Source organism: Python bivittatus, unplaced genomic scaffold (genome assembly GCF_059951505.1).
Source record: "Python bivittatus isolate LINGU-HERP-01145 unplaced genomic scaffold, Pbiv_v1 ctg000670_np1212, whole genome shotgun sequence".
NCBI lineage: Eukaryota > Metazoa > Chordata > Lepidosauria > Squamata > Pythonidae > Python > Python bivittatus.
This window is the reverse complement of record NW_028277094.1, coordinates 2,026,939-2,145,647: the sequence shown is the minus strand read 5'-3', so window position 1 is coordinate 2,145,647 and position 118,709 is coordinate 2,026,939. Positions and strand designations below refer to the sequence as shown.

General features: G+C 44.3%; 3 protein-coding genes across 7 annotated transcripts; 2 read left to right on the top strand and 1 right to left on the bottom strand.

Annotated features, from left to right (window-relative positions):
* Positions 1-3,621: 3,621 nt before the first annotated feature.
* Positions 3,622-8,688, top strand: LOC103055465 (putative G protein-coupled receptor 34). Its single transcript, XM_025169927.2, has 2 exons — positions 3,622-3,805; positions 5,952-8,688. The coding sequence occupies exons 1-2, from the start codon at positions 3,792-3,794 to the stop codon at positions 6,946-6,948; spliced, it is 1,011 nt and encodes a 336-aa protein (XP_025025695.2). The 5' UTR covers positions 3,622-3,791; the 3' UTR covers positions 6,949-8,688.
* A 2,927-nt stretch (positions 8,689-11,615) lies between these two features.
* TMLHE (trimethyllysine hydroxylase, epsilon) lies at positions 11,616-36,987 on the bottom strand. 5 transcript variants are annotated; one of them, XM_088151499.1, is made up of 9 exons: positions 36,940-36,987; positions 26,313-26,461; positions 24,883-25,059; positions 22,451-22,730; positions 18,769-18,888; positions 18,064-18,123; positions 16,192-16,428; positions 15,709-15,847; positions 11,616-14,562 (listed from the first exon to the last, which is right to left on the bottom strand). In XM_088151499.1, exons 2-9 carry the CDS (start codon positions 26,458-26,460, stop codon positions 14,431-14,433), a joined length of 1,293 nt encoding a protein of 430 aa, XP_088007625.1. In that variant the 5' UTR covers position 26,461; positions 36,940-36,987; the 3' UTR covers positions 11,616-14,430. The 5 variants fall into 5 exon arrangements, with proteins under 5 accessions (XP_088007625.1, XP_025025697.1, XP_025025698.1 ...); XM_025169929.2 differs by lacking the exon at positions 36,940-36,987 and adding an exon at positions 31,341-31,904; XM_025169930.2 differs by lacking the exon at positions 36,940-36,987 and adding an exon at positions 26,825-26,846.
* A 26,824-nt stretch (positions 36,988-63,811) lies between these two features.
* SPRY3 (sprouty RTK signaling antagonist 3) lies at positions 63,812-77,686 on the top strand. The gene is made up of 2 exons (XM_088151667.1): positions 63,812-63,982; positions 72,797-77,686. Exon 2 carries the CDS (start codon positions 72,844-72,846, stop codon positions 73,756-73,758), a length of 915 nt encoding a protein of 304 aa, XP_088007793.1. The 5' UTR covers positions 63,812-63,982; positions 72,797-72,843; the 3' UTR covers positions 73,759-77,686.
* The last annotated feature ends 41,023 nt before the right edge of the window (positions 77,687-118,709 follow it).

Sequence of the window (118,709 nt, the reverse complement as noted above, 5' to 3'; positions counted from 1 at the left end):
CATAATGATGTGGCTCAAGATATGCTAAGACAGGGTGGCTCAACTTTGGCCACTTTAAGATGGGTGGACTTCAACTCCCAGAATTCCCCAGCCAGCAAGGCTCAGCAAGGCTGGCTGGGGAATTCTGGGAGTTGAAGTCCACCCACCTTAAAGTGGCCAAGGTTGAGCAACCCTGTGCTAAGACAATGGCTGGGTTTTCACACATGGTGTTTTGTGTGACCCCAGCGTCTGAGTTGCTGGAACCATCCAAAGTTTTGAATTTCCTCTTTTCTAGGCTGAGAAGGGATAGGCGGTTGTTTGCTCATTATTTCAATCTTTACAAAGGGGGCGGATTTATAAAGCAGTCCTTGGTTTTATGAGCTGTCAAGCCTATGCAAAATCTGCCTATGTAAAAACTCCACATTAAAACAAAATAAAAAACCTACATAAAATCCTTTGCAATCACTGGCCAAAATGTGTTGTGCCAACTGAGACTTGGGGGTTAATTCCATAAGCCACCAGTTAGCAGATCCTGCGAACGCAGCCATCAAACTGCAAAGCACCGTCTTTGGTCACACGGACTGTTGGCCAGCCTTAATGTCTCTCAAATAGCTACCTCTGAGTTGCCTTCATCCTGTAGAACAAGAGGAAGCAACTCGAAATACCTTGCCCACAATTAGCACTTCAAATTCCTTTTTCTTTTTAAATTTTATTTTGCAGCTCCCAAAACCAACTCTGACTGCAGTTGCAGAAAAGCAATGGCCTAGTTTCCTCTCTCTCACACACACAGATGGATAGCATATCTCCGTATATATATAGAGAGAGAGTGAAAGAGAGACACCCCCCAACTTCCCCAACTCAAAATATCTATATTAATTGAAAATCCTAACCCCCAGTCCAAAATGTATGGCATTGCCCTCCCCATATGCATCCCTACTGGTCCATTTCAACCCTCCCCTCCCCTGGAAATCATTTTTATTACTTGTTTGAATGTATTAGCTGCCCAACTCCAATGGACTCTAGCCACCAATGGATCCTTTATAACGGGCAACAGGTGACCCACACAGTTGTGGTGGCAGAGAAGACATTTATACCTAAGATATTTTGGTCAAGAATCTACATATTTAGTCGCTGCACTGGGTTTAGCTTAAGACAGAACATGAGTCTAGGCAACATCTGGAGAAATAAAAAAACCTACCTATGGCACGGCTGTTGTTTCACCAGCCTGTCCAAAGATAGTGTCTGAGCAGAAAAGAACTAGGAACTGAAACTAAACATCCCTTCTGAAACTGAAATGTTTGAAGAACTTCTCTCTTTTCCATGAATTTGTATGACTTCCTCAGTCATGGAGGAATGTCAATTTGTTCCCCATTTGTTTCTATTCCCATATCAATCTCCAAAGCAGCATTCCTCAGCCTTGGCAGCTTGAAGATGTGTGGACTTCAGCTTCCAGAATTCCCCAGCCAGCCATGCTGGCTGGGGAATTCTGGGAATTGAAATCCACACATCTTCAAGTTGCCAAAGTTGAGAAACACTGCTCCAAGGAGTTCAACAGATGTACATACATGTTCCAGTCTTCACAGTGTCCTCATAAAGGACGTTAGATGCCTCCAAATCATTTGTGATATTGAGAAGTTCAACTTGTTCTGAAGACAAGTTGCTTCATTAATATCCCTAAAATGTTACCCATTTGCTTGCTTGGTAAAAGAGGTGTCTGAAAGCCTATGGCTCCCAAGGCTTCTTCCAGACTGGCAGTGACTAGGAAAGTTGGCTAGTTCACGTGACATATTGAACTGCCAAGTACCGTTCACATTTTAGTAAATCATGAAAACCCATCCCAGGAAGTCAGTTTATATAAAACTGGGTGGGAATGCAAGCTCATTGATCTTCAGGAAGATGGTTTATGAGTACCACTGAAAATAATCTGTAGCTCCTATTGGCTCAGAATGGTGTTAAATGATCTATATAGAAAAACTGACAACAACAATTCAAATACATATACAATACCCATCCTCTTTTGGATAAAGGAACTTGAGGAGTCCTTGGGGCTCTCTGAGCTTGGTTGTTTGCTTGCAGACATTTCATTACCCAACTAGGTAACATCATCAGTACCATTAAGCAACATGATGCAGACTGCAGAAGGAGTAAGAAATAGTAAGTCAAAGGAAGGTGGGAGGTAAGAAAAAGGAAAGGAAACATTTGCATGAACGCCATTCACTGTATCTCTCCATATCTTTCTGTCCTTAGAAAGCATTACAGTTCTTCTCTCACATCCATGCACTGCTTCAAGCATTATCTTTTCTTCTCTCTCTTCTCTCTGTTTGGAGATCTCATCAACTCTACCCAGCTATGAATCTATGACTTTCACACTTTCTCAGTTTTCATTTTCCTCTTGACCCATTCACTCTTCCTTCATATTTTTTTTTTACAATTTATTCCTCATTCATTCTCTATGCATGATGAAATCACTTCAAAATATTTATTTGTACTGGTTACTCACTTTTGTATTTGATCCACATTCATTCAGCACCCATATCTCTTTTTATCACACACACTTCTTAAGTACCCCAGTCCCTCTGCACTCAACTTTTTCCATTTCTCCTAGCATACCCAACTCTCGCTTCTGGATAACAAAGCTTTGATACACGGACATTTTACTGCTTTTGAACATTCATTCCTTGCCTCAGACCAAATATTATGCATGACCTTTTCTATCCATATTTGCATGTCTTAAAATTTCTCCATCCATTTCCCCCACACCCCACCACTTTCAATTATTCTACTTACTCTAAGGTGGTTGGGTTTTGGATTTTTTTTGCCATTAAAGGCTGGTCAGTGACAGAAATAAAGTACTTTCACTTTGATTTTATGGTATTTATATCTAGCTTGCCATTATTCATTCCACTTTCTTAGTCTAACCGAACTGACTTGGTCTTTGGTACATTAATTTTCAGATCCATGCCACTTATTGCACCATGCAATCAATCACTGCATATTATCTGATGCTCAGCCATCAACGTGGCATGATCTGTATAAAAGTATGCACACATTCATATACCTGAACCACACTTTAACATTGCCACAAGCATTTCTTATAATGTTTATCCATAAATATGTTAAACAACCAATGGACACCACATCCTTTCACTCCTAGCACAATGTTGAACCATTTGACAACCATTCCATTTATGCTCACATGTTTTATTTCTTCATATTTCTCTCTTACTGCATTCAGAAGCCCAATCTTTAACACCATCTTCACACACGGCATTCCATACTGTAAATCAAGTCCATTCACTCTATCGTATGCTGTCTCCAAACCAACAAATATATAATAAACTTTATTTCTCACATTCATACATTTCTCAATGGCCAGCTAAAGAGCAAACATCCAATCTGCACACCACCGTCCTGCATAAAGTCACACTGCACTGTCCCAATTTTATTCATTGTCACCTCTCACATCTGTTACCCTTTTGGCTATGTGAATACAAGGGCCATAAGGCTTAAAAAACCTCAAACCCTCCCACAACCAAACCAACGGGTTTAACCCCCCTGCCTTACATTCTTCCTATTTCTTTAAAAAGAAAGTAATCTATTTCCCTTAAGTTCTTTCTCAGCAGCTTCATCTGGTGGTAAAAACTGAGTCAATTTTCATACGCTGTAACCTAGTCAACCACATCTTTATCTTTGCTGACAGAGCTTTAGAGCTCCACAGGCTGAACATGTTTTAAGAAATTCTCAGAAGAGACTTTGAAAAGCAGCGTGAAAGCCAAGCTGTGAACTCAGTCCTCATCAGGGTGAACGTCTGAATGGAGCAGCCAAGGTATGTGATGACATGAGCCACTGAGGTTTTTGGGGGGTGATGATGGAGGGCTGAAGTGGGTTCAGATGTGATTTTAGTCTCTGGGCTTCTAGTGATTAGTTTAATGCTACCATTTCAAACTCTACATAATGGACATCTAAGAAACCAGCAACCACACGCATACTGCACTGATAAGCTGTTTGCATTTAAAGATAAAAAATGATAGTTCCAAGAATGGGAACTTTTGAAAGTTGGGACCTCAACTTTTTTACGATTAGTTTGCAGTGCAAAGTAGGAACTTGTGCAATGATGTGATAGCCCACAAGTAGATAGGCTTCCCATTTTTGTTGAATGTTCTGCTTTTTAGTTTTTTTTCCTGATGAAATTAGTGTATGGCTTTGCTTGTGGAACCTCTAACAGTTTTAATTGCTTCTGAGACTGTCTATTCCAGGTAGAATTTGCCCAGCCAATACATGCAAGTCGGCAGGGAATGTTGTGGGGAAATTAGGAAGGTGGGGGGACCTAACTGATGGGTTTCCTGATCTTAGCCCTCTTGTCCCCTGAGGTCAACCTGGGGTGGCTTCTTCCATATTATCTCCTTCTGGAGAGCAGCAAAAACTGCGTTCTTCCGCAGAACCTAATATAAGACAGACAGTAATATTGAGGACTCGCCTTGGTGTCACCATTATGCTGGTTATGTTTTTATGCTGATTTTAGATTTTTTAAAAAATTGGCTATCCTTGTAAGCCACCTAGAAAAATAGAATAGGTGGCCTACAAGTAGCTTTATATATAAATAAACAGGAACATTACATTTAACAGATGTTCTTGTGGGCATACTACAACGTGACTCCATATATGGCCAACTTGAAACTTGAATGTCTAGTTGTAACTAGACTTTCGTTATGTCTCTGTCACCTCCATCTCCCAAAACTCAGCTGGCAGTTGGCCCCATCTCTCAGACTTGTTTAGGTATTTTAAAACAGTTCTCAGCAGTGCCTCCTATTTGAGTCTGCTCAGAAACAGGCCCTACTGAACCCAATGGAAATCAAGGAGAGTGTAATAACGGAACTTCTTCTTGGGCTGCTAAAGACAACTAAAGAACATCTCGTGCTGTTAATTTGACATTAGGTAATCAGACGTAAGGCAAAGAAATGACACTTCTGTTCTTTTTTGTTAAACCACCTTTTAATATGTCAAAAATACATACTGAGATTTTTTTTAACACACACGTTCAGTTCATTCAAAGACAGGTAGTCCCTGAGTTAAGAACGCCCAGTTTAAGGACGATCCATAGTTAAGAACAGAGCTTACTGTAGCAAAAATTGAGTTAAATATACAATGGTTTGAGTTAAATACACAATGGTTCGAGTTCATTACACAATGCTACTTATACGGTATTATACAATAATACTGTTCTGGGTTATGTACAAATTCGACTTAAGGACAGACCTTGGGAATGGAACTTGTTCTTAAACTGGGAACTACCTGTAGAAAAGGCAGCTATTTCAGCAACTCAAGCTTTTTTAAATCTATTGACAGCAATGTGCCTTATTTAAATATTTAACAAATGTATATGGGTGCCCATCTACCATGGGAACAAGAAGAAGGTAAAAACATAACACAGAAATGAAATAAAAGAACTACGTCAAGGAACTGGAACAAATACCTTATCAACCATGCTGAGTTCCATTTATATCCTAGCCCCACTGCCTGAGAAAAGCCAGGTCTTCATGGCCTGTGTGTGTGTGGGTGCGTGCGCGTGCACCTTTGAGTCAGTTTTGACTCCTGGTGACTACCTGCATTAGGCTCTGCAGTTTTCTTGGCAAGGTTTTTTCAGAAGTGGTTTGCCCTTGCCTCCTCCTTCCTAGGGCTGAGAAAGAGGAACTGGCCCAGGGTCAGTTGGCTTCGTGCCTTAGTTGGGACTAGAACTCACCATCTCCCAGTTTCTAGCCTGGTGCTTTAACCACTACACCAAATTGGCTCTTCATGGCTTTCGGTACAGCTATTAATTTACAAAGCCAAGCAACCTGGGAAGAGGGGGAGCAATGGTTTCCAGAGAAGAAACAAGTGTAGAGTTTCATTCCGGCTAAGTTTATTAGGCAATGATGGGCCACCAAGAAATCTGTGGAATCACCTAATTATTTCTGCCATATCTTTTCCCACAGAGGTATGGGTATCCGTTCCTCTCTTGGTGAGAACCCCAGAAATGGATCCAACCTATCTAATGAATCCACATGTGGAATCCAGGATGACTTTCTTACGGAGACCCTGCCTGCAGTGTACTCGATCATTGCCATCGTTGGTTTCATCAGCAACTTCCTGGCCCTCTGGGTGTTCAGTTTTGGCTCTCTGAAGACAAACTCCATCACGGTGTACATGAAACACCTTGCAATCGCTGACCTCTTCCTTGCCCTCTGTTTGCCCTTCCGGGTGGCTTATCAGAAGCACAGCGGTCCTCCCGCTCTCTGCAAAATGATAGGTGTTATCTTCTATGTCACCATGTATGTCAGCATTTTCCTTCTCAGCTTGATCAGCCTGGACCGCTACTTCAAAATTATCAAGCCCCTTCAACAGTTCCGAATCCACACTGTGCCATTCAGCACTGCCATCTCTGGGGTGGTGTGGCTGATCTGCATTGCCACAATGCTGTGCTTCCTTTTGAATAGCAGTGAAGCTGGGCCCTGTGGCCACAAGTGCTTCCATTTCAAGTACAGAAGCAACACTGGAGGCGTACTCAATATGACAGCAGTCACCATTTTTTTCCTTTTGCTGTTATTTTTTCTCTATTCCTATGGCAAAATCTCGCTCAGACTCCGTGCAGTATCTTTAAAGAAAACGCAGCAGCACAGTAAGAAGATGAGCACCAGAGCTGTAATAAAGACTTTTGTAGTCTTGGTTGTCTTCATCATATGCTTCGTCCCCTACCATATGGTTCGAATACCCTACATCCTTGCCCAAGTGAGGATCATTTCTGAGCAGAACATACAGCCCCTCCATCTTGCAAACGAATTGGTTCTTTGCATTTCAACCCTCAACTGTTGTTTTGACCCTGTGATTTTTTTCTTTCTGTCCAGCAGTTTCAAGAAGTCCCTGTTGGATACCACCCTTGGAAAGCTAAAGTGGGCTTCTCAGAATAATCAAAGAGCATTATATGTCAGATAATCCATTAGAGACTTCAGGGTCCAAGAGAGTTGAGTTGCATAACTAGGATGAACTTCTGGATCTTAGATCTTTGTGCTAGATCAGCCTTCCTCAAGATGGTGACTACCAGAAGTTGATGGATTCCAAAGATTAAAAGCCCTAGTTAAGGATTTCTAATCCAAGAACTCCAGAAGACATCAGGGCACAGAAAGCAGGCTTAGACATCATATAGTTAAGATGCTGATATATTTTAAAAGGAGACAGAAGCCAATGATGGTATTTTTAATCTCTAGTGGGGATGCGCATATTGTTTTTTTCTGAGAAGAATGTAGACAAAACGAACAGGAAAGAGGAGGAATATTAAACATGATTTGTGAGAGAAAGCAAAACTGACAAATTTTGTATGCCTAGGCAGAGAATGCATTGCTCTTAAAATAGTTTGTCTATTTTAAGTCAAGCTGTTCTTTCCATCTTAAAAATGTTATTTATGTTTGGGCAAAATCTGTTCTGATTCTACTTCTGCCTTCTGAGGAAACAGGAACACGGCGGCCTTCATCTTCTGCATGACAGCTTTTCTGACACCTTTTAGCAAAACTGGGAACTGTTGAAATGCATTGTCTCTCTTGGCTTCTTTGTAAACTAAATTTTCTACATATTCCTCTTTAGATTAAGCAAAGAAAAGAAATTTCGTGCAAGTCCTATTTGCTTACAATAACCCTTTAAACATTAGCAGTAACAATTAACAATTTTTACTGTAAACCGCCCAGGGTCACTCATTGAATGAAATGGGCGATGACTAAATTTGAAATATAAATAAATAAAAATAAATAAATAATTCTTGGAAGGTATTTATCTTTACCTCTAGGAATTAGACAAAATCTTCCAAAACGTATTGTTGGTTTGAATAGAATTGGGTATTTCTAAATGCCAGATGTTGGGGATTACTAAAAAAGAGAAAAGCTTCTGCCGCTGAGTGTTACATATCCTACGGAGGGTGAGACAAACTATATCATTTCTAAAAAAGCAATATTTAAAATTGCTTTAAATTGTTCTTTATTATTTAAAGGATTTCTAGAAATTGATGGACAGGACAGCTTTTCCTGGAGAACAATTTTATTTGATGCTTCAGCTTTTTCAAAGCAAAGATGCGGAATAGGGTTGCACTGATTCTTGGGGTTTAAAACAGGCAGACAGCTAAAATTTGTATTATGACCTCTTCTGTAGTGAAGTAGCAAAATCGAGAGAGACATGCGGTGAGATCTATCACAATACAAAATCTGTCGCTCATGCAAAGCACAATTCTAACTGCAAAAAGCTAGTTTTCTCTCTGCACTCGTGGATGTTCAAAGAAACGTTTTAACGAGGGAATTCTTGCCATGCCAATGAAACGTTTTTTGCTCATTATTTCCTTTGTATAATTTAATTCAGGTTTGGTTACTTTTTATTTATTTTGAATTAAAAGAATCTCTTTTTTAAAAAAAGCCAGCAAAGTTCAACAGCAAGACTTTTAAAAAAAAAGAATGCATATAATTTTCTGTTAAATTTACTTAGCTAAATTGTATTACTTTTGTACATATATGCCATTTCCTTTATGAAACCCTTGTTTTGTCATGCTGTGCAAATTAAGATAAAAATAAACTAATCCAATGTCTGGAATACAATGTGAAGAGATGTAAATACACAGAGACTAAAATCTTGAGACCTTTTAATACAAAAAAATAAAAGCGACTGAAGGGTGGCCTAGAGAAATGTTGTATAAAAGGCTTGGGATTGTGGGGGGACCTATTCTAGCAAATCTGGAGGCGCTTTAGAGCAAGGAAAGCTTGCAGAGAGAGAACTGGTTGAAAAGAACATTTGTCCCATAATATTAAAATTTATACGGGTAGTATGACCAGGTGTAAATCCGTTTCTGCTCTGCTCCTAGGTCATGGTTTGATTAGAAAAATGCTCCTCAGGTTTACGGTTGGAAGTTCTTCAAGCTTTGCAAAACCCGATCAGATGACAAGGCCCTTTGAAACTGTATGGTCTGGCACTTGCTTGAGTGTAGCAAGACTTTTGTGCCAAGGATCTGAGTGCAAAGAAGTTTTTTGCTAACTATGTTGCTAATTGGAGAGTTTTGTGGTTTGGAGACTTCTAATAGCAGGCAGCTTGAACTTCTCCCTCTGAGAAGTTGCTTCGCTGTTATTTCTTAAATAGTGGCCATATGATCAAGTCTGAATTGTCACTTTTTTTTTTTCCCATTGCACATCAGCACTGCTTAAGCAGAACTTGCTCCATTCTTATTTTTAAAAAATGCTGAACGAGCATTATTGAAAACAACTGTGGTTAAAGCTGGCATCAGCTTAACCTTCATGTTTGGCATCCGTGGGTAGTTCTAGTTTGGGGACCATAATGTTTTGGCGAGACTCCTTGGTATGAAGGCCAGCTTTGGTATATGCCATCATTTCAAGTATCCCACAATACTGCATTGGGGCACTGTGGGAAATTTAAAATGGATGTGGGTGGCTAGTCAGTCTGCATATATTTTCTGAGAACTCAAAAAAATAGACACACAAATGTTGGGAGGAAGTAACAGAACAGTAAGCTGATAATGATCCATGTCACTTTGGCATGTGAATGAGCAGCATTAAACACCTAACTTTAATACACTGTGGTTGTCTTGTGGGTATAATGTGATAAATTTACACACACACACACACACACAATCCCGCCAAAGCCCTATTCAGCCTTGCATTCTGCTCCCATTGTGGCCAACTCAATGGCAATCGTGCCACCCTATCTGCACCTCTCCTTTCCTGGAGATAGGTAGCTATCATGACTCAGAGCCAAGAGTTTGCCTAATTTTCTTCCCAAGTTGTCCAATTTAGGCACCACTTGTAAGAAATTCTGTATTTTCATTATGCAATTTGTAGAGAACTGAGGTTTTAATCTGTTCAAGATTTCCTGCTCTTGGATGACCAAGTCCTAGAATCCACCAGCTGTGGAACCTCTCCAAACGCCAGTCCGTCTCCTAAGTCTTTAGTTTGGAATATGGTGGCAGTTTTATATACTTGCAATTAAAAAAAGAATTTGACAAAGCAGAAAGAATTTGGGGAGACTCATACGTGTGAGAAAGTGGCCCAAATCAGAGCTACACGTATGGCGAGGAGAAGAGAGAGAAACGAAAAGAAAATAACTCCCACATACTTGTGTGGAAGTTAAGTGAAGGAACCAGATCAGAAAAGTAGCATGAGAAAACTGAGTCTTTTTGTGTCTTCTTTTGTTAGATGAGGTTAACCACGAGGCTTCAATGCAAGAGTAATGAAGCCAATATAACCTTTTCAGATTTCAGTTCACCCCACTTTTTCTTGACACACTCCTCTGGACTCCAGGAGTAGCAAATTCTTCTAAACACGACCCCCAAAGTCAACCAGCAAAGCTTGATGCTGAAGTCATACACTTGGAATTTACAAATTTGAAACCCAAATTTTCTTCTTGAATCTTTCTTCTTGAATCTTAATTCAACACCCTTACACAGACACACATCTGTTCCTGGTTTCCCAGAGTTTTCAACAGCATGATCTAGGTAACTCGCAGTTTTTTTACGATGTAATTGCTGTTACTCTTAAACAATTAAAAAGCAAAATTAGCCAAACTAGCTACAAATCCCCCACAAAATCTCGTAGGGCCTTTATTAGAACAACTGAAGTTTTCCATGAGAGCTGCAAGTGTTCTAGTTTCTAAGAACTCTTTATTGAATGGGAATTTTGGTTAGATTTCTCCCCCCACCCCAAAAAAGGGGGATCTTCAAACTATGTCTGATTGAGATAACGTTCTTAAGTGGACAGAAGGTCTTTCCATTCACATAATTAGGCTTTAATAGGTAAAGAGTTAGGTCTTTAGGCTGCACTTCTGAGTTTTCTAGAACTTCTGGGGAGGAAAAACAAATCTCTATTTGGAAATATAAGCCCAGCTGCTGAAGTCAAAGCTGTTTCTATCTTTTGTGAGATACATAGAACCCTCAGCTGCTGGAAAATAGATTAGTGATTGTCATTTCGACAATGTTGGAGGGAATGTAATCAGTGTCAAATTGATACAGTCACCTATTTGGGAGGAAAGGTGTTGCAAAGGTGCAAAGTTCTCTTTGATTTAGGATTTTCCTGTTGAACTAAAGATAAGCTTTTAAGGGTTTTATTGCTGCATTAAGTAGTGGGGAGTTTTCCCAACTTCATTTTGGGTGCAGGTCTGTGTTTTAAGAACAATTCTCCTATCTTTTTTATGCAAAAGTTCTATGTTCTGAAGACCAACTGCAGTTCAACCTTTGGGATATCTGCCAAGGGATGTTGCTGGTGAGCATTTCTACTAATGCAAGAGGACAGCCACGTGTTCGTTGTCCAGTAATTCTGAGGCTCACTTGCAATTGATTTGCCCGTTTTTGACCCATGGAGAGTGGGAACTAGAAAGATGGAAGGATTAAAGCATTGTATATTGTATAAAAAAGAATGGACCCTCCCAATAATTGCAGCAAGACATCTTTTTACATGGGATCCTCATGATCAAATTGGGATTCCACTAACATCTTTCACTTGATGCTTCCCAGACGTACTGGCCTTGCAGCTCCCGAAATTCCGACGTTCTATAACACGCTGGCCACACTTCACAAAAAACCATCTGTTTGCTGAAATGAAGCGGCGAGTCAGCTGCTCCTCTCAGAAAGAAATATCACTGATCTTTTTTATTAGAAGAGTATCAGAAAAAAACTACAGAGCGTGATGGCTAATGGTGACAATAACGACTTGTCCCAGAGCAACAAATGAGTAGCCAGGTGAGGGATAGGACGAATAGAAGCTCAGATAGCTACTTATAATAAAGCCACGTCTCTCCTTACAAAATGTACAGAAAACACAACCCAAGGTCCACTTCTTGCAAAGACTTTCTCTGAAGTTTCACCCTTGCTAGTTGGTGTATTCCTGAAACTCAGTGGCTAAGAAATGCTGTAAGGCTGTGGACATAGGACCCAGTAGCCTTGACCCAAAGATCATATTTGCACCACCTCTACATTTGATGCATTCTATGCTGTCATGAAGCTCATACATAATTAAGAAAATCCAGTTAGAAATGGCCTCAAATACTGCTCTTGGCAATATCTTCTGCTGCTAAAAACTGAACGATGACTAAAAGGAGTTCCTAGGAGTGTTAAGAGCAAAAAGTGCTACTAAAGCAATCAAGTTAAAATGAAATCAAAAACAAAATGTGAGGAAGTTGGGAAGTACATACAAATCTAGTTCTTGCAGAGAACATCAACTCACTGAGGTGCAGCCAAACTCTATCTGGGCAAAAGGATTTTGGACAGCAGCTTGGAGCTCACGAGATAAATATTGCTTCACTGCAAACCTAAAATATATTCCCTGAAGAAAATGAGCATCTCAGGGAGAAAGTTCAGCTAGACCTAAATTGCTGATGTTTTGTAGGGTTGGGGTTGTGTAGGACTCCTTGGGGAAGCATTCTCTCTCCTGCTTCCCTATTTAAGGTTTGAAATGATATACAGTAGTTCAAAACATGGCATTTGCAGTTTAACGAGAGCTAAATTGTATCTTTCTAGACCTTCAGGTCACAAAGACAGCCACAAATATCAGAAAACTGACGAAGGAAAATGGTAGCCATAAAAGAACTCTAAGGTTTCTTTTCTAGTTTCCTCCTTGGCAGCTTTGCATGTTCAATATAGTTCTAGGAGGGGGGGGAAAAAAAGGCTTGTTTACCTGAATGGGATCAAATACTCAACTCTGGACATAGGAAGAATGGTTGCTTTTCCTTAAATAGCAGAAATGTTCCAGCAAGAGCCAATGAGTTCAACCAAGGCTGGCTGAGCTTGACAATGACAATCTTCAAGGAAGATTTCTTCCATTTTTCACCATGTCTACCTGGACCCTCTCTTTGCTTGTGGTTAAAACATCCCTTTCCACTCCTAAACTCATGCACAGATTAGTTTTGAAGTTTGGCCCAGGCAGACAAACTCAACCACTGAATTTGCATCCCAAGTTCTGATGAAGGGCCTCACCCTTCATTATTAATAATGAAAATGTTGCCCCAAGTCCAATGCAAAATGAAGGCAAGATATTTCTATTTGGCTTGAGGTCGGAAAATGTGGCTTTGGCTGTTTCTTGTAGGTGCTGTTCTTCAACAGAGCGGCCAGTTTTTGCTTCCTATAGTAGCTCTGGACATCCCTGTTGGATCTTGTCAAGAGTTGCAGTAGGATCGGGAGTCTCTGGAGATGGCAGGGGGGCAACTAATGTTCATCACCCAGCTCTAGAAAGAGCAATGTTCTAGAACTCCTAGTTCCTAGTCAAGGAGCTCTTTCATAAAGGTATTGTGATAAGAGCAGATAGTGGAAAAAGTGTCTCCACTCCGAACTTTGAGCTAATCATCTCAGCTTCAGCAGAAAGGCCCCACCTGCTTTTCTTCTGAAGGGCCTGGAAGAAACAGTGCTGCTGAGAAGGGGAGTCAAGGTCAAACATGCCATTATTTTTACTGAACTGGCTAAGAGGAATAATCAAATGCCTTCTCTCTCTTTTTCTCTCTCTCTCTCTTTCCGACTGTTTGAGCTTTAGTTTAGGACAAGGTTTGGCAGCTTCAGCTTCCAAGTCCTGGGAGATACAGCCTCTCATCGTCAATAAAGAGAGGTCCTTCAAAGGAAGGAGCAGAAAGCAAGGAAACGCCAGGTGGGAAAAAACCCCACAGAGACTGCTTCCTCCCAACACAGAAAGGGCAGCAAGGCAATTCTGGAGAAGGTTGAAGTAACGATCAAGATCAAGAGTGTACAACAGAGGAAGCTGAACAGAAAATGCAGTGCTTTAGTTGTACAGTTATCAGTGTTATTTTTTGACAGTGCTGGGAAATAAGGACTTTGTTGTCTTCTCTCCCCAGATCTGAGTGTGTTCTTCCCTCCTCCTGCTCTAAAGCTTTCTGAAGCAACTTTCCCATCACATGGCAAGTTTAACATCACCAGCAGGCAGCAAAGAGAAGAGGCATGGAGAGGCTTAACCTTCAAGCATTGGGTACCCGTGTACTTTGGAAGTCTCAAAAGGCTGGAACAACAACAATCATGTCTTGCAGATTAATTGGCTCTTTGAGACTCTACCAATTTCCAAGAACATATGTCCAGTAAAACCTTGACATTTTTGTACACGGAAGGTCTCCTAAAAGAGGACAGTACTGCTTTCAATAGCAAAAGGCACAAGACGTAGCACCTTTAGTGTCACAGCAGACCTCTACATGGCTCCCGATTCCATCTGACCCGAGTTGAGCCAATTGGCTGGGCTTTGGAAATCAAGGAAAGCCAGTCAGGGAACCTAGAATGGGGAGAGTGAAAAAAAGGCAGCAGACGTTACTATTTGTTTGACTATCAAGTAATGCTGGGAAGACCTCTCCTCTCTCTTGTGACAGGAGGCCAGGTATGTGAGGTATACACTTTTTTCTCCCCATTCCTGAATCAGCAGTTCCCCACCATCAGCAGCCCAAGCCACATTAGGCTTGAAGTCCAAGGAAACGGGCAGTGTTTAGAACATCATCTCTTGTGAGGTAGCAACCGCAGAGCTGACGGTATCCTGTGAAAGACTCTCGGCCATGCAACACTCGCCAATTGTCCACAAAGAGGGCCTACAGATGGGATGAAAAGAAGCAAAGTGAAGTAGCCCATAATATAACACACTTTCAAGTTCTGGTTTTGTTGTTGGGATCTAGGAAAGATCTTAGTAGTCTGGCACCAATTCTTAAGCAGGAGTGTGCACCTTTCATGAGCTCAAGGGCACATGGTACATTGAGGACTGCACTCCAAAAGCAAGCAGGGTCAGAACCTGTTTTGGGGGGGGGGGGGTCAGGAGATTTAAGGGGCACAATGGGCATTTGAGGCATACGCAAGGCTGAATATACCCATTTTGCTCCTTGCTCCCCTGAAAGATACAACATGCAAACACTTGGAGACACCCACGTGGGAGGAGTGGTGTAAAAGAGATGGGTGGCAGGTTGTTTGAGGCCACTGGGCTTCTCTTTTTGCACCTCTGCTTTTATGAATGAGAAGGGAATGAGGGTTGTGTAGTTGCTTTACACAGCCAAATGATTTATGTAGCCCAGGAGTGCTATAGCAGGTAAGAACCTAGTGTTTGGGAAGTGCCCTTGGTTTTTGAGTATCCTATGTGAACCAAACCCCTAAAAGTAAGTGAGCTGACAACTGAATTTTCTATATATATGTTCAAAAAGGTTATATAGACCCCCACATGCTTAACATGATTTCTGCCTGTGAACTTAAAGTTTTCCTTCCTCAATCACGTTAAACTCTGCAATTTGGCAGTAACTTCTGCTGAAGCGGTAGGGTCCACCTTCAAAGTTTTAAGGGATGAGGTCTTCCATTATGTACCCCTGGCCTGAAAGGAAAGACCAGGCTTTCTCAGGACTAATTATCTAATTTTCGAGCATTTCTGCCTGTGAGCCTGTATCCTGGATTCTATAGTGGGAAATGAACAAATTTGCTGCCTGCTGAAGTGGCAATGAATGGAAATGGAACATTTTAGGGGAAAAGGTAGCATGAAAGGAAATCTTTCCACAATAAAGGCCTGGAAGCATTCTATGTATCCTCTTACTCATCTCAAGGATAAGTAAGAGGAGAAGAACCTGGTCTTCCTGCAGAGGGATAGGATGAAGTTGGATTGGAACAGTGAGAAATTCATCCATGCAACATTCCACTGCCTGACATTATAAAGCCTCCTGTCTTAGCCAGCCATTCCCACAAGCCACCTTCTAACTTACTTTGCCTGGTTTCAGCTTGACCCAGAGCTCGTTCTCGGGCCTCCGCAGCTCAGTGGTGAGTGTGCGGTGTGCAATGTACCAACGGTGCACAGTGTCATAAGGCACTGTATTAATGACAGCTCGGTCATAATTATTGTACCTGAAAAAGAAATGGAAGACTAGTCAAACACATTTGGTTGGAAGGATCCCTCCTAGTTAGGACTACCCACTGTTGAACCCTTACACAGAAGTAACTTCAGTAATCATTGGCCAACCACAATCAAGCTGGTTTTGTACATTACAGTTAGCTCCTCTTGGATTTTAATCTGGGTGGTGGAATAAGCCACTGCTAGGTTCGAAGGTAGCAATCCATAAACCATGCTTAACAGACTACAAGAGCTGGATTCACATCATAGGCTGAGCCCGGAACAAGCAGATCATGTTATGGCTTAACGGGAGATGTCCATATGAAGCCAAGCCTTAGTAGAAGGCCATCCCCCTCACCTGATCAGGTAGAGCTCCTTGTTCCAAGGATAGATATTCAAGACAGGCCCAACCCCAATCATGTGGTTGTGGCAGCCTCCCATGGTCTCAATGTATTCGTGCTTCAGTGGCACCTTCGTGAGAAGTTCAAAGTCATCTGGGGCTCGCTGTAGCACCTGTTCTGCTGCATAGAAACCATCCACTAGCAGCGTCCGGCCCCCTGTCCCTTCATGCCGGAGGCAATGGAATACCTGGATGCTGAGAGGAAGCACTCAGTCAGCTGTAGGAATGGAAGCCAAGTTGAAGGGGCAGAAACCAGAAGGGACTAAACTGCTCAAAAGAGCCTTTTTTAGTATTCTAGAAGAGCAGCCCTGAAATGTTAGGCTGATGGCCTCTCTACTCAACGGGGAAACCTGCAACCCTCCCAGAGGTTCTTGTTACTATTTTTAGATTTCATCCAGCCTTTCATTCAGAAGCTCAAGATGGTATATGTAACACTCCCTCCTCTATTTTTTCCCCATAAAAACCCTACAAGGTAGAGTGGTGACTGGCCTAAAGTCATCCCATAAAATTCCATGGCTGGGAGTGGACTTGAACCTGAGACTCCCTGTTCCTATCCAATCCCACCATTGCTGCAATTCCCAGCATCCTGGACTCTGCGTTATGGGGACTGGGCGCTGTAGTTTAGAGCCATTTTTGGTTTCTTTTTTAGCTTGTTTTTCATGCAAACTATTAATGTATTACATTAATAAATTATATGGCTGGCCAATCAACATGCAACTCAAGGAGGTATACACAAATAAAAACAGCACATCATAACCAAAACACATTAAAAATAATAAAACTGCCCCCAAGGCAACTTCACTGACCTCACCCCCCCCCACTCCTCAATCCCAAAATAATCAAGACGAGCATAAAACCTTGTGACCCATTGCTGGGAGGAAAGATCAGGTCTTAAAAGCCTTCTGAAAGGTAGGTGGGATCCAAATCTTGGGGTGGGGGAGGGAGTGGAGGGGGAGGAAATGCTGTTCCATAGGGCAAGTGAAGTGACAGAGAAGGTGTACCTCCTGAGTCCCACCAGATGCTTAAATGAGGGGACTCGGAGCATGCCCATCCTGCTAGATCTGATCAGATGGGCAGAAGTAATCAGAGAAGGTGCTGTAGCTCTTCAAGCAGGACCTGGAAGTCCAAGAGGACCCCCAAGTTGCATATCGGGTCTGTCTAGGGTTTTACAACCTCACCCAGAACCAAAGATAGAAATTCCTTGAACCCAGGTGGTCCTAAAATCTACAGCACTCAGTCTTACTAGGGTTGAACTTTAGCCTGTTTGCCCCCATAATATTCTGAATACAGGTAGTCTTTGCTTAACGACCATAATAGGGACCGGAAAATTCATTGTTAAGCAGGGCAGTTATTAAGCATGACTGCCCCCAATTTTACATTTTTTGCGATAGCCATCAAGTGAATCACACAGTTCCCCATTGACTTTGCTTGCCCGAAGCCAGCTGGGAAGGTCGCAAATGGCGATCACATGACCCCAGGATGCTGCAACCATCGTAAGTGTGAGCTGACTGCCAAGTGCCTAGATCATGATCATGTGACCACAGAGGCACTATGACGGTCATAAATGTGAGGACCTGTTGTAAGTAGCTTTTAGCACTGTCATAACTTCAAATGGTTGCTAAATGAATGGTTGTTAAACAAGGACTACCTGTATCTTAATATTTTGAATGTCAGGAAGTAAACTATGGCCTTTTCAGTTTGCTTTACTTTTCTCCAGTGATATGTTAAACTTTGGGTTCTTCTCTACATCACACTCATCCTCCCTTAAACCTTGCTCAATGGTCGAATATGAAAGCATTACAAAGTGTTGTTAGAGCCAACTGGAATCACCTAAGCTGAATGCGTTCAATTCCATTCTCTAGTGCAGCTGCATCAGGATGAAGTCCAACACTGAAATGTATATAATATTATAAGAAAAACATCAAACTGCTGTCATGGGCAACAAGGGCAGGAATGTGTATTATCTGACTGATGTCATTCTAAAACAATGAGACTTGCAAGATTTTGTTATTGTAGCCACTCTCAATAAAAGTAGTCATGGCCTTCTTGTGAAGTTGATTTCCTGGTCTGGTCTACATGTTGGGGCTGACAACAATCTTGCAAGTCTGATTGTGCTGGACCTCCCCCCCTTCTTATACTCATGTGAATTAGGAAGGTGTCTACCTATTTTCTGCCTGTTTTAGTCTTAAGATATGCTTTTTCCCCTTGTTGCTTTGGTAATGGATCTTGCCCATCTCCATCAAGGTCATCCTCCTTGCTCCCTACAAAGGTTAATTCTATAACATTATTTTATCATATAACTAGATTTAGTCACCCCCTCCATATGTATTGAGCAAAATAAATTGTACTCATATGATTCCGTTTGAGATATGCAAAATCATTCTGAGGTTGAACTATCCCAACACCTCCAGTGCAATTCATCTTTTCTGAGGTTAGAAGAGATAGTTTCAATTGAGAAACAGTGTCAGAATGGCCCACACCAGTTTACCATCATCTTATTTATGGTGTGCTGCCTCTTTGGCTATTGGCCCATACCCACAAGGTTCCTGGAAGTAGGTGGTATCTGTATGACGATCTAAAGCCAGTTTGGTATAAGCTGTGTCTCCTCGGGAGAAGTCAGAGGTGAAATACCACATCCTGCCATAAATTGTTTCCCTAGAAGAGGAGAGAACAAGAAAGTGAAAGATAGAGACAAAAAGAAACAAAGAGAGAGAACCAACATTGAGTTGACATCAACTCTTCCTACAGATGTAGATCTTCTGGATAAGATCAAAGGTATAGTTGTCCTTATGAACAAGTAAGTGACACGACTGGAGCTCACAATTCCCAGTAACATCTGGAAACCTGGAGCTTTTGCTTATTTGGGCAGGAATGATTCCAGCTGTGTTTAAATCCTTAAGGGTGGAGTTGCACCAACAGAATTACAGAGAATTAAAGATGAATATTTTTAATTGCCTGAAGCCAGCTGGGAAGGTCACAAATGGTGATCACATGACCCCAGGATGCTGCAACCATCGTAAGTGCGAGCTGGTTGCCAAGTGCCTGGATCGCAGTCATGTGACCACAGAGGCACTGTGATGGTCGTAAGTGCGAGGTCCTGTTGTAAGTAAAGATGAATATCTTTAATTGCATTTATTAATGATCAGGGGTTTGTGTCATTACTCTGAATGGCTTATAGCAAGTTACACATCCATAATGCAACACCTGACCTTATAATTGCTCCTCAATAAATAGGACTGAGAAGGTAGGTTGAGACACCTGGTTGTTGTTTCCCCTATTATGTAGAGATCTAATCTACTGCTCTTTAAATGATTTTTTTACTAACCCACCACATGTACATTTTATGCAAACCTGTGCCGTTTTTCACCCAAATGCAAGTGGCAATCTTTGAAAAAATCAGGTGTAAGCTGTACATCTCACAGAAGTATAATGAAATGTACTGACGCTGGAATAGACTGAGACAAATTTGACCAGAAAACAGTCATGAACTTGATGAAGCAGACATCTGTATCTGATGCCAGCGTGATGAATTCTGGAAATCCCCAGATATAAAAGGCTGTTCTGAACTGATTTAGTCTAAGTGCTTCAATCTGGGCAGAGAAGGAGGGGCAAAGAAGAAAGAAGCAGGGAACCGTTGCAAGTCCCTTTTTCTTAAGACTCCAGGTCAACTTAAGGTCAGCCTGGCAATTTAATTTTAATTAGATGTGAGATGTGTTTCTTTGCCCTTTCCTCAGGGGGCTGGAAGGACTGTTTTGATCTTCAGATCTCCCAGGACCAAGGCTGCCCTCTCAACCTGCTCTATCAAAACAGGAAATATTGCGTGCCCCAAACATTAAAACATTCCCAGCCTGCCAAAATATCTTGCTCCTCCTTTTTTTTTTTTTTTTTTGCTCAAGATCTTTTATGGTCTTTCAGAAAAAGACAAGAGTTTTGCTGGATCTGCACATTAATAGCTGGCAAATGGTAGACCTCAGTATCTTAAGAAAAACTGAATCTGGCATTTTCTTGAGCCGAGGAAAGAGCATGGTCGTAATTCAGAAAGAGAATCCAGAAGCAATTGATGGGGACAGATATAATATTAGGGGACGAAGTCATAGCCCAATGTGCTTGATGTGCATATGGTCCCAGGTTCAGTATCTAATACCTCCATCAAAACGCTCCAAAAAAAGTTGATAGGGAAGTACTTTCTCTCTACCTGAGACCTTGGAGACCAGCTGTCACTTAACACAGACAATCATCTGAACTTGAAATGGGCCATTTCCTGCATTTCCATGAAGCATGGGATCACTCTCCCCTCCAGCTTTTGAACAGCCCAACCACCTCTGCGGATTCTTAGAGCGTTCCATGGTCCACTAACCTTCACTGATGATCTCAGGCTGCAACACAAACTAACACTGTGCTTAGTGAGTCCCAACGAAGTTAAAATTAAATAAACAGGGTATATGGGAAAATGTGGAAAAGGATCAATAGAGGACTTGTTTTGTCCCACACGTGCCTATCCGTTGCTTTGAACCTGCCAAAGTTCTCCATGGCACATCCACGGAGGTCCTCCTAAGACATACCACCACAAGACCTATCTGTGGCTCATGACCCAAACATTATTGTGCAGCCATGCTATAAAGATAGCAGATGTGGCTTTAGGCTGGCTTCCTTCAGGTTGCAGCGTTACAGAGAGATGTATAAAAGAAAATATAGAATCAGCTTTCTCCCCTACTCCCCTGCCAACATTTCAGACTCTCTTCAAACCAAGCTATAAACGCCACCTAAATATTTTTCTACCTATCGTTTTTATACTTTCGAAGAAACCTTTTTAGAGTATAATAAAAAATTCGCAGTAACCCAGGCACCAGGCAATCAGTGCTGGAAATAGATGACTTTGGTGCAAATTTGCAAAATAATAATAATGACACAAAAGTCTGGATAGTGGACATTGCAATACCTGGAGACAGCAGAACAGAAAAGAAAGAACTGGAGAAAATCACAAAATACAAAGACCTGCAAATAGAAGTAGAACGACTGTGGCAAAAGAAAGCAAAAGACAGTACCAATAGTAATAGGTGCCTTGGGTGCAATCCCAAAACATCTGGAGCACCACTTGAAGACCATCGGCATTGACAAAATCACCATCAGTCGATTGCAAAAGATAACTTTACTTGGAACAGCTTATATCCTGCGACGATACCTTTAACACCATCAAACAACAACATCTGCCTATCCCAGGTCCTTGGGAAGGACTTGATGGGTGGATAAAAATGCCAAATCCAGTCTAAACATCTGGCTGACTGTGCAACCAACAATAATAATTCCTATAAATTCCTAGAAAACATACACTGGGAAATATATCTCGAGGACATTTCCAACCTGACATATTGCTCTAAATCTGCACATCTTTATCGACATTAAAGCAGATGGGCAGTGGTTCCTTAATATTGATAGAAAAACTCACACATGGACTTTGTTTAAAACAGGACTTTTAAAAACCCCCAACGACTGGCATCTATTTTTCCTTTTCCATATCAAACCAATAAGATCAGCACCCGGTTTTCCAGATCCAATCATTTTGCAATGGGCTCCTTTCTAAATACACAGTTTTGAAATTGTACAATGAGTTCTTTGTTACGGAGAAGACTGTATGGGCTTACTTTTCAGTGAATTTATACGACAGTAATACAGGTAGTCCTCACTTAATGACAGTAATTGGAACTGGCAACTCTGTCGCTAAGTGATGCAGTTGTAAACCGTGATGTCACGTGACCACACTGTCTTACAATGGCAGTTGCAGCAGTTCCGGTTGTGGTCGTTAAGCAAGTCCCGTGTAGCCGTTAAGTGTGACGTCACGTGATTGCCATTTTCGACCTCCTCCCCATTGACTTTGCTTGTCAGAAACTGGCAGGGAAGGTCACAAATGGCGATCACATGACCGCAGGACGCTGTGACCGTTGTAACTGCAAGCCAGTTGTCAAGCACCTGAATCGCAATCATATGACTGTGGGGATGCTATGACGGCTGCAATTACGAGGACTGGTCATAAGTCTCCTTGTTCAGTGCCACTGTAACTTTGAACAGTCGCTGAACAAGTGATCGTTAAGTGAGGACTACCTGTAATTCACAATCTTAAACTAGTAATTGACCACCTTAATCTAGGAGAAACCATCTCAAATAAAAAGGTAAAGCAGCAAAGCAAAGGGTAAGGCTTCCCCAAATGGTCCATAGTTACCTGATCAAGCTGATCCTCTCTGCTAAGATCTCAGTGTCTTCTTTGGTTGGGGGAACGTTTTCTACAAAAGCAATCCCATACAGCAGGAAATTCTGCAGGAATTCTTTCAGTCCCTCGTTGGTTTCCAAGAAACTCTGGTAGTCCACAGAAGGCACTTGAGCATCCTGGTAAATCTGGGCATTCCAAAGGATACGTGGCTGCATGACTTGCTGCTTCTGTCCCTCGTAGCTGTTTCTCAGCAGCCATTCCAGACCATACTTGGTCACGTGGCCATCTGGCCCTGATGGCGATGGGAGACAGACAAGATTATGGGGACGTTCTTCAAAACATGGGTGTTGCATCACTAAGTTCTCAAGTTGTTTGGTGTTGCTTCTTGTAAACTAGGTTAGCACATGTGTAACAAACACTTTGGGCTTATTAAAAAACTATGGTTAGGACAAACTATGGCTTAACACAGGGTATGAACCCAGCCAAAGATTCTGATGGTTGTTTCTTCAGTTATTTCCAAGGGTACATATTTGTTAGTGGTGTATAATAAATCAGTCCAAGGCAACTTTCCCCAATTTGGTTGACTATGCTAGCTAAGAATTCCTGACATGGATATTTCAACACACCTGGAAAATGTCAGCTTTGACAGGACCAGATTAATTAGTTAAAATATATAATCTTATTAAAGAACACCAAACCAAAATAGCACAACACAGCTTTCCTGGCATAAACCAACCGATGTTAGTGTTTTCCCCCAAGGCTCTCTGAAATAACCAAGTCTGCCCTGCTTGCCATATGGCCAGCATTGATGGAACCAGGTGAACCTCTTTAGGAGGCGCTTCCATCATCCTGACTTTAACAGTACTTTAGCAGAGCTTCAGTCTGAAATGGGACAGTGTATCTGGCAAGTCAATATTAAATTAGTAGACAACCTGTGGCCCTCCAGATATCGATGACCTACAACACCCAGCATCCCTTAACACTGACCATGCTTCCTAAGGATACTGGGAATTGTAGTTCAACAACATCTGGAATGTCACCGATATTTATCTCTGCTATGCAAGGAAAAAAGAACAATCAGGAAAAGTGCTGTTGAACTAGGAATAGGTAATTTCTGCACTAAGATTTGTCATGAATGGCCTTCAAAAATGGGCAAGATGAGGTCTCAATTCTTTAGGTAGGGGATGGGGGTTTAATGGGTGCAATGTGTCCCCTGAACTTCTCCAAGGCCCTCCAAAGCAGCTAAAATACTTGTCCCCATCCAGCCAAGAGCTCTGGGATTGCAAAAGATCTGCTTTGTGGGGTGCGTGTGGCCCTAAACGAACTACTGAGTTCAGGATCAATGGAACGACCAAAGAAGGAAGAAAAGAACCCATGAGAAGAGAAGAAAGAATTCCTTCTCTAAACTATTCACCAATTAAAGTATTTTTTTCTCTACTTTCATCCTGAACAAAAAGTCCAAGCAGATCTGAATGTTCCAACAGCTTTACTTTTGTTAAATACACACACACACACAGAGCCCAGGGTGGATTTGAAGCACTGTGTGACAGTTCCCAGCCAGAGGCCACTTGACCCTCGCAAACTCTTGGATTTCAAAACCACACTTAGTCAAGAGAGAAGCCTGGATTCCCCAGTGACATTTTTGTACCTCCTTCAGGAGACATTGCCCTGTTTGTTGAGACCCTCTCTTCCAGCTTTTTCCCAAGGTGGAGAACTCCAGATATACTGGAATTACAATCTCCAGAACTCTGTATGGGCACCCAGCCTGGAAAAAGCAACTGTTCTGTCCCATTGTTTTAGACATAAAAACTGCACGTAGAGGACTTTTGCTAGGGGTCTTCCGAGAATGGGAGATCTTGAAAAGATATGTCTTGCTTAAGTTTTGCCATGTTCACTTTTTACATTTTCTAGAGGTTTCCACAAAGTTAAGAAAGTCAATTAAGCCCATAGGGTCAATAAAATCTGTCCCTGCTTGGTGTTTCTGCAATTCTGCTTTAACTACATTTGGGACCTTGGAAAGTGCAAATTTGGGGCTAATGGATGTTTTGATGGAAAGATACAATTCGATAAGTTGGTGGACAACTGTGAGTCACAGAGGAGGTTGCTGACGACACAGCAACCTGGGCAGATGTGGGCAAATCACTACTGCCTCACCTTGCAAGATGGTTGTGAAGGAAAAAGAGGACAGATGGGCAACAATGTGTGTCACTTGAAGAACACTGAAACAAGATGGAGCCAACACCTAAGAAAAGTCAACAGGGTGTGATGGTAGCTGAGGCCACCGCATTTCTGTATCTACAGCCCTTGCATTTTTCTACTCCGAAACATGATGGTGGGGCTCCTTCCCAGGAGCTCAGAGACAAACTTTTCCACCCCAATTTCAGAAAGAAGCAATCTTCATAACCATCTCCCACTCTTGGAGACACCAAGAAACAGAAACTCACAGGTGAGGAAGAGAGTCGTCTCATCGACTCGCACAGCCTGCGGCTTGACCGTGAGATCCACACTGGCCGTGTCCAGACTGCGTTGGTTGGTCTTGCTGTTGTAGCAAGATGGCGAGCGGCAGTGGTCCCGAAGCCAAATGTAATCGAAGCGCATGAGAGTGTCCCTGTATTTCAGCTCTAGGAAAAGAACATCCTTCTCTTGGTCAAAATGAATAACAAAGAGAAAGCTCTCTACTTCCCCTTAAGCTATGGGCATATTTTACCATCAGGGCAACTTGTTGGGGAACACAGGTCCCAATATCAGCAGATAAACTTCCAAAAGGGTGTGAACCACACCTGGAACACTCAGATTGGCTTTTTCTGGGAAACTAGTGGAATATTCTGGAAACAAACCGCCCTGTTTTACATATCGTTACCAAACTGCATTCACACTTGGTTAATGTTTCACTCAAGACAGCTGACAGGAACAATAAAAAGCAACTAAAATCACTCTTAGAGAGCCAGTTTGAAGTAGCGGTCAAAGGCACGGACTAGGAACCGGAAGACCGTGGTGAGTTACGGTCCTGCCTTAGGCATGAAAGCCAGCTGGGTGACTTTAGGCCAGACTCTCTCTCTGTTGTAGGAAGGAGAAGGCAAGGACCAGCCACTTCTAAAAATCTTGCCAAGGGACAAGTCCAGGCAGTCGCCAGGAGTCAAGACTGACTCAAAGGCTTTAAAAAATAACCTGTTAAAAATAGAATTAAAAACGCCATTAAAAATATGTTAAAAATCAATAACTGCCAGTTGTCCACTGACTCAGCAGTGAAAACTTGCTTGCTTAGGCACCAAAAGCCTGATTAAATAAAAATGTTTTTTCCTGCTGTGGAAGGCTAACAGACAGGGAGCTGGTCTAATCCTGACCTTGACAGGAAGACCCGACAGTATTTGACTAAGAAACACTGGAAGAAAAACTCTATATAGGTTGTGACTCAGCCTAACTTCTTGGGTTCTTATAAACTTCCCCTTTGCCTGCCTACTAAGCCAGCTGCGTAAGCATTGAGTGCATAGTTATAACACAAGTGTGGATATTTATAAAGCCAAGATGCCATCATTCACGTGCAAGAGACATAATGAGAAAATTTGGAGAGAAGGTGATCTCAAGATTTGCAGTGCCTGCCTGGCTGCCTCCTCCCTCCCTCCCTCCCTCCCTCCCTCCCTCCCTCCCTCCCTTCCATGATAATGTTGGAATGGGGATGGGATGCTTAATAACGTTCAAGGAGTGGCCAAAGAAGGCTAGAAAGGAGAAGGAATGGAATGCAGCACTTTGGAAAAGGGCATGACCAGGTGGCTGGCATCCAGAGCCAAAACATTTCCCTCCATGATGCACAGATGCACTCCTACCTATACCCATCTCTCCGGGTCTTTTGAAGCCTTCAAGGTCCAGTTCTTACCTAGGTGACCATCTTTTAACTTCCAGGCACAGTTTGGTGATGTGGGGACCGTGTGATGCCAGTGGGTCGAAGCTGGAAGAATCCTGAAACCTTTCTTCAGCTGGTGGTGGAAGCTGCACAGCAAGTGCCTCAGTTGACAGCCCCACATCCTGGGAAAGTTGAGAAAGAGAGACGTAACCCTGATTCCTAGAATCAATTGCAAACGCAAGGCTGTTCTGCAGTCTAAACGTAGCACGCGAGGGTCAGCGGAATAGCAGAGCACAGGGCTTTACACCCAAACATTTCAACTTGCCACCCAATTCTATAGCCATACCAAGCTAATGAGACGGGGGCTCTGAGAAACCAATGGAGCCACCTGAATTAAAGAGGGAGCATCTTTGAAGCCCCCCCCCCCCCCCGCCCAAGCTCCAAAGAACAGCAGAAGCCCTCTGCAGTGTGAATTACTGTTCCAGACTTAGGCTAAGCTGCAAGAGACAGTCTTTCAGCACAGGGTTTAGCAGTACTGTAATCACCTGGAGGGCAAACTTGAGAACTGGGAGATGGCCAAGGTGCCTTGTTACCACTGATGCTTGCTAAAGCCCAATGTAATCCGTGTGCTGTCTTGGTGACCACAGATCTTGTCGACTGTGTTGGAGCACCAGGTACTGAGAGTATCTTGGGGAGAGCAGGGTAGGAAAATCACATGTTGGCTTCTGCAGCTGAAAACCAGCTTCTATTCATCCTTCTGGTCCTATTTCTCCAGGAACCATAGAGCACACCAGTGCTGGTATGTTTGGAGAACACACCATCGGAGATATAGTGTCACCGAAACTGGCTGCTGAAGAAATGTTCTCAAAGCAGACATAGGCAGGATATAAACCTGACAGATAGACAAGCTCAGGAAACTGCCTTGGATCTGGGCCAGGCTATTTGCCCATGGACTTCACATCACCTACTATATTAGCAGCATTTTCCCAGGCTTTTGACCTGCAGAAATCCTTCTCATTATCTAATCCATTCTTCAAACTGGAGATGCCAAGAAGTAAATGTAAGAGTGTCTGCATAAAGACCCCTGGGTTGTATCCCTGCATTGTGTTTATGGCTTGAATCGTGAACCAAAAGTCAGAGGAATGTGTGTGTACATGAATGTACTGTAATTAGCATCAAATAAACTATTTTGGGGTAATTAAGTCATATCTAACAAAGATTTACAAAGCCAACACAGACCCCTTGGGAACTTTACGTGAGTGTTCAAAATAATATCTCCTAGCTAGAATTGCCAGATATGTATTGCAATTGAGCATTTTAAATCTAAAACTGGCTTCTTGATCTTTACAGGGCACATCTTCAAATATAACCCCATATATCAGATGACTGACCATTCCCACATTATGGGAATTATTATAGATGAGCACAATTTCCCCACTTTTGCTCAAGGAATCCAGAGCAGAGATGCACCTCAAACCTACATCTTCTAGATTCAAGCGGGGAATACTTAGGTATGGTTATGACTCCTGTGATCTCCAGCTGTTTCTTTGGCAGGTGGAAATTATGGGACTTGGACTCCAGAATCTTTATCTGGAGATTGAAGGTCTGAAGCCTTCTGACGTAGAACAAGAGAAACAAAACCATGAAACGATCGAGGGTTAGAGCAGGGTTCCTCAACCTTGGCCACTTGAAGATGTGTGGACTTCAACTCCCAGAATTCGCCAGCCAGCCATGAAGTCCATACATCTTCAAGTGGCCAAGGTTGAGGAACACTGGGTTAGAGAAACAGAGAATGCCCAAATCAAAAAGAATGTTTTGATCAAAAGGTTATCTGAGGGACTGTCTTACCCCCATCACATCAACTCATCCCACCCGGTCAGGCAAAGAGGGCATGATATGGACCCCATCAGCGAGAGAGTGTTGGCTGGCGGGGCCTAGGAGGACAGCCTTCTCTGCCATTGCTCCCACCCTTTGGAACATTCTCCCCAGAGAGGTGCGGTGGGTCCCTACCCTCCCGGCTTTTCGGAAAGGATTAAAGACCTGGCTCTGCCAGCTTGTGTGGGTGACAAGAATCTTACCCAATCCTGGGGGTGGCTGGTGCCTTGATAACGCTCTCCGAGTTACTGCCAATTTTAACATCTACCCTTGCACTACGTTTATTTTCTATTTATTTAGGATTATTTTATATTGTAATTTTAATTGATTTTAACCGCTTTGTAAACTACCCAGAGTCGTTTTTTAATGAGACGGGTGGTGACAAATTTGATATATAAATTAATAAATATAAAAATAAAAGTGTTTTTCTAGCAGTCCTATTTTTAGACTTTGATATATTTGCGTGTGTAATTTTTCTTTATACAGGCATTTTGGCGCACATTTTCAGAAGCAAATTGCATTGCAAAATTCTGGAAAAACATGCATTTCAACATAGAAATACATTCCAATTCATACACTTAGGATAAATGGGTGCTGTGCAAAAGCTCAGACCTGAACACATTTCCTCTACATCCCTGCCTTTGAAATGTATTTTTAAACATGCTGGCTTGGCCCCAGATTAGGCGCTTGTGTGCAAAGACCCTTAGCTGAGATGCCCAGAAATCCCAGTTACAAAACAGTGGGGATTTCTTAATCCAGAGGCATCAACAGAGGCCAATTTACAACACATCATACAAGCTGTCAAGTCATTTTAATCAGGGATTGGTCTTATTCTCTAGTGACCTAGAGGACAGGATGAGAACCAGTGGGATCAGGTTGCAAGGAATGAGGTTCACGCTAGAGGCCAGGAGGAACTTCTTGACCATGCAAGCTGTCAACCAGTGGAACAGATGGCCACATGCTGGCTAGGGAATTCTGGGAGTTGAAGTTTATACTTCTTAAAGTTGCCAACTTTGAAAAACACTGGTCTAAACCATGGCCAAAGAGATTTTAAAAAATGACATCAGACAAGCCATCTCAAGCATTAAAAGTATACAATACCCCCCCCCCGGCTTTAAAGTCAGCAGTTTTCATGCTATACCTAGAAGGAGACAAACATCTGGAAGAATAGACATTGCTCTGTAGCACTGGCTTTCCACACAGAAGGTCCTGAGTTCAATCTCTGGAACATCACCCTCACCTGAAGATCTGGAGAGCTGATACCCTAACAGCAACGCCATCTAAGTAGATTATGAATAGATAAACCGTAAGAACTGTTCTCTACCACTTTAGCTGACTTTTTGAGTCACTCAAAAGCTAAATGAATGACTCTGCCAGATGGTAGCTGTTATGCACAAACCAGGGATGACTTTTATTAGACCAAATTAAGTTGTACCAGAGCACACATATTCATACTACAAATACCCAGCTGGCTGGCCCTGAGGAGGTAATTTTCAGTCACTTGCTTTTTATTGCAGAGATTCTGCTTTGGCGTTCTTCTTCGGTGTTCTAAAAGTTCGGTAACATTTCAGAGGTTAAATCCTTCTAAAATCCTAAAAAAGCCAGAGTTGGGCCATTAGATCATTTCATCTAATTCCTCCCTGATACAGAAAATTGGCTGCAATAACCTCCCTAAGCCAGTATATCTTTTAAAACTCCCAAACAAAAGAACTTGGATCATCCTGGCAATAAATTCTTTTTAATAATTAGCAAAACCCTTTTTGTTGAAATTTAAACCTGTTGGTTCAGGTTCTGCCCTCTGGAACAACATAAAACACATTTGCTCCATCATCTGTCTGGCAGCCCGTCAAAGATCTTCTTCAAATGGTCAGACTTTTGGCTAAACACCACCAACCTTTTCCTTATTTAATCTCTTAATCTCCAAACACTTAAATCATTTTTTTCAATCTCCAGGTATTTAACTCGCCTGTCCCAATTTCTTTATTAAGGCGCTCTTGTTAAGAAATTACCCAGTGCTCGCGCTTCCAAACTATTTGCAAAGGAAAAAGGAAAGAGACATTGCCTGTACTGATTCTTAGGGTTTCTAGGATTAACTGTGTGTGGTTTATGTGCCATTCTTGTTGAATGCCTTGGGTCCTAGGGCCAGAAAGTCAAGATCACAAAGTGATATTAAGGAAAAGAAGAGCCATAAAAATAGCGATGATGATGATGATGATGATGAAAGACCAATCTGAACATTTCACAGACAAACAGGACAGAAAGGAAGCAGAAACGAGAAAACCTGATCTTCTTTAGGATCCGTTTATGGTGCCTGATTCTTGAGGAAGTCAGCTTAGAAGAAAATGACTGAGGGTGTCAGTTCAAAGGTCTCTGCAAGCATCTACCAGCACTTCGGACTATGGCAGTTCCCAGAGTTATTAACCCGCTTGCTCGGACAAACCTGCTGAGGGATTCCTCACTTGCCAAGAGCCCCCAGTAAAAAGGTCTTATCTCCTTCCCAACACACAGCCATCACCCTTCCCTGTCCCAGTATCTTTGTCTGCCAGAGACTGACACCACGCACAGTTCACAGCTGGAAGACCCCGGCCTTCTGCACACTCCGTTTCTTGAGCTCTTGACTCTCATCCTGCCCCTTAGCTCTTCCATGAATTCAGAACTTTTACGGCGCCAAAGAGAAACCTGAATCGGACGTGGTGTTTCCGTTTTTATTAGAACAGGGGTGCTGAACTTTTGAGAGTTCCTGCACCCCTTCCTTCCTATTCCTCCTCCCCAACGTGTGTTCCTCTTGCTCTTCTTTTCTCTAACTCCCAGCCCCACTATTTCTTTCCTTTCTAGATTTCCCTTCATACCACACCTCTTTTCCTGCCTTTCCTCTTCCGTTCCCTGCCGTAAGAGAAGAACTGCAAGTTTACCCGATATTCTCGTTTCTTCAGGGGGTCTCTAGCAGAGGGAAGGTGGACGTAGGACAAGACGGCTCATTTTTAAGACCAGCCCGGGGCCATATGGCTCTCCTTCTGCTTCTTGCAAACAGCTGAATCAAACAGCAGCTCGAGTTGGCGTCCCTTTCCTGACATGGATTTTGTTTAAAAAATCCAAGTCTGAAAGGTCCGCTTTTTTTAACTCGGCATGTTTTTACAGAGAGGCTGGACATGCTGGTCTTTCTGGGGAAACTGAAATAAGAATTACCTCCAGGGTTTGGTTGATGGCAGGCAGGCAGGCGAGTTCTACCACTTTGCAGCGTCAGGAACCTTTCCCAGCCATGCCAGAGCGAGCAACACAGAAGAGGCACCCTCAGTTGTGTTCCACTCAAGAGCCAAACGGGAGAAGGTGAAGACAAGAACCATCAAAAGTCTTCAGCAAATTCTTCAGGAGAGAGAATAGCAGGGAGGCTCCGTGCCCCAGCAGAACAGGCTGTCCACAAAAGGGTAGAATTTGGAAAAGAGCAAAAATGCAATAAAATTGGGGTCTGTGTGGACTGCTGGCCAGCAACCATGAGAAAGCATGTCTTTAGATCCTGGGGGAGCCCTTCCCCAGCCTTGCGCACAGACAACTCGCTGGTGCTGTGGGCTGGCTTTTTGGTTGTTTTTTTAAAAGGCGGGGCAGGGGGAGAAAAGTTGTCTGCCTTCCAATGAGAAAGAAAAGCCACGTAGGAATCCAACCATCTGGAAGAGCAGCTGTTTGCTTTGGGTGCAGAGAGAGAGACAGAGAGAGAGAGAAGTACGTAGGCTGGAAATATATTCCAACTCCCTCAAACGTCATAAACGAATTCTGGGACTGCATGAAATAGAATGAAAAGTTCCTCTGCTCGGAAGTCTCTTTGTTGCTGAATTCAAGGAAAGCGCTCCTTCTTCCTTGTTAGGTCCCACCGTACTCATTCAAGCAAAAAGGGTAGATTCTGTCAACCTAAATTCTGCTGTCCCCGGGACTAGCCTATTTATAACCCACCACACTGTGCAAATGCTCCTCTGCCTGGTTTAAAAGGAGAAACGAAGCCAGGCAGGTTCATTAGATTTGCAAGGTAACATCTTCTCCGGAACCCGACTGCTTTTCAAACTATTGTTTAAAATGAATGTGGCTTTCAAAGCCCTATTCTTATTGCTTTTATTGCCTTATCAGATGGTTGACTGTGTTTATTGCTTTTTGGGGGGGGGGGGTGTACATTGTTCCCGACCCTCCTTTGGAAGGCAAGTATAAAACAGCAGCAGGAACATTGCCCTCCTAGTTACAAACACAACTTCCAGTATGTACCCTTGGATGATTAAAAGGTGAGCGAGAGATCTTTGTTCAAGGTTTATAACCGTCCCCGACTGATTCTTCTGCTGCGCTTTGAGCCATTTTTCTAAATCATCCCAGGGCCCACTAACTGGAAATTAGTGGATTAATTGGTCCATTAACTCAGCTCCTCCTTTCAAGCGCCTCTGAAAACCTTTCATCTGCTCATTCCCCACGCAGCCTCCTCTGTGCCTAGGCAGAACAAACCTCACCCTTGTAAAAACTGGGCCAACTGGCTTTTATTTTCTAACATCCAGGAAAAGGAACAGGATTGCAGAAGGGGAACAGCAATACCCCACTGCGGGGGGAAGAACTATCAACCACTTCCCGGGTTCTTTGCTGACCAGCCTTCTCATCCTGAGGCTCCCCAGGTTAAAATACGGATTTCTACTGCTAGAACTCCCAGCTCATACAGACAGCGGCCTGCCTGAGAAATGCAACCTCATGGTATCATCCAGAAGAGCCCCTGGTTGGGAAAAAAGCTGCCATGGTAGGATATGTGTGATGGAGTGGACTTATGAAGGCCAGGCTCAGGGAGATAAGCGTGTTCTTAGCCCCCAGCAGGAGCGTGGGAAGTTCAAGAGGATGAGGCTGGCCCCTCCCTGAGGAATTCACGGTGTTGTGGCTGGCTGCCTTGGGAACCAGGGTTCAGTCTGGGGAGATTGATGTCAGGTTCAGCCCAAAGAACTCCAAGAGACAATGCAGATACAGCTCTGTTGCGTTTATTAGCTACAACCTCCAGACATCAATCTCCCCAGACTGAACCCTGGTTCCCAAGCCAGCCAGCCAGCCACAACATCGTGAATTCCTTAGGGAGGGGCCAGCCTCATCTTCTTGAACTTCCCACGCTCCTGCTGGGGGCTAAGAACACGCTTATCTCCCTGAGCCTGGCCTTCATAAGTCCATTCCATCACAATACGCCACCAATTTAGCAAGCCAGGGCTGAGAGACTGGGAAAGAGGCATGGATACCCACCAGACAGAAGGGCATCTGGGGGGTATAGATAAAATCAGATCGAAACAAGCCAGAGAGTCTGGAATGATTCACAGTAATGCAGAGGGCCATCCAGGGTTTGACAGGATTCAGATTAACGCCCAGAACTTTTGCTGGCTCCAACATGAATGCACCGGCGACAGAAGGCAGAAAACCAAATAGTTAATGTTCCCCACGTCCCTTCTCTTATTAAACCAGAAGAGTCGAAAAGGGCATTTCACAGGTAAAACAAAGGAGAGCTGGGCATGGGCCAGGGCTGAAATAAGGCCATCCATGTTATTCAGCTGTAGAGAGGAGGGGAGAAAATTCTCCTGTCTTCCAGACATCTGGGGCATGTACATGCTTGGGTAGGACAGGGGTTTCCCCCTCCGGGCAACTCAATCTAGAGGAGGAGCAGAGTAAAGGTTGCCTTTGAAGGTGCAAGGAGTGCAAAATGCAGCTAAGAGGAGACGGTTTTTGGCATGGTTTGCAAGAGCTGTTAGCATCCTACCAAAGCGAGTTCAAGGTGCCCGGCCTTGTAAAGCTCTGTAACGTTTGGGACTCTGGTATGAGATGGATCTTTTTATGCTTTATGTATCTGCCTAGCAATTAACCGTGAAGTGAGAAGCATTTACCCGACATTTGCTACCCAGCTATATGAGGATGGTCTCAATACAGCTGATCCAATTATAAAATCTCCTTCCTATCCAGATGGGGCTGGTGCCGAGTCTTCTTAACTTGCAGCATCACCTGTGGCCTATCTGTTCACTTACCCTATTTTTATTTTATTTTATTATTTTATTTTAATGTTGCCTTCAAGTCCATCTTGATTCCTGGCGCCTCCTTGCAGTTTTCTTGGCAAGGTTTTCGGAAGTGGTTTGCCCTTGCCTTCTTCTTCCTAGGGCTGAGAGAAAGGGACTGGCCCAAGATCACCCAGCTGGCTTTGTGCCTAAGACGGGACTAGAACTCACCACCTGATTTCTAGCCCAGTGCCTTTAACCACTATGCCAAACTGTCCCTCGCTTAGTCTTTTAACATGGGCATTTTAATACATCCTCTAATATGGGAGGTTACTAGGTGACTTTAAGCCTGTCACTCACTCTCAGCCCAGCCTGCCTCACAAGATTGTTGTGATAGGGAGAAAATGAAAGAAGACCGTCATAAGCCACCTTGAGCTCCGAAGAAAAGGTGGAATATACAAATGAGAACTATTATTATGACCCTGCTTTGTCATTTTGTATGGTTTTATTATCTCGTTGTGGGAATACTTTTAACGGCAAATGGGCTTTAAAAAAGCATTACAAACAGAGTCATTCCTCCCTCAGCTTGTTTTTTCACTCAAGTGCAGACTTTTGCCGCAAATGATAACTAACCATTTGCTTAAATACAAGGCTACCCTAAACAATAAGGAACATTCAGTTCCTTTTTTACCAAAAAAACACACTGGCTTACCTTCCCAGATACTAAAATAAGTATGCAAATCTCACACACACATACCATGTTTATCCAGGCTGCAATAATGGAAAGAAATTCAGATATTAGGTTACTTAACCTTCTACCCATGTTTTCATCCAAGTCCCTGAAGATTTGAAAATGATTCATTAGAACAAAACTCAGTTGGGAAAAGTCAGATCTTGCTCAGATTGCATAAAGAGATGTCAGAGGAGGAGAGTAATTCCTAGGGATTCAGGAAAACAAACAGAGGGCAATTCAGCCGTGATGTAAAAGATTCCTTTGCGCAAACATAGAAGATCTCAAACCTCAATTTCTCCCATGAAAACATCCTCTTAGGACAAACCAGGGAATGACCAACCAACTCAGGATGAAAAACAGTCTGGGGTTTGAAGCAAGAAGTCCTATAAATCACACCCATTAGATGTGCCAGGTGGGGCTTATGGAAGTTGTAATCCAAGACATTTTGAGGGTACCGGCTTACAAGCTACTTGCCCCTCCGAATTCTTAATCTACTGCAATGGATCTACACTGAATCCCCAAAACAGGAAGTCCTCAGTTTAAGAACAAATTCCGTTCCCAAGGTCTGTCCTTAAGTCGAATTTGTACGTAAGCTGGAACAGTATTATTGTATAATAGTGTACAAGTAGTGTTGTATAATGAACTCGAATCATTGAGTATTTAACTCGAATTTCGCTACAATAGGCTCCATTCTTAACTACGGGTTGTCTGTAACTCTGGTATTCTTAACCCGGGGACTCCCTGTACTGGCAAACCACAGACATACTGGAATCTTGTGGACAAAGCATTACACATTAAGCTGGACAGTGAAATTGGAGGTAAGAAATACATTAATCACCCATTTTCATGATTTTGGGGACATTGCAATAGGTATGTTTGCACAGCTCTAATGAATGTGTCCTTTATAAATAGGATATTTTAGAAATAGGCATTCCATTACTCCCAGATGCTGTGTGTGTGTGTGTGTGTGTGTGTGTATCTAGCTGGCTGGGTGTGCCTCAAGATGCCAAAAATCTCTACTTCAGCTCTGCAATTTATGGATGGAAGCCAACAACATTTCAATCCCCATCAAGTAAGGATCCAGCCTCGATTACGATTACAAGAGGCAAGAGCCGAATTCAAGTCCACCCACAACCACAGGAGCTCCCTCTCAGCCCAACCTACCTCCCAGGGTTGTTGTTGTGGGGGGGAAATGAAGGCGGGAGTGCTCAATGTGCTATCTCTGGGCTGGAGGAAAGGCAGGAGGGGAGTCAAACACATAAATGAGAAATAAACGAAGCCGGTTACCTCTAGTTGCATCAAATGTCTGAAATGCCCCATCAGCAAAGATCGTACTGCCTAGTATTTGATCAGTTATATCAGGGTTCCTCAACCTTGGCCACTTTAAGACGGGTGGTCTTCCACTCCCAGAATTCCCCAGCCAGCCTTGCTGGCTGGGGAATTCTGGGAGTGTAAGTCCACCCGTCTTAAAGTGGCCAAGGTTGAGGAACCCTGGATTATATGCTATCATTGTCGACTCCTAGCAACCACATAGATAGATTTGACTAGTAATTATGGCAATTACTAGTAATTATGGCATATCTGGAGGGCCACAGAAGGCTGAAGAAACGACGCTGCCGAAGCCGCAAGCCGTTGACCTGCGCTTCCACCTGGCTCCCTCTCTCTCCAAAGACTGAGATATTTCTATCTATTTGTAGATAAATATAGATAGATCGACAGATAAATATATACATCTATATAGATAAATATCTCTACAAAGGCTGCCCTGTCCCCTGCTCCATTCCACCCCATGCAAAGAAAAGGAAAGGAGTCACAGTCTCCAGGATCTCCTTGGGGAGCCACTCCACGTCTTTGCCTCGAGGGCTTCTACGCGGAGTCCATGCCCAGGACGCTCCGCGCACTCTGGACATGCTCAGAAACCCCCTCTCTTCAGCTCCTGAGGCTCCCCCTCCGTGAAGCCCGGGAAGAGACCCCTCCAGAAACCCCGAGGGGTCTCCAGCCCGCTCCCCAATCTCCCCTCTGCCTGTTTTCCTCCTCCACGCCCGCAGCAACCGAGCCGCGCACATACCTGGCAGGGGCTCGGGAGAGCAGCCGGGAGTCCGGCCCCGCCCCTCCACTCCCCTCCTCGCCCCGCCCCTCCGAGAAGAGAATGACGGCAGCCACCATAGAGCTCCCGGGGAGAGCGGACCCAGGAAGTACCCGCCCTTGAGGAAAGAAAGGAAAGAGAGCGCGAGAGGGGAGGGGAAGCGGTGGGCGGTGCGAGACACTTCCGGATCCCAACTGACCATGCGGGGGAAAAAGCCTCCCCGTCTTTTCGCCTTTTGCCTGCTGGAAAGAGAATACTTGCACGATTATTATAAAAACTTTAAACAATTATTGCGAGAGCTTAGGACCCTAGTCTTTTAGATGCATCGGTTGCTTTATTATTATTAATAATAATAATAATATATTATATAATTAATAATAATATACTAAACTTGTATGCCACCCAACTCTGTACGCAAATTGCAACAAGAGAGGATGATGATGGTTTAGTTTATTAGCTGGTCACTAACTGTAACAGTAGATGTAAATATTCATATTCTATGGGGAATGCATTTTAGGATAAGAGATTCCTTTTCGGTTTAGTTGTTTGGGTTAATCTTGCTGATTTTATAGGTGTCCTGTTCCTAATTCTATGTTATATCTTATTACTGTATTCACATAGGGAAGCCTTATTGGATCTTACCGTATGTTACTTTGTTATTGAATAGAATGTCTGTTTTTCCAGCCTTTTGCCTCGCAGATGGGGGGGGGGGGTCTCATAGGAACCGGAAGTCAAGTTGTCCCCGCTTGAGTCTCTATGGCAGTGTTTTTCAGCCTTGGCCCCTTTAAGGCGTGTGGACTATGGGAATTCTGGGAGTTGAAGTCCACACATCTTAAAGGGACCAAGGCTGAAAAACACTGCTGTATGGAGTGGAGGGCTGTTCACCTCCAAGGGCTCCAGTCTTCTGCATCTTGATTTCCGGTTCTTTGTGGACATTGGTGGGTTCGCCACTGGCGAATAAAGTGGTTGCGTTCACATGACACCTGGGTTCCCCAACCAGAAACCATAATAATAATAAAACCATCAAACAGCAACATCTGCCTATCCCAGGCCCTTGGGAAGGACTCAATAGGTGGATAAAAATGCCAAATCTGGTCTAAACATCTGGTTGACTGGGTGACCAGCCATAATAATATACACATGCTCTACCAAATATTAGCAATAATTATGACTATTACCTCAACGAGTCTTTCCAGACTCCAGATTCTTCTAGGTTGTTGCTGGAAAAAAAACTTTAAACAATGATTAGAGCAGTGTTGTCCAAACTTGGCCACTTTAAGATGAGTGGACTTCAACTCCCAGAATTCCCCAGCCAGCCATGCTGGCTGGGGAATTCTGGGAGTTGAAGTCCACTCATCTTAAAGTGGCCAAGTTTGGACAACACTGGATTAGAGGATGCTCTGTTATATTGCAGAATAGGGGAGGCAAACTTCTGGGGACAATTTGGAAATGGGAGACCATGAGGGGGGTGGCCAATCATAAAACACCCCGTTTATCAGATGCCAATTGTCCCCCACCTGCAGTGGGATCTTTGTGGGGCCGAAACGTATCTCTGCAAATAGTTGGAGGCTTTGCTAAGCTCCTTACTTTTTTGAAAGTAGTACTTCTTTGAAAAGTAGGAAAGAAAGTAGGTTTGTGGGTGTTAGGGAAAATGTCCTGGGTGCTCCTAGACCACATTGCTTGCCCCATAGAATCCCCCCCCCCTTCCAGACAGTTATTACATTAATCTTTCCCAGCCTGCTGTCTCATGAGCCAATATCACTCCCCAAACAGGGTGTTCATGGGAGTTGTAGTCCAGCCTCTGTAGGGGTGGCAATATAGCGAGATTGAGACCTCCTACAGGCAGACAAACCATGGTACACCCAGCAGGGCTCAGGCAGAAAGTCTAGTCAGGCTATCCCAGGATCCTTTATCCTGATCCTTTCACAGCCCAGTTCCAGGGGTATCTGTGTAGCACAAGGTCAAAAAGATCAGGGTGGCATCTGCAATGGCATGATGGAAGTTCTGCCCATTTCTCATGTGTGCCGCGCATTCGACCTCCCTGCCCCCTGATGGGAAGACATGCATTCTTCTCACAGTCAACTGGGCCAGCTTGATTAAGCTTTTAAATAAGTTTTAAAGGGCTTGCCTTTCCCCGCAAGATTATCAACACCCACCCACACGTGCCCAAAACATAAAACACAAATACTGCTATTCCTCCATTGATGTCTGTACCATGAAAAGATGAAGTGGCCTTGAGCAGAACTCAGCCCTGGACGATTTCATGGTTGCATCCAGACAGATTTGGGGGGTACCTTTATTCTTAAAAAAAGAATAAATACAGGAAAATAGTTGCAAGCTTATTTTGCGCTCTCAAGAAGGCCTTGCTCGACTTGGGTGGGAGAAGGAAGGGGCAGGCATTGGGGCGGGAGCGAAGGAGTCGCTGAGTTGGCCCCGGAGATTCCAGCTTGCAAGTTTTTCCTGGCAAAAAAGCAACCCTAATTGCGGAAACCCAGCCCCGTTGGCCATTTAAGCTGCCTGCCCTGCGGACTGAGGTCCCCCTTGAGATCTCTATGGCTCCCACCCTGATGGTATTCCAGAAGGCCTTGAAGACTTTGCTGTTCTCCCAGCCTTCGGGTGGGGTGGATGGGACTTCCCGGCTTGTGATGTTTTTTTAAATATACTGTATATATAATAATTTCATTAAGCATTATAGTTAAACAGATAAAAAAACCTAATGCGAACTGCAAAAAATAAGAGACTAAAAAGAAAAAACAGAAAGTGCAGAAAAAGAAAAGTAAAAACATAGCGAAGAAAAAAAAGACACATATAAAGAAGTAATGTCCCCCTTCATCACAAGAAGTATAAACAATTTTAACGACTTATCGCCTTCTCTCAAAATACAACAAATAATCTCTCCATCCCATATCTCATCTCATATGTATAAACAGATTCTTCTAACGTCATCGTTCAGTCCTGGTTTGTGATGTTTCACGTTTTGTTATCTTTCCTTCCTGTAATTATTCTGCAGTTACTTTTTGTAATTTTCCCTGGTCTATTTTATTCTCAGTTATTGTACTGAACATTGCTGTTAAGTTTTGTGAGCTGCTCAGAGTTGGGTGGTGTCAACCCTGAATGAATCGATTTGAATTAAGCTAAACCGGCACGTAGGCGAAAGTTGGGCCGTGAAAAAACGAGATGGGAGGAAAATTGACTCGTTCGAGCTGCGGTGTAGAGAAGGCTCCTGCGCATTCCTTGGACAGCCAAGGTGACTAACAAGCAAGTTCTGGAGCATATAAAATCAGACAAATCTCTGGAGGTCAAAATCACAAAATTCCACCTGATCTTGGCCGTGTCATGCGATCAAGCTCACTGGAAAAGGCCATTATGCTCAGGATGATCGATGGTAAAAGGAAACGAGGCCGCCAAAAAACACGTGGCTGGACACCTGCAAAGCCGACACTAACCAGAGCATAAAGCAACTGAAAGAAGCCGTGCAAGATCAGAAAACGTGGAGAGAACTGCTTCGTAGAATCACCAAGAATTGGACATGGACAGATGGACATGGCCATCAAGGCTGCATGAACCTCCTCTTCCTACCACTAGAGGTCCCCCTACTCCAAGATTGAAAGCAGCTTTAGCTCTTTCATCCCCTTTCTGGGCTAATGGTGAATAGAGCTATTCAGAGATGGCCTGTTGGAAAAGCGTGCCTGCCACCAGCTTTGCAGCGCTCTCCTTAGTTTTGGGTCCGTGACCAGAATGGGGGTAGCCAAAGTTGAGGGCCCACATGCCAAGAGTGCTGCAAAGGGCGAACTCATCCCCGCACTTGCTGTGGTACCCAGTGCCTGGAGAATTACATGCAAACGTGCCTAAGAGTCATCACAATTGACCGGAAATTTAAAAAAAAAAAATCTGAGGATCCCATCTGAACAATACACAGATTCCTTGGACTGGAAGAGCTCGGACCAGTTTCCTGCTGATATTAGATTTTTTCTCTCCCGAATTGCGGTTGGCAGAGGTGGAAAAGTGATCAAGTTGGAATTGCCGTATTGGATCCCCGTCTCGTGTGCTGGAAATTAGTCAGCAGAGCCTTTTCGGTCGCAGGCGTCTTTTCAAGAAGCTCATTAGTCTTCCTCTCCCAGCCCGCTTGGAGAAACAGCATCACTGATCCCGTCAGCTGCTTTTAAATTTGCTGCGATATGGCAGGGCCAGGTTGTCGGAACACGCTAGGCTTGAATAGGAGCTGATTCCCGGTGGTTTTGCACGGTGTGGGAAGTGAGCTGTTGTGTTAACACTGACGGTGAACCATGCTATCCTGTGATGTACAAAATGCTACATCTGCTTGGGCATCGCATGTGTGGTTGGTGGTTTTGCTCACCAGTCAAGAGTTGTTATGATTCTTAGGCAGCTTGTTAGGGAAAACTGGATTACCTGAGATAAATTGAAATAGTAGTTTCGCCCCGCAGTTTATGTCTATCTGGTGGCGTTTTATGGAGCTCCTTTATCTAGGATTGCATTCACACATTATGCTTTGCCATAATGTGGTTTGGGGTTGGGGCAGAGTTCTGAGGGATCCTGGGCCTTGTGATTTGTAAATCATACTATGGTTGATGGCTTGGCATATTGTGTGAAGCCAGTCAATTGTGGTTTATTCAACAAATTATAGTTGAGGAACATAGGTGAACCCAGCTTTTCCCTTACTGCATTGGCGCACTGTTCTTCTGATAGGCCCCAAATATAGTTAAAATGTGCCCTATTAAGGGGTTGGACAAAGCTTGAGAATGTCATAAGTGTCCTTTTCACTCCCTGATTCAGTAATCTGAGCCCTGATTCCAGAGAGACAAATGAAGTGGAACATGATTCCCAACCACGGCTTAATTCAAAATATTTCTGGTGTCTGTCTGGTTCTTCCCCCCCTCCCCCCCACAAAAAGCAAAGCTTACCAGTAGCTTTAAGACCCAGCTGGAGATGTTTTATCATTGGCCTGTCTTGCTTTGGAGGCTGGAATGGAAAAGCTTTTCACCGGCTCTCATGCCGAGCGGTTCCCAGAGGAACCAAGATGGTGACTCACTTCATGAGCTCAAAGTTGAAGCATTTTTGGCCTCCCTGAGAACTTTTCACAGGCCCTGCTTGGGATTCCTGAGGGCTGTTGGCACCCCTCTGGGGGGCCGTGGAAGGGATCCGTTCCAGCCCGTGGCGGGTGGTGGCCAGCCTGGTGTCCATGGGAATGACCCCTGTCTCCCTGAATGGAATCTTGTTTCCCTGGACGTCCACGCCACCCTCCTGGGGTGACAAGAAAGCAGACTCCCAGGCTCTGTTTCCAGTTTCCCTCTCAAGGAATGGGGAGGAGGAACACTGGCTGTCAGGAGGAAAAAGGGTTTCTCCAATCTCTGGTGTCTGCAGGTCCAAATCCTCGCAGCACTTGGGAGGCTGCAGGGATGATTGGAGGACTTGACCATCATAGGGTTTCTCCAGCCCAACAGTGCTCAGAGAAGAAAAGTGGCATCTTTAGCTAAGGGAGAATGACATCCAGTTAACTACAAACATTCTTTCAAGCAGAGAAGAGAAGGTGGTGAGCCTTGGATCTCTTTTGCAGATCCCATAGCTCTCTAGGATCTGAACGCTGCCATTAAGCCTCTTCGCTCAGCTCGAAGATCTGGCTGTTCTCCCGGGCTTTTGGCTAGGGAGGTGCCAGCCCTTGTGGAGTTGTGGGTGTTATCTTTTCATCATGGCCCCGTTTTGCCATCTTTTTGCTCCTTTGCTCTGATTGTTACAGGGTTTGAGTGTATTTTTTTTCCCTGTGCTTTTTGCTTTGGGAACCACCCAGAGTCGCATCCATTAAATGTAGGACTAGCTGTGCGAGAGGAAACCAGTGACCAAGGTGTCACAATAATATCCAGCTAGAACGGATGCTGAGGGCCAGAAGAAACCAATAGGGGTATGCTGTGCTTCCGTTGTAAAAAGAGAAAGGTGCTTTGAAGCCCACAAACGCCCTCCTATAGCACCTGTCTGCAGCTCATTAAAGCAGCTACGTCTTCTCCAGCGTGTGTGGCTGCCTTCCATGGCTAGAGCAAAATTCTGGGAAAAGACACATTTAATTGAAGGTGTTGGAGACAGGCTACTTCCATGTCCCCACATGCTCCAAAGCATCTCTTTTTCTTCCAATCCAAAGGGCTCCATGGTCTTCAAATGCATGGCAATTACTCGTCTTGGATGAGCTGACCCTGGGAATCTCTTGTTCTCTTACCCGTACCTCTGATGCAGCCAGGCAGAATTCCTTAATTTGCACTAGATCATGCCTAATGTTCTGTCTCTGAAATGTAGTGCGACTATCATTTAAAATGTTTGATGATTAGTTTACCTGCCTTACGTAGCTGAGTTTCTGCTTCAGGAAGGTGGCCACTTTCTCCCATGAGCGAGAATAGAGTCTCTTCCCTTTCCCATAAAGTGGGACAATTTGGCTTGGACTATTGTGTCCAGTAGTAATGTATGGCTGTGAGAGCTGGACCATAAAGAAGGCTGAGCGCCGAAAAATTGATGCCTTTGAACTGTGGTGCTGGAGAAGACTCTTAAGAGTTCCCTGGACTGCTAGGAGGTCAAACCAGTCAATCTTAAAGGAAATCAACCCCGATTGCTTATTGGAAGGATTGATAATGAAGCTCAAGCTCAGATACTTTGGTCACCTAATGCAAAGAGAGGACTCTTGGGAAAAGACCCTGATGCTGGGAAAGATGGAAGGCAAAAGGAGAAGAGGATGGCAGAGGATGAGATGGTTAGATAGCATCACTGAAGCAATGAACATGAAACTGAGTAAACTCCGGGAGGCAATGAAGGACAGGAAGGCCTGGCGCGATATGGTTCATGTGGTCACGAAGAGTCGGACATGACTTAACGACTGATCAACAACAATTGTGTCATAGTCCTGGACCCCCTTGTCTGGATGGCCCCTAAATTCAGTGCCAACATCCTTTCACGGCAGAGGTGCTCCTAAGGCAGTGTTTCTCAACCTTGGCAACTTTAAGATGGGTGGACTTCATCTCCCAGAATTCCCCAGCCAGCCAGGCTGGCTGGGGAATTCTGGGAGATGAAGTCCACCCATCTTAAAGTTGCCAAGGTTGAGAAACACTGCCTTAAGGAGATAGAAGAGGGAAAAGGGGGTAGGATGGTTGTCAGAACATCCAAGAACCTGTGTGCCCTTGCAGGAGAGCTTCTTTTGGAACTTCATGTTCTTATTCACCCTGAAAAAAGTAAGGTTAGAGATTTGACATGGCAGACCAGCCTTTACAGTACTGCTTCAGACTGTAAATGTGGGGGTATCCTTTTGCATTAAAAAAAATAAAATAATAACCACAAACAGCATGAAAGGAAACAATAAGAGATAAACATTGTCACTCAGCTTCCCCTTGCTCCTCCTTCATGGGAAGCATTGAATGGCCAAAGTATTGGCCAGCTTTTTTCATTAATTGTCTCCAATGACACATTCCCTGTGATGGCCTTCTGGCCTGGCCTCTCCGTGTACCCTCCAGTCTCAGCTTAGCTTTCTAAGAAACAGCTTTGGGTCATTCCAAAGTCTTCACCCTCTTCTCCTCTGTACTGCGCCCCAAGGGAGCCCAATGAACATCACTATTCCCATGGTTTCCCCAAAGACCTGGGATCCCCAGCTCCCCGAGATCTGTTGCATTGCTACGGAGACATAAGGGCCTATTTATTTGTGTTGATTTCTCGCAGGCAATTCCACTTCCTCTATCTTTCTAAAAAAGAGGGAGAAGAACTTGATTCAAAATAGGAAGGAAGTCCTAGCTCAGATGTTTATCCATTCCATCCTTGCTGATATTCTCTTGGTCTTGGTCCAGCGACCAATAAAGTAGCTGGGAATTGGTGTGATGAGAGCAAGGACGCCTCCCGTCCTCCCTCTTGTCATCTCGAGTCCTATCTACTCTCGGATCCATTTCTGTCCTGGGATACGATTTCCCTTCCATATTGCAAAGGGTGGTTTCTCTTCCTCTCTCTTTGCTGGTGTGTGCCTGGTGGTTGAACAGTCACGCTGGAGCAACGGAGCAGATGGAAAGAGCTTCCAGTGACAGCCACCCATCTTGCACTGTGGGAATTCCAGAGAAGAAAATGCCTTGAAGGAGAGCCAAGCGAACTGTCTGTTAGCAGGGTCATAAAAAAGAGAAACAAACTACTGTAGGGATTTTAAAGCTGCGGTGGCTTTGAGGATGGAGCAGGGAAATTGGTCAGTTTCAGTTCTAGCTCCTGGAGGAGGACAGCTGGAAGACAAGACGCAGAAGACACTTGGAAGCACTTTTTCAGACGAACCCATTTGATTTATGTCAGAGGAAGCGAGCTATGGTTCGCAGACGTTCTAGGCCCTGGGCATTTTGTGAATCGATCCAAGCTTGATCCTTTTTGTCGCTTTGTTTGCTTAAAACGTTTGCGCTAAAGTGAGTGAGAATTTGGGGGTGCAAAGACAGATGCTTCTGTCGGTAATATTCAGTGGAATCGTTACAGTTTTTGCAAATATTTTCCCTAACAGAATGCCTTTCTGGGTGTTACTTTCACGACACGTATCATTTTGGAAGACGTCTGGTTAAAATGCTTGTGAGTGGGGTTTTTTGTTTTGTTACGTTAGAGTATTCTGTTGCAAAATTTGTGGTGTTCCATGTCAAAATGCAAGCTACCTCTGAGTCAGAAAGGACCCTAGACAAGTACCTATGGGTGATGCCCCTTCTGTATGAATGTATGTATTCTGGTGACGTTACCTGGCTGTGGTCTGTTTCAGCATGGTTGGATAGGCCAAGTCCACACCTTTTTTCTGAGTTGCCCTTGGCATTTGAATCAGTGGTACAGACTGTGCTCTAAAAAAGAGAGTAGGACAGCACCTAAAGCTGATTTTTTTTTTTTGGTGTCTTCAAGTCAATGTTGACTCCTGCCGACTGCCTGGAGAAGTTTCTGCAGTTTTCTTGGCAAGGTTTTTCAGAAGTGGTTTGCCCTTGCCTCCTTCCTAGGGCTGAGAGAGAAGGACTGGCCCAAGGTCACCCAGTTGGCTTCGTGTCCAAGGCAGGACTAGAACTCATGGTCTCCTGGTTTCAGCCAGGTGCTTTAACCACTCCACCAAACTGGCTCTCTTTATGTCCTTTATATTTAACATTGATTAAGATGGAGTTATTCTGGGCACACTTATTCTCAAGCCATGCACTGAATAATTAACCCCCTTCATTATATTAAAAATGAGAGTTTGGAAACAACTTCTGGAGGGGCTCAGAGGGGACCGTATTTGAAGTTTTTAAAAGGAGAGCCTTAGATGTGCCTATTGGATCTCATACCATTTCTAATTTTCCATGATGCATCAGAGTTAGGCACTGTGGGAAACTCAACCTGGGCCAAAGGTCTAGTCAGACATCCCCTAACTTGCACGCTCTTAATGAGGAGACTGCACTCCCAGAATTCCCCATGCTTCTTGTGGAACTCTGGGAGTTGTAGTCTCGGGACATTTGAAGGACATCGGAATGCTGAGCCATGGAAAAGCCATGCTGATGGGACGGGGGGCGTCAGCCAGATGACAGGTGCTGATGGACTGGAATCCATGGTCTCTGGCCACAGGCCTTGCGGGGGCTTTAGTCACTGGTGGGTCGAAGTCATGGAAACAACGTGCAGCTGTTACATGGGACCAAATGCCTTTTGATTTGGAAGGCTCTCTGTTTTGAGGAAATATCCAGATTTCCATTGCTTTATTTCCAACATTTAGACCCCAGAAAAAAAGCCTCACTCCCTATAATTAATTAACAATTAATTAACTATTTCAAGCTAATTATCTTTGCATTTTAAATGAACGCACTATCATTCCTCTGCAATAATTCCTTTTTTTCCCTACACTTCATTTCCAGCATTTGGACATTAGGAAAAATGCAATCTGCCCCACTCCCAATAAGATCTCTTTAAATTTGATTTTATGTTGCATATTATTATTATTATTAAAATGTGTACACTGCCCAACTCCCAGAGGCATTTTAAATTAATGCTTTGCTGAAGTCTGTGTTCTAATTCTTCTGCAACAGACTTAATTTTTTTTCTACCCCTGTTCTCAGTGTGCTTGAGAATTTCTTCCAAATTTCTCTCAATGGGGGTGGAGGCCCTTACTACTGTGTCTGCTGATTTCTGTTCTATATCTTTCCAGCAGTCTGAAGGCTCCCTGGCTGCCCACACTAATCGTCTGGAAACAGTTGAAAGGAGGCGTTTCCCTGTGGTCATTTTCCCTCCAGCTTGAATGGAAATGTGAGAAGCCAGGGAGAGTCGATCGGATGGTGAAGGAGAAGAGATTCAGACAAACCTCTTTACCTCTGATAATTATATAAGGACAAAGACACCACCATCCATGGGAATGTCTCCCAAATGCTCTCCTCTTTAGAAAGAAATTTGGAAAGCAAATTCTCTTCCATCAAAAGAAAAGGGAATTGGGGTGGGAGGGGAATTGGGGGGAAGGCGGGGGAACTTTCCTGCAGAACCTCATGTAAAATAGTATTTGAATCAGCCCTTCTGTTAGAACAAACAAACGTTGCACCTATCAGATGATAAAGTCTGTCGGCCTGCTCCAGTCTGGTGCCTTTTGGAAGAGTTGGGGTTAAACTTTCCCAAGTTCTCACCCTGGCTAGGAGCCCTGGGGAGCTGAAATTCAGTTTATGTAGAGGGTATCAGTGGGAGACAGTTTGCAAGATTCAGAAGCACATACGTACATGTACATAAACACACGAGAGATAGTTTGGCCTAGTGGTTAAGGGGCTGGACTTGAAACTGGGAAACCATGAATCTTGGTCCTTCTTTCCATAGGCATGGAAGCCTTTGGGTGACTTTGGACCAGTTGCTCTTTCTCAGCCCAACCCACCTCATGGGGTTGTTGTGGGGAAAATAGGAGGAGGGAGCATTAGGTGTACTTCCTTGAGCTGCCCAAAAGAAAGGCAATTTAAATCTACTCTCACTCTGAGTGTGTCATTCATTCATTCATTCATTCATTCATTCATTCATTCATTCATTCACAGTTCCTAAAAGGTTTCCTAGTCTTTGAGAGAGGGAGAGAATTATTATTTCCTCCTCCTCCTCCTCTTCTTCCTTCTTCTTCTTCTTCCTCCTCCTCCTCCTCTGCATATATAAAGACATGACATGCGGACAGGGTAAGTTAAACAAGATGGACGTACCCCAACCTCCTGGCTGTGGAAGATAAAACCCAACAGCTCAGACACATCCTGGTAATCTTAGCTGTCTTTCCCAACCCAATTCCCATTCCCATTGCCACTCTCCGACTCAACAGGAAGTGATGGGAGTTGTAGTCCAAAACCCCCGATGGTGTCAGGTTATGAAAAGCAACTTAGTGCCTCGCCTGGGCATGTTGTTTAATACTGCCCTGCTGGGCCAATTGGTTGGGAATGATGGGAACTGGAGTCTCCCGCATTCTGAAAGGCACCGGGTTGGGAAAGGTGACGTAGCTGGATCTCTTGGGTCCCCAACGGCTACATCAAAGAAGCTGGGTGGCTCTTAGTTTCTGCAGGGGAAGAAAATCCATCGGGACCCCCTGCAGCTTTTAACTCAAGCCATTAGGTTGCAAACGCTGTACTTCCTTACACAGTATAATATACTCGACATGGCCCATAATGGGCAAATATTTATGGAGTATTGAATATATGCCGTGCGGGGATGGATGGGGAGAACGCTGCTCGCTGATAGAGGCACTGGGCTTTTCATTCCCTCGCCGTAGCCCAGGATGAAAGGCGCAGGTCTTGCTAAGTTCACAGGGCAAATGCGGGAGGTGTGCCGAGCATTTAATTGGCACGAAACACTGCTGCTTGTCTCGCTTGCACACACATTCATGCACATGTAAGTTCAAGCCAATTGAAGCAGGGGTGGGAAACGGCAGCCAGGAGCTGAAGAGAAGGGTGCGTGGGGGCCCACAGATGGGTGGCCGAGTCGTATCACACATTTGGGTGCAGCGAGGGGTTTCCTCCACCCCCTGTTTGTTTTGATGGTTTTTTGGGGGTTTGGGGGTTTTTTCTTTGTTTCGAAAAACGTGCTAAGCCTATTTGGTAGTCCTAAAACACACCCGTGCACTTGTTCCTGCGTGTGTCTCCTGTCTTGGGGGGAGAATCCCAGCCAGTGATTTTCACCAGTTCTGGTCAGAGGAGACTCTTGAGAGCTGCGAAGAAGCCATGGTTTTAATTAGGGTAATTGAAGGACTAGAAAATAGTTGGAAGTCTTTGTGCTTTCCCAAACTCTTAATCAGAAAGGATAGCTGGGAGTCAGGGAACAAAAAGAGGCCTGGGTGAAGTGGGTCACTTGGTCTTGGTTTGGACTGGCTCAGTAAACTGATTTGAAGTGGTGTCTCAGCTCAGGTGAGACACCACTTCAGGTCAACTTTGTTCAGTTTCTGGGACGGAGAAGTGAAACATAAATGAACCATGGGTGCTCAGTTCACCCAACATGTGAGGCGAAAATGTGGCTGACGTGTTGGTGGTTCAGTCTGTCCTCTGAAGGCACCAAACCGGGCAAAGGTACCACACGTTACTTGGGCATACAAACAGGAGCTCCTTAGGCGCCAGCTTTGCTGGGCCCCTCCTGGCCATTCCAACATGGCTGCCCAGATTCACACAGCAGAGCTAACGGTGGGAAATCTTAGAAGGTCTCACCTGGGGAAACAGCAGTGAACAAGCAGCTGGAAGATGCTGTCTTCCGATAACGCTGCCGATAGGGACGGCCCTTGCTTCCTGCGGACTCAACCCCCAGCCATCTGCTCGCTGGCTGTAACTCTAGCCTTGGCCTCTCTCTGCTTTCCAGCCCCTCAAGTTGCTGACTCAAGGGCTGCTAATTGAAGTGGCAGAGCCGGGAGATTGGCAGGCGGGCGGAAACAGGTCTGATGGGAACTAAATGTGCTGTTAAAACCCAATTAAATTAAGACGTTTCCTCTGTCTAGCTCGCTTTCTCTCCACTTGGGCCCATGTGCCTGTTAATGCTCAGAGCACTCAGATCTTGTGAGAAGGGCCCTATCGCAACCGTGGTGCTCACTTCTACCCTAAGGGGTGCCAGTTCCTTGATGGCAGTGATGCAAGGACACCTCACATTCGAGGGAGTTTACAGATCACCTGAAATGATGGTTTGTAAAAACCACCACTAGCTAGGTTCACTAAACACATTAAACCATGAGGTCCCATCCTGGTGACCAGAAGCCCCAGTGTCCCTGACATTACTACCTTGGCATGCCGGGCTCCATGCCCCACTGTTATTTCAGATCGGTTTGATTAAAATGAAATGAAATAGGAATATATCACGTTGCGATGCCAACCTCAAGGGCCGCCTGTATTTCCAACACATAGCATTTTTGGAGATCCAACATGATGGGTGGCCACCCAAAAGGGCTTTCTTTGGACAGCTGCTCCTTTGCCCAGAAAATGAGAAAGGGGAGGGGCATCTGGGAGGGCTGCCAAGGGTGAAAATGAGAAAGGGAAATTGCGGTGGGAAGGGGCATCTGGGAGGGCTCCCAAGGGTGGTAGAGAGAAACCTCACCTCTCTGCTTTCTGGTTATTGGCTTCTTCATGGCTGACCATGTCCATAACCACTGCCATTTTGTGAGGGCACCCATACTATATTCCTAAACTTCCAGATGTGCCCAGAGAAATTAGGACTTCTGGACTACACCATAAGCCTTGGTTGACCAACTGCACTTGGACAAGCTGTGCCAAGCTTGTTGAGTCCTTCCTGTGATGCATGGATAGCAGAGAGAAACAGTCTCAGCTCATCTGCAAGAATGACTTTGTATCCCTTGAGCAGGGTTTCTCAACCTTGGCAGCTTTCAGATGGATGGACTTCAACTCCCAAGGCTGGCTGGGGAATTCTGGGATCCATCTGAAAGCTGCCAAGGTTGAGAAATTCTACTCTTGAGGTATGAAGAGCAGCAAAATGTGGGCAGATTTATTTAGATTTCAGTAGAAGAGAATATATGTAGCTCAGGGTTGAACTGTGGAGTCCTTGGGGTTCTCTGAGCTTTGTTTGGCTAGAAGACAAGAACAACCTTTTCTTTTACCCACATTTCTAACAACCCGTTGGACTTTTCTGCCACCTAAAGTCCTTTCCTTGCACCATACATCACAGAGAAATTTCATTTTTCTTTCACTGCTCTCCAACATTGTGGAGAAGTGTACCTGCCAAACCCCCCTTCTCTGCCTTTCGGTGACGGCTGCATTTACACGGCATCTTTACCATAGTTAACTTAGGCATGGTTAGCTCAATTAACCCATTTTCTGAGCCTTCCCAACATCTCCTACCACACACCAATCACACAGACGGGGTTCAGACAATGTGCTAAGCGAAAACATGATTGGATACGGTTTGCAATTCACCCACTTGTGCAAACCCAACCGTTCTGTTATACCCCATCCTTGAACTAAGGAATCTCCAACTCCTCTTTCCATTCTGTCTTCACAAGCACACGGTATGCAAGTTAGGCTGCTTGATGGGGGTGACCTATAGCTGCCCTATGGCTTTCCAGGCTGAATGGGGATGTGAACCTGATTCTAGTCTGACACATCATCCTCACACCCTTCCTGGCCTCTATTATATCTCCACTGTGTGTTTAGCCTCAACATTTTCATCTATCTGTCCTAAAGAGAGAAGATCAATGTAGTGGTATTCTGTAAATGCTCAAAGAAACAGGTATCTTCCACAGCCTGGGGATCAGTCCTGAGCTGGAAAGCAGCCCCAAGGCTCCTGGGATCCCCGTCTAGACCAGGGGCCAACTCTTAGTAGTTCAGAACTCCACCTCCTAACCAGCTGAAGTGGGGATGAGGAGCAAGGACCTTCTCCCTGCAGACCAGGTGCTCTGTCCCACAGCTCTGTCCTTCTTAAGCTCTTGGGGGTGTTGAGTCCTGACCAAAGAAAAGGACCCCCAGGAAGAGGGCTGCCAGCCCAGCCTGTTTCTCCTTCACCCTCTGGCCTGCCTCCATCTTCACGGTATAGTTGGCCTGGGAGGTGGTGGTGGGGAACATACAGTGACCTCCTGTGGGATGTATTATAAATATTTGATAGGACTAATGTAATCATATACAATCGATGAGGACAAGAATATATACACCCCAGTTTCTACCTCCTCTGCATCTCTTCTGTTCCTTCCCCCTTCCCCGCCTCTCTCGTTCTTTGCCTTTCATTAATGCATTCTCCATTTTACATTATTTATTAACTTCCTTCCCTTTTTTTTTCCCTTTTGAAAAAATAAATTAAATAACATTGGTTATCTGTCGTCTCAGACACTCAGACTAAGCAGTTTAGGGTTGGGAGGGTAAGAGGTGGGAGAATGTAGCTGGTCTTATATTTTGCTCTTATAATTCAGGAAGCTTCCCTTGTTGTTGTATTGTCGGGGGCTGGAAACTGCCCCAAAGTTCTCTTGGCAATATGGTTAAATCCACTCTCCACCATGAGATGCAACTGAAGACCTCTAGCTACTCACCAGCTCTTGGACTGATCTACTTCAAAGGGTTGTCGTAAGGCTGAAGCAGGGGCAACTGTGCCTCGGAGACTGATTGTGGATCTTCTATTGAGGGTGGGATAAAAAGAAAACATAAAGACTATCCTAGACACTGGATTTATTTCTATATATTTATATTATAATGCTCTCCGTGGATGATGGTGATCTTAATTTGCAGAAGGCAAAACATTAAGGCCTTCACTTTTCTTGCAACTATTCATAGCTCCCATGTCAGAACAACTTATGACCCCTAAGTTGACAAATGTGTTTGCATATCATACGATGCCTAAACCAAGCAAGCGTGTGAAGGCCAGGTTCACTCTGCGTGTTCAGATGGTGTTGGTGTTCTCCCAACACCCTGAACCACAAACAACCCCAACACCATTTTGCTCTAGTCTAGTATGCCATTACAGCCCAATCATTAAATAATAATAAAGATTGTCTGAGCAGATGCAAAGTGCTTTTCCAGCCTGAATAGCCTCACCAACGGATGTCCATCTAGAGTAGTGTTTCTCAACCTTGGCCACTTGAAGATGTGTGGACCACATGCTGGCTGGGGAATTCTGGGAGTTGAAGTCCATACATCTTCAAGTGGCCATGGTTGAGAAACACTAATCTAGATTTAAGCTTCCAAAAACAAAGAGTGCAACTTGAGACTTGGAGCTCTCGTTTTAGTAATCAAACACTGGCTGAAATGGCTAATAGATAAGATTATTTCTTTAAAGAAAGAATCACTTTTACTCTCTAATAATAATAGGAAACTGGTACCTCACCTTTCCACAGAATGATTCTCCAAGTGGTGAATATTAAATAAAACTGAATGTCCTCTCAACATTTATACACTATCTACTGCAACAGTAAAACCAGACTTTCAGAAAAGCCAAGACTCAAGACTAAACCAAGTGAACCTCAACAGATGGCTGGTTCTACAACTTCTATATTTTCTGGAGCCAATACTAAGCAGGCCATGATAATCTCCGACCTTGTAGGACCTGTAGCGTTCCAGAAACTCCTGAGTTATAGCTCCCAACAATGATTGAAAATTAACTGCTCAGTGACATTTGGATTTGGATACCTTTCTGTTTCTTGTTTTTGTATAGATAATAGACCCACTGAAACTGTATCTCTAGTAGACCTTTAAAAATGGGGAATAGGTACGGGAGAAGACCCTCTTTCAAGTCTTAGATCATTCTTGGTTCCTTTTCATTCTTCTGCCCTTCCCCTTCCTGAAGTCAGAATTCTGGGATCTGTGCCTGCTGGCCCAGACAAGAGCAGATGGAAATGCAAGAGCAAATGAAGCAATGGTTGATGGTGAGCACTAAATTATTCATCTCCTGACAGTGCGGTGTTCCGGTTGCTTCTGTTCTCAATCAGCAGAAGAAGCCACAATGAGTTAAAGGCTCCATGTCAAGTCATTCAACTTTGATGGAGCTTTCCCTTCCCTAAACTGGAGTCCCCAGATTAGGGACCTGCTGCTCTGGAAGCCAGTTGAAGTCTTCCATCTGTTGTAGAGCCAGCTCCATCTTCCCCAGGGAGCAGAGCCAGGGCCAATGGATTGTGGGAGCTGTAGTTCAAAACCTGTTGAGGGATACCAGGTTGAATATTAGTCTTCAGCCAGCAATGCCTTGGAAGCAGGGTTGTTTGCAGTAACTATCACTGGCCTAAAAATGGTGGCTGGGGTTAGGCCATCAAAGTCTTGCTCTTTTTACATGAGTGCAATGCTGATAATGTCTCTGTTTGGAAGTCATGGGAATCTGAGTACAACATTTGGGGGGAGAAAGAGATGACTATAGGAAATAAATTCCTATATTTGTGCCATTGGCTCCAACTCAGCCAATCTTGTCTGCTCTGACTAGGAAGGATGATTAGACACATATTTTCCTTGTCTAGCTGGAGAGATAGATTCCCTGAGAAAGGATCTCACACCTTCTTTGTACAAGCTGTATGACTAAACTACAGATTATTAGTTCTATCTGGATTCACTAACAAGGCTGAGAATGTTCACAGGCCAGATGTGCTACAGATGTGCAGGACTACCACTCTTCTTGTGACCCTCAACTATATAACATTATGTTGCCCATCATAGGATTGTGTTAGGTTGGGAGTGAAGGCTAATGTAGTCCTTTATATTTTGAGGCTGCTTGCCTTGGGAAATCTGGTAGGACATAATTTTACATCTCAACTGACAGTCCAACCAGGGAATTCCTGATTTGTAATTCATTCTTTTAGCCATTGGTATGTCACACCATCTGTTTTTTCTTGGGTGAGCGTAGTACAACTCTCCTGATTTTCCCTCAAAGCTTTAATGAATGTTCATACATATGCATGTGTAACTCTTCTCCTATCACAAGGAGGATCTGTGGAGTCTCTTTTTACAGCAGCTTCCGTGTCTTTATTTACTTGTCCTCCTCTCCCCCCCACCCCATTAAGGTCAGGAGCAATTCCTCTAAGCTCCCAAGAGGCAAAACAGAACTTCAGAGGTCTAATTAAGGGACAGCAGAATCTCCTTTGTTCCCTGTTTAAATGTTGCTCCTCCCTACTGCAAAACTCTGCCAACCTTCACAAATGGCTGTCTTGGTGGCGCAAGAGTGGCGCTTCTGCGTGAGCGCCCATATTTGACTCTTGAAATTCCAAATTGCCCCTGACCTAGAAAGATCAGGGACGCTCGTTTTGTCCTCTCCTCGCAATGGACAAAACTTCTGACATCTGAACAACCCACAGAGCTTTGAACAGGGCAAAGGCGGTGCTGTTCTGGTAACAATTTCACTGCACCAAAGGAGAAGAAGTGAAAGGCACAGATTTCAAGAAGCAGCAGCAATTTTGCACCATGGGGAATCGCAGCACACACATGTAGAAGCCAGATCTGAGTCTACCCTTGGCCATGGAAGGTCACTGGGCAACTGGGGGCAGCCACTTTCTCACAGCCCCACCGATCTCAGCGGCTGTTGAGAGGGGAAAAAGGGGAATAAGGAGTGCTATAGATGCCACCTTACAATCATGAGGAAAGGCAGAATATACATGCCACAAATCAACATACTATCTAGCCACACATCTGCCCAGCTCAGTAGACATCCACCCCCACCCCATTGCAGCCCCCCCTCCTCAGCTTTGCAACCAGCCTCATTGGTGGGAGAAATCCAGGATGCAACCAGTGCCAACGATGCAAATTCTCCAGTTACATAAATAAAATTTTTACAGCAGGGTGGCAGGAAATGCAGGGTGGCAGGAAATGCATTTTCAGTTTATCTGCAGCTATTGGATTACCAGGAAATGGCTGGCTGGCCAAGAGCCAAGACTGTGTCTTAAAGAGATAGACGAGAAGGAAGGAGAGCAGGAGAGAGAGAGACCCACTCTAGTGAGCTAAAAGGCTCTGTTGGATCTCCTCACTTGGTTGCGATGCAGTTGACCTCTGGCCGGTTAAAAAGTAGAAGGCAGAAACTGCGTGCGAGCATACGCTTCCCTGGGTCTGTCTCTCTTTGCAGAGAGGGGGTAAGAAATAGATTGGGCTACCCAAGAAGCAGACCTTCCTTTGAAAGTACCCACTCTTAGACAGCCGGTCAAGTCTACATCTGGCTGAAAAACAAAATAACCCAAAGCCAAGTAACTGTCCATCAGTCACCTGACTGCAGGACACCGTATTGCAGTTTGCCCGGCTACGTAATGATTTGTGACCGTTCCGTTTCAAGCCAGCATGGCTTAGTGACTAGAAGGTGGGATTTGGACTGGGAAGACTCCAGTTCAGGTTGATACTAGGCCACGTGAGGTTCACTACTTGGGTGACTTGGGGCCTGCAGCTCTCTCCCACTCTCTCCTATTTATCTATCCGGGTTGTTGTTATGGAGGGAAATGCAGGAGAAAGTACCCAATGGATGTAAATCTAATAAATAAGTCAGTTACACTTACATTTTCTGAAGTTGCCCTTGTACATTAGCATATGCAGAAGGACGCAGGATGGCCCATGTTGTCCTCTCTTTATCTGGCAACACCTCAATGGCCACCATAAGAAGAACATCTGCTTTTCTTCCTAGAGGAAAGGTGGGATAGAAAGCAAATACATTCAGTATGGTTTCTCCAGGTGTTCCCAAATCTTTGTTTCTGAAGTTGTTGAGAATTCTGACCATGCCCATCAACGTGGTCAAGGGTTGTAGGTGATGGTCGGAGGGTGGGTGGGTGGATGCTGAAAAAACAGCGTTGCTAATTGGGCAAATGCTTTTTCCAGTCCAAGCTCCTGGAGACTAAATCCAGGACCTTCTGATGCCAAGCATGTCTTCTCCTCAAGCTGTCTGATTCCACCCCTGGTCACCTGAGAACAGCAGCCCTCAAATTAAATCTTTAGCCTGGAAGAAGGAAGGCTCTAAAACAGTGTTTCTCAGCCTTGACAACTTGATGATATGTGGACTTCAACTTCCAGAATTCCCCAGTCAGCCATGCTGGCTGGAGAATTCTGGGAGTTGAAGTCCACACATCTTCAAGTCGCCAAGGTTGAGAAACATTGCTATAGAAGTTTGTCCTTTTAATAACTTCAAAGCAAACTGTAATGAGGGCTGGGAATGAAGCCCTCCCAGGCACCCTAGAGAATTTTAGGGCAAAAGCAAACATTTTCTCCCAGGCATTTAGACGTGACTGTGGTAGCAACATCTTGCAGTAACTTCAACAATTCTAGGAGCTGTTCCCCTGCCCATCAAGAGGCTGAGATACAGTTTAGGTTTGAAGTTTAAATCCTTCCCGAAGGGATGCAGAGCAGGGATGATCTCTTGGTGAAGCCTGCAAGGTGGTTGTGGGGAAAGAAAGAGCGATCTTTCCCTTACTTTGAGCACCTTAGAGCCAAGGAGCAAAGACACTGGTCAATATAATAAATAATTGAAGGTGAGAACCTCTTCTGAAAGCGATGAAAGGTAAACGCTTCCGTTCTCTGCTGCCCCACCTCTCTCTAGGACCCAATCCAGCCCTGTGGGTGCTGGTTTTCAGTACATACAGGAAATAAGCTTGCAAATGCTCCCTCTGGCTCCCTTGCCAACCTCACTAGGGATTTCTTCTTCCTGCAGGTTCTTTGATACCCTTTCAGGCCACACTTGTCTTCTCAGCACAATTTTGGTTTGGCAAAAGCTTCCGAGACTCATTTGGCAAGCGGCTTCCAGAAGATGCCCAGTCTTCTTGATCTCTCCCCTTTGGCCATCCCGTTCTCCTCTGCCGTTGTGTCTGCAGTGAAGCTAACCCAAGCCAGGGGTGCACAAACTGCAGCCCCAGGGTTTCACGCAGCCCCAGAAGTATGTTTTTGCAAACTGCAGTGCCCAACTGCAGCACGGGAGTTGCCAAAGACTGGCAGTTGGCAAACTTTCCTGTCTGTTGGAGGTGGAAAACTCCAAAATCTGCAAAATCAGGTTTCAACATTGGGGGAAGAGGAGTGAAGAATTCTCCCATACCAAAATTGGCCCCTCTAAAAATCCAATCCCTGTCTATCGGTGTCGAGTGCCTCTGCTGATTCCACGCGCTCTTGCTGTCTCCCTGCACAGTCCTTAGCCCCTAAAACAGGGCTTCGCCTCGTCCCCCACTAACTTGGGAACAAGGTCAACTGAACTTCCATAGTTACTGTCCTGTCATCTACAGGGAAGTACCATTTGGACAGCCCAGTTTCCAAATAGTGATTGAGGCCCTTGAAACATTTTTAGAAACTATAGCTATCGGCACTGTGCCTGGTCTGAATTTTAAGAGCAGGTTAGCGTTTAAGGGGCTCTTTTCCTAGAGTGACTCTGGTGATGTTATTTCGGGATTGCCTCTTCTAATAGAGATGTGCCCACCACTGAAAATCATCACGGGATCCCTGGTTTATGTCTCACTATCGAGATTAAATGCTGGCTGGACAATTCTGGGAGCTGAAGTCCACACGTCTTAAAGTTGCCAGGTTTGAGAAACACTGATCTAAAGGTGGGTGTCATTTGAGACATGGACTTCTTTGTACCAGCACCTAATGGAGAAAATGTTGCTGCAAGGAAGAAAAACAGCCTCTTCTTCACCCAGCTTTAGATGGGCGGAAAAGAATCCATCGCACCATTTTTAAACACTGTTTCCGAATGTTATCGGGTTGAACGTCTTGGCTTTTAACCTTATTATTTGGGCAGTATTTTTTGTCAACCCTCTTTTGATTGGTGTTTCATTTGAATTATTACTTCAGGTAACCACGGGATGGAGATTCAGGTTATATATTTCACAAATAAATAGGCTGCAGAGGACTTATTTTTCAATAGAGGTGGACACAGGATTGTGCTATAATTCTGCACCACCCAATTTTAAAATGCAGTTTGGGGCATTTTCATCACCCCCAGAATAACTGTTTTCGTGTTCCTCTCTTCCAGATCTACTTCCCTACTTTATTATCTATTTATTTCCTTCCTTCTCTCCTCTTAAAACCCATCTTTTGTAAGAACTTTGAGAAACTGGAAATTAGCTCTCCGATTGATGGGATTTTTTTTGCAGAGACAGACAGGACAGAGGGACTAAGAAAGGGAAGGCAGTTGTAATCCAGAGCAGAGCAGTTTATTAAAATTTAACAGGCTAGAAGCCCCACATGGTTATATTTAGCCCTAGATAGGATGTCAGTTGTGAAAATAGCGTGTTGGCCAATGGCGATGGTGTCCCATCCCCTCTGGTAGGGCAGGATGGTCTCAGCCCCACCTCCCAACAGCAACTGACTTTCACAGGAACTTACCCTCTGCAGCTTCTCTGCCCTCCTCCTCCTCCTCCTCCCTGGTTGGTCCTCAGCCAAGAAAGTCAATGCAAAAGCCACTGTTGCGTGCTGAGCCCTTCCCAAAAGCCTCAGCCTCTCAGGTGACATCAGGAGAGATGGGTGAGCACGCTCCCATTCCACCTCTTCTCCTGGGACATTGATACTGGCAGGCTGAGTTGCAGCACCCAGAAACACGTAGGGGTCCTCATGTTGTCTCCAAGATCACCAGCCTCTGCTTCAGAAGGCAGAAGATAGGACTAGCCCAAGGTGGCTATCTGCAAAACCAGGCCAAAGGACATCGTGAGCCAAATAGGTTTTTCTTCTCAGCCAAGGCACTTCCTGTCCCAGTGTCAATCGTTCAAAGGTCTGCTTCGGGAAAATTTTTCCCCCAGTAAAAAATAAAAATCAGTAGCAACTGGACTGGACAGTAGTGTTATTCCTTTATAATGCTCATATGGGAGCTTTCTGGTTTATGGAAACATTTTTTCTGTGAAGCCCAGCAAATCTGTCAATCATATATGTTAGTGGCAAGCAGAGAAATTATCTTGAATAAAGGTTTTTATATGGTCTAGATTTCTTATGTTAAAGGACTGACCTGGTTGTATATTAATCCTACGGGGATCTTATCTTTTTTCTTTTTGAAGTTCAAGTTCATTTTAATAACTATTTAATCACGGTTACATCTAATTTTAATTCTAAACCACTGTTGCATTATTTTTATTAAAGTCTGTAAAGTTTCACTATAATCATAACCACCTAATACATATAACAAATATATAAATAATAAATTTCAGCATAATCACAATCACCATAGGAGTATATTTAAAAAAAGAGAAAAATCTTGTATTTTTTCCCCCTATTTGTTTTCATTTAGCTTGATAAGGGAGCAGGAAAATATCAAAAGCAAGAGAATTTCAAACATTCTCTGGAGTGGCGGATGGTATCCTCACTTATTTACTGGTGAGATGGCTGAGGCTTGTGTGTATGTGTGAGACTGTCCTGTTTTCATGACAAAGCCATCTCACCCATGGTCTGGAATCTCCCTCCAAGAAAATCTAACATTGTTGGACTGAGAAAGAATGATTGACCAAAGTGAGTTCTGTATTTGAATGGAAACCTGCCCCTCTCCAGCCCCAGTCAATAACCTCTCTGACACACTCACTGTACACAATCATCTTCCTCTTCCTCCTCTTCCTCCTCCTCCAATACAAATGTTCAGTGTTCTTTTTTAACCTTTCCTGTGGAATTGCTAGTTTGCATTCCAGGTTTTCTTTGCATAGCTCACTTGTTTGGCCATCATATGTTATGTAAGCCCAAATACTGTCCTTTGTTAACCTGGGTTTAAGATACTACAGAGGTACAGAAACAGTGCCCAGATGATGTTGCTGAACCCAACCAGCACTCATCAACAATGAGGAATAATAGCTGAATTGTAGTTCATCAACATCTGGAAGGTTGCAAGTTCTCCACCCTGGCTAACCTTCTTAGTGCCTCTTAGTTTAAACAACTCATTTAGTTTATCTTGGAAGCTATGAAGCTGGTTGAGCTTAACACAGCCTGCACCAACCTGGGTACCATTCCAGATGTGTGAATTTCAAGTCTCAGCGTTCTCAGGAATGGCCGTGTTGCCTGGAGCATTCTCTAAGAAGTCAAGCCCAGGTACCTGGAGGGCATTTGAGTGGGGAAGCTGGTTTAGTGAACACAGAATTCTTTCCATGGTTCTGGGGTGAGATATTTGTACTTTTATATCCTGTATCTATGGTCAGAATTTCCAAGCCTTTCAAAATTTAAGCATTGCCTATGGGGAGGATGGGGCACCGACCATGTGGGGCTGGGGAAAGGTGTTTCAACCTCCTCTCTAAAGACAATTTTGCTTCTCACTGCAGATCAGGGGGCATGACTGGGTATCTTCTGCTCCCTTCGGTGGTGGGGAAGGAAGCTGGTCCTCCACCCCATCTCAATAGCCATCCCCAAGCCATTCTTTCCTTCCTCTTTAGTGCATTCAGGCTGATTCATGGCAGTTTATTATTGGATTGTAAAAGCAGAGTCTGGGCTGGATAGTAAATGGAGAGACACACACAGGAAAAAAAAAAGAGAGAGAGAGAGAGAAAGTGCTAATGGATCTCGGAAATAGCTCCAAGCTTTCCTTTCCCCTTGCTCATTTGACAAGAAAACTTGGGACTTTGGGGGTTTCTTGGCTCCAAAATTAGCTGGTTTGTCTTTTTTTTTTTTTTATGAGCATTTTGAACACTAGAAGGAAGCCAGTGGGGGGAAAAATGGGTAATCATAAAGAAACCAGAAATCAAGTTAGCCCCCCTAGGATTGATAAAGGAATCCTATCAATTTGATCTTTGATCTGATGTCTTTACTGAATAACCCCTTTCTGTTCTTGGGTTCAGTACAGAAGCCCGCTGTGCTTATATCCGAATTAGAAAAGACACTCGTGTACACACACACACACACACACACACACACAGAGAGAGAGAGAGAGAGAGAGAGAGAGAGAGAGAGAGAATGAACCAGAAAGGAAAATGGGAGAAAACTGAAAGCAGTCCCACAGAGCGTGAACACCAAAAAGCTCTCCTTGTTTCGTACTTTGAGATGCTGATTCAAGAAAAGAAGAGAAGAAAGTTTTACTCTGCTCTCCAGAAGCGCTGTAAGGGCTAGGTGAGGTTGGTGGCAAAGGCGTTCCTCCGATTGAACTCGATGGGGTTTACTTCTCAAGGATTGAACTCGATGGGGTTTACTTCTCAAGAAATACGGCTGCGGTCCTTAGGAATAGTTATCCAGAGCAAGCTTGCCCAAAGTAGATAGTGTGCATCCTTCTTGTACTATTCGTGTAATGGGCATGACAATAAAATCACACAGCATGGAAAGTTAGGCAACACACTTATCTAGAAAATGGGATCTGCAAGAAAATGTTGCAGCGCAGAGTTCAGCTGATCAGGCACCCCCCAGGTAGCCATGCTGTGCTGAGGATCACCTGTTTTCCTACCACAGCCCCCCCCCCGCAATCAGCAGTCCAGACACCGAATCGCTAAAACTGTCCAGTCCACATAGGTTGGTGTTTGATTTTGCCACCCCCCACCCACCCCATCCTTCTGTTTCCTTCCTTTTAGGTTTGGCCTGCTTAAATACAGAAGGAAAGGAAAAGAACTGAGTTTTCTATTCGTATTATATTGCTAATATAATATAAATACCAGAATGTTATTATATAGATAGATGATAACGCTGTAGCCAGGAGAGGTTTTGCATATATATATATATATATATATATATATATATATATATATTTGGTTCTTTTTAATTGAGTGTGGCACGCCGCCCAGTGTCACTCTCTTGATCTATATAAATATGATCAATCAATCGATCATCACTTAACAATGACAATTATGATTGTTAAAGGTTATATCCCACCTTTTCTACATGGGAGTTTCCCTTCATTTTATCCCCACCACAACCTGTGAGGAAGGAGGGTTAGAGAAACTGGCCCAAAGTCACTCAGAGAATTTCTGTGGCCAAGGACCGACCTGTATCCTGATCTCCCTCTTGCTCTTCTTAACCACTACCCTATACTGACTCTCAAGAAGACTGAGTGTGTGTGTGTGTGTGTGTGTGCACATGTGGAGAGATGTAGATTACTGTATTTTGTGGTTAAAGAAAGTTTCCAGTGCTAATATAACATGATTCGTTTAATTTTGTGCAGAACCATTGTAAACCAAAGCTTATGGCTTAGTATATCGTGATTTATTCAATAAACCATGATTAAAACCAGGGTTAAGCAATGGCAGACCTCATCATGTTCTAAGAATAGCCGTACTGGATTACAAAGCCAGCTTTTGAGGTTTTTCACCGGATGGAAAACTTTGCTCTGATCTTTTGCTGGTGGGGAACTCTGCCAATGTTCAGAAGCCCTCTTCCGTTCACTTTGGATGCCCCGGGCTTTACTGCTGCAGCAACATTTTCCAGGATTATAAACTGTCCAATCTTTGAGGCCCCACGAGACCCGACTGATTTGAGTACTTAAAAGCCCCAGCAATGCATTTCGGCTGCGAACTCAGGTAAGTGTGCGGGATTGTGTGTGTTAGATTGTTTATTTTATTCGTCGCTACTTGCACGTTTTTCCAGACCTGGAAGGATTTCCTCCAGTCTCGGATCAGTGGGGATGATGGGGGAGGGGGTGAGCGATGGGGACGGAGACTATGCACATGTTCAAAGGCACGGTCGTCTTGGGACAAAAAGTCAACGCCGTCGATCGTGCTGCAGTGGGTCCCCGGGGCTGACCGACCCCCCGCCGCCCAGCCTCCGAAACTCGCGTGGTTCTGCCGCTCGCTCTTTCCGTGGCGGGCAGCCCTGCTGGAAGGAGCGGACGGCGGGCGCGAGAGCCGGAGATCCCCGCGGGGACGCCTAATGGGCCGATTCCATTTCAACGGAATGACGCCACTTGGGTAGCATTAATTGCTCCAGGAGAGTAAGAGAAAGGAAGGGGAGAGGGACGAATGGGGGGGGGGGTAGGAGAGGGGAGGAGGGGGCGGGAACGGGGCGGAGTCCCCCGCCCCTCCTTCCCCGCCCCCGCCCCCGCCCTCCATTCACAAGCGCGGCGGCGAGCGCTCTTTACATTCACAAAACCAGCGCCACGCGCCGGCGCCGCCCCTTCTGCGCGCTCGCTCCGCCCCGGGGACGGCGCTTCCCTGCCTCATCCGGAGCCGCTGCGCCTTCGCGGGAGACGGCGCGGCTTTTCCTCGCCGCTGGCGGCGTCCCTTGGCTGCCACCCGGGGGAGCGCCCGGCGAGACGCCCGGCGAGCGGGAGCGGCGTCGAGGTAAGCGAGGCGGGCGTCCCGGGAGAGGCGATCCGGGCTCGCCCGCGCTCCCCGCGGGCTTCAGCCTCGGCAGCCTTTCTCCGAGGGGCGACGCAGCCGCCCGCCGCTCCGGGCGCCTGGTTCCTCCAGCCGGGTGGCGAGGCAGGTGGAGCGGTCTTCGGCCACCCTGGGAGCCCCTTCCCTTCGGGGACCGGCGCTGGACGGCGAGGGGGGAGATTTCCTTGCGGGTCGCGGCGTGGCGCCGCTTTGCGCCTGGCGGAGACTCGACGGCTCCCGCCTCTGATCGGCCAGCCCTCCTCGGGCGCTGCGTTCCACCCGCGGGCCGGGCTTTGCGAAACCCCGGCCGGCCTTTGGCGGGGGAATTTTCATCGGGGGGGGGGAGGGCTTTCTATGCGAACAGCGAGTGGGAGAAACCCGACGACCTTGGCGTCCGCGGCGTCCTCTCGCAGCGCTTGGGGCTGGGCTGGGTGGTGGGTGGGGTCGCTCCTTTGAGGGAGGGGGCGAGCCGCAGAGCTCCGGGGCTGGAAAGTGAGTCCGACGGGGCTCAGGAGGAAACTAAGATGCCTTTTGGAGGCGATCTTTCCTTCTTCGCCGCGATCTCTGCCAAGGGCTTGACCCGAATAGGGGGAAAGCCGCGGTTCGGCTGGAAGTTCCCGGTTGATCTCACCGGGTTTAATGGTAGAATATTAAACCCCTGTATAAAAGGAAGGGGGCTTTCCGGTTTGTAGGATCTTCCATTTTTCTCACACACCTCCGCCACCCCCCAAAAAAGGTCCATGGACTGGAGACTGGAGGAAAAATAAATAAAATAAAAAATCGTCCTTTAGAATTAAAGGTGTTGAGGAATTTTGTGGAAGGAGGAATCAGAAGTGAGTGGACTGCCCACCCCACCCACCCCCAGAATTGGAAGCAGGAGACTTTATGGCCACAGGAGGAGAGAGGGGCTTTGCCACTGCTACTGTTCACTTGGGAGTTGGGCAATTAAATCCAGAATTCCCTTCTGTCCACTGGGACATGTTGCCTTCCCTAATAATCCAACAGGTGTTTTCTTTTAAAAATAGTTATCCGTACTGCTCAAGAAGTGGCAGGGTGTAGTGGATTTCTTCTGGCAAAAATCACTGCAAAATCATCGGTCCCTGACTATTGTGTGTAATGGCTAGATGAAACTTCCATGTGTAGAGGCAGTCTACTTTGGAATCATGGATGGATGCCAATGGGACCTCTTTGACTAGGCGAGCTTCCTAGAGGGATCTTGGGTGCTGCAGAAATTGAGTTGGGGGTTTCTGGGTCTTTTCTACCAAACGTGAAGGTCTTTGGGGACGCTAGGATTCCAGTGATGGGTTAGATGATGTGAATGTGGCTGCACCCAAAAATGGGGGTGCTTGCTTCGTAACGTTCTTTGGTATTCTAAGTGTCACTGAAGTAGGTGAGATGCAAGATCAGCCCAGGTTTTGATACTCGGTTCAAACTGAAGATAGGAATAATTTGAGAGAGTCGAAGGGGGGAAACAGTTTTCCAGCAAGTCGGAATGAGACCTGTGAGTTCCCTGGGAGAATTGGAAAGCTGGAAAGGAGGTTGGCTGGGGGCAGCTGGGGGGATTGGTCCAATGCTGGATGGCCAAGGATGGCGATGAAACCAGGGGAAGATTGTTCTTGGGAACAGGGTGTTTGTGAGTAAATTTGCAGTGGGTATTTTGGAGAAGGGTTAAAAAGAGGAAGCAACAGGATTGCTTATCATGGACCGTTGGCTGGCCCTGAATAGTAAGGTTAAAAGTATTATAAAAATCCATCCCCCTTGGTCTACCCAGCGCCAGCCCATCGCTAAAGCAAGCCAGCAATGTAGGCTAGTGGCCATTCACGCTGCAGCCTTCCCCCTGTTTCCCCAGAAGAAGGTCTGGTTCTCTGGCACTTGAGTTATGATAAAGCCTTGGACCTCAGATGCTCTGCCTGCAGCTAGTGGTTACATCAGCATTCATTGATTGGGAATTGCAGTTAGAGGAGTGACTGTATCCAAATTCATTCATTGGGACCACGCCCTCGTGGACGGGACCAAGACAGCATTCAAAAGGATGCTCCTCGGAAAGAGGAAATGGTTAGGGTTAGAAAAGTTGCTCCTGGCTGATCTTAATGGACGTGTCTGATGTAAATCAAAAGCTTGGGCTTTAGCTGGCTGTGGCTTGCCTGAAAACGGGGGGGGGCGGGGGGCGGGGGGGGAGACAATGACCAGGATGATTATTCTCCTAAGATGTCCTGCCGCTGCCACGGGAGAATGATTGCTTGTGCTGAGTGGGGTGATGGATCTGCAGAAACGTGGAAGTGTCTAACGCAGGGTTTGGCAGCTGAATTTATAAATTCAGCCCTATTAGCCAACCCAAAGTATGCAACGTGGGGTAGTTTACAAGATGGGTGTGTGCGTTCATGGGAGCTCAGTAAGGACTTGCTTGGAGCCTGTCACTCGGGTTCAGTAGGAGCCCGCTCTGTGTAACCTCTGAAATGGGCAATAGGCTGTGTTCCGCAGGCAGCGAGGCTGAATGCACTCAGCACATGCTCGGAATCACTTTCCTCATGAAGAGATTGAGAAGTTACACTTCTGGACTCTAAGATACAGTCTGTGGCTTTGGGCCAGTTGGGGAGGGATGACCCGGACTGGCACTTCAGTTTGCCCCATCTGTCTGCTGTTGGGATTGCCAACACCACTGGTGTGTGCCAGGCACTGTCTCGAGAGGGCAGGCAAAGCCCTCTTTCTGCCCTGTCTGCCGGGCGGGCGCTGGTTTTCCTCCTTTTCAGCGGCTGGTTCTCTCCTGCTTTCTATGCTCAGCTGCTGCAGTTGCCAACACTCGCCTCTCCCCCCTCCCCTCTTTCCCTTCACTGCAGTATCTATTTCAGTCTCTCCTGCTGGTTGGATTGGATCCTTCCCATCCGGAATGGCAAACAATTTATTGTCATTCAATCTTCTCTTTCTCTCTTCCCTCCTCCGTTCTGTTCGGTGCTGGAGAATCGTGCCAGGTCCTAAAGGCACTTCTGTCAATGCTCTCTGGGCGTGTGAATAGTAATGTCGTTGGGGTTATGATGATTTTACTGAAAGTCTCCGTATATGGCACGTCAGCTTGTGTTGATCAAGTTGAACTACTGGTCTGTATCGCTCCATCCTTCTTTATCTTGATTGCTGAGGGAGAGAGGATCTTAGCAATTGCATTTGGGGCTGTGCCCTGGTTTCTGGGATTGTAACTATACTGTATGGGCAACTGAGGTGGCATCGGTGACAGAGCTCCACAACTTTCCGGTTGAGCTGTAGAGCTAAAAACTTTACATTTTCCTTTGAAAGGCAAATAGTGACTTAGCGACCAAGTGTTTTAGGCATCTCTCTCCAAGAGTCTTCTGTTCGGACAGTGGAATTGCGGAATTAGCGGATGTTGGGTTCTAGGTGCAGGGTTGCAATCACGTTAAACAAAAATGTCTCTCTAGCATTTTTTTTTTAAAAAATCAACTTTATGAGGTGCCTTGTGAGATGATCATTGTACTAAACTGTAATATGGCTTATTTGGGTGGCTGTAACTGGGTTTTTGCATGTTTTTGACTCCAGCCAATGTGTAATGGTTTAGAGTATTGTGTGAACCCAGCCAACAGGGGTTTATTCAGCACTCCCGGGTTAAGAAGACCATGGTTTGGCAAGTAGCTGGCTGGTTGAATGATAGATTTGATTTGTGGTAGGGTAAGGCCACTATTTTGTGGGATAACTGGTGTGGTGCAATGCTTAAGTGGCTTAGGACCAGGGACACTCAGGTTAAGTCCATGCTAAATTGTGGAAACTTGGTTAAGTGTTGAACAAGGGCTGAGGACACCTCCAGTCTCCACCTTGAAAACTCACTGGGTGGCTTTGGGCTAGTCACCCTTTCCCAGCTCAGCCTACCTTGCAGGATTGTCATTTTGGGGAAAAGCTAGGGGATCTCCATGTGCTGCCTTGAGTTTCTGGTGGAAAAAGTTCATTCATCTAATGAAGAATATATATGAATAAATAAACAGATTGTACCAATTTTTACCTGGTCAAGAACTCTAAGTTCTTTGAGGTCTTAGAACGGTGTTTCTCAACCTTGACAACTTGAAGATGTGTGGACTTCAACTCCCAGAATTCCCCAGCCAGCATGGCTGGCTGGGGAATTCTGGGAGTTAAAGTCCACACATCTTCAAGTTGCCAAGGTTGAGAAACACTGTCCTAGAGAGATACTGGCAGCCCATCCAGGCTACATAACTCTCATTTACAATGCAAATTGGTCACTTAATGAAAAAGTTACTATTACTTTTTACCTCCCTTGCAGCAGAGGCTAAAAGTGTAGCTGTATATTCAGAAATTGGTTGAGTGCCAGGGGACTAATGACAACTGAAGTGACAGAGGACTGTAGCCTGTCTCGTCCATGGAAGGGTGATGTCCTCCCTGCCAAACGGTTGAGTGTCAGTGTGGGGCCTTCTGACAATGGAGAAATTGGATGTTCTGCCACCCCAGTTGATTTCCCTTCACATTTGAGGCTGTGGTAAAGACAGGCCCTTTTTTCAACTTTGCTCCTGACTCCGGGTCAGGTTCTCCACCAATGGACTAAACCAGAGAACCTGGATTTGGCGAATTGTATCAATTCCTCAATATGCATTTTGTCTTCTAATGGGAGACATAGAGTGATTTTCTTTCTCCAATCACGGAGAAGAGCAGTTGTTCTTCCTTTGGGCTTCCGCCTCCATTTTCATCCCCAACAGGGATCACATCAGCGCTAGGATATGATCTCTTTTCTCCTTCCTTCTTCCCACACCATGGGGAATCCCTGGATGGATTCACGCAACACACTAAGCTAAAACGGGGCTGAATCATTTGTGATTCATTCTGTCGTGGAAACAGTCAGGGTGTAAGCATATGATGGTTGATTGATTTGGGCTTAGTGCTTTTGGTTAATGAAGCAGTTGTAGTTTGAGCATCTGAGTTTAACATTGTTTGGTGAACCTAGCCCTTCTGTGAATTCTCAAGGCTCTGTAATTTAGACAAGAGTGCTTTAACTCAGGTTACAGGTCAGCTGTATTTCACTCTGCAACCCCACCAAGGGCTTCTGATATATTGTTCTTTGTACACCGTGTGGGGGATGTCAGAGGCTCCAAAGACTCACCAAAAGCAGGTGATGGGATGGGAAAATACCTGCCCCAGTGCTTTGCAACTGTAGATGTTTCTCCTCCCTGGATGCAAAGATGCATGGTGGGGGTGGCCCCAGTTCTTCTGTCCTGTTGCAGACCGTCCTATTTCACCATCTGCTTCACTGAGTTATCTGCTTTCTGCAGCCGAATCTCAAGGAAGAGATTCAGAAGTGGCATGTGAAAGGAACAGAATGGAGCTGGGATGCCCTGAGGTTCATGTGGGAAAGAAAGAAAAGGGGCTCTTCTGTTCATTTTGAGAAGAGAGAGGGCTTGGGCAAGATGCTTTTCATGGGAGGGAGAAAGCTCCTCTGGTGCACTTTTTCCCCTTGTCATCAGGGCCACTAGCCTAGTTGGTCCTTTCTGAGCAAATCTGTTGCCAAAAAGATATGGAGGATTGAAGACGTCTTCTTTTTTGTCCCTTCTTGCTGTAGGGGATTCAGGAGATTAGGTGGCAACTGTGAAGGGGAATAGAGGTCCAGGAAACCATCTGGGCTGGCTGTAGCTTGGAGACACGCATGACAGTGCTGACCTCTGACACTGTCTCTCTTACAAGGAATGGGTTAAGCAGAAAATGCTGCGTGAAAATAGTAACAAATGCCTTTCTTTCCAAGAATATACCTTGATGGCTCTCTTTGTGAGAAACAGATGGATCCCTGGGATTTTGAATTTCTGTCTTTTTGTTTTTAAGGTTTAAACCTTTTCAGAAGAATCGGTTGACTGGCAAATGGGGGGAGCTGATTCTCAGCTTTGCGTTGCCTTTTTCATTTGCTCTGATTGTTGCCTGTGAGGGAGGAAAGCGAAAAATGCTGCCTGGGATTCCTTTGGTGGTTCCTCCAAACAGGCGAATCTTAACATAGGGACTTTTCTGACATTGGAGAAAGGATTAAATGGGTGCCTTAAACCTTGGAGATGCTTAGCATCATGATTTTACCCCTTAGCATTCCTTGCTCAGCTTTGGAATGTGACTCCCCAAATACCATGTAGAGTCTGGAACGGTCCTTAAGTTGACAAATGTTGTGCACCCCCGATGCAGAAGGAAGTCTTCTGTGCATGCAAACAGAATTGAGTGCTGGCTCCAGATTAAACTAGGATTTGCCCTTCCCTTTTTCTCCCATCCTTCCATCTTGTTTGAACACAGAAACGAATATTTTCAATGAATCCAAGCTGCTTGACTTTCTTTTATCTTTCCTTTGATGGGTGGAACACCCAAATTAGCTTTGGCTTTTAGCAATCAAAGGGAGATAGATCTTGATCTTCCGCTCTTCTTCAAGGTCAACCTCGCCAACAAAAATCAATCTTCCCACTGCTGTACCTCTTCCTGTCGGCGGTATGCTGTTCAAGGCAGCACCAGCTCTTGTGTAATTTCATTGGCTTGGACATCACTATCTTCCCATTTCCTCCTTTCCTAACCTGGCAGCCTCCAGCTGTGTTGTGGAGGGTTATCATCCAAAAACCTCCAGTGGGTACCAGGTTGGGAAGGCTATAGTATAGAAACTTGGGTTTTCTCTAAGAAATTGAGAGCATCGATGGATTGTCTCTAATCAATTCCCCCACAAGTGATTTTTTCCTGGTCCCTGAGAGCCCAGGGCTCCTGGACTAATGGATGAAGCTTTTCTCTCTCTCCTTCCACCAACCAACCCAGGTAGAATCCAAGCCCAGTACATGGCTAGGTTAGTATATTATGCTAAGTCATGGTTTGTTGAAGCAGCCATAGCGGCCTGGTTTATTCATAATACCAAAGTATAACCCAGGTTTGTAGATCACAGCAGATGGGATATTGCAGCTTAATGCAGTGAATGACCTTGGTCACCTGAGTCTGCAGCCCCTGAGCATTTGTGCAAACTGTCTTCGAATATTGTTCTAAGTCACCCTTATAATTTATTAAGTAAATTTATAATTGACATCACACAGTTCAACAGTTGATAAACCATGGCTTGCAAACCAGAACGTGCTAAGTCCAAACCAATTTCACCACATTTGGACATAATATAATTCACAAAGAAGGTCTACCTGTACTTTGACATCCTCTTGAAGGCAAGTCATAGAAGGCGCACCAAAGATGTTCTGTAGTGTTGCTGTGGAGAAAATAGTGGACTTGGGTGTTGCCTGGATAGGACCCAAAAGGACCACCCGTGTTCAGCTGCTTAGAGCTTTCAAACAAGGAAAGGAAGGAACCAAATGATTCAAATGATTATAGTTCTGTTATTTTGTCACTGCAAAATGGCTGATCCAGCTGGTTCTTTTATAGCACCATTCTCACTATCTAGTGCCCTAGTTGGGCAAAACCTCCCTACTTGCATGGTGGAGAAGGGCTGGACTCATACAATTTGCTAGGCTAGCCTTAAATGGAATTTGTGGTCTGTGGATCAGGGTATTATGATGTTCAGCTCTTTTCTTAGCCTGTTGTGTGAACCAAGGAGTCAGGTTTAGCCATAGTATAGATTATTTGCTTTGGTATCAAATGTTGCATAATTAGAGAATTTGTCAACCTAGAATTAGTGTGAAGTCATCCTGTGTGTCAATAGAGATTGTTGAATTAGTTGTTCCATCCAAACGTTCTCTATGAGTACAAGTAGTCCTCGGTTTACGACGGCAATTGGGACCAGAATTGCCGTCACTAAGCAATGTGGTCGTAAAGTGCAATGTCACGTGACTGCCCCACTTAGCAACAGCAATCCCAGTTGCTGTTGTTAAGCAAGAAGCTCACATGATCACAACTTCCAACTTCCTGCTGGCTTCCCCATTGACTTTGCTTGTGGGAAGCCAGCAGGGTTAGTTGCAAATCACGATGATATGACTGCAAGACACTGTGATGGCCAGAACTCCGAGGACATGTAGTAACTACACGCATTCAGTGGCGTCATAAATTTGAACAGTCACTGAGCAAGTGGTCATTAAACAAGGACCACCTGTACCAACCAGATCCTGTTCAAATGCAGTTTCCAATTCAAGAGAGAAACATGCATTTCTCTACCTTGCTAAAAAATCCTGTCTAGGAGCTATCGAGCATGGCATCAAGGACATCGCTTTCAATACAGTAAGGAGGGCAGCAAAGCTGTGTACCACACCTGTTCTCTTGTCCCTTTTAACTAGCTCCCTACAGTCCCAGTACTGAAGAAAACTTCAGTTGCCAATCTAATCAGCTTTTGTGCAGGGAATGGGAGAAAGTATAAGGCTAAACAGGCAAGTTAAACAGAACCATTATGTCAACATTGAGCAAGTGTCCCCAACTCTCAAGGCTGGAAAGAGAACAGCCAAATTTCAAATGACCCAAAAGGCAGAAGAAAAGACCTAGGATTTGAACTCGGGCTGATACCTATCCTTTTCTCTTTCTGGATTGATTTCTGGGTTCTACAGTAGGCGGGACTTCTTTTTGGTCTGCAATAAAGCACCTTTTCTAGCTGGATTGTGTCTGTGAAGCTTCTGTTGAAAGCCTGTTCCAGGGTATAGAATTGTGTATCTGGAATGTCAAGATGTATAGCTGTACTTTGAGTGAAGTCTGATGGGCGTGTTTCAGCAGCTCTAACATTTTGGATAGCATTGGAGGGGATTTTTTTTTCCTTGACAAGATTGTAGTTGATTTGTTCACTCTTGGGATTAACACTGTTGTTGTTTATATCTTTTGCTTCCTGTTCTTCTGTAGGACCTTCTGATGTTCCCTGTTGATTCCAGCCTTTCTGCTCTCCCAGAATGCCCCTGGCATCCAGCACTGCTGAGCACAGCCCTGAAGAAATCATGGACTCTGTGCCCGAAGAGTTCCAGCAGGTCCTTTCTATCAGCCAGATCCGTGCCACCCATGCCACCAATGACTATGTGGAGAGACCTGCCTGCAAGCAGGCCACTTCCATCACTGCTCTGTCCCAGGCACTGCCTGTCCATAAACTGGAGATGGCTCAGGAACGCCTGGGGTCCTCTGTCTTCCAGGAACTTCACTCCAGCCAACCACACCAGACGCTACCACCCCAACAGCCCCTGAGCCATTCCAGCACAGCCAGCTCGATCTCCCACAGCACCGCCACATCAGAGCAGCATCTCCTCAGGGCCCTCACCCCATCACACTCTGGACACTCACTCATCCGGACGCAGCCTCGGGCAAGTGACCTGAAGGCAGAAGAGCTGCTGAAGGGGGCCCCAGAGAAGTCACCCGCCCTTCACCCAGGCCACCTCTTCATCTGTGAAGAATGCGGGCACTGCAAATGTGCCCACTGCGCAACTGCCCGCACCTTGCCCTCCTGTTGGCTCTGCAACCAGCGTTGCCTCTGCTCGCCGGAGAACCTCATTGACTATGGGACTTGCCTCTGCTGCGTCAAGGGCATCTTTTACCACTGCTCCTCAGACGACGAGGACACCTGTGCAGACGACCCCTGCTCCTGTGGTCCTGGCTCTTGCTGCACCCGTTGGGTGGCCATGAGCTTTCTCTCCTTGCTCATGCCCTGCCTATGCTGCTATTTTCCTACCTTTGGTTGCCTCAAACTCTGCCAGCGGGGCTATGATGCCGTCAAACGGCCGGGCTGCCGCTGCCAGAACCACACCAATACTGTTTGCAGGAAGGTCTCCCCACCTAGTGGTCCCTCTCTCCCCAAAACTTTGGACAAACCAGTATGACTCCTCTGGCGAAGGGGTAGGGAATGGCTGTTCTCCTTGACCTTCTTCTTTCAGCCCCCCTCTCTTGAACGCCTCCCGCTGGGAACAAAGCAGAGACCCACTTGCTGGTTAGCTGCTGAGGTTCTCCTGGGAGGTTGGCCCTGTTTCTGGATGGAGGAAGCCACGGGTTGCTGTGTCCAAGCTGAGCTTTTTAGGCCTCGCACATTTCAGCCATGGCCAAGGGCAGGTGGAGGCATGCACTAGTCATCTTGGACATCAGATTGGGTGTGGAAGGGGGCGGGTGGGTGGGAAGATGCAGTTTATTATGGATTGGCTCAGGAGCGTAACCTCCAGAATGCCTTATGAGTTGAATCTTCTGTTGGGGTTCCAGAAAAGAGGTATTGCACCCAGACATTATGGCATTCTGGGGACATGGCCATTAGATAACCCAGTTTTCTTTTTCGTTGGGCCACCATTTCTGTCTCCCTTGCATGTGACCCTTCCATCTGCTGTGCACAATTTGCAGATGAGAAGAGGCTAGTAGACTGAAGCATTCAAAAAGGCTTAAGGGAACAGGCACTTCTGCTTTTCTGCCAACCTGTGGCAAAGTATGGTTTCCAGAAAGGGATGAGAAAGATGACATGGGTGTTTTCACTGGTTACCATGAAGTTAAATAGTTTTGGTAGGGTAGCAAAAAGATGGCAGAAGATGGTGAACAGCATCTTGCACAATTATACTCCCTGGAACTGAAGGTTGATTGAACTTATGGGATTCTGGACAGCTGAGTTATCCTTGTTTGTTTTAAGGCTGAAGGTGACTCTTTTTAGAGACTGTAACCAACCAACTCCTTCTGATGTCCTACCTCCAGATGCCACTTCTGAAGCTGAGGTGCCTTTCCCCCCTCCTGGCTCCCAGCATAGAGGTTCTATTTTGGGGTGTTACAAAATCATGCCCTGCTCTACAAATAAACGTGACACTTTTTAACTTGGCATCCGTGACCCATTTTTTTCCCTCTCTGAAGCACTGAATGGGCACAAATGGAAACATTCAAGAAAAGGAAAGTTTGTGACCATCTGCCTGGGCTTGAAGGGTTTCCGTTTCAATGAAAATGTAGCTTCTAGTCGAAGGGGGACAGGAACAGTCCTTCAGCTGCACCATCTAACTGATGCGTGCTGGTATCTGCTCCCTGTCTCACCCGAGCACCTTGATCCCACTTGGTTAGAAAAGCCAGCGTAAGGCACAATTTCTGAAAGCTTTGCACTGTGTCTAGGCAATGCTGTAGAGAGGCTGGATCTTCGGATTCTGGGAGAATCGCAGCTCCGAGGTAATGGACATGCCTTTTCATTCAAAGAGTCATAGATTCAATGCCCCGTGCCTTGAGGGAGAGTGGAGCGGGTCTACCTCATTTCCTGGAAATCTGCTCATTGGGGTAGCAGAGAGACTGCATCAACTAGGCCAAGATGTAAAGAACTTCTGTGTCCCTAGCTGGCATGTCCTTGAAATGAAGGCGCTCTTCTCAGGATAGGCTTAAGTCAGCTAGTAACCTAGTCCAATATGGCAGCACATAATCACCGTGAATGGACTCAAACCCACCAGCTTCCTCCACAACATCGCTGGTATCCTGTGGTCCCTTCCTGTAGGAGGTGCTGGCAAGGATTTATGACCTCCCTAGCCACTTCCCCACCACCAGGCTGTCAGCATGAGGTGTGCCTTGACCATGGCAGCAAATTCATGCCTGGGCAGTGGGTTCTGTGCTGCCTGCCTGGTGAATGAGTTTTGGGATGAAGGGCTTTGTTTTTCCAGCCACCCTTTCCCTCCAACTGTTTTCACTGGTGGCTAGGCAGCATGGTCCACAGGGGGAAGGTCAGACGAGAGGCTCTGGCCAAAGCAGTGTGTGACATCACAGAACAAGGCCCGCCCCATTTGTACATGTGTTGTGACATCGCATGCACGTTCCAAAGGGGTGGAGGTTGTGGGGTGACACTGTTTTTGTCGTTTTGGCAAAAGTAGCTGGAGTTATGGACAGGCGTGGGACTAGGTAGACAAAGCTGTTCAACTGGTTTAGAGGTCCCCACAACTTGGCTGATGTATGGAATTAGTTTAAACTTCTGCAAGTCTTGGTTTATTTGGGGTTAAACCTTGGGGTCAGCTGACTGGGTGAATCATTCATACCCCATTGATCCCATTGTAGGAATAAGGCACAAGAGTAGGTAAATAGTTGAAATTAGATCATATCCACCTAATTCCTTACGACTGGAGTGGACAACCTCTGAAGGGTTGGCGATCCCCATTCAATCTGTTGCCTTGTTGGCAGGCTACAAGAACCTTTCCAGTGAGATCACCAGGGTTGAAAACGTTATTTTGCTGTTCTTTGTTTGAACATCATTCAATAATAAGATCCTTTCTTACTACAAGCCTGTGGCTGACTTGTCTCCAGGTCTGTTGATCTAGGGAACAAAAAGCAGCACTCCCACGTTGTGCTCAGCTTCTTGGCTTAATTACCTTTTGTTGAGGAACCCACAATTTGATGGATTTGCACAATATGGTAAGCCAGTAAACCTTACAAAAATCCCATTGTGGCTTAGTTGTGGTCACCTGGTTTTAAACTACATATGTACCACTGCAGTGTATGTATGGCAACCAGAAGACATTAGTGTATTAGTCCCATCTAATTCTCCACTGAACCAACCTCAGCACATGGGTCCTATCAGATGACTGATAGCTACCAGCTTTGACTATCTTGGACTGCAAAAATCAAAACTTTTTTTTTTTATTTGATTTTTCATTTGATACATGCCATAAGCGTTGGGACAGCAACTTGGTTACGTGGAGCTATTTCTTCCTTCTGAAATAGCCACTTAAAACATCCTGTCATTTCTTCTCATTGCCTTAGAACTTGTTTTGATGATTTGCGGCGGTGGGTGTACATGCAACACCCTTACAAGAAATCCTACAATGGTTTAGGGGTGTGGAAAGCTGCAGCTTGGGTAACTAGCTGCTATGATGAGTGTCATAGACAAGATTCATCCTTCCTGGTCCATTTTGTAAACACCAAAGCCCTGCCTTTCATTCTGTGCTTTATGCCAATTTTGGATCACTTCATTCATTAGAACACTACTTTCTAACAATACAGTTTCTTGTACTGTATCAAGGTTGGGTTGGGGTTGCTGGCCAGAGGCAGTATTTCCCCAAATCTAGAGTTACCCTGCTTTGGATTTGGGGTTATTGTGGAAATGGTCTCCTTCTGTGAATATCAAAACGGTAAAAACATCCCCTTGAAAACGCCTCTTTTGTGAAGGGTCATCCGGGGGTTTTGTTAAGATACACGAGGAAATTCAATCCAGTATCTGCAATTGGCAGCCACGTGGTTAAATAAATAGGCATCATTTGGGTCCGTGGTCACATGTCACAGCTTCGCCTGGCAAAAAATAATAATAATAATGGTTTGAATATTTGTATGGTAATGTTGCCTACTTTTTTTGGTTTTTCCATGAACTTTTGAAGTTATAATCCTTTTATCTGTTCAGTTTAAAAGCCCCTATCCCATGCATTTATGGCTTCTGCTGTAAGTGGATTTTTTCTTCCTTTGGAGGATCCTTCTTAGTATCTTGGACTGAAGCATTCTGGCTAATGTGTTTTCTCAAATTGTGTTCTTCCCATTACCTTGTATACAATATAATAATGGCTGACTATATACCTCCTTTGTTGTATATATTTTTGTTAACCATACTCATACCCACTGCAAAGAAGCAAACTATTTATTACAGAAATTTATTTAAAGGTTTGAAAGGCACCCTAATGTATTTATTATAACTTTCTTCATGATCTCCTTCTCCTCTCCTTTCTCTTGCAAACCAAATTAAAGTATTCCTGAACCACGGATGAAATAATGAAAAGAAAAAAAAAATTCTATGGGTGGTGTTCTAAGCCACATCAAAGCAACTATACAATAAAGAATATATCTATATATTCATTTTGAATCTTTCTTCTTGTCTTCATGCGGAGTGCTGCAAGGAGGGTGGGTGCCTCTGGATAGGCTTCGGTGTCCTGGAGAATGGAGGCCAACTTTGCAACCATGAGCTCTGACTTGGCCATGCTAGCTGAAGAGTCTGATAATTGTTGAACAATAATTCCTCCTGGGGATGCCTGGTTTGGAAGACTATCTGACTGAAAAGGTGCTGTTGCAGATCCACACTTCTGAGGTCTCAAACAACACGTGCATTTAGACAAATCTGGAGTGCTACTCATGAGAAAGTACTCAAGATGTGGGTGAGCAGATGTTGAGGGCCAGTTCAGTAACTGCAAGAACAGCAGAGTTTTTCTCTAAGATGAAAACTTCATCTGGAATTCTCTAGTCTCCTCTTCCTCAACACTGCAGTCTACAGTCAATACCAATGTTGACATCTGGGGTGCAGAACAGCTTTTCAACGCCATGGTTTTGTTTATAGCAGGGGGTGGGCTGTCTACAGGCTGCTGTGACCTTAAGGTGCTGTTTTGCCACTTTGAAGGACCCTCCGGAGTTCACCATATAAAACTGATAGTGAATCCCCACTTTAAGAGAAGCAAACTTTTTCTTTTGAATTTATTTTAGCCTTTCTTATGGATATGGAGAGAGAATGTTGTTGTTATACTTCCTCTCTTGCCCAGCTCTTGTGTTGCAATCTTGCCTACAGTCGGGGGTGTCTGTAGGGGGAGGTTAAAACAAGTCATGATGATGGTCACAATTGTGTTATCAAAGTTCTACTTCTTTTTTACATGTAATTGTGGTCACTATCTGACTCTTTTGATCCCCTCCTGTGGACAATCCTGCATATGATACAGTAATCCTCCATTTCGATGAAGCCCTTGGTGGGAATCATTCAGCAACTCAGTTTATCCAGAAGATAAGCATGGATGACATGTATAGACGGCCATGGTCCTGCTGTTCACTCTGAACATCACTGAGCTCTCAAGTAGGTTTGAGAACATTCAGGTGAGAACTAGGAATCCCATATGAGCTGCTGAATCTTCCCTGAGCTGCGTTTTGCAATGTATTTTAAAATAATTCCTGTAAAATGTGTTCTCTGTGCAGTGAATGGGTAAGTCTTATTTAAGTTGTACAGTAGATGACTATCTCAGCCCAGCTCTGTCCGAGATGTTCAACTCTGCATGATGACCCCAAAGTCCTTCAAACTATGCATGATCTAGGTCTCCACAGAAGCAATTTCTCCAAACTGCTGTCCTTTTGAATTTCAGTTCCCATATTCCCCCCAGTGCTGTCAAGAAATATGGGAACTGAAATCTAACACATAAGGCACCAGACTGGTGCAACTAGCAATAGCTGGTTTACTGATGTCCTAGTTATTCATCAGATAATTATTATGTGTCTATGAATTGGGAGGTTGGTTCCTGCGTATTTGCTGTGCACAGCCCAGAGTAATATCACCAGGGCAATATATAAACATTGCAAAATCGTTAAATAAAATAAAAATGTAGAGGGCCATTAGTCAGTGACCCATCCTATAAAAAGAATCCCAAAATGATCTAAACGTTTAGTACAAAAAAACAGGGCAAACCAAATGTAAAGCGAAGCCGCTTTTCAAAACAATCCAGCAAAAGAAAAAAAACCCTGAACCTCAACCATGTCTTTTAAATGAAAGTTCCAAGATTGAATTGCTGCTATTGGTCATATTGAATGACCTCCGTAATTAGGTTGAATAAAATGTCTGCAGATTCAAGGCCAGTGGTGGCTTTGGGGAATTTAGGGTGCATTCAGACTTAACCAAGTCAATAAAAGATCTGATTGGCTGCATTTGCACAACATATTAAGCTTGGAGATTTTTAGCCTTGCTTTGGTTTCTTGGTGTACATAAGACTGTGGGGTGACACCAGCACATTTGATTAGTTCATGGTTCATTGGATTATATGTGCCCAGAAAATGGTTTATTTCAGCAGTCAAATGAAGGAACCAAATCCTTTGAATAGGAAGGAATCTCATGAGGTCCTGCCTGAAACTCAGTGCAAAAATCTTGCTTGTGTAGTACTCAAAGCTGGTAGCAATCGAGGAAAAGGGATCCTGTCCATGCATACCTTGTTCAATGCCCCAAGGTCCATTCTGAGGTCACTTCTGAGAGAATGCAGTCCTCAACAGAATTTTTTAAGGTAAAATACGGCTTTCTTCAGCTCCTTGAGAGCAATCAGAAGATTGTGAACATACCCATAACTTTTTGCTCAACTTCAAAAGAAAATGAGCAGCAAAAGAACAGAGAAAAACTTTCCTGGCTAACAACTTTATAATCTCTGAGCAAGGATGGAAAAGTCTGATATCCACTTGCTATCTATGCTGCTTTGGATAGATAGATAGGAAGAACCTGAAACATGGACCAAAGGATATATGTACAGGTAGTCATTGATTTACGACCATTCGTTTAATGACCGTTCAAAGTTATGATGCACTGGAAAAGTGACTTATGACTGGTTCTTGCACTTATGACTGTTGCAGCATCCTCGCGGTCACGTGATCAAAATTTGGGCTCTTAGCAACCAGCATGTATTTACAACAGTTGCAGCATCCCAGGGTCACGTGATCACCATCTGTGACCTTCCCAGGGGGCTTCCGACAAGCAAAGTCAATGGGGAAAGCCAGATTCGCTTAACGATCAAGGTGATTCACTTAATGACCACAACAAAAAAGGTTGTAAAATTGGGTGCAACTCACTTAATGACCACATCACTTAGTGATGGACGTTTCGGTCCCAATTGTGGTCATAAATTGAGGACTACCTGTATGTATGTACATATATATGTATGTATGTATGTATGTATGTATTCATTCATTCATTTTATATGGCTGCCCATCTCAAATTCATGACTCTTGGTGGCTAACAATAAAAAACATCATAAAACACATAACCATAAAAACAACACACATCTATTCAGTAGCTGAAGTACCAAAAAAATAAATTAAAATAGAACCAACAACAAAAAATCAACGTAACCATTAAATGAACTTTGCCACCCATCTGGATCCCCAGCCAAAAAGGTATGAAAGACATATTTACTGAACTCCTGGAAGAAAAAAAGTGCAGGAAAAAGACCCAGAAATTTGCAATAAATGACTTAGAGGATGGGGTAGAATAAGACTGATCGTTGAGGATTAGTCATACATCTGATATTAAGGAAGATCCATGCTATTTAAGGCAGAGAAAATGTTCATATGTTATTATTGTATTGTTATTACTACTAGTTCATTTTTAGAGAAAACAATGATATTATATATTTCTGTACATGTAAACATTGACTGGTATCTCCAATTTCAGTATTTATGAGCTGTAATATTTTAGCAACTTCTCATCTGTTTAGTCATCTGTGCTCTGTCATAAGTAGCTTGTTGTCCAAGTTCATGAAGTACACCATCTCAGGAACCCAGGAGAATTCTAGGATATCTTTACCTGTGACTAAAGTCTCTATTATTTGCTGAAGCCAGGATACACATATGGGCTAGTTCCCATAACATGCTAGACTAGGCTAAAATGGGATTTCTTTTGAGGTTTAACTTGTATGAAGTCATCCATTATCTTCCTATGTTGTATGAAGTGGGCCATCATGTCACACTATACCATGGTTTATTTGCTAAGGCATTGCATATTATGTAAACGCTAGAATTGTGTTTTCTTAACCTATGTTCAGAGATTATTGTGCTATGTGAACCCAGCCATAAGTCAGCTTCATACGTTCCAATCTCATTTTTGCTGCTTATTTGTATAGGCCTTCAGAAATTCCCTTTTGGAAGGCAAGGCAATTTTTATTTTTTAGCTTGTTTTCCATGTGCTTATACCTCTTGTTGTTTTTAAATAAGAAATTTCACAAGCAAAGTTGTGATTTTACCAGATCAGACTTACCAAGTTGTGAAGCAGAAAGAGAGCAGTTGTGGAACTATGTCAACCAGAGACCTGATAACGGATCATGCTTTGCTCTTCATGAAAATGCCAATCCTGTGCCTCAGGCTCCGAACTGGTAGTGGTGGTGGTGGTGGTGGTGGTGTGTGTGTGTGTGTGTGTGTGTGTGTGAATAAATGAGGAAGTGAGACAAGGAAATCTCACCAGTGCTAACAGCACCAACCAGCTGAAAGAAGATGACACCTTGCTTGCAGCTCAGATATCTATAGCACACCTTGCTTGAAATAACTACCTTCTGCACATCATATGCCAAGGTGATGCTTCCAATTCATAGCAAAGGGGGGGGGAGAGTAAAAAGAAATAAAAAATAGACCAAAAGGGAACTGAAAAGCTTTTAAAAAGCATCTCAGGCTAGCCAGAGGCCCCATCTGCTTCCAAAATCAGCTCCCATGGTCTTAACCTGGCAACATCTTGTTTATTCTACCTTCACTTGGCCCTCCAGTTCACCTGCTGCTTCCCCACCCGAAAGTTCAAAGCAAGAACTAATCTCTGCTCTCTTCCAAGGAGACCTCTGAGCTGCTGAAGTTACTTCCGCTGAGCTGGGCTGGACACCACACCAAAGTGCATCTGCTAATTCAGCTACATGAAATCACACAAAGTAATTTTGGATGGAAAGTGGTTGTCTGTGAGGCTAGCTTCTCTAGCACTCTGTTCAAAGGCAAGGCTGATTTTTAGAAGTAAGGTACCTGTGATCCTTTGCTCAGGAACAGGTAAGGGTCACACTTAAAGTTTGGGAGGGATTAAGGGATAAGGCCAAGGGGATGAAGCCCATTAAAACAGGAAGGTAAGCCTGGCCTGGCTTGGCTTTTTAACTAGGATATGGCTACTTCAGAGCTTGGATATATGGCTTAGGTCAGCTTGAGGGCCACATCAGGTTTTCTGCAGTATGTCAAGGACCATACTGCAAAATGGGTGGAGCCAGGACTAAAAATTAGTCCAGCTTTGGCAGTTGTGGGGTATTGTAGCCCATCGTGTCTGGAGGATGCCAAGTTGGTGAGGGCTACATGAGTCCTTTGAGGCTTGCAACCTATCTGGTTCTCTCTGGGCCAAACGACATTTGCCTTCTTACACCTATCAATTTTCCTCACTGCACTTTGTCTGGATGATACGGGGGAGTCAAAGAAGAGGAAACAACAAGAAGAAGAAATGAGGCAAAAGAAAAAGGGGACAGAAAAATCCACATTTGGAATCCTGAGGATAAAAATACAGCATCTGACCTTCTGAGAAGAGGCTGGAAGGTCATCAAGCGTGCCTTGATCAAGCCTCATTTTTTGCTTGGCACAGGTTGCTGAGTCCTGAAAGAAAGGAGCCAAAAGGAAGAATTAAGAGGGGGGGGGGAGTGGAATGTATCACTTGATCTCTTGACCTCCAGAGGGTCAAAGATCATAGGACATAAGCCTGGGTGAGCAATTGTCTGTGTGATATCTCAAAATAAACAAATAAACCAGGAGAAGGAGAAACCACATTTCTTTCTGGGCTGGTCTACCTTGTGGGGCTGGCAATGTTGCTGTTTCTTGAGCAACCTTCCCAATCAGATATCTCCAGATGGATTCCATCTGCAATAACTCACAGGATTCCCTGAGAACCATGGGAGTTGCAGTCCCAATGCATCCAGAGGACACGCCAAATTGGGGGAAGTTGCTTTAGAAAATATAAGCCTGGGAAAACCATGTTTATAGAAGGAAGAAAAATATATCAATAGTCAACACAAGGTGTGTATCTGTTGCTGTCTGAAACATACCGCCTTGATTGGATGACCCTTGATGAAAGAAGTGTGGTGGTGCTCCACAGATTGGGAGGAGCCTGGAGAACGGTGGCTTTGAAGATCTACCCATTCTTCTTGGGAGTTCTCCCTGTTGTTGCTCTTTCTCTCCCCACTCTTCCTGGCACAACCTTCTTTTATTTTTTCTTCTTATTCCTTAACTAGAGAACAGCCTTGACACTTTTCTGCCTCTTTGTGTTTTCTGTTTTCAGCATTGTATGTCTATGTGTATACATTTTAAGTGTTTTAAGCCATGCCAAAATCATCAAACCTGGTCACTTAGGATGGATTTAGGGTGAATTTACAATGTTCTGTTTTGCTAAGGAATCAGTAAGCTTCTCAGAAGAAGCTTTCCTTGTCCACCATCAGTTTCCATTTGGCTTCATTGCTGAACATCTGAGTTTCTTCTGAGGAACCCTGTTTCAAACTCGTGTTTGTTTTCTTCCTCTGTGGAAGAGGCTTCTGTTTTTCTACCTTATTCTCAGGGGGCTTGAGAATTTATTTCATTGGAGGTGGGAGAAGGAGCTCCTGCTGGCATTGTTGCTTTGTGAAGCACATCTTTCCATCCTTCTGACTCCTCCCTTGCTGTTCACATTTCTCTGTTGAAAGTGCTAGAAGGGAGGAGACTTTCTTCTCTTTAATTGTGGGAGCTCAGGAGGGCTACAGATAGCTGGAGTGCTAAATGTGCAATAAAAATGGGATGCTGATAGATTTTATTCATTTCTTTATTTTGGTGCCTTCAAGTCAGCCTTGACTCCTGGCAACTACGTAGACAAGCCCCTGCAGTTTTCTAGGGAACATTTTTGGACGTGGTTGGCCCTTGCCTTCTCCTTCCTAGGGCCAAGAGAAGTAGACTAGCCCAAGGTCACTTTCATACCTAAGCAGGACTAGACCCTAGATTTCCCTGCTCCTTGTTCAACACCTTAACTGCTAGACCAAAACTGGCTTGGCCATCTTGAAATGAAGCAAGTACAAAAACATTGCGTTCAACTTGGGAGAAATTCACCAAAATTCTCTTCCTTTCCCTTTGGAATGAATGGTGACCGCAACGGGTCTTTTATCACATCAAACGGAGTGAGATCTGGTAGAGAAAAGCTATGCCAAAGATAGCTTAAAGGTGAGACCAGCAACAATGTGGCGCAGTGGGAAGTTGTGACATTGGCTGCTAATGACAACATCACAGGTGCAAGGCGGCGGTTGCGGGAGCACGTCTTGTCGGACAGGCTAATTATTCTCAAAACGGTGCTCTCCTGAAAAGCCTCTGGCCCTTGCCTTTATAGCATGGAGTTTCTCTGCCCACTTCTCCATTTGCTTGAGCGCGTTATTCCCAGCAAATGAGGGATGCAAAACCCAGTAAAATGATACTGGAGTTGGTGCAATAATAAATCTCACCTTTCCTAGTCTGTGTCTTGTTCGCTGCAGCCAACATAGCGTTTAAGCACTCGGGTGGGTGGGTGGGGAGGGGGGTGAGAAAGTGATACCACAAAGAGGAACAACATCTACACTGGCATCCGAGGGAAGGCTTTCAAAGCTGTGCAGGTGAAAATGAACTCAGCTCCAACAACGATTCTGAGATCTTGGGATAAACAGCTACCAACGCACAGAGCATTCCCATTTTCATTCCATGGGATTTTCAGCCTTGTAAATGCATATGGAGCAGGAGGCCCCAAGGGCAACCTAACTGGGGCAGAGAAGGGAGTAGAGGGATGAAAAATAGAATCACTTCCTACCCGTTGGCATTTTCACACAAGGAAAACAGGAGGGGTGAAGGATGCATTTTTCCATTTTGTTTGGCTTTTTTTGGAGACTTAAAAAAATTCAATGGGGGGGGGGAGAAAGTAAACCATGCCAGCCAACAGGGGTGGTATAGTTTTTCCCATTAGAGAAAAAGGACTTTTGATCCTGCAGATCCAACAGTTGTGACCGTGTGACTCCCTGCTCCAAGGCCCCCTCCATAATCAGAATTCAAGCAATTCTGGAACGGAACTTTTCCACCACAACATCAAAAGGGTCGGTGATGATTTGCCTACTGTCCCCATAGGTGGGTCTATGTAAGATCCTGCTTACAGTCTGACGAAATGGGTTGGGATCAATGAAAGATGGAGCAACACTACATGCATTCGTTGCAAATCTTTGCTCCAGAGAAAGGAAATGTTCTTGAAGTTGAAAGTTAGGACATGACTTAGGCATAGAGAGAAAGAAAGCTAATAAATAAAGCATCAGCCCAAACAGTCCATTTTGGGGGAAGAGTCCCATGTTTTAAATTTGCAATGTAAAATTATGCACACACGAATTCTGCAAACTGATCTTTGGTTCCATGAACGGCCACGTATCCTTCTCTCTGTTCCAAACAGAGGCTGAGAGATATTTCATTTTCAAAGGGCTGCGTGCACCTTTATTAGACCATCTATTTACTTTAAATGTGCCCATATGCACAGACCATTTTTACACAGATGAACATGATTTTGAGAAAGAAGCTTCCAGATGTCAGACTTGCTAACTCATCAGTGCTTTGCGTAACCAATTTCTGCTTCTTGTGTAATAAACACACTCAGTCCATTTGGTCTCAGCTTGATGTGATAGGATAGCGCATTTGAACACCACAGATTTGGTGAATTCACCAAAAGCACTCCCCACTCAAACTATGTATCTCTGTATGAACTACAATTAGGTGCCCAAACACATCTTTAAAAACGATGGGATGCATTTTAGCACAACTGTGGCTGTTTATCGTAAGAGGCTAGGCTAGGAATGGAATGGTTTGGAGTTAAGTAGGGCCCAGCAGTATCCAATATATTGATGAGGAGATAGGGGTGTTTTGAAAGGCTCAAACTTCTTTTTTGTGGGAAGCTAACCATTGTCTTAGCATTTTATGGAAACCAGGCCATCATATTCAACTCCAATATGCATAATCTGTTCTGTAAACATGCACAAATTTTGCTCATCTGGGTTTAGGGTTTAGTGTGTTAGATGAACCCAGCCCATGTATTGAAAGTTTAGAGGTTCCTATATTAATGGAACTAATATGACATCATCATCACAATGATAACAACAACAGCAGTGCAAGAGGGAATCCCCAAAGTTTGCAGAAATCATCATCACGACCATCCCTACCTTAAGGGCAACCCATCCCTGAGACTCCAACATTGCCTCAACTTGCTTAATAGCAATAAGAACAAGGAAGCATGTCTCTTCTGTTGTGACACTTGCTATGGAATGGCCTTACCCCCCAAATTCAGATGGCTCTGACCCTGTTGGCCTTTTGAAAATCACTGAAGACTTGGCTTTTCCCACGGGCATTGGACCAGGGTGGTGAGTGAGTCCAACACAGAGAGATTTTAAGAGATGTTTTATGGAGATGAGTGTTAGTCCTCAGCTGCCCCTTGTTTCGTTTTGAGGCTGATATTTTGATCTTGGTTTTTAAATTGGTTGTTAACTGCCAGAGTCCTTCTAAACTGGGGGGCCATCCATAAGGAACAAGCAAACAAGAGTGTTCACTTATGGTTGAAAGAGGGAAGAGGGATAGAACGCTGAACAGGAGTGCCTCACACTGTGATGGCTTCTCACAGGTTCCCCTTGTTAACTGGTAATTCCCAGGCACTAAAAATATCCACTCTATCTTATACCTTTTTCCTTGTCTCTTCAGTCCCCTTAGGTTGTCCTGGAAACAGAGGCCGTGACACCTTGGCGAGAGTGACAGGGGTCCAACAAAGCCTTCTGTCATGGTACCAATTGGATTGAAATATTCCTGGGTCCCCACCCCCTCTTTTGGAGAGCACAATGCAAGAGACAAGAGTCCTGGGGGTGGCTGGGCCTAGCAGGGGGATACCAAATGCTGACCAACTGTGCAGAGTCCTGACGTTCGTGCCTCTTGGCTGCCTTGTTTTTTTAGCTTTTTTGGGTCAGAAGGACAAGGTTCACTGACTCCTCTTAGTTGCAGAGCGAAGGTGGATTAAAGAGGGGTGACGGCCTTTCCTTGTTAGTTTTGCCTGGGGGAGGCCAGGTCAGCCATCCACAAAACCCCTCACACACTTTGTGGAGTCCACAAGTGTCATTCAGGATGAAGATAGCCGTCCATCATATCCTGAGGACAAGTGGGAGCACGTAGGGCCCAGCAGTGTCCAATATACCAATCAGGAGATAGGGGTGTTTTGAAAAGCTCAAAGTTCTTCTTCTTTTTTCTTTTTAAAGGAATGATAGCTATTCAACACTTTTTAAAAGGACTCAGATTGTTAACCATATTGGGGAAGGAGCACAGATCAGCAGAGATGATATGGGTACTCACAAATAGCCCACTCCAAACTCCTAGACGTGTAAACTAGGAATAAGGTAGGTACATTCTTTCATGTGATTTCACCATGGGAAACAAACTGGAATCTGTCATGGCTATCAATTGTGTATTTATTCCACATTTACATCTTTAGTTATTATAGAGGGAATGGGAGCCAACTCATTTTTTTTCAGGGGTTACTTGTAGATAATCAGCAACTCATGTTCTAAAGAATGCATTTCGATCTGCACAAATTGAATTGATTGTGTCTTACAGTCCATCATGGCCATGATGATACAAACATGGTCAATCATGAACAATTTTGTACTTAGAAAGTGCTCAAGTTTAGATTAATCATTAGGCACTACATCCAATTGGCTGTGTTTGTGCTAAGTCTTAAACCATGGTTTACAAGCCACAAGAACTGGGTTCATAGGACATACGAACCCTTACAGATTGGAGCATTGTGTGAACCAAACTTGTGATATGACCAAGAGAATTGTGGGGAGGGGTGTTGGGAGGGTAAAAAATGAATAATCTGGATCAAAACACTGAGATTACAGTTTCCTTTTGCTAGTCTTTCTAGTCTCTCAGGGTTAAGTTCCATAGTCCATATTGCAATGGTTCTGCTCTTCCTTGTTACAGCACCTTGATTTGTGCACGTTCCTGCCAACAGTTGACCTTGCAAAGGGGAAGAGCTGCAATCCCAGAGGGGAATCAAGAAAGGGGTACACTGGCACACCCATAGCACACCCAGTGATAACAGCACAGTTTGCAACTAAGCTGCTACAGATGCATGATATACAGCCAGGATGGAACTGACAATCCAGATAACCAAACTGATGGTGGCAATTGATGCAATTAAGCAATAAAACTCATCTTCGACTGCACCACTTCAGGCTTAGTGTAGGGGGTTGCATTTTTTTCAAACCTTCTCCCTTTTAAATTCCCTGAGCCAGTTTGGTGTAGTGGTTAAGGCGCCAGGCTAGAAAGCAGGAGACCAGGAGTTCTAGTCCCGTTTTAGGCACAAATCAGCTGGGTGATCTTGGGTCAGTCCCTCTCACTCAGCCCTAGGAAGGAAGTAATGGAGAGAGCCAGTTTGATGTAGTAGTTAAGGCACCAGGCTAGAAACCAGGAGATCATGAGTTCTAGTCTTGCCTTCAACGCAAAGCCAGCTCAGCCCTAGGAAGGAGGCAATGGCAAACCACTTCTGAAAAACCTTGCCAAGAAAACTGCAGGGACTAGTCCAGGCGGTCGCCAGGAGTCAAGGCTGACTTGAAGCCATCAAAAAAAAAAAAAAGAGTAGAAAATAAATATGTCCATGGATAGATCGCAACCTAGCTTTGCATGCTATCTTTTCATATGCAAATACATTTGCCTGCTGCTTGCTTGCTTTAGGGCAGGGCGCATTCTCTATCCATCTGGGGCTTGATCAGTCACTCTTCCTTGCCTTCTCTCCTGAGATAGCTGTTTCTGGAATCCTTTTGCATGGTAAAGGAAGGAGCCTCAGCGGCTGCAGCCTGGGAAGACCTTTTGTTTCCACATTTCAGCTCCTTCCGTGATGGAGCTAAAACAGCTCTCTGGCAAAGAATTCCATCCAGTCCAATCCAGTCTAACCCTCCCCTCTCCATTGCACATTTCCCACTCCAATCCCCGTGGTCAGGTTGACCCAGCGTTCAACTCCCTAAGAATAACTTCAGAACTCTTTTGGTGCTGAGTTTTGGAACTGGGATGACTAACAAGCGGGCTTGTTCCTTTGCACGCACAATGGCCACAGCGTGGAAGACCTCTCCACCGTGTGGCGTCCTGAGCGTAGCAAACAGAATGGCAAGCCGCTGTCCTGCGATGGGCAACCGTGTTATTTTCTTCTTTCACAGAAGAAAAATCAACTCACCCAAGGAACATGTGATGATTCTACCAACAAGGAATGCTACGGGCTAAGTCCATTTTGTAACCATGACCGATGAAGAGTTCTGCCTTTTGTTCTGCTGAGAACAGATGTTATATTCCTCTCCCTCTTTCACCATTAGTATGATGACTAGTCAATGAAGGGTGCCCCTTTTCAAATTGGGTGCTCTCCAGAAATGCTGGGGCTGGCTAAGCCAAATGGAATCATGCTGGCTGGGAATTCTAGGACTTGTAATCCAGACTTGTAGAATGTGCCTGATGGGAATGGCTATGTGAAAACACCCTTTTAGATGGCAAAGGTGATACACCAATAAACAAATGTTAAAACTCCTTCATCTTGGGAAGACATATTCCTAAGGACGGTGATAATAGGGACTAGGACAAGATTGCAGGCTTGACCACACAGATGCTGAATCAAGCTGCCGATTTAGATCTTTAAAGGCCCTGAAGCTTTAACATCCTTAACCAGAACAAGGGTAGGAAACTTGATATCTGTGTGCCTTAGTGCAGACAGTAAGGAAGATGACCTTGATGGAGGTAGGTGAGGTCTGTTACCAAAACGAAAGGGGAAAAACGTATCTGAAGTCCAAAACAAGCAGAAAATATGCAGAAGAGACTCAGGCAGACCCCTCCCTAATTCACATGTGTATAAGAAGGGGAAGGGCCAGCACAATCTGACAAGCAAGATTCTGTTATTAGAGCCCACCTCAATCAAAGTAGCCTTAGCCTTCCTATGGAGTTGATTCCTGGTCTGGTCTACCTGGGGGGTCGGACCTCCCCCCCTTCTTAGTCTTAGAAATTAAAGAGAGATGGGAGATACCTGCCCCATGCTTTGTTTGGAAGTATGCCCAGATGCTCAGGTTGGAAATCCTCCAGCAGCAGGGAATAAAGAGGGGTGGAAGGAAGCAACATTAGCAGTTTGTCTTATGGTGAGTGGATGTTTGAAGATGCCATCAATGAATGCCATTTTGTGAGAGCGGCCACAAGGTGCCCCCTCAAATCCAACCGTGTTTACTATGCAAAAATCTTTACTTTTCCTTTTAACTGAAAATCAGACCTTGTTGAACAGAATTAGATTGGGAACCCTGGAAGATGCCTCCTCGACCTCAGGCTATTTATCTATCAATCTCAATAAGTTTAACAGCAGAATCTCAGATGGACGTCGGTCCCACCACCCACTACTTGCTCATTTATACTGGAGATGCTGGGGACTGCTCTGGAAAGCTCGGTCAAAAATCAGGCATCCTCCCCCGAGGGTCTGACGCGAGTCTCTTGCAAAGCCCCAGCCCTGGGTCCAGACAACCAGCCTGGATCCTGCCATCACCCAGCCCCTCCTTCCGTCCCATTCAGTGCATCTTCCTTTATAGCTGTCTGCTTGTGTTATTGGTCAGGGATTGTCTGCCTTCCAGGAACTGTGGGATGGTTAATGGATCTATCCGGCGGAGGTTAGACTAAGCAAATAGCCCTCCATCTCTGAGCCAGCTTGATTGGAATGGATTGCCCGAGTGAGGGGAGGGAGAGGGAAAGGGAAAGGGAGAAGAGACAGTGAGGAAAGCTGATTTTGTGGCCAGTCAGAATGCTTGCCTAAAGGGAGTCTGCATCCATAGCTTATTGACCAGCTGTCAGGCCATGGAGCATCGCACTCCTTTCTTCCAGGGCTGTAACACAGGGAGCTGCCTGCATCTACCCAGGTTGCTGTGGTTTCTGATCATTGTCTTCTCCTGCAGGCCTGGTCGTCTCTGGGCAGCAGGTGACAACCATCTCAGGGGACGATACTAGAGGAGAGGGACTTGGTGGCAGACTATCCAGACAGAGGAATGCAGCTGCATTTCTAACCTAGCCTCTTCTCCTTAGATACAATGGAAATTGAAGTCCCATTCAGACAGCAGAGAAAGATTCCTCAGTCCAATAGGTTGAGTGTTATGTACATGTTCTCAAGGGCTCTTTAGTCTCTCCTTCCAGCTAATCTCCCCTTGAGATAATGTGATCCCCCAATACACTGCTGGAGATAACCAACATTGGCCACCTTGCAGGACATGCAGTAGGATCTTTGGTATCTTTGGTTGGGCCTCAAAGATCCTTGGGCTTCTCTGAATAGTTGAATCTATGTCCCCAGCTTGGCACCTTCTCTCTTTGCCCAGCAAGTCCCATCATCTGTAGCCAGCATGATACATGAGTGGGTATGATAGGATTTTATAGCTGTAGACCTCAGGAACATATCAGAACAGGGAAAATGGATCAAGAGCTGAAGCTGCTGTTATTCTTGGTTCCCATACTAAGAATGATTCCATGTTGCCAGTTTGGGACATGTTCACACAATATTCTTAATCAGGTCAGCACAATAACTAATAGTTCCATTTCCATAGCCTTAATCTTAGTTTGTATGGGATTTTTGCTTGTTCATTGTGGGGGCAGGGAGTGGTAGCATGTTGTGAGAACCCAGCCTGGTTGGTTTAGCATTGGGTGAAGCCAGAAAATGAGTGAATTCAGAGATGAGATTGTGTTTGGGGAACTCAGCCAACATTGTCAAAGGAAGGAAAGACCCTTCAGATATATCCAAACACTTTGGATTGGAGGGGCTAAAGAGCGCTGCTGTCTCCCTCCCACCTTCTCTTTGGGATTTCAAAAGCCTTCCCTGGACCCCAAGAGTCAATGTCCAGCTGGAGAATTCCCAAGAGGTCCTGACAGTTAGGGTGGTTAGGTGCTGGGGCCCAGAGCTTGGAAAATTGCCAAGGAACCAAAATGATCTGACCTCATTCATGTGGGGAAGCACAACAGGAAGTCTCAGTATGCATTCCTAGCATATTCAAGTGAGCAGCGCAGAGTCCCAAAGCAAAGCTTATCCACCAGGGACTGCCATCTGTTTCTCCACATTTAACCCTCTTCTCCTCTGACTGCAACTGGAATGAGATGCAAACCAGGCTACTGTTGGGGCAGGGGGGATCTGATAGCCTAGGGGTTGCTGGTGGATCCGCTCATTGGCTCCTTCCTATCTGGGTTGGAGGCTGGGTGTGAGGGCAGCTACCGGTTGCTGCTCCTACCTTCAGCCCTTCCATTCATTCATAAGATTTCTGACTTCATTCAGTCCCTGAAAAAGGTCATTCATGCAGATGCCATGAAAATCTTTTATTGGGATTGCAGCCTCTGGCACAGTCCATCTTTCTCAGATTGCAAGCACTGAATCACAGTTGGCACTAGGCTCCAGCATTGTTAGGCACCCGCCAAGGCCACTGTACCATCGAAAGCCCCAGTGCTAATGTTCTAGAACCCTTAGCCTTGCTGTCGAACTTTCTTGGGGCTGCTGCCTGATCTGCTGCTTCCTCCTCCAAGGGAAGAAACAGTAATATGAGTGAGGAGGAGAAGAAGGAATGTCCCATCCACGTTTCCCTCTCTCTGGGAGTGTTGCAGTTTGAAACAAGAGGAGCTGCCCCCAGGAGCAACCTTCCATACAGAGGAGTTGTGAGAAGGGGGCAGCAGGATCACATGTGCTGATCCTACCACTGTAAGAAGGTTGGTAGAAATGTAAAACCTGAGTAGACCCATATCTGCTCTTGCTCTCATGGGTGTTTATCGCTTGCTTCTCATGCCTCCTTCAGAAATTATTCTCCACACCAGTTTTCCTTGACCTGGCATTCTCCGATTGTGTTGGACAGTAACTCCTAGAATTCTCACTGATCATTTTCTTCATCTGGAAATTCCAGGAGTTGTAAGCCAGCACTGATGGATGGCATCAACTTGTCCTAGTCTAACACGACCACTACCACCACCGCACAACGTAAGCTCTCGGAAACATGGACTTCTCCATTTGATTGAGGACTTGTTTATGCAAGTGTTCTTGATCACTTGAAGGAGTTTATCAGCAATGATCAGAATGTGATTCCTCCTCCAAAACTTTTATCCAAAGTACTATGGTGTGTTGTACAAAAGACAGAGTCAATAGGAACAGGACAAACCTATACAGCATATTCTCTCGCCATACACTGTTGGAATCTATGGAAATGTACTTTTGAAGAGGGTTGGAGAAGAAAATTACTGGGTCAGGAGTGAAAAGGGAGGCTTTGGGGGGAAGTGAGGTACAACAGAAAAATGAATTGTCAACCACACCATTCAATTAGGGTGTCCCTGTGTTCATAAAGGGTAGCTCTCATTTAAGGATGGTCATTCTCAATCTCTTTGAGGGAGTCTTTTATCTGAAGTGGCTGCCAGAGCAAGTCTAATCTAAAGAGTTCATTAGAAGGAAGAGCTAGTAGGGACTTGATATTCATCAACAGCTACAACAACAAATTAAGTTGCTGTGCAAGTCACCTCGCCTTCTCTTCCCCATAACGGTGAGACACAAAAGTCCTTCTCAGTTTGAGTCACCAGTTCCAGATTTGCATCTGTACATCAGCATGTGCAAATCAGATGAAAATCGGTGTCCTCTTTGGAGTGACACATTTTCCTTTCCCCGTTGATACGTATGTGGTTGCTCCAGATGCAACCTCTACGTGATGCCCGACTGACTCTTGTTTTCAAGAGGACCTTGCTTGGAAGACATGGATGTTCCTCTAACGTGGCATTCTGGAAAGTCTGTTGTCATCTTCTGATGAAACTGCATTCCTTTCCAATAAAGGTTTGCAAGGCACTGGCTGCTAAGGCAGCTGTAAATGGAATGAGTAACCCTCCCACCCCCACCCCAGCTGGAACCTCCTTTCCAAGGGCTGATGCCTTTTCTTCCCAATTCCCAGCACAAGACCTGGAGAAGGGAAGAGAGTGTGATCTTTATTTAGCTGGAGCTTCCTGTTTCCAATTCCTTTTAATTTTTTTCCAAAGAGCAGTCTGCAGAGACAGGATTTTTTTTCTTTGTTTCAATAATTGTTGTTGTTGTTCTGGGAAAATCCAGGCAGGATCTGCATTGTCCAAGCTTTGATGTCTTTTCTTGGGGCCATTTCCTGTTTGCTTGAACACAGGTTAAAAATATGCTTTTGCTGACATCATCACGGCTGATTTTCTCCTGCCAGACTCTGAACCATGCAAGTCTCTTGCTATGCTCTTTGAGGGTTGACATGAAAAAGCTCTTCCCTTAGCTTGCTGGGGGATAACTGAACCCCTCCAGCTGCAAAAAGTGTTGGAAAGCAGGAAGAGAGAAGAAAAGAAGTGGTGTCTGATTCCCATATGCTGTTTCCTTTGCTACTCTGCTCTGCATCACTTCCAGCGTCTTTCTACCTTCCTCGAACCAACATCTGTGAACCATTGTCCTGCTTCAGAATACGCATTAAAGCAACTAAAAAAAAAAAGGAAGTAGAATATATCTTACTTCCCTGTTGGACAAACAAAGCAGTTGGCACAAAGTACATTGGAATGAAATAAAACAGAATTAAAAAAATACTGGATTGCTAATACCGTAGCAGTAATTTTGCCAAAAGTAAGGCATCAGCTGAATCCACACTGTAGAAGAGTTGGCTTTGGATATTAATTGTTGACTGGCCAGCTAGAGGCAGGCAAAGAAGGATCCTGGTGGATCTCTGTTGACTAGTAATTGTGCCACCACTGAAAAAGTCCTGCCTTTTTAGGGAGAACATTCCCTGAGGTGTCATCAGAGAAGAGATAAAATCAATCAATCAATCAGCTGCCCCCAACAAATAAACGTCAGAAGGAAAGTATATCCAAAAGGCAATTTTTAAAAAGGCAAGATAATGATTCTGTGAAAGCTAGGAAGGATTGCACGTGTGATGTGTGTGTGTGTTCCAATCAAACCTTAGCATCTGTAGAGAGTGAAATAGGGAGGTGTGCTATGTATTGTATGAAGCCTTAATCTACCTATTCAAGCATGCTGGCTGGGGAATTCTGGGAGTTGAAGTCCATGCATCTTAAAGTTGCCAAGGTTGAGAAACACTGGCCTACAGGTTATGCTGGAAGAAAGACATCTGAGAAAGAGAGTAAAGAAATAGTTGTGTTAGCATATAATTTGCAATTACAGAGATTTTCAGAACAACCTTTGGATATTACAAATATGCTGGTAGGGTTTTTTTAGCTAGCTTTATTTTTAAGGGCAAGGAGAGGGAATGCCCAATCAGACGCAAGCAAGAGAGAGAGAAAGAGAGGAGAGATTCTAAAATATCGCCTGCAAACATTTCTAACCTGACTGTTAAGTTTAGCTTGATATTGTTCATGATACACAAGTCGGGAAGCCCCACCATGAGAAGAGAATGTGCTCCCTCTTGTGATGGAAAATTGAAATAGAGGCTTATGGAAACATGACATCCTTTCATGCAGGGCAAGTGAAGGCAATTCTCCCATAGGTCTACAAAGAGTAAATGCTCTAAAGAGTTTTTCCATTTTGAAAGGTATTAGGGAAGGGGTGTAAATTAATCCTTCCGCCTCTCATTTCTTTTCTGGTTCTAAACAAGTTCTTGTTGGGAAAATGCAGGTTCTACTAGGGTTCTACTAGGAACTACTAGGGTTCAGCGCTGGGAGTTATCAGTTGCCTCTGATGGAGACAGGTGCAGTTCCTGAAACTGGTGCCTTTTAATAACATTTGGTGGTCTGAAAAGGTGCTACCAGACCAGGGATGTCCACAGGGTGTGGCCAAAAAAATGTCAGGATGGTGGTGGTGACGGTATGATCCAAGCTTTGCCTGTTGCAACACACATAAACTCAGGTGGAACATTGACCGCTGTGACCACCTTCCTGATTCTTTTTGACCACTCTCTGTGGATATTCCTGGACCAGACTCCTCCTGATTTTTGATTACCTTAGGCAAATATGGCTCTCCTCCTACAGGGTACAGTACTGACTTTGCTGTATTTTCTAGTCATACATTTAAAACTATGGAAGGGCAATCACATTTGGGTTTCAAAAGGCCAGACAGTCACTGGATGACAACAGTTAAGAGTTTTCTTTATATATTTGTGGCCATCTAGTTGTTGTCTGGGATCCTGCAACTCAGATACAATAGCTCTGATTGTATCAAACACCATTGTTTTAATCAGGGTTGCAATCTTATCTTTTAGGATTAGGGTTGCAATCCTATAAACATCTGTTTGTAGTTCCTGCTGTCCCTCAAGACTGCACTGCCAAATTAGGGCAGCAGAGTATTTTCCTTTTTTTAAAAAAGTAGTAAAATCGCTATTCCAAAAAAATTTTGGGCTCAAATACATACAGTGATTCAGAGGATTTTAAAGATTAATATTCAGTTGAAGTCAGAACTTTTTGTCCTGGGACTGAGGGACAAACAGTTAGGAAAGAGTCATGGAACACTGTTTTTATATATGATAACTGCAGCGAGATTATTATAGGAAATAAAGGAAAGCACAAAGGAAAGATCTGGCAATACCCACAATGGAGGAATGGTTGGTGAAGATGACAGTACTTGCTGCAATAGCCAAACTGACTTCTTTGATTGCAGAAAAGACAATATCTACATTTACTGGTGACCAGAAACCCCTTATGGACTTTTTGCATAAAAAAGAAAAAAATGAACTTACGATTTACAGTGTTGATGATTAGACAGGGTAGTCCATAGAAAGAAGAGAGTCACGATGTAACATCAGAGAGAGAGGTTAAAATATAATTGTACTTATAACTGCTGTGAAGAAGATCGGAAGCCATATATCTTTTTATACCTTCTTTTTTCTACTTTTCTTCTACTTTTTTTTTTTTTTGCACTTTTAGCTTTTTCTTTTATTTCTCCCTTTCTCTTTCTTCTTTCTCATTCTACTTTAGTTTGTATTAGTTCTTATTATTGTTGTTAAAACTCTCAATAAAGTATGTATGCGTGTGTGTGTGTGTGTATATATATATATATATATATATTACACACACACACACATATACACACACAGTGTGTGTGTATGTATGTATGTATGTGTGTGTGTGTGTATGTATGTGTATATATATAGTAAAATCACTATTCACTCATCCTCCAAAGCCCAATATATTTATTACATATTACAGCCCTGCTCTTTTTAGCAGCATCACTGCAACTTCAGCTTAATGAGCTCTTGTAAGCCAATTTTTCTTTTAAATGCATCATCATCTTCCCCCCCCACCCCCCAGCACCAGATACATAGAGATGAATTTGGGATCTCTGTAGTTTGCAGGACTCTGGACATGTGTCTATTGATCCATGCTGTCATGCACTGCCTATGATTAATGTGCATTTATTTCAGGACAAATTATTTCTTTGCACACTTGAGTCCTTCTGTAGAGGCATATGGAGATGACCTTGAAGAAGAAATTCAACAGCCATTAAGTAAGCACCAGCTTACCCTGAAAGGAAGAAGGGAGTGAGAAAGAAACTCAAGATTTCCCTGCCTTGATTCTCTTGGGTATAAAAGGGGGAGAGAATATCTTTGCCAGGCTTTCAAGATTCTGTTACTAGACCTATAACAACAGAGTTCCAGTAATTTGTATGGTGTCTGTTTCTTGATTTGGCCTGCCTTGTAGGGCTGATATTTCCCTTCTATGTCAGATAAGCGTTGCATGCATTATTGCAATAACTCACGCAAAGGATGTTAATTGAAAACAGGCACCAGGCTGCAAATTCTTCTGGAAGTATGGTAAATCAAAACAAAACTAGCACAGAGAAGTTACAGTTCCCATTGTCTATAGCGTGGAAGGCCAAGTAAGTCACTGATAACCCATAAACAATGTGTTAGTGGGTGGTGCATGGGTACGAGGCTGACACTGAATCAATCAATCTAAAAAATTAAATGAATGTCAGAAGTGTTAAACCATGTTCAGTGCGTGATGGTGGACCAGCAGCTTCATCTTGACGTTAAAGCAGGGAGATATCTCTGTTAGGGCAGGTACGAAAGTGCCATTTTGAGTGCACCCAAGCGGGATAGAGGAGAATGGCTCAGCTTCAAAAATCTCTCTGCTTAAATGCAAAGGAAAAAGAGACCAGCGGAGGGCAGTCCAGCCCAGCAGAAAATCAGAAAGCCACCATGCTTTCCAGAGTAACTCCAGAGTCCTGATGCAGTTTGATGAATCCTTCCAGCAGTCAGTTTCACATAAACAATTTGGTGGCTAGACCACTCCCCATGTTTCTCCCCCACAGAGAAATAGATGATGTCATGGCGTAGGGCTTCATTGACCTTGCACAGCCATCCCAGCGTCCATCGAGCCCTGCCCCCAATGTGTCAGGGCTTCTGGATCAGACGGGGCCATGGGAGTTAGTGCCCCGTTGAACGCATTCCCTGAACCATCCTCTCGTGAGCTGGATCAGAATGCCAGCATTCCTTTCGGAATCTTTTTCGGAGCAAAAGGAGTGCCATCAACTTGGTAAATACTTAAAGTACCCATTTCACCCCTTGAAATTCCAGAACCTCGGTCTCCAAATAAACCCTAGCTTCTCCCACTTTTGGATTAAAGCTTCTCCAAGTGCCATGCAAAGCTTGGTGAACACCTCAGATTGATAGAAGCTGCACATCTCTGGATGAACCTCATCTGGTGCCCAAGCACTACACAGAATTTTTTTTTCTTCCTCCACCAATCTTCATTTAATGTCAGTGAAATTCTCATGGATGGGATGGGGTTACAGAGAGTCCAAGAAGTGCACGCAAATCTCCATTACAAGAATATTTCCTCAAACATATCACTGAGGGAAAGCCGAAAGAAATTCTTAAGGCTTCTAAGGAAAAGAGTAGATAACCAGAGACCTCTTTCTCAGGGGAAGAAAACCTCTACAAAAACTGGAAAGCCAATTTGGACACAGCATGAGCACAAGGAGACAAATCTCCCTTACAAAGTGGGGCTGAATGTGGAAAGTCAAAAAGGTCTAAAGCAGTGTTTCTAAAACTTGACAACTTTAAGATGGGTGGACTTCAGCTCCCAGAATTCTGGGAAATGAAGTCCATGCATCTTAAAGTTGCCAAGTTTGGGAAACACTGGTCTAAAAGTTTCCTAGTCCACTGAGGGCAGTGGTGGCAACCTTTGGTGAACAGGGGTACATGTAATGTTTGGGGGGATCTGAGGGCTGCAGAGTGGGAAGGTTTGGAGTTAGAGAAAAGTTTGGACAGATTGTTTCTTAAACTTTGCAATAGCATAGGGCCCCTGGTAGAGATTTAATCTGCCTCCCACTTAAACATGATGGGTAACTGTTCTGATCATGGGGTGCACCCCAAGGGCTGCAAGAAAAGAAAAAAAGACTCTGGGTTGCACACTCCTGGTCCAGGATGATTAAAAAAACTAAAAACATAAACCCTAATAACATTTTAAAAAATATATGGACCTAGCCAGCTGCCTCAGGGCTCAAGTGAGAATTGATGACACTTCCAGGGTGCTGTCTGTTTTCGCCCAGTCTGGCCCGAATGATAGTCTCAATCAGATTGACAATGCACCTTCTTGGCTTGGCTTTCAAGCAGGCCATTAATGAGGAAGAAGCATATGGGGGGAGAGAAATAGGAGAGACCCCAGCGGGAGGGGCAGATCTTTGGAAAATGGACAGCCGTCTCTGTGCTATAGATCACACTGAGCTCCCCCCCTCTGCCGCCGCCGCCCCCAAAGAGAGACAAAATGGAAACCATTTACGAGAAAACGCAGCCTGAGATGATTTATGGCCCTCAGCTCTCTGGAGCCACGTCTTGGAGAAGGTCAGCACTGCAGTGTGCAGACGATGCGTCCTTTCCCTCTTGCACTCTGGCTCCCTTGCTGTTCTTTTTGCTGAAAAAGAGAGTTGATCAGATCGAATGGCACATCATCTGAGCCTAAATTGAAAATGGCCTTGATTCAGAACATGTTTGGTTATTAGGTAGGGCTACCAATATTAGCTGCAAAAATCTGGATGACATCTAATTTTCTATATGTCTTTGCTGACACCTAGTGGCTGTCCAGATTTTTACAGACCAGATTGGGTACCCAACTGAAGCTCTAACCTTCTGCAATACATGAGGAATCACAGGGAATACCGCTTTTCTGAGTATAGACATAGTGATTGTTCCCCCTACAAGTTCCCCGTTTCTCATGATACATCCTGAAATAATATGGGTCTTGGAGGGGATTATGCAAATATTTCTTTCAAGCCCCATTACAGTTTTCCAAAATTGTGATAACCATGACATTAGATTCTTGCTCACTCTAAGATCTGAGTTCCTTAGAGTAAAATGAATTTATTTGAAGCTTTTTGATGCTAGGTATTAATCCATTGGGCAACATTGACCTTCTGGGCAGAAATCTTTCTCAGCCCTGTCATGTTGGTTGGGTTCATTCAACATGCTGAAGCCTAAAAGGAATTGCTATGTTCAAATAACATGCTATGGCCAAGCATACAACTCATCGGATCGCCTGCTCTTGTGTTAATGCAGCCTGACAAAGTAACGGCTGAACTTCACACTACACACTGAATCACAAATTACTCATCTACCTCCATGCTGTGCAAACCCCTTTGTAGTGCTGAGAGCCTTCTTTTCATTCTGTCACTGAACCACAGGAGCAAACCCTCTGTTGCATATTTTAAAATGAAGTTTTGTTGTTGTAAATAGCCAAAAACTGCTTGAAACTGGTACACCTGGTGAGAAGGTCTAGCCGGGCATCTCCTTTCTCAAGTAAGTGACCGGGTGATATATCGCCATGGGGACTAAATGATCAGCTCCCTTCTTGCCATACAGTAAGACCATTGGTGGGACATTCTGGATAGGAAACACCATCAGGGAAGTGAGAATGATTTTCCATCTTTCAGGAAAACATGGAGCGTAGGAACAGAGCAATACTCTACAGTTTAGAGAAGAAAGGCACAAAGATAGCTGAACTTGGAGATTCTGGCTGCTCCCCCTAAAGATCTGATATGAGAATAATGGATTTGGACTACTTGTTCAACTTTTAAGCTACCTACTTAATTGTAAATAAATATAAGTATTACAGGTTTCCAAAAAGCTTCTGTGAACAGCTGAAAGTAGGAAACAAATCCATGTAAATGAAGAGCTCCTAAAACGAACCACTATTTAGTGTGATGATATCTTCATGTCAATATTTTGCCCATGTTTCTTATCCTAGAAGGGATATGCTCCATAAAAATCAGTCTTCATATCTGAAGCTCAGAACTCCAGATATTCATGGCTCTAAGATCATATGTCTGAGATCCTGCTCTAGTAATCTAATTCTGTCCTTCAAGAAATGCTTAATGCTGTAGGCCCAACACAACCTTCTCTGCCTGGGTACCATCATATATTTCTGACTCCTAGAATTTTCAGCCATGAGGATGGGAGAACCCTGGGAGTTATTGGAAGTTGTCTTCCCCACCCCCACCCCTAAGCAGGTAAACTCCTGTCTGCATTTACTCCAAGAAATTTTACAAACACCATTGATTGTGGAGCTGTTGGGCCTCCTGTCTCCCAGAGACAGAAAACATTGCTGCTGTAAATGATGAGAGTCCTGGGGGTTGCTCTCTGGCAGAAGAGTCACCGATGCAGAAAAGATGTTGGTGTCACCAAGCAGGAGAACATGGCACAGTTCATGAATCAAAGCCCAGCACGTCAGTCTTCTTATTGAGATAAATGGCCAGCCAGATGCAGGATGGCAAGAGCATCACATTCATTTAAGAATATGGTGCCAGATCCAGATTCTGATGGCTGGGAACCCATCACCCCTCAAATCAGTAGAAGATAGCTTTGAACAGTGAGAGCTTGAGAGTGTCAATGAGATTTGTGCTCTTCCCACAGGCCAAATATGAGTGAAAACTTCCCAGAGATTAGCTGTGATTTATTTACAAATTAATGCTGGGCAGGGAAATTCTGTTTTTTCCCCACTACCAGTTCTGCTAGTAGAACTGGTAGTGGGGAAGACTGAATTCTAGTGCTAGGTCCATGAATGCTTAACAGGACAAACAGAGTTTTCACTCCCAGTAGTTAAAGTGGTCTGTTCATGTGTTCTTTTTGGTAAAATACAGGAGTGGTTAACCCTCTCCTGTTCGTTTATAGCAGCAATGGGTACACTGTTGGAAGACATGAAGGGCCAGTTTGGAGATCTGTCTATGGGGTCACTAAGAGTCAATACCATTTGATGGCACATGATCAGTCAATCAGTTAAAATCATCTTCAGGTACAACCAGGTAGACAGAGCTATTTAATGGTACTCCCTTTGCTCCAGAGGCCAAGATCAGCATTCAGCAGATTTTGCTAAAACACATACAAGTGGAAGGGTAGAATAGATGATCTTTGGCCATTTCCTATAAGGGACTTATAGCCCAATGTGGCATATCCACACAGGTGAACTAGGCTGTTGCACCAGGTTAAGTAGCATGCTAGATTTCATGAAAACAAAAAACTGAAAATTGTGTGTCTCTGTGTTATCTGATTTCTGAAATACTGGCTGGATAGGCAGATGAACTGAATAATTATGCCCCTGTTTACAAGAATATGTTATCAAAACTGTAAACAGAAAAGGGGGGCAAAATATTTCCCAGTTCACCCAAAAACTCAGCCTTGATTTGGCCCTTGGTGCTTGGAAGATGACCCCCACTGCATGGTTTGCCTTGGGTGATGATGTAGCTGATGAGTATGTAGGCCACAGTTTATGGTATCTTTGTAGCATTATGGAAGTGATATTAAACCCTGTTCTCACTACCATTATTTTAGTACCAAGAAGGTTGGATGACTCGACAAGTTACGGTAAGTTTCCAGTGGAGAAATGGCCTTTGAAAACCAAGGGACCTCCTTGCTCGCATGCAAACCAAGACTGAATGCAAAGTCTTGCATTCATGCAAACCAAGTCTGAGCATCTGTATGTCTCGTAGGTGCAGCGCATGGAGAAGAGGAAAAAGGGGATGGTAGAATTTGGAGTAAAGCCGAGGAGTATTTGAAGATGGAGATTGGACCAGGTGATCTCCAGGATCACTTATTACTTTATTATCCAACAACTATAATACCCTCCACTTGGTACTCATGTTGAAAGGCTGGAAACATTGAGCAGTGTAAACTTCAGTTAAATTTCTAGAAGTTTCAGCCTTATTTTGACTCACATCAGGCTTCAATTTGCTTCATTCTCTCCACCCCCCCACCCCCCCACTTTCCCCATCCCTCAGAAAAATCCTAAATCCAACAGGATGTTTTTTCCAGGAAAAAAAGAAAAAGAAAAGAAGCTGGAAGACAAGGAAAGCAAAGCTTCAGAAAAACAAATCAGACCTGAAAGAAGCTGCTACAGAATGTGTCCCCCAGCCCTGTTCTGTTGTCTTTTGGCTCAAGTTTCTATTTACCTTTTTGGCCACACTCTGATTCCATCTCTTTGGAGGTGAGCAGAAGATTTTTTGATTCAGCTGATGGCAGGCTCTAATGAGGATATATGGCCAGCCACCAAGATCATGTATATTTAATGATCTCTGTTAAGGAAGTTTTAGAAGTGCTTCCCCATAGACTGGGTGATGGCGTCGTTGTTTACCTGCTAATCCACTTTTCCTGACAAACCACTTGCAACAATTCTTAATGTCCTGATGCTTCAGCTGGACCCTTGCAATGGGGTAATGCATTGACTTTGCTTTGGACGGTAGAAATGGGACCGCTTACAATTCGCCTACCCAGCGCATGGAGAAGAGGAAAAAGGGGATGGTAGAATTTGGAGTAAAGCCGAGGAGTACTTGAAGATGGGACCCAGCTTGGATGCAAAATATGTGCATCTAATGCAGAACATTCCCAGTTTTGCACCTCTGCCTCACTGTACAAAAGCATCACAAGATAGATTGGCTACATGTCCTATTCTAAACAATCCTGTGGAATCCTCTTTTTGACAGGTTGCTAGATCCAAGTCTACGTTAAAAATAAAGATTCCAGTGAATTGAAAGCAATGGAATCCTTGAAGTTGCTGTGGAAAGGGGACTGAACAGGCACAACAAGTGAGACAACTGTGATGAGATGCATTTCCGTTCAGACTGTAGAATCTATCAGAATGGCATTCATAATCCACCTTCTCTTAAGCAATCACAATGGAGAGATACGGATGTTATACAGTATTATGTCATGACTCCATGTACGAGGTTTCTCATGACTTTCATTGTCCTTCTTGGAGCAGGGGGGGAAATTTCTTTGAGTTACACCATGTCTATCCTGGGTGGCTTTTCAGTTGGACTGAATACCTGGAGACAGGTAGTGGGAACTTGTCAGACACTGGTAGCCCTGTAGAATAACAACCAGCTACCTATGTCTGATGAGTCCCAGCTAGGGCAAAGCTGGTCATGTAGTGTAGAGAGTCATGGAAATGACCTTGGAGAACCTATGCAGAAATGGTTTACAAAAACAGAAGCACGCTTTAAACCCTGGAAACAGAGAAGGTGTTAGAAAGAAGCTTAGCCCAGGTCCACCCTAATTTACTGAGGTATAAGAGGGAAGGAAGAGAAAATAGTCAGGCTTTCAAGATTCTGTTATTATAGCCTATATCAGTGATTCTCAACCTTGGCAGCTTTCAGATGTGTGGGCTCAACTCCCAGAATTCCCCAGCCAGCCTGGCTGGCTGGGGAATTCTGGGAGTTGGAGTCCACACATCTGAAAGCTGCCAAGGTTGAGAAACACTGGCCTAAATCAAGAAAGTGTAGTCCCAGTTAAAACTGTGGGATCTATTTCTGACCTGGTCTACCTCAAACAGCTGAATGTAATGCTTGCCTCGGGTGATTCTGGGGCTGGTGATCAATGTAACCATTCAGACTATAAATTAAGTGTCTCTTAACTTGCATAGATGTAAGTGAATTGACACATGCAGTTCTTCGGCAAGTCTCCTCCTCTTTTCTCTCTTTGTTGGTGACACAATTCCTCATTTCTGGCAACTCTTGGGTCTGCCCTAAGATCAGGGATAGACGAAGGATAACTGTTGCCCAAGGTATGGGAACATCATGGCCATTCAGAGCAGATAATACTGGTGGAGGTAGACACAGTCACCGAGGTCTCCCATTCTGCTAAATCATGGTTTACTTACCCATTGTCTCTTGGCACCGCACACTAAGCCAGCAAAATTAAAACACACTGAGGTTGACGCAGCCTCTGATGAAGTTTGGGAATGGCTGTCCGAACCATTTATTCTTTTATTACGCAGAGTGGCTAATTTATTTTGTACAGGGAGGCAAGAATTGTAGGATCGGTGAATCATATTTTCCAGCCAAGGGCCACCCATGACCTTTTGAGTCTTGTACCAGAAGGTGGGGCAAAACCTATAGTTAATTTCATGTAGCTTTGATTTAATTTCAGTGGTTATCTACCTTCCATTGAAATTCCGTTGATTAAATCCACTTAACATAATTGTTCCCCACTTATTGTCTGATCTCCCTTCTGTCATATGAAGATACATTTCAGTGGCCACTTTGCGAGGGGCTCTGGAGATTGCACCCATGGCTGTCAGGAACCTTAATGCATCCTGGAGCCTCAAGGGCACCCTATTTAACATGCTTTAATTTGAAAACTCTTTAAAGGAATGTAAGATAGACCAGGGAGCACGGTGGGTGCCAAGGGAAGTGTCTGTGTGTAGGGTAAATTCCCCTGGACCCCATGTTGCTCTAGCATCTAGGCACTTTTAAATGCTTCCAGAGTTGGGGGCTGATTTTTGTCCTGAATTGCAAAGCTCTGAATCTGGGCATATAAAAAGCAGTGGCCCTAGCCCCAGTCCCATGCCCCCTCCCTCCCCCAGCCCTTCACCTCCACCCCACTGTTCAGGCTGGATTGGAAAGGGTGCAGCCTTCCTAGGCAGGGGAAGCTGTGAGTCTAATGGCACAAGGAAAGCCATTAAAGAGGAAGAGTTGAGGTTACAGAAAACTTTATTGCTGCCTATAGAGACATCAGGTCTGTGATTCCAGGATTAGTCAGTGCTTTAATGGCGAGCCACATTGGACCATTAGTTGTGCTGGGAAGCCTATTTGGGGTTCTTCCAAAATAATAGTCGGGGGGGGAGGAAACAGGATGGGGAGAAAGGGTGATCCTAACTAGGACCCTGCAGAAAATTCTTCTGGCAGTTTTTTTTCCTACCACTCCTCATTCAGTTTGCTGGAATATTTGCTTTCCAAATTTATTTCAGAGGAGAACGTTTTGGAAAAACGTTCCTAGTGCAGGGTACTGTTCTTGTGCCTGTTAAGTTAGGTGCTCTGTGTGTGTGTGAGGACAGAATGTCTTGTTCTTTATTGTCCATTCTTCTCTCCAGTGGACCACTGCCTCCCTGGCTTCTCATGCTTCCATTCAGTCCCAAGGGAATTCCATCATGAGGGAAGCCCTTCTGGTTGGCTTTTCCAGGTTGGGAAGTGTGAACAGCAGGAAGACTTTGAAGTGATGGAAAGAGGCATAACAATACTGCTGCTGTCCATGATCTCCAGCAACAATCTCACAAACATCATCAAAAGGAATTGGAAATTCAAGAGAAATTCAAGCTTCCGGAGAATAAATTAGAAGAACAGAACCTTTTTCTGCAGGGAAGCAGACCTCTGAGAAACAGCAAGCCAGGTCCATGCACAGTCTTAATCCAACCACATGCACTTTCTCCTCAGATTGAACAGCTCTAAAAGTGACCTAATAGATCTCCAGGTGTAGGCAAACAATGAGATTGGATTGCTGCAGGAGAAAAAAAAAAGCTACTGGGTTTGTTTAGAGATGATCAGATTTGGTTACGGTGTCCTCTGCTATACTTGGGAGTGTGGGTTAATTCTGGACTGAGTGGGCATATGTGGATCACTTGATATGGATCCCTATTTAGATCTCGATAAGTATTAGCTGGCTTACTCGGAAGTACAATGAGTCGGTCTTCTTGTGTTTGGGAGCCCTCCCCGCTTCTGAGCCAAAGACTTTCTGTGATAGTGTCATAGACCCTATTAAACCTTCTACTAAAGCAATTTCTTAGGTTCCTATCTATTGTCCTCTCCACCACTCTGCACCCTATCATGCAAACAGCAATGTCCAAAGTAGAATGAATGTAGTCAGAAAATGCACATGTTCTCCTGACTCTCCACTAACAGCACCCAGCAATGGAGCAAGTTTATTTTTAAATACAGTCTGGGAAAATAGAACAATCATTGCCCAGCGACGTTACAACACTGAGGCATGTACCAGAAGAGCCTTCCTGGAGACTGAGAGGGCCACCACTGAGTAGGCCCAGGCCTGTGATTCAGGCTGTAGTAGGCCAGTTTCTTTTGTGGTGGAAACTCCGAAAAGGTCCTAGTGGAAAACCCAGCTTTGGGCATAACAATCATACCCCTGCTTGCCTCTATTACTAAGAAAAGTCTGTTTGAAAGAAAGGGTCTTCCCAGAAGGAAAGCAAGGATCCAGCTTTGACCAAAGATCCAAGTGGAGGATATAAAGCCTCCACTCTCCTTTTGATCTTTGTTGAGTCCCCAGTTCCCTTTTAGTGCCATGAGTCCATCATCATCATCATCATCATCATCATCATCATCATCATCATCATCAAGGATTGGTGGGACCACAAAACAGACAAAGTAATAGAAAAGGAAGAAGCTAAAGTGCTCTTGGACTTTAGAATTCAAACAGGCAAACACCTGCCACACCACACCCCAGACTTGACAACTGTTGATAAGGCAGGCAAAAAAGTCTGGATGGTGGACCTTGCAATGCCTGGAGACAGCCGAATAGAAGAGAAAGAACTGGAGGAAATCATAGAATACCAAGATCTGCAAATAGAAGTAGAATGACTATGGCAAAAGAAAGCAAAGATAGTACCAATAATAATAGGTGCCTTGGGTGCAATCCCAAAACATCTGGAGCACCACTTGAAGACCATCGGCATTGACAAAGTCACCATCAGTCAGTTGCAAATGGCAGCTTTACTTGGAACAGCTTATATCCTGCGACAATACTTTTAACACTGTCAGACAACAACATCTGCCTATCCCAGGTCCTTGGGAAGGACTTGATAGGCAGAGAAAAATGCCAAATCCAGTCTAAACATCTGGATGACTGGGCGACCAACATAACAACAACAACCAATAGAGCTCGTTAATGGTATCATATGTTGTGTAAGGGGTGAAGAAGAATTGTGTGTGCAAACATAGCCCCTGTGAAAGTAGCTGAAGTCAATATTTTGTGTGTAAAATGGCAATTGATGTCTCCTTAGACTACTAGCCAAATTGTCCAATTCCATCTCTTTGAAGATGAAGAAAGCTTTAGAAGTGAGAATAAATTTTCCCTGTTTGTTATATGGTTAGTTTTTATGTGTGTGTGTGTGTGTGTTCAAGTGAGTCTTGATTCCTGGCAACTGCCTGGACAAGTCCTTGCAGTTTTCTTGGCAAGATTTTCAGAAGTGGCTTGCCCTTGCCTTCTTCTTCCTAGGGCTGAGGGAGAGTGACTGGCCCAAGGTGACCCAAGCTGGCTTCAGGCAGGACTAGAACTCCCGGTTTCCTGGTTTCTAGCCTGATGCCTTTAACTACCACACCAAACTAGCTCTCACTGCCTTTGAGTCAATCTTGACTCCTGGTGACTATGTGAACAAGTCCCTGCAGTTTTCTTGGCAACATTTTTGGAAGTGTTTTACCACTGCCTTCTTCCTACAGACGAGGGAGAATTGACTGGCCCAAAGTCGCCCAGCTGACTTCATGCCTAAGGCAAGACTAGAACTCATGGTCTCATCATCTGTAGTCTGGTGCCTTAACCTCTACATCAAACTGGCTCTCTAGTTTTTATAATTACAGCACTGTTACTAAGTAGTATAAGAGTATAGGCAATGAATGTTATGGTCTAATGGCCCTTCTCCTCTATACATGGTGACATAATTAACCAGGTCAGCTAAAAACCAAGCAGATACATTTCCACAATAAAAGAGAACATCTGTAGCTCAGGATTGAACTGTGGAGTCCTTGGTGCTCTCTGAGCTTGGCTGTTTGCTTGCAGACATTTCATTACTCAGCTAGGTAACATCATCAGTGCTACCAGCACTGTTACCATCAGCAGTGTTACCAGCACTGGTGATGTTACCTAGTTGGTAATGAAATATCTTAACAACCAAGGTCAGAGAGCACCGAGGACTCCACATTTTCACCATATTCCAACCTTGATTCAGGTTGGTTAGTATTTTTGCAGCTTCGTGTGAACCAGTTGATTTAGTGAATTGACAGTTCAACGGGTTGCAAATGAAATAGGGGTCAGGTAAAGCCATCATGGTGTTTCGCTTTCTGCAAAATGTGTCCAGCCAACCATACTGGGCCTATGGGCCTTTCTGGTAATTCCCAAAGATTTACCTTCATGGTGTATTGCTTATGGAAGACCTCTGGCAGCTACAAAGACCAGCTGGTGTCACTAATGGCCTATGCCCCCCCCCAACCTGCGTATCTGCACTTTAAAATTGACCACTTCCTCTTCCAAACATCTGTTGCTGCTGGTCACTCATTGTTGGCTCATGTGTTCAGAACCTAGACTCAGAATGGAAGCAGGCCGGTTTCTTCCCTGTGCCCACAACCCCTCTTTTAATTCCAATCAATGAAGGTTAATTGAGAGTAGCTTATTTTTACATCTGATAGCTGCTGTCTGCCAGAATCAATGGCAGTCATTTCCACTTAAAACCTGGGGCCTTTACGGGAACTGTGATCACATCTTGCCCTCCAAATCAGTGTACGTGGGGTGGGCTTCGGTTGTATTCAAGCCAAAATGTGTACTTCTGAATCCCTATCGCAACAGAGGGCGGCTTACTCTAAGTGCTGAGGATTGACACAAACAAGCACACTGAAAATACTCAATTGCAAGACGATCACTGATTGATCTTTTGGGTTTTAATGGGACCCAGGAGAGATTGGTTATTGCTTTTCTTTTCCGCTAGGTGGGGCAATCGTAGCAGTGAGAGATCGTATATAAAAAGGCATCAACTAGTTAAGTGTTCAGAGAGTTGTGTCTGTAGGACAGTGTTTCTCAACCTTGGAGGCTTGAAGATGTGTGGACTTCAACTCCCAGAATTCCCCAGCCAGCCTTACTGGCTGGGGAATTCTGGGAGTTGAAGTCCACACATCTTCAAGTTGCCAAGGTTGAGAAACACTGCTCTAGTATGGTATAACAAAGTAAGGGAATTAATTACAGCAGTTCCTTTATTGCAAAAAGCTGGTAATTCAGATTGGACAGAGTACAGTTAGCTGCGATCTCTTTTGCTAGAGATATGAATGTGATCTATTGGGCTGGCTTGAGTTTTGTGTGACCACGATTACACACCTCCCTGTTAAGTGATTTTTGATTGGAGGACCATTGCATGGAAATAATTTTGCATTAGTACTGAAACCTCGATCGGAACAGGGAAAGGAGCTTAAAGACATTTTTCAACAAATAAACAAAAGGGATGGCTTGTTTTGAGAAGAAAAAGGCATCTTTAAGGTATCTTTTTAAAAATTCCTTACTACGTTGCCAGGAAAATTGGTCTCGTCTCACAGCCCTCCTGTTTAAAAGTATAACCCTCCCAATGCTTAATCAACCAGGGCTTTATCTGATTAAGCGTTCAGTCAAATCAGTAGATGTTTAATTGGAGTATCTTCTTTATAAGACAAAAGTAAAGCAGTTTTTGTCCTCTAAGGCGCTGGATGAGACTGGTAGAAGCCAAGGCCCCATAAAACTAAAAAAGATAAAATCTCCCTTGAGCTGAGCTCAACTCTCATGACTTCATTGCAATAATATAGAAGTGGTTGGCCACTGCTTTCTCCCTCCAAACATCCCCTTGGGCTCAAACACTGCTTTTTTTTTTTAGTGTAGGTGAAACATATGAGGAAGAGGGATGAAACAATTTATAACATGGGGGGAAAAAAATCTCCCTCTCTCAAAACAGGATTGAGAGATGAATGATCTGATTAAATTATTTTTCTGTACCTTCAGACAATAGGAAATATTACTTTACACAAGGTGTAATTCATGACATCAGAGGGCACAGTGGTGGCCTCCAGCTTAGATGACTTTTGAACATGTCACCAGTTCCGGATATTGCTAAGTGACAATTCCTAGAGATTCAGCAAGCATGGCCAACACAGAAGATTGGGGGGGACCGATAGTTTGGAGGTGCCTATAAGGGGAGGAATCAATGCTGTTTCCCTAACGTGGGGCTCTTGAGTTGCTTTGGGCTACAGTTTCTCAAGATGGGTGATGGGGGCTGTCATCCGACACATCTTGAGGGTGCTGGGTTGAAGAAGGCTTCTATATAGCTTCAGAAAACAAATGATTATCCAGTGCCCCCTTCCTCTCCATCTTCTGTTGAAATGAAGTAGTGTTTTCAGTGGAGCACAGGAGGGGGGGCAGAGAGTGGGAGCAACAACTAACCCCTTGTAACAGGTCTTGGTTGTATTACATTGCACTTATCTTTTGCCTTTTAAAAAAAATGCCCTGTGGGTATACGGACTGAGAGCAGGTAATTGCAGAAAGTTTCTCTGCCCTGCTTGACAGCTGACACTTGGTCACGTGACCCTGCAGGTCCCAGCAGGAGACATCCAGCTCTACCCCCCCCCCCAGATCTCTGGCACTGAGCCCTGGCAGCGGGTCTGCCTGTGGGCAAGGTGGGTTTGCTTTGGAAAAAGATGGCTGCTGGAGGCTTTTCAGAGCCTTGAGAAGAACCCAGCTACCTGTCGGCTGCTAGCAGGCTGCCTCCGGAGGAGAGCTGTGCAGAAGGAGAAGTGGGGAGGAACTGCGTGCAAGATGGCAAGCGGGTCCAGGCCTGGCCATTGGAGAAGCACGCGTGTATACCCCATCCAAGCTGGCAAACAGATGGGAATCTGGCTCGCCTGGAGGGTGGGAGAGTGATCCTGGCTCTGATACCATCTTGCAGTTCAGGTGATCAGAAACACGCTCCTTCCATTATTTTCAGAGACGAAGAACCAAGGACAGGACCAAATAAATGTTCTGGAGTCCAGACCTGGTGCTTGCAACTGGTGGAATTGACCTGCACTGGAAAGAATGGCTTTTATCTGTTTAGCTCTGCCCCCCTTAAGGCCTGACCCTTTTCTTCCTATAGCTCCTCCAAATGCTGATTTTTATGCCAGACTCACCGACTCTCAACCCTCTGGATTCCTAAGTGACTGTCTCCAGCGGGGAGAAGGCTTTTTTAAATATCGCTGGCTGTGACCAGCATACAGTGGAGGGCTGGAGTGGCTGTAAGGCAGGAACGGAATATGCAGCTTTGGAGGGGGGCAGAGTTGCCCAGGTTCTCTTGGCTAAATAGCATGTCTGGATGGTATCTGGTGCTTGGTTTGCCTGCCCTAGGATTTTGGCTACCTACTTCCAGGTAACTTGGGCCAGAGAAGTTAGGAGAAATTAGAAGCTGAAGTGTACAATTTTTGGATTGGACGTGGCCTTTCTTTTTGCCCCGTTGAAAACTGATGGCACTGTATCTCCCCATTTTGAATTGGGTTAAGAACAGGAAATATACATTGTCAAATAGGCATGCTTCTCCCCCCCGCCAACATCTCCTCCAAATCCAGCTTTGGCCAGACTAGGATGTGGCCCTTAATCTCCCCAATATGTAACCTTTGACTATCAAAAGGTTGTCCTTCCCTGATGCTTGTCTTCTACCTCCTACAGTTTGTGGCTATTTGGCAGAACAACTAGAGCTATCCAATCCTTACCAGTTAGTAGTTTATGGATTTACACATTTTGCTAAGCAACTGTTCCCTTGTCCATTTAATAAACCACAACTGTCTAGGTTCACAACACACTAAGGTATACTATATATATCTATAATGCAACACGCTACGTCAGAACAAAACATAAGACATTATCACTTAGCATGTTGTGTGACTTGGTCCCAAGTGTTTAATGACATTATGAACACTCTGCTAGGTTTTTCTTAACTCTCTGCTTGTATATGTGGAATTTTAGACCATTGATGGTAGGACTAGCCTTAGCCCAAATGAGACTCAAGACAAAAAGGATCTTTTGCACCCATTCTGTTCATCCACTATTGACAATGTCTTTGTACTGCTTTTGTAGCATATTTCACAACATACATGCACATACCACCAGTAAGGCTGAGCGAAGTTCAGTTTGGAGACTTCATCTGATTTGATCAAATCTGTGAATTGAGCCCACATTCCCAGTCAGAAAACCAAACCAAACCATCAAATGAGATGCCTTCTTGGGTTTTTATCCATGAACAGAAAGAAGCCTTTTTCCCAAACTGATTTGGCAAATGGAACCAAAGTTTTAAATCCGGCAATGTCAATGGTCCAAACTAAACTGAAGATTCAAATTAGGACCGATCTGCCCATCCTTAATGCCCAGTTGACTCTTACCCTATAAGAGTGCAATCAGATCGGTATGGGTGAAATTTACAATGATCGGTGTTTTCTTTGAAAACTTCAGCTGATGTTGAGCATTTCCCTGTAAACCCAGACCTAGAAGGCCAAAGCCAGCCAACCCTATGATTATCGCCAGTTTGATGAGTGAAATCAAGCTGTAATATATCTTTTGTGCCAAGCTGACCATTCCTGGCAGGTGCCCTCTCCTCTGCTGCTCCTCCACCGGCCCAAATGGGAGAAAAAGCTATGGAACCTGGGGTGGGGTTGTTCACTGTTAGCATTTGTCTTCTTTCCAAAGCAACACAGATGCATTTCTCTCCATGGCTTATTTTTCAAAGCCTGCGTTTCCATTTCCTCCTCACTGCAGGCCCTTTGGCTATTCACCAGCTTGCATTCAAGGAATTGCTTTAGGATGGATCAAGTGACTGAACCTGGCATTGTTCGGTGGCTGCATCCCCCATGAGCCCCCCGGCTGCCTTTCTGCCCATGGGTCCCTGGACCAGGGATCACGTTACGCCGCCTTTGCAACGTGGCTGGCATCTATTATTCAACCAATGCACTTTTCCTTCTAGGGCACAGGTTGCACTCGATCAGAGGCAGCCTGTGAAGGTGGGTGGATAACACAGAGAGCCTGGCAGAGTGGGGCATTAATCAAAGATAAGAAGCAGCGTAAATCACTCTGGGTGAATCATTAGGGTCTGGACAGTACACAAGTAGAAACCACTCCAAGACTCCCTCTTCTCCCGTAATGCTTTATATAGCGAAAAGCCAGGCGCATGGATTCCCGTCAGAGGAAGTCTATAGGGGTATTAACCAACCCCTTTCCTGAAACTGAATAATAAGGAACTTCTACAGAATTAGCTCTACACTATGGAGAAGGATTTGAGGTCTGTAGTTTGCAGAGCAGTTGATCGACTGATTACATTGCTGGCTTGCCTTTTCTCCACAAAGCCCAAGGTGAACCACCTTGATGGACCATCCCCTACATGTGACTGTTGCAAGAGCCCTTTGAAATAGGTCAGGTTACTCAGATAACTTCATGGAGATTTGGACCTGGGTCCTATCAGGTCATGGCCGAACACTTTAAGTGAGGAAGTAGGTAGCTTTTGGGTAGGTGAAGGTTGCGTTTAATTATTGTTGGGAGAGGGTGGTGATGTAAAATGAGTAGAGTCATCTCATGCATATTGGTAGAGCTAAATTTTTCCTTTTTTTTTTTTACCTTGAGGGGGTAGATTTTAAAACTGTGGTTTTTAGTAGATGCTACAATTGTTGTGTTTCCTACCACCGAATGTTAGGAAACTGTTGTGTTGATTTTAGGTAGTATGATCGGGGAGAACCAAGGGAGCTGCAAAAATTCAAGCTGCCTATGTTTGCTTTATCTACTATACCATATTGGAAGGCAACATTATCCCTCATCTAATCAGAACCTGCAGGCTTAAAGAATAACATTTCCTTTGAATTCAGCTCAGCTCCTGGTGACCTCCTGGTGACATCCATGCAGCTTTCTTGGCAATATTACAGGTGCATTTTGCCTTCTTCTAGGAGGTTTGACGTAATGGTGGTGTGTAGCTTCTGCCTTTTAGAAACTGACTATCAGCGATAAAAGAACCAGCAGTCAAGAAATACCAAGAGTAGTATTTGGTAGGGTAGCAATGAAGGCTTTGGAAGCTATTTGGATGCTGTGATGTGTCTCTATGACAAAGGTCAGAATTGTGAGGCAGTGGTTTTCCCCGTGATACTCTATGAAAGTGAAAGTTCGACTTTGAAGAAGCAGAATAGGAGGAGTACTGATGCTTTTGAACTTCAGTATGGGAGAAGACTCCTGAGGACACCACAAATAGCCAAGAAAACAAACTAAGAGATCATAGAATAAACGAATCCAGAGTTCTCAATCAAGGAACAATTGACCATGCTCAAATTATCCTACTTTGAACATATCATGCAAAGTCCTAGCTCTCTTGAGAAGTCTATAATGCTGGGAAAAGTGGAAGCAAAGAGAAAAAGAAGATGATCAGCAGCAAGGTGGATGGACTTGATTACAGCAGCAAGATGCACTGTTGGAAGACTTGAAGGACCAGTCTGGGGATAGATCATCCCGGAGAAGGTCTATCTTTGCGTTTCCTAAGAGTCAACACTGACTTTATGGCACATAATCCATCAAGTCTGATCTACAGCCCTGATATTCCCTGGTGCTTTCCCATCTAAATATTCCCAATCCTGAGAGATGCTGACTGGTTTCAAATTTTTGGAGATATGACTGGATCTCAGAATCAAATCAATGTGCTGGATCAGATACTCAGTTCTGAATGAATCATATATAATTTGATAGCCTGTTATTAATGTACAGAAAGAGGCTGTTCTCCCCTCTCCAAATCCAATCTACCTTCTGAATGGATCAACTTAATTTGAACCAATTCAGAGATCTTAATCAAAAATCCAGATTGGACCAGATCCAATCCACACACACCCTAATACAGAGGTGTGCCCCTTAAAGAACTTCCTTAGAAAACCATTTCAAATTCATGGATTTTCTCACAGGAAAGAATTTTTCACTGACCTTGGAAGAAATGGTAAGAAAAATGCAGTGTGATGGAAACAGGAAGTCATCCCATAGCATTAAGTCATTAAGCCTTCTAGTTTAGCATTGTCCCCCTGCCCCTCCATGATTTGGCTGCCTTTTTTATAGTATGTTAAGCTTACATTGGGATTTACACTCTGATTTATGTATATTTCCTGCCTCCAAGTAACAGAAAGCTATTTCAGTGTTCAACAATAATACTCAAAGACAAAACATTTGGGATTGCCTATCCCGGCTATGGTTCAAGAGAAGCAAAGGATGCATTTCTTTTCCAATAAATTAATTGTCAGTCTAAATGACAACAGATGGAGAAAAGAGCCCTAACCACAAGAGATATGGGTTACCATTATATGGTGGGGTTTCCCTTTTTGGAATTTCCTTCACCCCTTTTTGATCCCAGAAGACAGCGAAGTAGTGATGCTTTGCTTTTAAATATAGTTCACATTTAAATATTAATTGAACCATTTAGTTACATCAGACCCTTGAACAAATACAGCCATGCATGATTAATGGGAGTCAAGGGCTGGCATCTCTAATAATTTACAAAGTACCAGGGCAGGTATTTCCCCATTTATTGGAAGGGGAAGGGTGTCTTGCGGGGAGAATAGGGGCAAAAAGATGAACGAAACTCAGATGTGCAATAAGGTAGTGAAGATGGAACGTTTTGATTCCCTGGCTTAAGTAGCTTGAGCAATCAGGATTTTTATTCTTTCTAAAATACGGTAGTTGGCTTAACTGTCTGCTTCAATAACTTGGCTTCAAGTCATCAGCAGAAAAGCTTAAAAGCTTGGCTTCTAATAATAAGCTGTTTGAAGTACAGAGGCTAAAATCTATTAAAAGAGGATCATGGCTTGGTCAAGCCAATAGATTTAAAAACCTCACTTGCCACAGAATCTATCTACATGTGGGAGAGAGAAATACAGATGGATACAAAGCCATCATTATCATCAACAGCCAATTTAAGAACAACCTGGTTTCTTTCTGTTTGGAAAGCCCTAGTTTGAGCTGGTCTGCTTTTGCCCAGTGGGAGGGGGGAATCCATCATGGACCAACAGTTGTTTGCTATAATATGGTGCAGACTGTCCTCAAAGTATGTAATCTGCTGAACCAATTGCCAACTGCTAGGAAGTAACCATTTAGCGAGATCATATTGCCACGTCACAGTGCTCTGTGAAGGAAGAAGTTGATCAATGAGCTTCCAAATTTTACACATGGTCATTTCTCTCTAGGATCCAAAGACCATCAGTATGTCCTGCTACACAATCTGCAGGTAACATATAATGCTACTTATTAAAAAGGAAACAGCTGCTTTCAAAGGGGCAGCTGATCTTTGCAGAAACTGTTGGTGTCCGCTGCTAGTTGCTCTGCCTCGTCTCTGTCATTCTGTTTCTACTTGATCAGGTTTCTTAACAGGGGTGTCCTGGGAGGGGGGTTCAAGATGGAGGCCACAACCATGGGATCGAAGACCTACCCACGTAGGAGTGGGGCTTCTGTTGCAAGGTCGTGGCCATCCTCTTGACTTTTTTTGAGCCCCCCCCCCCCCCCCAATGAACACCTTTGTTTCCTAAGTTTCAGTCAACCCTCTGAGGTAGTACTTTGGAAACCCAACAAAACAAAATAAATTTAAAAAGGGGAGCAGGAAATGATCTGTTGTTTATGGTATCTAGCAGGGATGGGCTTGCTCTCTAGAGCTGCCCAGTGCCCAGATTCTCTTTTTAAAGATGACAGAGACCACTTTCCTTTTATTGTGATAGCTCCAAACTAATAGCATAGCTTGAGGCAAGAAGCAGATAAAAATAATAATATTTACCTAAAAGGGGGACACCCCCCAAAAAAGGAAAAATGCCAGGCCCATCCACATATGTGCTGTTCCCCTTCCACCCCCAAGAAGATTGAGTGCAGACCAAGATCACACAGTCATGGTTTCTAGACTCAACTTTACTTCCAGCTTCTGACTTCAAACTACAGTTGCTTTCCCTGGATGTGAACATGGCTCAACAAATCAACTTCAGAGAAGCAGTAGTGGTGGCTAGGAGAGAGATGGGATGCTCAAAATGTTCTTGCTCCTCCGAGGTTCATTCCATAATTCCCATCATATCTGTGTAGACTAACGCATATGTCATATTGATCAACATTCATTAACACGTGTGTAGCAAAGTTGCACGGCTTGCCCATTTCCAATCCAAGCATGTGTTGAAAAGTCCTTATGAGCTGCCTTCCGTGTGGCATTTCTGAATTAACTGAAATGATGCAAATCTGCATAACTAGCTGGTCTTGCTCCTAATGCTTTCAATTTGTTCTAATAGACATTTAATGAATACTTTATAAAGCCTTGAATGGGGTATTTTAAAATCAATGGTGCTATTTTATTGCCA

Bases quoted from the DNA above. Each gene is read 5' to 3' on its own strand.
- SPRY3 (XM_088151667.1), top strand. From the start codon at position 72,844: ATGCCCCTGGCATCCAGCACTGCTGAGCACAGCCCTGAAGAAATCATG.
- TMLHE (XM_088151499.1), bottom strand. From the start codon at position 26,460: ATGTGGGGCTGTCAACTGAGGCACTTGCTGTGCAGCTTCCACCACCAG. The intron at 22,731-24,882 runs GTGAGTTTCTGT...CATCGCCATCAG, and splicing joins GACGACTCTCTTCCTCACCT to GGCCAGATGGCCACGTGACC. The intron at 18,124-18,768 runs GTATGGGCCAAT...TATACATTTCAG, and splicing joins TACTTCCAGGAACCTTGTGG to TGTTGGACTTCATCCTGATG.